Source organism: Cottoperca gobio, chromosome 14, assembly GCF_900634415.1.
Source record: "Cottoperca gobio chromosome 14, fCotGob3.1, whole genome shotgun sequence".
Lineage (NCBI taxonomy): Eukaryota > Metazoa > Chordata > Actinopteri > Perciformes > Bovichtidae > Cottoperca > Cottoperca gobio.
The window spans coordinates 13,077,713-13,207,836 of NC_041368.1; the positions used below are offsets into that span (position 1 = coordinate 13,077,713).

The following is a 130,124-nucleotide window of genomic DNA, read 5'->3' on the forward strand; positions in this document are numbered from 1 at the left end:
TGGCCAATATGAAATCTGCACCTGGGAGGATGTGTGATGCCGTTCAGCTGCGTGAATGTCTCCACATCAAAATATAAGCAAGATTAAAGATCCTCAACGATCAATAATTTAATATTATTGATTGATCAAATTAATATGTATAATACATGAGGTGTTGCTCGTAGTAAATCCACAGAACTATCACCTGACGGCAGCTCCCCTGAAGTCTACGGAGCTCTGGTTTTTCTTGGGGTTCTCATCGGTCACAGTGACGTCACCCATTGCTTGGTGGAAGACCGTTTTGAAGCCTCATGTGACCCGTGAGTGTGGAGCTAAGTACAAACGAATTTCTGGACAAGACATTGTTCTCGTCTTGTACGAAAACCGTACAAAACTAGTAGTGACCTGTCAATCACACGAGCATCATGCTGTATTGAAGAAGAACTGGTCAGTGAAATGTTAACTGAGGGAATTAATCAATTATTATGAGAAGTTGGGTCATTTTCTCATAGACTTCTATACAATAGGACTTATTTTTGTAACTCGTGGAATATGCCCCCTGCTTTTGGTGACAGCCCTGATAAACTCACAGTTCATTACCTGCTCAGTGCCATATGGCAGATCCACATGTGGAGCATTTAACAGCTAAAGTGGCAGATATTTCCCTTATGAAGTAGCAGAAGCCAAAAACAACTAAAAGGAGAGTACATGTTGGACTTGCGTTCGTCAGGTGGATAGAAACATTTATATCTGCTGAATGTGTAAATAGTCATCTGTTTAACGCATTTGTTACATTAACTTTAGTGAACAAATATATCTGCACCGTTCATCACGCACTGTTCAGCCTGTAGCATTTTTCTCTCCATCTTTCTTACTTTACACCCTCTTTAGTTAGTTGACTTCCTCTCAAGATTTAAAAGCTTTTCAGGACCAGGAGGTATTAGATTAAAGTGTAAAGTGGATTCCTTGGCAAATCGATTGGAGGTGTAACTGTGTCCTGGAGCTTCTCAGATTTTGCAATCTAATGCGTTAAAGGCCACACACACACACTCACACTCACACACACACACACACACACACACACACACACACACACACATAGGTGTTTTCTGCTCTTCACACCGATAAGGCCCCGGTTGATGTTGCTGTACATATGCTCGGAAATGATGTAATGTTATGTCATTAAAGTCTGTATACAGATGAAAATAACAAAGGTTGATAACCTTCATTATGATCTCAACATCTGTAAAGTAACTGCATCTTGCATGGTTGTAAAACATGAAACTGAGAATCTCATTAAGAAATACTGTACTGGAGTTCATTGTTATTCATTAAATATATATATATATATATATATATATATATATATATATATATATATATATAGACTTGCTGTTTATGTGCTTCTATCCTATAGAGTAAAAAACATTTTTCTGATGTTTTTTCTTCTACTCAACGCCGAAAGTGCACCTTCTGTTAAATGAACAAAGTTGCCGACGTTTGCTAACCAATAAATGTCCAGTCCAAGAAGTCACTGCATCATCAAAAATGGCAGAAAGCGAACTTACAGTAGATGCATGAAGGCTTAATTGAAAATAAAGTGCTCATAATAGCAGTGTAGTCCTCCTCCCCCCTCACGTTTCTGTCCTCCCCCTTCCTCTCCTCTGTTTACTACCACCTACCTTTGCTTGTAAGCACATTTATCATCAGGTCAATCAATTTGAGCTGTTATTCAAGTGTAGCTACTTCTCAGATGTTCATCCCGCATCAGATCTCTTTCCAAAATCTGTCTCGGGGTTTTCCCCCCCCATTGCCTGGATGTTAATTCATTTACTTTAAACCGTACATCCTATAAAAAGGACACCTGGAATTGAAGCCATCAACCTACGAGAAGTAAGGATTTTTAGATTTTCTCATGTTAACTCTGACCAAGAGTTTGATGGATAAGACTCACTTTCTTTTATATGATGTGATGTGATCATAAGGGGTTGTGGAGGTAATGTAGAGATCCAATTATATCCATCTTCCATGAGTGTTATTTGAATCAGTTTCCCTGACTAGGATTTATGCAGCAGGAGGGAAACGTTTTGTGTGAGCAATTTTGCTTTTCCTGCAGTATTTTCTCCTTGTGTATATATCATAGAGTTACAACTACATTTATAAATAATCATTCCTTTATTTATTTCCTTAAACTTTCCTCATACTGCACCGTGTCATGAGTTTTGTAGCCACAGCAATAAGACACCTGTTTCATTGGGGTTGGACTGTGTTCAGTTTTTCTAAAAGCAGAGAGGCAGCAGCTCTCACACAGATTGAATTGAAGGAGCTAAATGTATTTAACAGTTTATTTGGTGAGTGCATGGAATAAATCAAATTCTGCTGCTCAGCAAGTAGAGACCAAGTCCAAAGTATTTACAGGAAGAAATACAGAAAGATGTGTCGAGTTCTATCATTACGAATTATACTCATTTCATGGATGCTTTTAAATGCATTTCACATAATTTACTTGTCTAATGTATTGCTCAAAGATTATGATACACACCCATGTCTTGTTCATTTAGTTATTAGTGATATGAGAGCATCTGTTTCTTACACCTAACAGTGTTGATAGGTGGCATGTGCTTATCTTACTAAACTAGTAAACAACATCTCGTGTGTATTAAATGTGTTTATGTAAGCTGAATGCTTAGGGAAAAACAAAGTTTACATTGTTACATATATTAGTATTTCCATTGCTCAAAGGTACCTAACATGAAAAATAAAAGTCCTTATATGTATAATATGTACAAACTGCATTGATCCAATATTTTCATGTCACATGAAATCCCACCATTTTACGGTTCCTGTAAGGAGTAAAACAATTAATAATTTAATGTTGCAGACTCATCTTTCTCAGGAGGGCGTGTCAAATATTTAATCCAATCAGATGTGATAGATGAGGATCAGCTGATCAATAGAGCGCCATACAGCCATGGTGTGCAACTGGCGGTCAGTTTCAAAAAATGCTTTTTTCAACTCCCCCTATGAGTAATAAATGTGTGAAAACTTGTAGGTACGTCCAATCGAGACAAGACAAGTATTTTCTCACTGAATGCTTGAAAAGAATAACCAATGCAACAGTACAAAGATGCTCCACTAACTGTTCACATTGGCTTTTGATATGTTTTAACTATACAGTATTCTAATGCATAAAGGTTAACTGAAATCAAATTGTTCATTTAAAAAGAATTACACGTTGGCATTATTCCTGACTGATGAAATGTGATTTTAGTTGGAATTTAAAGTAAAGATGTCAAATGTGTGGCCGACGTTCACTAAGACGTTTACAGACTTATGTGCTCATATGTATCAAATTCTCCAGATGCTTTGTAGACAGCTTCAAAGACTTAAAGGAGCAGTGCGTAGGATTTAGGGGGATTCATTGGAAGAAATTGAATATAATATTCATAAATATGTTTTGTGTATAATCACCTGAAACTAAGAATCGTGTTTTCATTTACAACTCGTTTCCTTATTGTTCTGTGGCCGTAAATATGGTATAAGGAGTACGCCCCCTAGGGTTCAACACAATGAAATGCATCTCTTAATGGATGGAGAGAAGAAAAGTTGATTTTGTTTGTTTTTCCCCGTCCAGTGTTACAAAATATTAATGAGAAGGAAATAAAGCTTTAATATCAAACTGATAAAGATAATCTGTATTTGTTAAGATTACTGGTATAAGGACAGTGTTTATGTCGATGATATTGTAATATATTTTTTATTATATCTATTGATACCCTATATGCAAATAAATTAATGTTATAATAAACTATCCCACTTTTATTTAACTTTGATTTAGGTGTTGTAGGCTATGCTATTCATATATTTGAGCAAAATAACATTACTTAAATTCACAATGTGTTAAAACTAGCTGAACTAGTCTCTTTTTAATAATACAATTACACAATTTGACTATCAACATATTTAAGCAACTGAATTGAATGTAATAGCCTGTAAGTCCTCACTGCTAGATGCCTCTCAATCCAACACACTGGACCTTTACTAGAGATCTGCAGGTACACAGCAGAACAGCTGCACACCCTCATGACTCGGTAATATCCAACCCCACCATCGACCACCACAGCAGTAAACTAATGGGACCCCTCGGTCTGCTCGATCCCAGAAACCTGCTCTTCTGTCACGGTCCAGATTACTCCCACAAACTCTCCCTTCACGGGTACGAAATACACAATCATCCAGTCTGTGAGTAACAATTAGTAACTTTCGGCTCCTGATTAGGATTACATTTATTTAATGGAGATGTCCAGGATTGCTTGACTGATTATTGATTGATCACCATCTTCTAAACTCCCCATTCAGCAGCTGTAGATACAGACTCCTCACATCCTTTGTGGTCAGAAGCAACAGCATTGATTCTGTCAGGAGGCAACATGAGTTTTCCTCAAGTAATACACACAAAAAGCCTCATCCACAAAATCAACCATTTAAAATCAAACAACAAGATATGGCGGCGAGCTGCTCGGCATCAAGTTCCCGTTTGTGTTTTCCTTTGAAATGCTTTGTTTAGCTGAGTAAAATATTTGGTCTTCATAGACAGTGAAGGTCGGCCCTGACTGAGCAACACTGAAGCATCTTGGGTATTCGCCCACTTAGTCTTCTTCTTCTGTGCCGCCCATTTCACTCTCTTTCAATAAACGAAAAACATTAAAATTGTACTACTTATAAATGGGATTTCTTCATAGCAGTTCTGTGAAACTATTACTTATATTGTTAATACAATAACAGTAAAATAATAATGCAACATTAGCACACAGTTTTTACTCATATAGTTGTGTGTAATGTTTTAGTTTATATGAAGAGTCTCAATTAAGAACATATTCTCTAATTTTTTAGTGGTGCAGAGCCAAAAATATAAAGAACATTAGCAACAAACCGTTTTTTATTATTAACCATTAGCAAATGTTAGCATGCTAACACGCTAAACTGTGAACGTGGTTTGTAGAATGCTCCAAGAATTGCATCAGCATGTTAGCATGCTACTATTAGCATGTTAGCATGCTAATAGTAGCATTTAGCTCAAAGAGACTACAGCCTCGAAGATGCAGGGAAACAGTGTTAAAAGTTCAAACCTGCCTTATATTCGTTGTTTGATTTGTAAATAATTGTATTATTACAATTTGCTATTATAACGTGGTTGCTATTTATAATTTTGCTATATTAATTTTGTAAAGACTTTCATTTTTTTTATTCCCTGCACTATACTGATACTGACGCATACTGTTTGTGTAGGATGGATTAGACTGTGGTATATAAATATTGTTCACATAGTATGTTCATGTCTCACTTAACGATGGCCACTTTGTTGTTTTATATCCTATGCATTCTTACTTTGATGCAAAATGTTGTTTGCTCTGTTAATTAACATGAAAACATTATGACACTGGGTATTCTGTCCTCTTGCATTGTTCATCATAATTACAGCTGTGGGATATTTTATCCATCTCTCGCTCTCTCTCTCTCACACACAAACACACGCACACACACACACACACACACATACACACACACACACACACACACACACGCACACACACACGCACGCACACACACACGCACACACACACACACACACACACACACACACACACACACACACACACACACACACACACACACAGAAAGAGAGCAGCAGCAGTTCTGTCGAGCAGGTTTTGTGGAAGATGGGGGATTGTAAGCAGAATAAAGGGTGGCTGAGCTTGCTTCCCCCTGCAGAGTTGGCAGTGTAACACCAATCAGATCTTAATGGCTCTCAAACATTGATCCCATGGAGGTATCGATATGACTACAGCCACTACACTGCAATATGGATATTCAGTTCAACGCTAATTCACAAAAGAAAACAATGGAATAGGAAAAATTGTACTTACAGATTGAAACAAATGCAGCGTCTTTATATCATTATGTCTGTATATCTTTACCTACTTTATGAAAAACTAACTCCAGCTCTATCTATGCATCTCTCTTTCTCTATGTAATTCACTATCTCACTCTATATGAAGTCAGTTTGATTGAGTATCTTTTTCTCTCTTGTGTGGTCAGCAACAGCCTCCCTTGCTCCCCCCCACCCCTCACACACACACACACACACGCACACACACAGCTCCCTGTGTGCGGCTGCATGAACTCATGAAACACTATGCATGAGGCGACTGATACTCTGGATTCTTATGATCCTTTATTTTGAGGTAAGCACACGCCGGCTGGACAGTCCGGCGCGTTGGTCTGTACTATACATTTTACGGACCCGGAGGGACCCTAAGTGGTGATAAAACGGGATTACTACAGCGATGGCTCGGTTGCAGCAGCACTGTTGGCACTTAATGCAAGATGTATTACAATTTTGTTTTGTCTAGTGGTGTATGATCAGCCTGGTGTTGCAGTCTGAGGTAGGTATGCAGCAGATACTGTGCTGTTGATAGATGTTGGATGGGCAGTTCTTTTTAACTGTGTAGTTGGGACAGAGTGTTCCTGATGTTTTTTATATTTAACAAAAAAAAGTAGATTATTGTGTTTTTTAAGTAATTAATGAACTATATTGTTAATCACAGTCAATTAAACATGTATTGTTCTATTTGTCTCCTTTTGGTTGTTTTCAAATGCATGTAATGTATATAAATTAATCTTACCAATACGTTTGACATACACTGCTATCACTTGGCTTTTATTGTGTTCAATTTGGTAAGTGAACGGTCTCTTTGTGTATTCCCAGCAGCTGTAAAACTCTGGACAGAAGTATATATTTTGCTGTCACCATGTGACAGTTTATTGCCTTAATTTTGGATCAAGATCAACGGATCTGCTGACTCATGGGCTGCAGTCACCGAACTTAAGAAGACTGGAGTTTGTCTTTTTGTCTTTTTCTTAGTCTAGCTTGCAGTCTAGTGATGCAGAGTCAACTGGGAAGTGGCAGGCCTACTGGTCAAAATGATAAAGATATTTCTCTCTGAAATCATTTTCAAAATTTCGGGGACGAAGGGAGTGTCAGACACATCCATCATTAGTCAACTCCGTCGCTTCAACAAGGTAAAGATGCACCAGAGTGCAGCGCCTTGGCTCTCCAGGATCACTTTTAAATGAGAATGTCCTCTTGGTTTGAGCCGACGATGACCAACATCATCACACCGAAGCGGGTTTCACGGCTGGACATCTAACGTTTCTGCTCCTCTAATGTTTTACAAAGATATGTGCTGTATTTGGAGGAACCTGCACTTTACCATATTTCTTCTCCAACTGCTGATCTGCATCACCTAAAGGATTCACACGACATGAGCAACTCTGTGTGACACTGTCCCGGCTTGAGAGCTTCACCTTGTTGTGGCCTGTCATCGAGTATCATCCTCACTAATGACAGCTTTTGTGATTTTGTGAACATATTTCTTCTCTTATTTAAAATCAAAAAAGTGTCTCTGCTTCTATCTAGTGTCCCCTCCTTCAGAGTGTGAGGTGGACGGGCTCCCCAGTGGCTACGGATCCAGAGACTCCATCCTAAGACCTGGGGCGGAGAGGGACTGGAAAAGACGAAGGCGTGGGCAACTAAGGCGAATTGACAGGTAAGCTCTGCTATTATGGCTGCATCTGTCTGTGTATTCATGACATCGATCATTTAGTCACTCGTGCAGTCACATCTGCTCGAAGTGTCGGGCGAGTCGGATGACTGGCGTTTTATGTGATGTTGCATTTACTGTGTGTCAGCAGTGTGGGGAGACCATTTAAATCCTCATGTGCAGCTAATGAGCTGGTTGCTGCAGGCCTGTATAAAGCTGTGTTTGCTGTCAGACAGGCGCTGTGGTCAGTAAGAAACTCTTGTGTTTGTGTTGTTGCTGATGTTTCAGCTGCAGCAGCTGGGATCCGAGCCACACCAGCACCGCTGAGGCTGGCACAGGGAAACAGCAGCCTGCGTTTGGACTGGGTGGAGGTACAACAATGCGCTGCTCCACCCTACTCGGCATCCTCACGGGGGTGCTTCTCTACTTGGTGCTGGGAGCTGTGGTGTTCCGCGCCTTGGAAGCTCCACGTGAGGAGGGCAAGCACATGCAGCTGCAGGACGCGCGGCGGGGCTTCTTGTTGAACTTCACCTGCATGGGCCCAGACGACCTACAGACCCTCATAGAGGTACAGCAGAACTTCTGATAACAGATGCACTCATTATGCAGTTTGAATATGTTCAACTGATTGAACAAGCACCTATCAACAGTGCAGTCTCTTGAAGACAGCGAAGCCACTCTTTCTCTGTTCTGTGTCTACAATTTCCAGTGGGTGGGGCTTCATAGTGGGTAGGGGAGCTCAAGTGTCTCCTCCTCTTGTGTTCACAGTCTGTGGCTCACAGTTGTGGCACACCACAACCACTACTGTGTCAATGTTGTGCTACCTAGAGCTGTGGTTCACCAACATTTTGGGGCTTGAGACCCCTTCAATTTGAGCAATATATGTTGCCTCAGCGCAGGTTATGGCCGAAGAGTTGTGAGCAGTTACACTAAAACAGGGATTTTTCTTCTCAGCTCTGATCATTTGAACGATTTTTACTCGCTGAAGAGTTAACATATTCAGTGTTTCACAAAATAGCCTCCCCCCCTTCTTGTCACGTAAGTCATATTGTGATTCAGATGTTTGATTTATAGATGACTTTGCAAACGAAACACTACTATTGTTACTTTGTACAAAAAAAGCTGAAATGTCTTGACATAAGTATTTGAAAAATAAATTGAAGCGGATCATTTTACCGGAATATTTCCTTTAAAATCATAGTGAGGAGAAATTGTGTGTGTACTGTCTTTCCCTCACTATCTACTTCTGTCCAACACACAACGTGTTCTGAAGCTTAGAGACTGGACACCTCTTGTAGCTAAAAATACATTTTGGCCTGACTGCTTCACATTTTATGTTCATTGGGAAATTGTTTTACTCTTATTTTATCGTATTGCATGAGTTGTGTGGGTCATCAGGCTGACCCTTCAGATTTGTAAAGTGTTTGGAGCTGGTCAGTGACGCTGTGTGTGACCCTGTTGGAGCAGTACAGTGTGACTGTGGGCCAGAAAACAGGTGTGGTCAGAGCGGCTATATTAGGATGGGTCTCTGTGTGTATGTGTGTGAGAGTGTGTGTGCGTGCATGCGTGCTGGGCTCCTGAGATATTTGTCATCCAGTCCTAGCTACAGAATGAAAGCTGTAAATTATGTTTTTTCAATTAGCCTTTACAAAAAGGATAAAGGGACTGAAGGACATGATAGAAATAAACTAGGCCACATTTTTTGTATTTGAAGGGCGAGCTTCTTATGAGCGTCCTGTTTAAATGAAAAGACTAATGAGGACATGTATCATGGTTCATTATATTAGTATTGAATGGATGATTAATATGGAAGCCCGAAATGATCAATAACATTTTGTGAAATAATTGAAAAGATTGTTAAAATGTAGCTTATTTTTATTTCTATATGCCCTTTATCCCATGTGTTAAGCTTTATTGACACATTTTATTTCATAATGTCGTGCTTCATAATAGAGGTGTTGTCAACAGTCACCGCCCCTTTACCTTTCAGTCTATCACCAATCACATGCCCTCTCTGAAGCTAGCACAACTTTAGCCAGTAAGAGTAATAACAATACTAAAGTTATTCTGAATTACCAACCAACGGAAGAAGGTCTCTCTGCAGGGTGCACAGTAGGCCTACTACAGGACATGCCTAGCCCAGTAGGCTACATGATACGCTCTCATAATTGTTGCAGTTTGGTTAGGTTTAGGCACCAAAGCTACTTGGTTAGGCTTCTCATGCTACCTTTCTAGCCGGCTAACTAGCTAGGCCGGCTTGTGAGCTTGGAATATTACTCACCAGGGCCGTAGCTAGGTTCTCAAGTTTGGGTGGGCTTAGGCCAGAGGTCAGGTGGAGCTGTGTGCACCTGCATGGCAGTACAATTACATTAAAGGAATTAAAGGAATTAAAAGAAAGGAGATGGCATGATGATGGAGAAGTAAGTCTGGGAGTTTTTCACTGAGCAAAGCCACTACACACCCATAGAGTTTTGTGCTGGTTGCGTCGTCAATATATTAGTCATGTTAGCCAGGTCCATGTTACCTGGCCTTAGTCATGTTGACATGTCTTAGGAGTAGGGTGGACTTCACATCCTCTAGGGGGGTCCGGTGGCATGCTCCCCGGGGCAGATTGCTTTTAACATTTCAAAGTGAATTGTCTGCATCTGGTGCACTTTGAGAGCAACATGAAGATGCTAGATCTAATATAACTGTGTGGTTTTTGGTAAGGGGAGGGGGCACAACTCTCAACACTAATATGAAAAATATATCAATCAATCAAAGTATAAAAAATACCATAACAATGACAATTAAGTGAAATATTTTCATTTTGAAAACGTTATTCTTCAAAAAGGAGCATGAACCGGGAATCCCAGTTTCTTTCATTTGGATGTGAATTTATAATTGTTTCTTACTAAATGTATACTTGCTAATCTCTGTGAGCCCATGGGGCTGGGCTGAAAATATAAGAATGTTTGCCCTTACTGTTGAAAAAAAGAAAGAAGCTGAGATGGTAATAATTACAAAGCAACAGACATATTTTCTTCTTTAATTTATCATCATAAAAACATTGAATGATTGGAGAAAACACTGACACCAATTTCTAATAGGACACAGGTCCCCCTTGCCCAAAATAAAGCACATTTGTATAATCTGGTGTGCTTTAAGACAAAATGCCTATCCACTCTTAAACACACCATCTGTCTTTCAGACACTTGTAGGTGGTAGCATCACATAATTCCTTCTCTTTTTGAGAGCGATCTGTCACGCTGTTGTGATTCAGATGCCATAGAATGTCACTTTTTTATTTTAGGCTGAAGCCCATCTAAAATAGGCCTCGCTACGCCACTGTTACTCAGTATTAACGTGAAGAGCCAGTGTCAGCATTGTTAGCTAGCTCCTGTTGGCCAGAGCGGACACAGAAAAAGACTCTCTGTCTTTTCCTTCTTTACAGAGTTGTGTCTCTCTCTGGGGAGCATTTAGATTTTAAACACTGCGGAGGTAACGCTGAATAAACCAGCGAATGTTAGCTGCAAACGATATTGTGTCTTCACTTTGATGCTGAGTATTAACCAAGCTTACACCCCACCTAGCTAGTTAGCTAACTCAATAGGTAGCATGTGCAGCTTTTGTTAAGCTAAATAAATAAAACAGACATATGCAGAGGCGTCTGCAACAGACAGGATCAACCAGACACCGTCTCTGTGATCATAAACTTCTAATTTATTAAAAGTATTAATGTCTGCGGAGACCAGTTCAATTACAACTTCATCATACTCAGCTTTAAATTCAGAGTTAACAAATGTCTTCAAGTACTAACCGACACAAAACAGATAATTAGATGGGGAATCAGATTATCCTTGCTGGCAGTGGTTCGATACACTCGGGACAGAACGGAGCCATCACAGTTGTACATCACCAGTTACTTCCTCGCCATTGACTGCCTGCAGCTGATGAAACAATGTAGTTTATACAGCTTTTCTAACATTACTGGAATTAAAATTATTATACAGTGCTATAAACAGATTATAACACATTATTTATAACACATTATAGACGCATTACTGAAACTTTCAACTAGTCAGAAATGATGTATGCAATTTGAATTCATTGATGGTCTAATTGACTAGTTTTTGTTATTATCAGATTAAATATTGATGAACTGTTTCATGAACTAACGATTACACTCTTCTCTTCTCCAACGTCCCATCCCAGGAAGTAGTGGAGGCCGTCGGTGCTGGTGTGGATCCCATCAGTAACTTAACCTTTGTCAGCCAATGGGATCTGGCCAGTGCCTTTTTTTTCTCAGGGACTATCATCACAACCATTGGTGGGTGTCCATTAGGAGCATTAAGACCGCCAACATAAGTTCTCATGATTACTTGTGACTGGAATCTTTTAAAAGTATTTTGTGTTTTCAAATCGGTTGCACTTCAATCTCTGACCCCCACATGTTCAGGTTTTGGAAACATCTCACCCAAAACAGAAGGAGGTCAGCTGTTTTGCATTTTCTACGCCCTGGTGGGAATCCCGATGTTTGGTATCCTGCTCGCTGGAGTTGGAGACCATCTGGGTACTGGGCTGAGGAAAGCTGTTGCCAAAATAGAGACTCTCTTCCGGGTCAGACCCTAAACAGAGCTTTCAATGTCTCCTTTGCTTGCATCGTACTTGCGCTTCCCTTTACTTGTCTCATCCCACTATGTTGTTTCACCCTGCTGGCAGAAATGGCGAGTAAGTCCAACCATTGTGCGAGTGATCTCAGCCGTCCTGTCCATCCTGCTGGGTTGCCTGCTCTTCGTTGCAGTGCCTATCCTGGTTTTCCAAGAGGTGGAGAGGTGGACTCTTCTGGAGTCGGCCTACTTTGTAGTTATCACCCTGACAACAGTCGGGTTTGGAGACTATGTTGCAGGTATACAACAGTTAATCACCCGCTCAAGGTGCAAGATCTTTAGCTTTCAGTGGTGTTCACAGGCTCTCTGAGGGAAAGGTTTAAAATGATAAAGGGGCACCGTTTCTCAGGGTCAGACTTTACCATTAAGCAAGGTAGGCATGTTTACATACAAACATATACGTTACATAGTTACATATAGTTATGTTCCTATTAAAAAACAATGCATATTTATACACCCTCCAATAACTTATTATATTTGATCAGTCATTGTGGAAGTAAACAAATGGAATCTGCATTCAAGAAAAAGGGAGAGAAGCTGCAGCTAGGTCCCAGAAATGTTCAGATCCAATATTTAAAACTGAGCAAGCAATATTACAAGATACTATTAAAAAAACTATTAGTAGTAAACGTCCTGAGTGCAAGGACAGGAGTCTTGTCAGAAAACATTTACTCAAAAGCAACCTACTCATTATGCAGAAAAGCTTCTTTCAGTTTTACGAGCCAACTGTTAGACTAGATTATTATTATTGAATAATTGACTTTTAAGTGACATTTTAATGTTGCAGATAGTTTAGATATTTAGCCTATTATATAATGTTGTGTTGTTTATTCAAAAACTTTGCATCATATAAACTGTAAGGTATATAAAGCTTGTAGGAGAATACAAAGTGCGGAATTGTTGAATGGACTTTGGCTGTAACCCCCCAAACACTAAATCCACCCTTGCCCTTGTTGCATGCAGAGAAGAGGGTTTATTTTTGCCCTGAGGTCACTTCAGAGTGGAACTTGAGCTGACCAGAGTGTCACATCAGAGGCCAAGGTGCATAGAAATGTATATACCCTTTAAAAAGCATTTCAACACTCAGAGCACCATGTGCACACTGCTGATAGCTCATCATCACAAGACAAACTTCAATACACAGATCAATAACAATTTACTCTGGACATTGTCCTGTTTGTGCAAAGCAGCTGTAGTGAAAACTAATAGTTTCCGTTGCATGTCTAATTTGTTTAAATCTGACTTTGCATATTTTTGCTTTTTCGTTGAATTTATCGATCTGTAAATGAGTATGATTTAATTAGTAATACAACTGTCAGTTGTAATGCATTAAGTTCACTTAGCACAAACCATTTTCATTTCCTTCATAAATTATTCAGGATTCTTTGTAAGAGATGAATCTAATGATCTAATCTGCTATGTCCTATGTCCTATGTCCTATGTTAAATGTTTATTTACTGTGTAAAAAAGATATTTGGATGGATGTGTTGCCTTTACACACTTCTACTGTAGACTGTGTCTTTGTATCTTATCAAAGGGGATTCTGGAAATGCGGGGAGCGACCACTGGTACAAGCCTTTGGTGTGGTTCTGGATTTTGCTGGGTCTTGCCTACTTCGCATCTATCCTGACAATGATTGGTAAATGGCTTCGGGTTCTATCTAAGAAGACCAGAGCTGAGGTACTTCTCCTCCCATCATGTCTGTTTGTTTTTTTTTATCACATCTCGTCTCCGCCACCACCTTTACACGCTTTTCTCCTCTTCTCTTAGATGGAAGAGCTTCGAGCCCACGCCACTGACTGGACTCAAAACATCCAGAACATGTCGGTGGATTTCAAGATTCCAGGAAAAATTGATGACCCCTTCAAACGGCGTCGGCGAAAGCGTCGCCACGGCCCTCGCAGCAATGGTCACACTGTGGCGGCAAACGGGACAACAGAGGGGAAAGAAGAGCAGCGTGAGAGTCAAACAGAGTCTGGATCTTACTCCTCCTCCTCCTCATCGAATGAATCAGAGTCTGTATCACAAACAGACTCTCAGGCCACTCAGACGGAGCGAGTGCCTGAAGAAAAAACTGCAGTAGAGCCAGAAAAGGAGGAGACTCTTATAGATCCCCACCTGTCCCAGCCTCTGGACTACTTTGGGGAGAACCTTGCCTTTATTGATGAGTCTTCAGATGCCCAGAGTGGTAAATTACATTTGGATCCTCTGCTGGATACGTCACAACCCATCTCTGCACGCAATCGTCCGCTCAAGAGGAGACGCCAAAGAAGACCTGTTGCACAGAGAAGCCCCAAAACCAACAGCTCCTGCAACCGTGACAGGAAGGAGCCCAATGGTAACCCAAAACCAGTTCCAGGTCTGCCAGAGAAGCCTCTAGATTGAAACTGATTACAGGAACACAAGAATCGATTTGAGAGATATGAGACGCTTTCATAATCTGACAGAGGAGTTCCCAATGTAGCAATTTATTTGTGTATATGTACTGCTTACTTACAGACACTTAAAATGAAAACATGTTGCAGAAGCCTTAGCCACGTGTGGTTTGCATTTAATGCTCTTAGCATGCGAGTGAGTATGCCTCAATCAAAGATGATTAAGTGATTTTTATGCCAATGTTTCCATTACTTTGTGAGGAGTTACTGCTCTCTACTGGTCCAATACGGAAATGCACTACTACCACTCTCTGGACATGAGGGTTACCGCCTTTGACTAATCCAGATAGTGCAAGAAACAAGAAAGAACAAGCAGAAACCATGTGGTGAAAAAGTGGCCACAGTGTGGTGCCCGAGGTTGCTTTGGTCTAGGACAGTGGGACATTAAACGGGTACTAAAACAGGCTCTTGTAGATTTTTGGTATGTAACAAAACCTTTTTTAAATACTGTGGACAACCATAATATTTGCCTTATAATGGCCAAAATGTATTAATCCTTCTGTACTGCATATATGTAATAAAGATTCTTTTAGATACAAGTAGCACTGTGTCCCACATGCATGTTTACAGTGGTGTGAATCCTTCAGTGTCTCATGATTCGATTTTTGATTATTGGGGTCACCATATGATTCGAAATTGATTCTTGATTTTAAACAAATCTCGATTCAAAATAAAGGAGGTGTGGCAAATTATGGCATGCAGTAAAGAAGAGTATGTATAAGACTATGGAGTTTTTATATTTGAAAAACTAAGTCAAAATGTAACATTTATTCATGCTAAACTTGCACAAATAAACCCTTTTTACTGAAACGTTTTTAGTATTTCTCAGTTCTGAGAAAAACAAGTTCAAGATATTCACAAAGAATGCCGCCTGTACACAATACAGGCTTAGCTGCTCTTCCAGCACATTAACTTTTGTGGGAAACATCATAATAGCTGTTGAACAAACATAATTTTGATCATCACATATTGGTATATTGTCCTGCCTTGGTGCACTAAGAATGACATCACACATCGCACATGAAATCTTAGGTCAACATGTGCATAGGCTGAGGTTGAGCATAATAAGGTGCAGTAGGGAGAGCTGAATCACAATAGGTGTTTCAAATGTTTCTCCAGAGATCCAACACAAATCACACAGCCACTAAACCAGGATCTGGCTCCAATATGTTCTCACAGCGCCCAGCAGCATACAGTGCCTCTTCGTGAGGATCATCTATGTGGACCGGAAGATGCAATCAGGTTTCCCATCAGATTCAATCACTCATGTCAAATATCGTGTTTTATGGTCCTATAGAAAATGTGCTTCTCACAGAATCAGTCAGACACACGTAAATGTCCCACGCCTCTTCGTGGCAGCGTGAACCTCTTCAAGGATGAAACCAGGGACCATGACTCTGCCATCATATAAAATGTCACTACTTCTTAAAGGTCTACTATCAATTCAGTGTCTCTAAACACCTACAAGAGTTCCACTTACAAACCAAATTGATTGGTGAAGAAGAATTTATTTTTAATTTGGGGAACATTGTGAACATATTTTATGCATTAATAGCTGTTATACTCAGACAAAGAATAATCGCATATTTAGAAGAAACAAGATGAAGAGGCAGTCTGTAAGAAATGGGATGGCAAACCCGTTAAATTGTTGCTGAAATATTTCAGTCTGGACCAAAATGGTTGATCAACCAATCGACCGACTTTTGGCATCCCTAGAGCAGCTAAATACTACACCTACGAGACCAGGTTTAAACTGAGTCCAGGCAATATTAGTTGTTTCTAAATAAAGTTTTGCATTTCGCAGTAAACTGAAATACAAATCTTATTTTGTGTACAGAGAGGGGGACGAGAAAGAAAACATTCATGTGGTTTTAATGCTCACTATAAACTGGTTTAGGTTGGTGGAGGCACGCCTTACATGTGCTGCAGGATTTGAATAGCATGCATACAGTACTGTATTGCAGATGTACTGTATAAATGCCCTTGAAATGGTCAATATGGCCCTGTTAGCATGTGCTGTCGCTCCGATCCATGTAAGTGATACTCCACTGGAAACTATACCTTGGCAGAGGACAAACATGGTGCAGTGGCTGCAGTTCTTTTGTTGTCTGGATTTTTATGTTTTAAAGAAAAGCTGATATTCCTCAATGTCACAAAATATCTGATACATAAAAGTTGAAGTTGATGCTAATTTATAATTACCGCTTCTCTATCTGAGTAAATGAATTAGGTTTTTTTGTGTTTGAACACAACCAGCAGATAGCATACTGTACACTGACACATTTCCCTGCCTATGACACTCCAAGACTAACTTCCACACATCCAAGTTCTTTGACTGAAGTTGACTTGCATTGTTTGTTGGTGACCGTTTGAATGATTTTAAAACAAGTACAAATTGCCCTTTGAAAGCAAAATGTTATGGTGAGTGAGCAAAATGTTTTAAAGGAGCAGCAACCAAGTGACTGTTTATCTGCTCTTTAGAAATCTGACACTTTACTGCAGGATATGTAAAAAAGTAAAGGCAGCGGTCTGGCATTGCAATCAGGAAGTCAGCAGGCAGTGATGATGTGCTGTGGCAGAGGGTGACCTTTTACTGGAGGACACACACTCAGCTGCTGTAACGTCATCAGTGCCACAGCTGCAGTTTTCCTGTGACGCCACTAGAGGGCAAATCATGTGTAGTGTTGGAAGAGCTGATGTGGGCTCCACTCCTGACCTGGAGTCAAAGAGGAAATCCACCCTAAATTATAATCCAGATATATTATTTCTACAGTTTTGCACACTCCAGGTTTGAACAATATTTCCTTCAGACTGCATTGATCATGTCATTGAGACAAATCGTGGCGATGCTCCATAATGGGGGACATTTTCTTATTCACAAATGGGCGCTGTACACTCAGTTGGATGAGAGATCTTAAACAAAATGTCTCATGGAATTAATCATTTCAGTGGCCGGACAATCTATTGAATATAACCTGATGATATTATCATGAAGGACTGTCAAGATATGAGTTTTAAAACTAAATTATTGTGGGGAAAAGAAATTCACAATACATACAGTATGTTATTGCAATATCTATAAAAAGAACATAAAACATAATATTGCTTTCAGTCAAATTCATCTTTAACTCAGTTTATTGTGCATTTTGTCTCTATTTTGGCAAATGAATTACACTCAAAATACGAGTGTAGGGAGGAGGAGAGAGTCTACAAACGCATACAAAAAGAACAATTACAATTACAATTACAATTACAGTTACAATTACATAATGGATAGTGATCTAATAGGCACTGGATTATTTACAGGATAGTATCATATGTTTATTATTATTATTATCACGGCTAGCATCAATACTGGTATGTTGTGACTCCCCTATTATGAAGCTCTGACCTCTAATTTAATGAAACAACTGTCCATTTTTGTAGATACTGACCTTAGTATTGCTAATCATTATGCTATAGCATAATGTTATGCCTTATTTCTAGGGTGAGTTTTCCCTTAAACTCTATATATATTCTTCTTATACATAAGAATATGTATAAATGTAACATAGACATTAAGCCCTCTGATTGTTAAGCTATATGGACCAGGACAAACTGAACGTGAAGACCACCATGCTTTAAAATCTTTTAACCCACTGTGTATTCAGTCTGCTAGGCTAATGATTATATGCTGATCAAGGTGTTTTTGGCATAGGTGGAGACCTTTATATATCACTTATGTTATCCATGACTCACTGGTGCAGTACCAGGTGCTATTTGTGTATCAGGCACAATAGTGTCTTGGTATTTATGAAGCCTATCAGCTGACACCTGTCTGAGGTCAGGACCTGCTGTAAGGAGCACCCTGGGGACCCCAGCTGTCATTCACAGAATGTTTCTACTCTCCACAGCTTGAACACATATTCACAGTGACTACTACTCACTGTCATGAGTAAGCCAGTTGTAATGCTGTAATGCAGCGAATCTGAAAACATAAAGAGTTTCTAACAAATCCTATTTCCAGGCTTTTGAGTGAATCTAATGAATACAGCCTAGCATGACCGGTTCGCCTCTAACAGGAAGATAATGCAGACTCTGCACCAGTATGATGCAGCCCCGCAGAATTGCAGTGTCTGCAGCAGAGACTGAATGACCTTGCTTCAAGGTCGCAATGACACTGCCGTCAATTTTTCCTCTCGTGCGCGCACCACGAAAAGCCCGTCCCGAGCCCCGAGCCCGCTGCACACACAGCCTACATGTGACCACATCAAAACGCACACACTGTTGTCCTGCACATCTGATTGACACACACACAGCGAGGGAAATGCAAGTGTGGCTCTAGCGCTTATTGGTTTAAACAGACTAGACTAACGTTTATTGGTCTATAATTAGAGAGATAATGCTGGGCTCTTTGGGGAAATACTCACTTAGGCGATCCAAAGTACACCGTGGGCTGCTACATTGTCTATTTTATTTATGTATCCCACACCCTGTTTTCATTCCACTTCTTTTAATTAGTGGACAAGGTTGTCAACTCTTCCGTGACAACTTCCCTCCTCTCTGAGCCAGCTGTTACCAGGCATGTTAGAGATCACGGGTGGGGGGGGTGGGGGCAGCCTATTTCGAGAAGCAGCAGGATACCAAGTTAGACAGAAAAAAAAAATCATTTTATTGTTGTTATTGGCTATATTAAACATTAATAGCATACACAAGAGATCTTTGAGACATGTTTGATGATACAATTTTTTTTTGATTACGTAGCCTATCTGGCAAACTGAATTGCAGACTAGTGGTTTCTCAAACTACGATCCCTTGATTATTTCCCCTTCCCATCCCATTGCAGTGATCTCCTGATCTCTACTTCCTTGGCTCCTGTCCAAATAGTGTAGTGGTGGAGAAAGCCGGGTCAGTGTCACAAGACCGACAACATGACTGCATTTTCCATAGAGGTGTGTTGCAAGGGACATGTATCCCATTCTTTTGATTCTATCTGCAACAGTCCTCTGAAGATTGTGGCATAGCCTAATTTAAATAAAAATGTCTTCATAACAGCCATCCTTATACTGAATTGTAGCTTATGGTATTTTAGGTTAAACGAATAGCAAAGCTACTACATAAGGAAACAATTAAATAAGGTCAATAGAAAATGACATTTAAATATATGCAACTGTATTTAAGCCCTTGTGGGAATTACATGTTTTTGTATTTTCAGTGGCGGAGCTGCAATAACAGATTCGGTCAAGTGGCATGACACAACTGATTCAGCTGATCTGAAATCAACATCATACATACCTATATACCTGAATACATTAGGATTAATGTAGACTGGGTCATATATTCTTTTCACGAGTTGCAGGCCCTTATTATAATGCTGATGACGCTTGTGGAAGGTGCGTACGGTAGGACGTAACTGAGACTCAGCGGACGCAAATTGGGCAGAGGGAGGAGGAAAGACACGGGATAGAGGCGACGTCACGGAGCTGCATAAAGCTAGCAAGAAGAAGCTAGGAGGAAAACCGGAAGTCACTTAGTTTGTTAAAAAAATAAAATAAAATTTGTGTTAATTTTAGTAATATTAGCAATTATAGTATTCAGGGGAGCGTCTTGCACATCCGTGTAGTAGAGAAACACACTCCCATATTAAACCTCGCGTTTACTTTAAGACGTTAGGAAAGTTAAAATGTTATGTGAGTCGACAAAGTTTTATTGTGAAACTTTCTTTTACCGGACATTCGGTGTTCCTTCTTGAAGTCTTGATGCTGATGTACAACTACAACCTCAGCGGTGGCAGGCGAGGGCGATAATTTATAACAGCAGGGTACGGAACCGAGCAGGCGGATAAGACAGTGTGTCGCCCGTTGTTGTTATCGCCTTATTATTCGGTAACGTAGTGATGCGATGTGAGAACCCTGCTAGGCTTGGACAGCACCGTTGAACTGGTTAAACCGACCGTGGACTTGCCAGCCGCAAAGACTTGACTGACTTCAAATAAAAAAACAACAACCCTGCGATGCTTTTACATTTCCCAGTAAGTAACGTTAGCTTCACGTACGTTCACTGCAGAGATAGAGCACATAGTGGGCTCAGGCTGTTATTAATCTTTGTACGGAGATGTCAGCGGTCTTAACGGTAGCCTGATGTGCATGCACGATTCGCCTGGCAGAGCTAAGTTCGCATGGTCACGTTATTGGGGGTAGGGGGCACGAGCCGCTGAATACACATTTAGTAGGCTAAATTGTCTAATATTCCCCCTCATAAAGTATTTACTGACTAATTCTCACGCAAATACATGCTATACCATTATATATAATGGCTAATGCTCTACTCGTCGGTAACCCCCCCAGAAAATGCCTTAATAAATCGGATGCATAGTCACTTATTGAGTAAATGAAGAATGCAGGGCTATGGTTGAATAAGATGTCTTCGTATGGCTCAGCGCAGGTCCTCACTTAAAATGCGAGTCCTGCATGGGCTGATAACTGCTCGCACTTCTTCTACTGTACACACTTTTTTTATTTGTGTATTTCAACCCCCCTGAGTTATTCTTCTTCCGTCTTAACACACTGAACTATGCTAGACACCGAGCCTGCTGGACCAGGATTGAGGTCACTGATCTTAAGGCATAATCCACTATGGCAATTAACCTTTCACCGGTCCGAGATCAGTAGACAAGGTCACCCCTGGGTGCTGTTCTTGCAGTCTCCACAGCGCGCCGCATTTAAAACCCTCAAACTGAGTTTTATGTACAGTCCGTGTGATGCATTATCAGTGACAAAGACATGCCCCCTAACAATATGATAGGAACGCTTTGAAACCATTTAATAAGAAGGAAGGACGGGTCCATTTGTTATGACGTGATTTGTCTATTTAGGAATAACATAACATTAAAAAATCTACAGCTTGTATTTAAATGAATCGTCTTATTTGAAATGACAGTTGTCAGTTCTGATCACTTATAAAGAATATGAATAAAGTAGCATAGTTTGTTTGTTTCCACATATTACAGTCTTGTTGCTCAAGTTTAAAGTTGCTTGAAAAAAACTGAGGTCCCTCTTATTTTAATGTCTTAATCTATAAGATGTCTAAAGCCAGGGTCATATTTACACTCTACAGAGTAACTCAAATTATGTTTCATGCCATTTAAAAAAAATAAAAAAATCAAACTGGTCTATTTAATTATTTACAGAGAGTTATCACCAAACTTCAGCCTATGACTTTGCATGAGTGAGTGAGAGAGAGAGACGAGGTGTTGGCTTTACTCGGTCTGTCCTTCAAGCATTCCTGTGACTGTGACCTTTGGAATGTGTCACGCAGCGCAAGGGGGAGGGTACTCATGCAGCGTGCAGAAATCTGGATAGATACAGTACAATAAGTATTTTAAGAAGGGAAAGCCATTACCACAGAGGACACTAAAGTATTGACAATTTATTTGGTAGTACATGTGATGATTGGCACATCCTTTTATTAATATGATGTGCACAACTAGTTCTTAGACATCATGGTTATTATGAGACTGGAAAATGTGTACTGGCAGGTGAAAAGTGACTTGGCTGTAAATTGTGTGACGGCACTAAAAGAACCTTTGCTTACTTGCAGGTGTCCTGATAATTGCAGACTTCAACCCAAAGCAACATCTCTTCGTTGAGCTACGACTGGGAGTCACAAATATATAGGCTTCAAACTCCAGCTCAGCAAACAGGTAATGTCTCTTGATGAAATGTTATGCTATATGCTTCAACTAGGACTGTGTTTGTTATTTGTAAAGGTCATTCTTGTGATGGACCTTTAGCTGGCAGTGTAAACGACTTCCTTGGAAAAACACTCAGCCAAAAGAGGGATGTGGAGGTAGAAATGCAGCAAAAACAATAGAGAAGGATTTCAAAGGTGTTGGCTTCTCATTTCACATCCAAAATATTACAAGTGGCTATAGTGATAACACAGTGCGTATCATTCTGTTGTAATCAAGGGCATGTTGAAAGGGTGGGCTGTGATTGCGCTGCAAATCCAAAAAGGATAAATAAGGGACAAGTAGTGTATGGAAGGGAGAGAGGATTGCTCTGTGAGGACATCCACAATCCTGTGTGGAGAAGAAGGAGCAATAAAAAGTATCAGTCCAGGGTCCAGTCCAATGATTCTATAAGTTTTTTTTGTTTTTGGGATGCTGTGAAAAAATTAAATGTGTCTGCAGCAATTTCTGTTAAGCAGAATCATAATGTGTGCCTAACACAATGTAAAGCCAGATACCTGGAATTTCCTAATATGCAAAACAGAACAATTAAATTAATACTGTTCCAATAACCAGTCAGTATCAGTCTTTTGCATTTTGTCTGGTAAAGTGAGTCAAAACTTTGGATTAATGGCAAATACACTGATAGTAAATGGATTTCTGACCTTGCCAGTCATTTTATTATAGTCCTATGTCAAGTTTACAATTAAAATTGAACATATTCGTAACCTTTCTTTTGACACTCAATACAAAATATCTGTTTCCTAACATTTAGTTCATTTGGCAGTTGATGAAATGAGAATGATGAAAACAGCTTTTGTCGGATAACTGTTTCCAGAGTGCTCCTTGACCTAATGTGTTTCGCTTCAGTATATCCAACCATTATCATCTACCAGCTGTTGGAGAAAGCCGATTGTAGCCCGGCCCATCTCAACACACAGCCAACACAAGCTAGCAGGAGGCTGGCAGTCTGGAAACCGATTTTCTATTAAACCTGTGCCATGATATCAAACCGTGGGGAGACTTAAGCGCTGTACTAGTCACCGTTATCAGGTAAGATGCAGCCTAGTCTGGGTTAGTGACAAAAATAAACCTCGTCCCCAGCAGGAGAGAGCCGGTCAGTCAGGATTAACGCTAGCTGCTGCTAGCTTAGTTAGCTAAGGGTAGCTAACCTGCAGTTAATGTGTTCGCTGTTTCTGAAGCTAAATGCTAACACTACTCAAAACATGCAGGTACGTTAGTTTACAGTACACACGACACGTTTCTATGGTGATTGAAGTAGATAACAACATTTTAGCTAACCGCAGCTTGTTAAAAGCACTGTTTAATATGCTTTAACAAAACGAATAATAATCATATCGCTATTATGGCTTGCTGTTGGAAATGTTCTCCACTGAAAGCTATATTCCTCCTTTGATAAAGGAGATGTCGTGTTGACCTGCGGTGGTGTAGTTGTACGTGTTGGTGTGTTTAAAGTCTAAACAGACCTGAATCACTTTGTCTGGGCTCATGTACTAGTCCTGATGTTATTGGATGATCCATTCACTCGGTTTGTAAACTCAGCCCAAGTGAGCTCACAGGCACAGTTTCCTGTGACCCTCTCGCTACTTGCCAAACAGTGTTACAATCCAGAGGGGGCAAACTCCATCCAGCAACTACACGGTTTGATTGTCAGCTGTAGCAATAAATATGATAATGGCATACCTGGTGAATGATATTTGGAGAAAGTAATACGTTGCTGTTCCTGGCTCAGTGTCTTGAACCAAGGATGTAAAACGTCTTTATCTACAGCTATACTTCCCTGTGTTACATATTATAGTGTGTATTATGTAAAGCACATATACACTATCAGATTTAGTTTGAACTGGACGATAGCATCCCAACCTATCTATTCCCTTTTCTCTGATGCTCTTAAACCCAGTTGATATGCCTCACATTGAACAGCTTTGATCACCTTCAAATCACATTTCCACGTACATGCCCCGACTGAAGGATAGAAGCAAAAGTATTTGACAGATACGTTAAAAGACAGTATCTTATTAGCAGTATGTTTATGTAATGAAGCACAGAAAACTGTGTTTGTTCTAAGAGTCGTATCCAATAAATGCACACTATGATGTGAAGCGTATCTGGATGTTAAGCTGTCAGTAGTATATTATATATACATGAGTAATAACATAGTCCTCCAGATTGGCATAGACAAACAGCAGACACCACAGGTCAGGACTGAGCTCTTATTGATTATATGCCATAAACACACAATCTGTGTTTATGGCATATAAACACACAGATTTTGTATATATGCCATATAAGGCATGTATACAAAATATCTTTGTATATCTGACTAATATTTTTGTAGTTAATATGTTTAGAGACTGCACGTAAATAATCTTATATCTAGTCTATACAGTATGTACCATAAAGTAAATACTAATATTTTATGAATTATGCCAAGCAACCATAATTATATTAGGTCAGTAACTCATACCAATGTGTACTGAACATACAACTGCATGTAATGTAATGTTGTCGTTGTGGGCAGGGTGAGGGATTGGAGCTTTGAACTGACCATAAGCGATGCATTTTAAATATTGCAACACTTTGTAAATATACAGGCTGCAACTGGATTATCAGCTCAACTGATAAACGAGGAAAAATAGGTTGGTAAAAGCAGTGTATTGCCAGCGTGTACACTTCAGAAAAACACAAGTCACTTTCAGGTCTTAACTGGATTGGGGCTATTTAGGCTGCCGGGATCGTCCACACACGGTGATCTATTAAGTTGGAACAAGAGGATGAGGAGTTGAAGCCCAGAAACACATGGCTCACACTGCATTTCATGGCCTTTTTGTTAATAACGTTTTACCTTTTCACCCTGCTCACTGAAGTGCTGATGAAGTCGATTTAACAACAATGTAATCTACATTAGAGCTGCAAAGATTAATTGATTTAATCAATAAATTGTCAACTATTAATTGTTTTGAGTACAAAAAAGTATGACTCCAGCTTCTTTAATGTGAATATGTTGTGGTTTCTTTACACCTCTATGACAGTAAACCGAATATCTTTAAATTGTGAACAAAACAAGACATTTGGTGATGTCATCTTGAGCTTTGAGAAACACTGATGCTCTTTTACTATATTATCTGTCAAAGACAGCAGACTGTTTTTAGGCTAATTATCTTATTTAAAATGGATACAATGCATGATTGACATTAAGTTACTGGAAATTCAATCGCATCCTAAAAGCATGAACCAAATTACTCTTGACAATCTAACCACTCACATCGCACTGTACTGGCTTTGCGTTTGGTTGTGGAAGGTCATAACTGTGCCCTTACTTAATAAAATGTAATATGTCCTTTTAATTGTCATAATGTTCTTCTTACTTCTCCTAAAGTATACTTTTGGGCAGCATTTTGAATCAATTCAATCATAAAGGGCTTTCTGTCTTAACTTTGTTTCAGTTTGATTTCGTCATCAGTCAATCTTGACCTTTATATCTGCTGAAACTGAGCTGTGTGTGTGTGTGTGTGTGTGTGTGTGTGTGAGAGAGAGAGTGAATGTGTGTGTTTTAAAGAATCTTCATGATTTTGTTTGCTGTCACTCTTGAGATAGATTGACTGAGGTTAGAAAATTGCAATGATTTACTGATAGATTTAGAGATAAACGTTGGGGATGGGAAAGTGGCTTCTTCTTCTCCTTCTGTTCCCTGCAATGCTGAAATTGTACCACAGATTTTCTTTTTCTCATTTAAGATGTTATGGTTGCGATGTATATAACTATACTTTTGCATTCACAAGCCTTCTGTGTGCTTGTATTTGGATATGTAAACATACTACATATCCAAATAAAAGCACACTCCTGCAGGCATAAACTAGTTACATGCCGGTTTCTGTCATTAAATTGAGAACTATAGAACAGCATTTGGCAGGTAAGCACGTTGCCGCAGTACTCATACTGCCTTACTTGAAGTTATGTGTCTGAATAGGGAAGAGCGGTCACTGTTTATGAGCATAGCGACCTTCATCCAGTCACCTTGGCTATTTTAATGTCCAGAAATGTCACAGACAAAGACTTCACACTGTGGGGACGATTTGAGGACTGCACAGTTTTCCTTCAGTTGTGAAAGGTTTTGGTTTGGTGAATTTAAAGTGTTTTTGATGGCTTAAAAAGCCTAACTCAGGATGAAGTAGCAGTAGTGCTGCTAAAGAACAAGAGAGGGAACAAGCAATCCTTTTGTCATGTTAGCATGCGGATGACACACAATCTGGGTGCTTTTCACAGTTCGTGCTTCCAGCAAAGAAGACTGACCATGATCTTTATGTGACGTAACCACAGGTTACTTGGTTAGAAGTCACTTGGGGCAGTTTAGCAAAGGTTAGTTGGGCTTTAACTGAGCAAAGACATTGGTCTAAATGCAGTGCTACATTTGTTATACAGGGATTGAGGCCAAAAAAAACTGCCTGTGTCCATTTTGCTTTTCGGCTGCCTATTTCCTTCTATTCCTGTTTACTCTCAAACTATCCCATAAGGACGAACTAGTAGGCAGGGTCCTGTAGCCCACCGTGGCACTTTTCCACCCTCTCTTTTAGTTGGAAGATGCCACAAAGCAAAAAAAGACATTTACAAGTGAATTGCAGGGACTGTGATTATGAAAAGGCCAAAGTGCTTAGATAAAAAATAGAAGATATGACTCCCAGAGGATTTAGTTAAATTTAGGGGGAAAAAAGACTCAACAACAATCTGGAAATTTTAAGATTGTATGTACTCTGTACTATATGTTAGGAAATGTCAGATTTGTGTGTTTTCTTTATCAGGTGACATGAAGGTAAATTAAAAGATGTGAGGTAAAAGGTATGCCTTTTATTTCTTTTCCTCCAGACATCATGTCTTCCAGGGAGCGTCGGTCAGACGTCTACATAAAGGCAGAACCCAGCAGTCCAGAGGGAGGTGGGGGAGGTCGAAACAGCCCTGGCGGGGCTTCTTCGGACTCCTCTCAAAGTGGAGGAGGAGGAATCAGAGGAGACAGCGTTAAACGCTACTCCCCACCACTCTACACACCGGCTCTGCGTTGCCACTTCAAAGACGAGGGTGGTGACGGGGCAGAGGAGGGCTCCACTGGAAACGGAGCAGGGCGATGCAAGTACGCCCTGAGCACGCTACCGAAGAGGCTGTGTTTAGTATGTGGAGATGTGGCCTCAGGTTACCATTACGGCGTGGCGTCATGTGAGGCCTGCAAAGCATTCTTCAAGAGAACCATCCAAGGTGTGTGTCGTGGTGAGGTTTAAGTTTTGGCAATATTCTAGTAAAAGCTTTCATTTAACTTTAAATGTTTAGTGTGTTGCATTGTGGGTTGCTGTTTGTAAACACACTATTGAAAGTTAGACCCTACAGCCACCCCATCCGGTTTATGCTGGTCTGTTAAACAAAAAACATGAACCCGTTATTTTATGTATTACTGTTGGGAAATGTGGTGTGCTGGTTAGCTTGTGAGATTTCCACCTTAAGTAGATTGTATGTTTAAAAGATCAGAAAGATTTAAGAAATTCAAGAAGGTGGTTTTAATTCACGTACAATTATCATTCATATTTATATTTTTTAAACATCTTCTTAACTGTGAATTGATCATTTCCCTTTCTTCCATAAAGGTAACATTGAATACAGCTGTCCAGCATCGAATGAGTGCGAGATCACCAAGAGGCGCAGAAAGGCTTGTCAGGCATGCCGCTTCACCAAGTGCCTTAAAGTAGGCATGCTGAAAGAGGGTGAGTTTTCACGGTGTGCAGACTTTGATATTATATCTGAAGGCTCTTTGTGTTGATCTTTTAAATATGGTATATACAATTCTGTGCTTTCCAAATGTAGGAGTTCGTCTTGACAGGGTCAGAGGTGGAAGGCAGAAGTACAAAAGACGCCCAGAAGTGGAGAATGCAACATACCAGAGTGCCCCCCTACCACTGACAAAGGAGAGTGAAAAAGGTGGGATTTATATTCCTGTCTTGTGATTTAGTTTGTACTGTATGCCTCCGTGTTGGCGACAGTTGTAGCCGTCTGTTTTGGGGCTTGTCTGTCTGTACATCTTTCCATTTCTCCTATTTCTTCAAAGTTGGCACAAACGTCCACTTGGACTCAAGTACGAACTGATTTAGAATTTGGTGGTCAAAGTTCAAGGTCACTGACCACACAATTGTCTGATAGGATAAAAGGATGGAGTGATGACATTTTGGACAGACATGGATGTAAACTGCGACTTGACTGGTTGGCGGATGATTCTAGTCTTTATTTGGCAAGCTACATGTAACTACCAACAGCAGCAATGTCCAGGAAATCAAAAACACAGTAATCACAAACAGTAAAAACAAATCTAAGGTTGGTGATCTAACATGAGGTGCCAAGAGCATACAAGAAACACATAAAGCACTTTGGAATTGATTAGAAAACTGCGCCCTCTACTGCCAAGAAAATGGTTCAGTGGGAGTCCTTTTATCTGCTAATTTACACACATTTAGATGAACTAACTTGGACCTCTTGATTCACATACATCTGGCTGAGGAGTTAAAAGCACAACATCTCTCTGTTGTACTAATAGAAACAAGTGTCTGTTAATAAGAAGCCACCTGGCAGGTATAAAGTCTATATTAAAAATAGGGAATAGGGATGATGGAAACTTTAGCATGAATACAGTGGAGTATATAGTACAAAGCAGCATGTTGTGTAGAGCAGAATTTAATGTATAAGTTTATTATCAGTGTGTCTATGTACAGTTCTGGCACCATTATTGGCACCTGTACAATATCTTCAGAAATAAATGGAAATGTACAAAGTTTGTATCATCAGAATATTTTAATAGGATGTCCAAAATAATTCAACGATAAAAAGTAATTGTTCAACTTACATGTAGTAATTTAAAAAAAGAAATAGAAAATATGACCTGGACAGTAATAGAGGCACCCTTCCTTAATATGTGGTTGCACACCCTTTGGCAACGATGACTGCCTCCAAACGTTTCTTGTAGCCATCTATAAGCTTCTTGCACTTACAGCTGCTAGTTTCTTCCTCTCTTCCTTTGCAATTTGTTCAAGCTCTTGAATGTTTGCAGGATTCCTTTCCCCATTGGCAGATTTCAGCTCTCTCCAAAGATTTTCAATGGGATTGAGATCAGGACTCATTGCTGGCCAGTTTAAAACAGTAAATCTTTTCCTTTTCAACCACTCTTGAGTGTGCTTTGGGTCTTTATCGTGCTGGAGAACCCATGATCTTCGACCCAAACCTAGTTCTCTTACACTGGGTAGCACATTTCGCTCTAAAGTCTTTTGGGAATCCTCTGATTTCATGATTCCTTCAATACGGTCAATACCCCCACGTCCAGGGAGGTTCTTAACAGTTCCATGCTTAGCAAACTTCTTAATAATGTTGCGCACTGTTGAAACAGGGATACAGAGATGGCCTTGCACCCTTTAGAGGTCTTGTGTTTGGTGATAATAGCACTTCTGATGCTCTCAGACAGCTCCCTTGTCTTCACCATTGTGAACAAGGAACAGGGAATAACAAGTGGCTTTTTTAAGCATTAAAGTCATCATTCATTGGTTAATTTAAGTCATGTGGGCACTGACAATTTATCACAGGTGAGTATAATTTCTAATGTATTACTGGTGAGTCAAATGTTATTATTTCTTTCAAAGTAATTTGAAGGGTGCCAATACCAGTATCATGGCAATCTTTCAGTTCTTTCTAGTTTTTTCATCCTATTGATTTTTAAATTGTTATTGTTTCATCACTTGATGTTCTGTACCAAACATCAGTGTCTGTAGACCAAAGCTGTTTCACTTGATTCATTTGTTTCCAGTAGATATTCTACATAATGGTGACCAGAACTGTATGTATGTTCACTGCAATGTCTTTTCTGTCATCATATTAATGCATTGCTTTTTGTCTATCTTGTGACGTAGGTTCCTCCAACATCATTGTGTCCCACCTTCTAGTGGCAGAGCCAGAAAAGTTATTTGCCATGCCTGACCCTCTGCAGCCCGACACAGCCCAGCGCACGCTCACCACCCTTTGTGACCTTGCTGACCGAGAGCTGGTCGTCATCATTGGCTGGGCCAAACACATTCCTGGTAGGCGATACAGAGAGGATAGAATTGGGGAGGAGAGGCAGTGATAACATGGCAGCAGTGGAAGTGATCCAATCTTACCGGGAAGAAACATGCTGTGTTATGTTTCACCCAGGCAAAGACTTAGGATCTCTAACAAATAAACTAATGTACTTCTGGATTTATGTTTTACAGAACTGGAATACTGACCATTATAATTTGCCTGTGTCAACCTGATTCTGATGGCTGAATAGCCTAATTGATAGGTACAACAAAAATGAATAGGTAAAACAAAATGTCTGCTGATAGTTGGGTCACCAGTAGGCCTGTCACTATAACTACTTTTGTTGGACGATATATTGTCCCAGAAATAATAGCAATGAAGAAAAGTATTGTCATTTTAGGACCATTTAATGCCACTGATATAATGATAATATAATGGCATAATAATGCAAGTACACCGTTCCAAAGAGCAATGAGACATTGTAATAGTGAACCGGTTGCCAGTTTTCCACCAATTCATTTAAATTCCTCTCTCTCTGTGTGTCTCCTCCTCTGCAGGCTTTCTGTCGCTGTCCCTAGCAGACCAGATGTCCGTGCTGCAGTCGGTGTGGCTGGAGGTGCTGGTGCTCGGTGTGGCGTACCGCTCGCTTGGCTGTGAGGACGAGGTGGTGTTCGCGGAGGATTTTGTCCTTGATGAGGAGATGTCACGTGTTGCTGGACTGACGGAGCTAAATGGAGCAATTAGTCAACTTGCTCGCCGTTTCCGGGCACTAAACGTGGACCGGGAGGAATTTGTCATGCTAAAAGCCATCGCACTCACTAACTCAGGTACTTTTACTTTGTGTACACAGTAAAAGTTACGCAGACAAATACATTGTAGTCACTATTTTGGCAAAGCTGTTTTAACTGTTGAAACTGTTTTAGAGAGGTGCTTATTCAACTTTCTGATCATGATGGAGGCTGCACTTTGTGGTGCTGCTGAATTTGCTGGTCAGATTTTAGATAAGAACCAACAAGACATCAATTACAAACATTTAGTTATCCTGGTGGAGAGTTCAGTGGCAACGTCCTTTTCTCTAGGATTTATGTTATTTGAAATCTGACGAGTGATGACTTGACCAGATCCGTCTGTTATACTGAGAGGGGTTTCTAATAATTACTATACCCTCGACGGTACAATGAGATGTGTTTGAGAGAGACAGCATGTCAAAAAAGAAATCAAAAATATATATATATAATATTTAAAAGAAGAGTACTATATACAATTAAGTTAAAACAATAATAAAAACTACTTACATAGCAATAGTTTTAGCGGTGTATGCTTTCCTGTCTTAATCATAGTGGCACACTATTTGATTGGGACAATACAAATTATTGTATTAGACAATAACAATTGTAGGATTGTATGTCCTTCCATATGTAAGTAGCTGGTTTATCAAAGTGTGGCATTGGTAGCAACACAAGCAGTGGAGTCTGTCCAGCTCTTTAGCTTGATGGGATTATGTGCAAGTCAGCAGCCAAGAGCCCACGACAACGGGAGAAAGATATTGTATCCCCAGTGTTCGGGGCTGTGCGTGCTTTTTAAAATTTCAGTTCTTAGGCAATGACTACTACTACTACAGGATCATATCGTTTTGTGCATTTCAATATTGCATCGAAAGACGGATGCCAAGTATCGATCGTTTATTATATAAATGATCAATATTGCAGATACAAATACATTTGCCCTTTCAGTACATTACATGGTGCTGGGGGGGGGGGGAGGGTGTTTTTAGTTCACTCCTCTCCTTTCCTCTGCTGTCTTTCTGACTGTAGGTGTGTGCGCACGTGTTTGTTTGTGTGTGTCGGGGGAGTGACGCCCCGCCCTTCGTGAAATGGAGCGGAGTGAGGCTGCGCCGGTTAAAATAGAAGCGCCCCTGTCAAAATTGAAAACCCCTTAATAATTTATTAATTGTAGGTGCGGGTCTGGACTCGGACTCCTTAGTGACCTGTGTTGTATAGGGACTTCGCATTGTGATTGCCACCTCTGACTACAAAATAGAAATATATATTTGGAATGGTCTTCTAGTCTTTGGCAGGCAGATCTGCCATTGCAGAAACATATCGTGTAACCTGTAACCTTTATATAGTCTTTACGATTACTGTCAACAACAGATCATGGAGCACAGCCTGCTCGCAGGTACACTATTTGTTTTGGAAATAAAGGCAGTAATTAGTTTGTATTTGTGGTAAGTTACTGGGTAACAGGCTTTTTTTTCTGTGGCAAAAGCTGAGAAAATGTAAACACCCTACACAGTGCCTTACGTTGTGCTCCCTGCTGTTCTGTCAGACTCTGTTTACATCGAGGACATGGAGGCTGTGCAGAAGCTGCGGGACCTCCTCCACCAGGCCCTGCTGGAGCTGGAATGTCAGCGGCACCCAGACGAACCCCAGCGGGCAGGACGCCTCCTTTTAACATTGCCTCTCCTCCGACAGACTGCTGGTCGCGCCCTTACCACCTTCTACAGCATCAAGACCCGTGGTGGTGTACCCATGCACAAACTATTCCTGGAGATGCTGGAAGCCATGATGGACTCTCCTTAGAGCAGAGCGCAGCAGTAAATAGGATGCAGAGAAAGACCCAACAAAGATCTAGTCTTCAAGAATGGATGAGTGGTTTGTGAGAAATGAAAGATTTTATTAGAGAATTATTAATGAGGAAAATGGTACTTTCCCCCCTTTCCCTTAGGCTACATGAAGAAAGGAAAAGAATATGAGAAAATAAAAAAACTCATGCATTCATGCCCCTAAGTGGGAGTTGGTTATTTACAGTAAGATGCCAGTCAAAGGCTTTTAAGGCATTTAACGTGAACTATTGTCATGGTTTGTTCCATCACAGCATTGATCTGCATCCGCATACCACTGAAGAACAACATCTAGGTACCTGATAACAGACTGCAAACATGTGGCTTTTGAACTTTTAAAAAATAATGCAGCATCTACTCATGAAAGCCATAATAACATATCCGGCAAAAGACTTTGAGGGTCCAGTATAGGGTGAGATTGACATGCACATGGAGTGCTTGTATTTAATATAGTTTAGTGTGCCGTTGTAGGCAAATTCATAGGAATTACTTGCAATATGTTAAAAGCAATATTATGACTCGATTATTGTCTGTCACATTTAAAATGTGGATAAAACGGTGAGACATAGTGTGTGTGTGTGTGTATATCAGTAGTTCTCCACTCTCCGGACCCTGAGTGCTGGTTTTTGAAATTCTAGCTGCTCGTTTGTGTCGGGGATGCCTGGTAAAAGAGAAAACCACCAGCACTTTGGGGGTTCAATATTGGAGTTGGGAACCACTGATGTACTTATTAGGTGCAGGATTCTTTATGAAAGGTTGTGCAATTAATTTGTAGTTCAGGTGAAGTGCATATGATTGATTGTGTGCTCACAGAACGCTCTACTGGGAAGGTTATATATTCGGTGTATTATCCTATTGGCACACAAAAAACTGGTTTCCATACAAGCAAGCGTGTGCGTTTCGGTCTAAACCAATGAGCTACACTGACATCAGGGAAGGCACAACTCTTAAAGACATTAAAGCGTGGCAGCAACAGTGGTTAGAAAGGAAATGCATATGCCTCATCTGCTTTTTTTTTAAATAATACAATCCTCCTTCACTAGATCTAACCACAATTTTTGACTTCAGCAGCCGTGCTGTTCAAAAATAACGGTCTGACCTATACTGTCTGACACTAACCCTTCTGACTGATAGGTGTATGAGAAGTTGCTGCATTTTCTGCAGTCGTGAAGAACTTTGCATAAAAGATCTCAATTGTTTTATTGAGAGATCCCTCTGTGCACGTACATCTGTTAAACATTAACTTGCAAGTGCCCGCAATGGGCTCAGGACAACAAGAAATGCAACACATGCAACATCCTCCTTTTGAAACTTTGTCTGGCAACATCCTGAAAGTCCTACTCATTGTTCAGCAGGTTTGTATACTTACAATAGAAATGATCACTATAGTAAGCTTCACATGCAATGCAAAGCTACGGTATCTGAGGTCAAAATCAGATATCATATTTAGTGGCCATGTACAGTACCATTTTAAATAAACAGAAACATGCAATTTACAGTGGACGATAATAAAGCCAGCAAATGTGATACAAATCCCCCATTACAATTATATTTGTGCCGCTTACAATGTTCTGAAATTTGTAAAGACTTGAAACTTGCTTTTTCATACATTTTCCTTTCTAGGATTTAAGGGTATTTTATTTACATTGTGACACAGTTGTGGGTTTGGTATTAAAATGAAGCTTTCCATTCAGGATATAATGAATACTAATTGTTTTTTTGTTTTTGTAATGTAAGCAGTTGTGTGTTTTCTGAAGCTGTCATTTTAGGGATCAAATTACATGGCTCTATAGATATAGCGGCACGGCGAGGCTACAGAGGGCTACCTCAGGAGGAAGCGTAAAGTCAGATGGCCAACTAACGGCGGAGACTAATGTAATTCTTGATCTTTTGATTTGTCAACTTAAATTTGAACATTTGGTTTATTGAATGTCTTTGAGGTCGCGAAAATGCCTGAGATTGTTTCTTTGTTTTCATAACTTTAAGGTGTATATGGCTCATTAATCATGCTTTTTACATGCCCCATGATACGCAATGTCTCAGCCTAAAGTTGGTACGGTGTCACAGGAATAATGGTGCAGCTCAAACACTGGAGGTCATTTCAGCAGTTAAAATGGAAAACAGTTCAACTTGTAACAAAGCTGTTATAAGCTAGCGTTGTGGAGCAGGGACTCTGAACACCTAATTGGTTTTGTGTTCATAAATTACAGCTTACTGTCATCTAGCAAACAAATACATATAGATGCCTGGGTCGAATTAGAGCTGTGGAGGTTTCTTCAAATGAATAACTGTCATTTACACAATGGTCCATTTTTTTCATTTGCATACAAATGTTTAAGGTACAGTGGATTAGGGTGAAGGCAGGGTCATGTGCAGTGTCACTGTTAAAATTATACAGTCATTTGTAGTTTTATTAAATATGTGCGCATTAATATAAATGAGCAATACAATAAATTACCAAACCTCACACATTTCCTTGTATAGCCACAGTGTACATTTAACATTGCCAGTTATGAAGAATAGCTACTAAACGTTATATTATTTAGAAGTTCAAATCAATGTTTGTATTTTGAAAGACTATTTAAATGATTAAATTCTATTTTTTACTCAATTTACTGTCGTTTGTTGACACTGCTTTATTTTTGTGTGTGATATTGGCTGTGAATTTCTGTGTGTAGAATTCTTTTTTTTTTTCATTTAGTTGAACAGTTTGATGTCCTTGTCTAAACATGTCCACATAAACATCACTGTGAAAAAAGTGAGATCTTCCACTGTCTGACGCAACGGGGAGTGGATCATTGTAGGTGCTTTGTGTTGTGTAATAAATGGACACACCACCACCACACATCATTGGTCTCATCTCTCCCTGTGTGTATTTATGTATGAACGTTTTTTTTAAATCACATTTTTTCACCTTGACTGTAGGTTTCTCTTGCTTTATATTTAATAAATGAATATAGATAGATAGATAGATAGATAGATAGATAGATAGATGCCTTAAGAAGTTAATTTATCTAGCACAACTGTCATGTCACCTGCTGCTTTCAAATAAACAAAGGTTTAACTTCAGTTCACACATTAACACTGGTGTAGTAACTAAGTACATTTACTCAAAGTACCATTTTGATATACTTGTACTTTCCCCCGCATAGTATTTCCATTGTATGTTACTTTATACTTCTCCACTAAAACTCAAGAGGGAAATATTGTACCTTTTACTTCATTTATTGGACACTTTGTTATTTCAAATATGCTTATATGATATGATTCAGTACAACACTGCTAATCTACATAGTAAAAGTGGCTCCACATTGACAAACTACAACAATAAAATGCTCTTAAATGTTAGTGATACAGAATAGTATAATATTCTATCATAATAAAACAATGAAAAGGAGCCATTCTCCATGAGTACTTTTACTTTTCATTATACTACAGTACTTTTACTTAAACTTACCTATCCAAGTACACCTTCCACCACTGCACATGTATGGCATATGGCTTCTGGCTAGCAGATGGCGCAGTAAATAAAGATTAATTAACAGGCCCAAATCTGGTAGCTAGGTTAAACCCCAACAGCCAAAGTCAACGTGAGAGCGTGTACGGGACAGGGGTAAGCGGAGGTGTGTCTGTCTGAGAGCAGGACTCAGCACAGGACACAAGCCGCAAACCTACCGCAGGATATTGCAAAAAACGCTACAAAAACAGCGAGTCACAATGTTTTCCACCACAAGCACCCTCATCAAGAGCACCCGTGTCATCCAGCGCGTGAGGCTTCTACACACTTCTCCAGTCGTCGAAATGCCGATTCAGGTAAGCCTTGCACGAAGTTAGTTGTGTGTGCGACGTGGTTTAGGGAAGCAAGTGAGGGTGTAGTTGTATTTAACTGAGAGTTAACTAGATATACGACAGTGCGTCCCTTCGTCCTGTAGCTCACCGTGCTAAGTCACCCCGAGGTGCGTCGCCATGACAGGCATTAGCTGGGAAAGATATGTTTGTTTATCACCGTCCTCTCGGTGCTTTACCAGCAGCTTCCTCGACACCTGCTGGTTATTTAAATTTAGCATAATGCGAACTGTCAATTATTAACGTAACACTAGCTGTCGGGCTGGTCCAACGCATGTTGTACATGCACTCAAAAACTGATATGTACTGACTTTTAGAGACCGGTGGAGTTAACATTAAACGTGCATTGTCCGTCTCCCGTCAGTAAATGTATGTATGTATGTATGTATATATATATATATATATAAGCATATTGTACAACTTATAGCTCGGTTATCTGAGCGTGCCTGAACTTCACAGTTGCAGAAATTGTACAAAATGTGTTTTTATTAAAAATATCTTCAAGGGCATTGTTCTAGTATAATGTGTATGCATTAATTAGATTGTTGAAAATGCTTTATAGTGTGATAAATGATTACTACTTAGTCCATTAATGTTAATGTCTTAAATATAGGGAGAGCAATCGGCCATTTTAACGAAACTCATGCATCTGTATGTGGTGGTTTGTCGCCCCCCAGTGGGCACCCGCCCAAGTGTGCGCCTATATAGCAATTAAAATGTCTTATCAGAAGATTTACTCTAAACCACCAGGCTCTGATCTAAGCATGACTGAGTAGCCTTATTGAGATACGTTTATTTTAATACAAATATGTGTAGGATTAAGTTGAGTAAATGTGGAATTAGTGTACATCTTTCCGAGGCATTCATCGAAGTACGTGTGATTATATATTATAAAACAAGTTTGAACATTGTTCTGCTTTATACAAAAAACTCTTTTTTTTACAAAGCTGAGCTCAGCAACTATGCTGGATATTTAAAACCAACTCTCAAGCTACTGTTCAATATATTACATTCAGAGTTGGCAGCATTCAAAAAAGTCCAAAGCATAAAGACATTTTTGCATCACTATACTGTACATAGATACTGTACATGCTGTTTAAATATCCTCACACTTTCTGACTCAATGAATCTACAGATTCTACCTACCAGTGAGAACAATTTGCCTGCAGGGCAAGACAAACAAATATTGATATCATTCGCTGGTAATTGTGGTAATGGACATTTGAATACTTTCTTGTATTATTGTTTGCTTAATCCCCAACAGGTTGGTCAAAATCTCCCCGCAGTGGAAGTCCAGGAGGGGGAGCCAGGAAATAAGGTGGCTATGGATCAGCTCTTCAAGGGGAAGAAGGGAATCCTGTTTGCTGTACCTGGAGCTTTTACCCCTGGTTGTTCCAAGGTCGGGTCCACACTGTCGTCTCTGTTTGATGTGTCTCGTGCACAATCAGGTAGCTGATGTTGTATTTGTCTTGTTGCTTTCAGACTCACCTCCCAGGTTTTGTGCAGCAGGCTGAGGACTTGAAGAGTAAAGGTATACAGGAGGTCGCTTGCATTTCTGTCAATGACGCATTTGTGATGGCTGCCTGGGGAAAGGAGCATGGAACAGATGGCAAGGTACGGACTAAAATGTTTGTGTGATCAGTAATTTTTATAAGATCAAGTAAGATTGTGAGAAAAAAGCTGACCTTGCTTTAGAAAAGGGAAGTTGATGACACAGCAGATATCCTTCAGCCTTTTATGTACCTTTTTGATATAAACAATGCTGAGCTCTCTGCGACTTTCGTCTGCAGATTCGAATGCTGGCTGATCCTACTGGAGCGTTTACAAAGGTAAAACTACATTTCTGGTGTATTTCTGTTCTATTTAATAAGTCCGTGTTCTCATCTGTCTTTTTCTGTCCCGTAGGCGGTTGACCTGCTGCTTGACGGTGATCAGATTGTGCAGGCACTTGGGAACAAGCGATCCAAGAGGTAATGATCCTTTTGCCTCTTTCAGTTTTGTAATAACAGATTGATTGCCCATGTTTTTAATCTTTTTTTTACATTTTTATTTGATCAATTAGAGCCAATGTGCTGTGTCTGAAATCACTCCTTAATTACGATAATAGTGCTTGGTATCAACTGTCCACTTTATTTGAGTGTCCGAATCCAATGTACATATGTCCGAAATGGAACAAACTAAGTAATGTGTATGTTTGCTAGTTTTTGTTAACACCAATATTACGTTGCATTGACTTAACATATAAATACAATGTATATGTCGACGTAGTCGGTGTTTCGACTGCACCTCGACGAAAAAAATAAAGATAATTCTGTTCTTTGTATGTTGCACTTACATTGGTTTGGCTTATTTGTAGCTAATAGTTGAATTTGTATTCTATTGTTTCTGTATGTTGCACTTTTGTTTGGCTTATTTGAAGCTATTGTTCTGCACTTAAAGGATTTCACCAATTTGAAGCTAATGTACTTGCAAGATTGTTGCTTACATGAACTGTACTGTACTGTAGTGCTCACTATACAAAGCTCTTTCTCTTAGTTTTTATTTGATTTGAAGAGGCAGACACATGTGAGAGTTCTTGAACCTCTGCCATTGGACTCTCTCATGGTGCAGAGGATAATGATATCAGTACTTTTATTTTTAAAGTTGGTACATTTGAAGTTGATCAGTCAGTGTGCACTTCATCCTGTGTTTCAGATACGCTATGTTGGTGGAAGATGGAGTTGTGAAGAAGATCAATGTGGAGCCTGATGGCACTGGGCTGACCTGCAGCCTGGCTTCCAACGTTCTGTCTGAACTGTAGGCTGATTTAGAGCGTATCAAACCAAACCGCAAACACTTACTGTAGAAGTTGCACTAACAAAACCCAGTACCACCCTGCTTAAGCTTCCTTTTCCGCAAAGATGGATACTAATGTCACATGGATACTAATGTCAAGAACAAAGCTGGAAGGTAATTAATGCGCACAACTATGACATGAATAATGACAATCCAAAGGAACTAGCATCATCCTCTGTATACTGAAATGTGTGAGAGAATAAAATTCACCCTTAAAGCAATGTGTGTGTGATATATTGATTCATAGATAGATAGATTAACCCACGGCTGTAATTATGATGAACAATGCAAGAGGACAGAATACCCAGTGTCATAATGTTTTCATGTTAATTAATGAGCAAACACGACATTTTGAATCAAAGTAAGAATGCATAGGATATAAAAAACAACCAAAGTGGCCATCATTAAGTGAGACGTGTACATTGTATGAACATGCTATGAACAATATTTATATACCACAGTCTAATCCATCCTACACAAACATGCAAAATCAAATTTTTAGAAGCACGTTGCTATAATTATTAATAAAAACTTGTTGCAACATAAGAGCTTTTGAAGTTTGGCACCACTTCATCTGCACATGTTCAGTATAAAGATAAGCACCAATCTTTGATATGTTTGTTGTAATTTTCACCAGAATTTAGATAATTGTGTTCATTGTTCACTGACCTACATGGATACTTGATGTCTATCACGAGGAACGATATAAGAGTATGCCCATAAGAAGGGTTCATTTTTGTGACACTGAAATAAAATATTTCGTCAACTAAAAAATGCGTCACATTCTACGTCTACGGGCGCGGTGCCTTTCCCTGCAGGTGGCTTATCTTGAGCTGCAGACCCCCCGCCTAACTCGGTATGCTAACCATGGATAAAACCAAAAAAAAAGATACGTTTCGGAGGAAAATTGTTTAATTCTGCGCGGACAGATACATTTGCTTTCCCTGTCAACGATGCTGGCTTACCAGTGTGCTTGATATGTGGCGAGGAATGAGCAAACAACAGAAAATGTGATGTTGAAAGACATTTTGTGGGACATTTGTGAGCCAAAGAAATGATCACCACCTCCATGTGGGATGAAAACACACTGAAGCGGACATAATTAAATACATACTGGCCTATTAAGATATTAGGCTGCAGCTATACGTTGTTTTTATTTCAAAGTGGGCTACTTTTTTCTTCATTTCATTTTTATATTGTATTTTTTATTGTTTTGTGCATTTTTATATTATATCCATTTTATTTTATTCAACAAATATGGGGAGGACTCAAATAGAACTGCATAGTTCTGTGTTTAATTTATTTCAAAGTATTCCTAAACATGCCAGTGTGTTTTTCCCCTCTTCAAAATAAATAAAAAATAGCAACAGTTTCCTTTATTGCCATTCTGTAATATCATAAATGCAACAAATGTAGTATAACTATATATAACACTTATAAACTGTGTTATCAAATATGTTTTGCGGCTCCAGACAATCTTATTTGGTGGAAGAGGGGCAAAATGGCTCTTTAGATAGTAAAGGTTGCCGACCCCTGGGATCGATGGTAGTCCACTTGGAAAATCATAGGAAATCACAAGTTGCTTCCTTGTTGAGAAGTTGTAAAGTTACAGTTCAAAGCATTGATGTATAATCCATGGTTCAGAGGGCTGGTCTGTTTATCCTGTAAATCAGGGGTCACTAACAGGTGGTCCGAATCCGGACGCCGACCTATCCGGACCCGGACCGGTACTTCTATTTTAACTGTGCATTTTATTTTATTTTTTTAGCTTTGCGCATTCACATTCGCTCCGATCTGTATCACGAAGGGCAGCGCTTCGCACACACCTACACACACAATCAGAGGGGAGGACAGGAGAGGAGTGAACTAGAGAATCACCGCACTCGTTTTTACGGCACTGGTTTAGCGGTTCAGGAAATCTATTGTTTCTGTATGTTGCACTTTTGTTTGGCTTATTTGAAGCTATTGTTCTGCACTTAAAGGATTTCACCAATTTGAAGCTAATGTACTTGCAAGATTGTTGCTTACATGAACTGTACTGTACTGTAGTGCTCACTATACAAAGCTCTTTCTCTTAGTTTTTATTTGATTTGAAGAGGCAGACACATGTGAGAGTTCTTGAACCTCTGCCATTGGACTCTCTCATGGTGCAGAGGATAATGATATCAGTACTTTTAGTATAATGAGAAAAACCCATCTTTTATTTTTAAAGTTGGTACATTTGAAGTTGATCAGTCAGTGTGCACTTCCTCCTGTGTTTCAGATACGCTATGTTGGTGGAAGATGGAGTTGTGAAGAAGATCAATGTGGAGCCTGATGGCACTGGGCTGACCTGCAGCCTGGCTTCCAACGTTCTGTCTGAACTGTAGGCTGATTTAGAGCGTATCAAACCAAACCGCAAACACTCACTGTAGAAGTTGCACTAACAAAACCCAGTACCACCCTGCTTAAGCTTCCTTTTCCCAAAAGATGGATACTAATGTCACATGGATACTAATGTCAAGAACAAAGCTGGAAGGTAATTAATGCGCACAACTATGACATGAATAATGACAATCCAAAGGAACTAGCATCATCCTCTGTATACTGAAATGTGTGAGAGAATAAAATTCACCCTTAAAGCAATGTGTGTGTGATATATTGATTCATAGATAGATAGATTAACCCACGGCTGTAATTATGATGACCAATGCAAGAGGACAGAATACCCAGTGTCATAATGTTTTCATGTTAATTAATGAGCAAACACGACATTTTGAATCAAAGTAAGAATGCATAGGATATAAAAAACAACCAAAGTGGCCATCGTTAAGTGAGACGTGTACATTGTATGAACATACTATGAACAATATTTATATACCACAGTCTAATCCATCCTACACAAACATGCAAAATCAAATTTTTAGAAGCACGTTGCTATAATTATTAATAAAAACTTGTTGCAACATAAGAGCTATTGAAGTTTGGCACCACTTCATCTGCACATGTTCAGTATAAAGATAAGCACCAATCTTTGATATGTTTGTCTACGGGCGCGGTGCCTTTCCCTGCAGGTGGCTTATCTTGAGCTGCAGACCCCCACCTAACTCTGTATAAGAATCATCATCCATCAATCAATAACAGAAACGGAAAGCATCACAGGCAGCTCTCCTGAGAACTACACTAATATTCAGCCAGGACAGGACATTACAAGGTAACGTAATACTCACCCATAATGGGGCTTTCAATATTTAATATATGCCGTTAACAAAACAAGTCGCGTTAGACGATAACAAGCAGGAAGTTATATTATAGTAAGCAGCTAGCTATCTTTAGCGTTACATTAATATGAAGGCGCCGAAATGTTGAGCTACTCTCTAGCTTCACAGCGCCAACATAACTTATAACTCCACTTTATGGTGAGGATTATTTAACTATCTACTGTGTTAACAACTCCTGTAACTCTTTTGAAAGCCTTGTTCTTACGCTCTCAAACCCAACATGGAAAACAATAAAGCCAGTTGTATTTGTTACTGTGTACTGTGTACTGTGTGCCCTCCTGGTCCGTATTCTGAATTTCTATCTGAATTCTCAGAATTTTTATCAAATTTAGTCCTTAAAACAGATAAAGTAATTATTGTAGGTGACTTTAATATTCATGTGGATGTTGATAGTGACAGCCTTAATAATGCATTTATCTCAATATTAGATTCAATTGGGTTCAGTCAAAATGTACATGAACCAACTCACTGTTTAAACCACACTCTGGACCTTGTTCTGGGATATGGTGTTGAAATTGAAAGTGTATTAGTGTGTCCACATAATCCTCTTTTATCAGACCATTTTTTAATAACTTTTGAAGTCCTGTTACTGGACTACAAGCCAGTAGGCAAAATATCCTACGCTCGATGTTTATCTGAAAGTGCTGTGACTAAATTTAAGGAAGTGATTCCATCAGCACTTAATTCAATACCAGGACTCAATATCAATATAACGGAGGACTCCAATGCTAACTTTAGTCCCTCACAAATTAATCATCTTGTTGATAGCGCTGCAGCCTCACTGCGAATAACACTCGACTCTGTCGCTCCTCTAAAGAAGAAGATCATAAAACAGAAAAAGAAAGCTCCATGGCTTAATTTACAAATCCGCAAACTAAAACAAAAGTCGAGAAATCTTGAAAGTAAATGGCGTTCCACTAAATTGGAAGAATCTCGTTTAGTCTGGTTAGATCATCTTAAAACGTATAAGAAGGCTCTCCGTAATGCCAGAGCAGCTTCCTTAATAGAAGAAAATAAGAACAACCCCAGGTTTCTTTTCAGCACTGTAGCCAGGCTGACAGAGAGCCACAGCTCTACAGAGCCTTCTATTCCTATATCTCTCAGTAGTGACGACTTCATGAGCTTCTTTAACGATAAAATTATAATTATTAGAGACTAAATTAATCTCCTCCTGACCTCAATTGGTAATGACTTAACTTCAACTGTTGGAATTTTAAAAACATCTGTAACTCCTGAAATATATCTAGACTGTTTTACTCCAATCAACCTTAACCAACTAACTTCAACAATCTCATCGTCTAAGCAATCAACCTGTCTTTTAGACCCGATTCCAACTAAACTGTTTAAAGAAGTTTTACCCTTAATTAACACCTCGTTATTAAATATGATCAACCTGTCTCTATTATCTGGCTACGTACCAAAATCCTTTAAAGTAGCTGTAATAAAACCACTTCTTAAAAAGCCTAGTCTTGATCCAGAGGTTTTAGCCAACTATAGGCCGATATCTAACCTTCCCTTTCTCGCTAAAATCCTTGAGAAAGCAGTCGCAAAACAGTTGTGTGACTTTTTACATAATAATAGTTTATTTGAGGTTTTTCAATCTGGATTTAGAGTTCATCATAGCACAGAGACGGCACTGGTGAAAGTTACCAATGACCTTCTATTGGCATCAGACAGAGGACTTGTCTCTGTTCTTGTCTTGTTAGACCTCAGTGCTGCTTTCGACACTGTTGATCAGGACATTCTACTACAGAGACTGGAACATTGTGTTGGCATAAAAGGAATCGCATTAAGCTGGTTCAAGTCCTATTTATCTGAGCGATCTCAATTTGTATGTGTTAACGATAAATCCTCCATGACAGCCATAGTCAGTCTTAGGAGTTCGCAGGGTTCTGTACTTGGACCGATTCTATTCACCTTATATATGCTTCCTTTTTGCAATATTATAAGGAATCACTCTATAAACTTTCATTGTTATGCGGATGATACCCAATTATATCTATCAATTAAACCAGATGAAACCAATCAATTGGCTAAACTTCAAGCATGCCTTAAGGACATAAAAACTTGGATGTCTAGCAACCTTTTGATGTTAAACACAGACAAAACTGAAGTTATTATACTTGGCCCTAAACGCCTCCGAAACGCATTTTCTAATGACATAGAAGCTCTGGATGGCATTAACTTGGCCTCCAGCACCACTGTAAGGAATCTTGGCGTCATCTTTGATCAAGATCTGTCGTTTAACTCCCACATAAAACAAATCTCAAGGACTGCCTTCTTTCATCTACGTAACATTGCACTAATAAGACACATCCGGTTTCAAAATGATGCAGAAAAACTAGTCCATGCATTTGTTACTTCAAGGCTGGATTACTGCAACTCATTGTTATCAGGTTGTCCCAAAACGTCGCTTAAGACTCTTCAGTTGATCCAAAATGCAGCGGCACGTGTATTGACAAGAACTAAGAAACGGGATCATATTACTCCTGTATTAGCTGCTCTGCACTGGCTCCCGGTAAAATACAGAATAGAATTCAAAATCCTTCTCCTGACTTACAAATCAATTAATGGTCAGGCTCCAGCATATCTTAAAGATCTCATAGTACCTTATAAACCAACCTAGAGCATTACGCTCCCAGACTGCAGGGTTACTTGTGGTTCCTAGAGTCTCTAAGAGTACAATGGGAGCCAGAGCCTTCAGCTATCAAGCTCCTCTCCAGTGGAACCAGCTTCCAGTTTGTGTTCAGGAGGCAGACACACTCTCCACATTTAAGAGTAGGCTAAAGACTTTCCTTTTTGATAAAGCTTATAGTTAGGGCTGGCTCAGGTTTGCCCTGGATCAGCCCCTAGTTATGCTGCTATAGGCTTAGACTGCCGGGGGACACCTCCTTGCTCTCTTCCTTCTCTTCCTCTCTCCTCCCCTCCCTCTCTTCTTCTCCCTCTCTATCTGTATGCATTTATGTAAATGTGTGTTACTAACTCACCATCCGGGGTATCATCCCCGGAGTGTCTGTCTCTCATGTGGCAGGTTGCCACTGATAAAGTTTACGTCAGGATCATGAATCATGACAGCGCCTGCTGCCCTGGTCCTGCTGGACACCGGGAGGCCTTATTGACATTTTCCTGGATTCATCCAAACTTTCTATTTCTTTTTTTTTCCAACACAACATAATTTCTGTCAAATGTTGTATTTGTACTATGTTGTTTATCCTGTACACACGACATCTATTGCACGTCTGTCCGTCCTGGGAGAGGGATCCCTCCTCAGTTGCTCTCCCTGAGGTTTCTTCCATTTTTTCCCCTTTAATTTTGGGGTTTCTTTTAGGAAGTTTTTCCTTGTGCGATGCGAGGGTCTAAGGACAGAGGATGTCGTAACCTGTACAGTCTGTAAAGCACACTGAGACAAATGTATAATTTGTGATATTGGGCTATACAAATAAATTTGATTTGATTTGATTTAATTTGGTACAACGCAGTGGTGACTCTTATGGACATGAGCGATAGCGTGGTCTCTAGCATCGTTAGCTCGTTGTGCTTTAGCTGTTAGCACTGAAATGTATAGCGCGCGCATTTCAACATGGGGTGTTGATCACTTCATGTCCATGGGTGAACCCTATTGTTGCTAATCTGTCGCTATATCAAAGAGTAATCACCTACATGTTTGTCCAGTGTGGTGTGTCTAGCTGTGGAACAGTTTGAATACTAATTGACAAACTTGAAGTTAAATCATGACCCAAATGAGAAAAGTCTTTAGCGGTTGTCAGGTTATTTTATCAAAACAACGGGCCTTTGATACCAATAATATATCTTCTAGTGTTAATTATATGTTGTATACACATTGTTATTTATTCCATCAACTTTCAATTGATTGAATTATGTCTACCAGTAATATAACAACTTAAATTGTACACCAGATTAGCCTCTCAAGTCAGTGCACATCAAGTAGCATGTAGCACTTTCAGCCTAAAGTGAAACTTAATGCTCTGTTATCGCGTGAGCCCACCTCCTTCACGTGCGTGTGTAAGTTCAAACCTACAACGCTTACTTGTGTGAGCACCAGGATTTATTGCCCAATTGTTGCTCGTCTGTTTGTTTAGGAGCTTTTAGTTTAACGGAGGCAGTAAAGTGCTTCAGAACTGACCTGGGGAAGATCAGTGTGTGCTTTAGACTGAAACCATATAATAAACAGTTATTTTATACAAAATGATGACTGAAAATACTTAACTGAAAATACTTCAGATTCAGAAGTTCAACCCCATAGTTCATTCAGAAAGAAATGCACAAAAATGGAAACAAAATGAAAAAAACTTGGTAAATGTAAGTGAGAGTTGCATTCTCTCTGTAGCATGAATGTAACTGTATTTTAATTGATATTGTTGTCTTTGTGTTCATTAGTTGGCGATCTTTAACCACCTACAAAGCAGCCATGTCGTCGACATCCCAAAAGCATAAACATTTTGTGGCGGAGCCCATGGGCGAGAAGTGTGTGACGACTCTTCCAGGCATTGGAGCGGCTCATGGCAAAAGGCTGGAGGAGAAAGGTTTTGGCAAGGTAATTGATATTTGATTTCTTTGCCTTTTTTTACTTAACATAAACATATTTGTTATATATCACACATATAAAATGCACTTTGGAGAGTGCCTATCCTCGCTGCAATAGTCATTTTAAATTAAGTAATTTTCACATCGTCATCCGATCCAAACATACAATGCGCCGTACAAACACTGCAGGTAAAACTCGGTGTGTCGCTCAGGTGTTTGGCTTAATATCAAAACAGTTTAAACATTTTTACACTGCCCAACCACTCGCCACTCCCTTTCCACATAATCTATTCGTCACTATAGAGTTGGAAAGAAATACCAATCCGTGCTGTTTTTCAAGTTGTGAATAAACATTTGCTTATTGACAACAGGGAAACACTCGATTCCTGTCTTGATTTTCAGTTGTGTGTTCATCTCTCCCTCCACAGGCGTATGATGTCCTCGGGCAGTTTCTAGTGCTAAAGAGAGACGAGAAGCTTTGCCGAGACTGGCTGAAAGACATTTGTGGGGCAAATGTTAAACAACAAGGTAAAGCCTATGCCTGTCTGAAAGAATGGTGTGACGCCTCCTTATAAAGCATTAAGTCATTGTTTTCTACTTGTACTTTAAGCTGTTTGTGTATTTCTGAAATCTTTTGACCCCCAAACAGAATTCGCACATGCCATTCTCGTGGTCTTTGACAAGTAGGTCTAGACTAATACCGGCCAACTCGTTCTTTTAAATTGACATTAAATTAGTAAGGTTGGTGGATAATCACAAATTGTTACAATTCTATCTGCCTGTAACGTCTACTCACTGTCAGGCCTTTTTATTTTGAACATTTTAACTTGTCGTAGTAGTAAAAACAACAATGATGGCTTCTGCCCATATAAGTCCTGTCACTGAGCCAGCATGCACATGAGCAGCGCTGTGACACATAAATGTAACTCAGCATTTATTAATATTGCGCTGTGTGAACAACCAGTAGACGCACTTCAGACCGAAACCGTCTACTCTCCAGTTTTTGGAAAGAAAACCTGCTCATGTTCATAAAACTTACTTTGTACAAGACTATTTGAATACGGCTTGTGCTCTCTGTTCATTTTAAATGTATGCTTCATCCATTGTTGGTCATATACTGGGATATTACATATTTTAAGCTAAACATGGTCAGTTTTTACCTTCAGACAAATGTTTATGTGTTTCAGCTCGGCACACTTTCTGTCTATTATGATTTACCAGTTGAGTCCAAACTAATATTTGTACTCGCCTTCAACTCTTTGGCTTCTTGCCCTGTTTGCCTGTTTTTTTTATCGCCATGGGAAAGTTGATGTCATTATATCACAGTTTGGCATCATGTCACTGTCCACCAACAATGTTTTTAAAGGTTTTCTTGAAGAGGTATGTTGTCTGTTTGAAGTGTCTTGCAGAAGATGTAACTAATGTTATGCGACACAAAAACTAAACCTCAAAACAAATGTGACACTGGTCTTAGCAGAGAAGCTGATTTTTTTTTTTTTCATTAGAAAACTTTTAACATCTGATCTTGCAAATGAAGACGCAACAGGGCCAGACCGCCACATCTGGTCAAAGCTGGTTTTAAGTCGGGGAAAAGTATATAAATAAAGATGCAGATGCAACAAACTCCAACACTGTCAAAAACGTGTCAGTCTGTTGCTAATGAGAGGGCTGCTGCCTTTACATCAACATCGTTAGTGGCTGGCATGGCTACCAGGATGTAAGGTTTGGATTAAACGGTCATGACCGCCATCTAAATCAAAACTATAACCAAGTGAATCAATCCACACCCTGTTAGTCTATTAGCCGCTAAGAGGCTACAAAGTTGATATGCTGTTCACGTGAGATGGAATGTATTTAAAGCTTCAGTGGAAGTTGACCGAATTTCTCATTTTGCAAATCAAAACCCATCCAGTCTTTTGCTTCTCAAAAGTAAATGACTGAGTTTCCAGTGGCTTAAGATGAAATACCAAGAGTTTGTAGCACCAACCAGTCCGATTTAGGTCAGGTCTTCATAGCTGAGCTTGATATTCTCTTTGACTGTTTCTAAACAGGAGATGCCTTAATGCATGCTAGTTCAAACTATTTATTCATTCAGAAACTATAAAAACTGCAGCAGTGCATGCCCAGGCTGTGCAACTTAAGCTTCCACCAGATGTAACCGTTGTGTAGCAGCATTTTGTGAAACACTGGCTAATGTGTTTTTTATTTCACTGTAAAAACTCTTCAGTTTTTATATTGCCCTTGTTATTAAAAATAAATGAAAGCAAGTATCAGATTTGGCACACCTGTTTGTTTTTTATATGTTCATTTAAGATTAAAAAATGTATCAAATAAAATCACAAATGAGAGAATCTTTGATAACAGGAGGTTTTATTTCCATACTTCATGTTCCATCGTTACTCTTTTCTCAAAGCACCAAATTTGATATTCGCAAGATACTGAAAAGACATTGGTTGATTATTTGTTTGTAATGGTCCAGAGCAATGGCTCCCAACAGTTTTATCATGTTGAAGATGCCGTGGAGCTCATGAGAGGGGAGCAAGTCCGAGGGAACGAATGAAAGCATTTGTCTTTTTCTTGTCGATATGATTCAACAGAACTAAACCATTGCTTGTACTGCAGATGCAGAAATCACAGATGAGTTGACACATTTGAATTCAAATAGGAATTCCCAAGTCATTCACACGAGTAGAGACGTTAAGCTGAAGGCCCATCACACCTGATTGGGTAAAATGACGATGTACAACTTTTCTTTAAAAGTATGTCATAACTGCTTTATTTTATTTGTTTGCTTCAAATTAATATAAAATAGTTTGTGACACTCACAATAATCAAATAGCTGATTTTGCTTCAATGGCTTAGATTATATTTGAAATGTCCATAACCCCTGGAATGTTTGTTTTTTGGGTCTGTGTGCTATTGAAATATAAAATCTTGATTTGCCAGTGATCGGATGCTCAGGATTGTGGTTTAAGTTTCACAGTAGCACCTATGCATACACACACACACACACACACACACACACACACACACACACACACACACACACACACACACACACACACACACACACTTCCATTTACATGTACACACTACAGCAACAGTATAGAAATGAGCAAAATGCTAAAATCTCTAAAAAGAACTTGAAATAAATTGCTAACATTATTATACTCCACTCACTTGGTAGATACAAGTAACTGCCAAAACAGGAATATGAATGAGGAATACAAAACATTGTAATGGATAACGCTGCAGGGATGATGTATCTTTGTAGGCCAACCCGGAAGTTAGCATCGTGCTGGTTCTCTTGACTGATAATCTAGCAATGACCTTTTTTAAGACACAAAAGCTTCAAAATATTCCAGCAGGATAACAAAATAGTAAAATCTCTTAAACTTGTGCTAACCACAGACCTTATTTCAAACATCTAACCATTGATTGGAGACGAGGGAGCCGGACACATTTCCGGGTTGTAGGGCTCATTCCTCTATAGATGTCTTACTTCCTGGTCACAGGATGTGTAGCACTGAAGGACAATATAAATGAAAGAACACCTCTACCTGTAAGTAAAGCATGTTTAATCTGAAGACGGGTGTTATTACCTCCTTCTACAACTAGTTGCCTGATGGGAAATGTCATACTTAATTACCTAACGGGCTTGTCTTCCAAAGTGGGAATTTAGTCTCCCAGTTAAGTGTCATCATGCTGCAGAATCCATGAGTCCTGTGACCAGGAAGTAAGACACTTGATGCTCAGACGGTTACCTGTAATATATATGGGCATGAAATGTGTTTTCAACCAGATGATAGCTGTTTCCTTCATTTATTTATTTAATTTTTGATAGTGATAACTAATTCTTTATGGATTGAAAATTTGGGTTTTGCTTCAAGTTATATTTGATCTTCCCGTCTAACATTGAGACTGATGTTAGCCGTTAAATAATTTAGTTCAAGAGTTGATTGTGTACTGTACATCGGCAGCTTTTATGCAAGGTTACTATAGTACATTGATGTGTTATTCGGATCAGAAGTACATGTACACACTGTACATACATGTACACACTGTACAGTTGTACTGTTAATCACAACAATCCCTGATTGGTCTCAAAGCAGAGCGCAGAAGAATTTCTTCTCCCTGAAAGGGTTCTCTGAGGTGGGCACGGGGGTGATCAGCGGGTCGTCGCAGGAGTGTGCGTTGCAGTACGCCATCAGGTCTGCCGCTGCCTTTGATACCTGGAGATGAGGAGGATCATCTCTACGTCTCTGGATTTAGATTCTCCACTGGGAAACCTTTGAGATATTTTTACATACTTGAAAGAAGAAGTATTTACATGTTTTTACTTAAATAAAAGCCTTCCAAACCTTATAGTAAAAGTATGTAAGTATCTGCAAAATGTACTTGTAATGTAAAGTATTTTTTATGTAATATACTATTGGAATATTATAACCGACGCAAGCAGCGTTACAACATTGTAACCAACTGAAAGCTCATTTTACTCTTTCTATATACTTGATTTTTAAATGTACTGTATAACAATTGAATTGTATTTAATATAATCCTTATAGGTTTTTAAAATCATAATCTTCAAAGTAATTAAAGCTGTCGGATACATGTAGTACAATATTCTCTTTAGTGTAGTGGAGTAGAAGTATAAAGGTGCATACAATTAAAATACTCAAGTAAAAAGTATCTTGTACTCAAATACAGTCTTTGAGTAAATGTACGCAGTTACTTTACTGTACTCATCTGGGCTGTCTTTGTATTCTGAAGTATATGTAGATACTGCTGCCACATTATTTTAGTAATACAGTGTACATGTATATTTTTTGGTTGTGGGATGCGCTGCAGGTAAAGCTGATTATTGACGTGCAAACTAAACATATTCAGCCTCGTACAGATTTAGCTTCATTTTGTAAGAAAGATTTTTTGGAACACTTTCTCTCATCGATTATTAGTTTCTAACAGCTCAAGTAAAGTCTTCATTTGTAACTCGGCTCTTTAGAATATCTTTTTCCCAGCATGGCAGCAAATCTATTCCATCCTTTGTTTCTGTCAGAGATCCACGCATGACGTTGTATTACAGTCGTAATAATGTTTAATACTAATGTCCCTCACCAGATCATTGTATATACATGTACACAGTCTTAAGTTTTAAGCTTCACATTTCAGTGACAACGAATTGTATCAAATACTAACAGTAATGATAGACATTATGATGCTCCGGACCTTTGCTCGCGGAAATAATAATCATCATCCATCAATCAATAATCAGGCGAACAACAAGACGTGACGTAAGGACGCAAGAAGCAGCCGCATTGCATTGTGGTCGCCGGTGCTTGCACAGAAACGGAAAGCATCACAGGCAGCTCTCCTGAGAACTACACTAATATTCAGCCAGGACAGGACATTACAAGGTAACGTAATACTCACCCATAATGGGGCTTTCAATATTTAATATATGCCGTTAACAAAACAAGTCGCGTTAGACGATAACAAGCAGGAAGTTATATTATAGTAAGCAGCTAGCTATCTTTAGCGTTACATTAATATGAAGGCGCCGAAATGTTGAGCTACTCTCTAGCTTCACAGCGCCAACATAACTTATAACTCCACTTTATGGTGAGGATTATTTAACTATCTACTGTGTTAACACCTCCTGGTACAACGCAGTGGTGACTCTTATGGACATGAACGATAGCGCGGTCTCTAGTATCGTTAGCTCGTTGTGCTTTAGCTGTTAGCACTGAAATGTATAGCGCGCGCATTTCAACACGGGGTGTTGATCACTTCATGTCCATGGCTGAACCCTGTTGTTGCTAATCAGTCGCTATATCAAAGAGTAATCACCTACATGTGTGTCCAGTGTGGTGTGTCTAGCTGTGGAACAGTTTGAATACTAATTGACAAACTTGAAGTTAAATCATGACCCAAATGAGAAAAGTCTTTAGCGGTTGTCAGGTTATTTTATCAAAACAACGGGCCTTTAATACCAATAATATATCTTCTGGTGTTAATTATATGTTGTATACACATTGTTATTTATTCCATCAACTTTCAATTGATTGAATTATGTCTACCAGTAATATAACAACTTAAAATGTACACCAGATTAGCCTCTCAAGTCAGTGCACATCAAGTAGCATGTAGCACTTTCAGCCTAAAGTGAAACTTAATGCCCTGTTATCGCGTGAGCCCACCTCCTTCACGTGCGTGTGTAAGTTCAAACCTACAACGCTTACTTGTGTGAGCACCAGGACTTATTGCCCAATTGTTGCTCGTCTGTTTGTTTAGGAGCTTTTAGTTTAACGGAGGCAGTAAAGTGCTTCAGAACTGACCTGGGGAAGATCAGTGTGTGCTTTAGACTGAAACCATATAATAAACAGTTATTTTATACAAAATGATGACTGAAAATACTTAACTGAAAATACTTCAGATTCAGAAGTTCAACCCCATAGTTCATTCAGAAAGAAATGCACAAAAATGGAAACAAAATGAAAAAAACTTGGTAAATGTAAGTGAGAGTTGCATTCTCTCTGTAGCATGAATGTAACTGTATTTTAATTGATATTGTTGTCTTTGTGTTCATTAGTTGGCGATCTTTAACCACCTACAAAGCAGCCATGTCGTCGACATCCCAAAAGCATAAAGATTTTGTGGCGGAGCCCATGGGCGAGAAGTCTGTGATGGCTCTTGCAGGCATTGGAGCGGCTCTTGGCAAAAGGCTGGAGGAGAAAGGTTTTGACAAGGTAATTGATATTTGATTTCTTTGCCTTTTTTTATGCAACATAAACATATTTGTTATATATCACACATATAAAATGCACTTTGGATCCAAACATACAATGCGCCGTACAAACACTGCAGGTAAAACTCGGTGTGTCGCTCAGGTGTTTGGCTTAATATCAAAACAGTTTAAACATTTTTACACTGGCCCAACCACTCGCCACTCCCTTTCCACATAATCTATTCATCACTATAGAGTTGGAAAGAAATACCAATCCGTGCTGTTTTTCAAGTTGTGAATAAACATTTGCTTATTGACAACAGGGAAACGCTCGATTCCTGTCTTGATTTTCAGTTGTGTGTTCATCTCTCCCTCCACAGGCGTATGTGGTCCTCGGGCAGTTTCTAGTGCTAAAGAAAGACGAGGAGCTTTTCCGAGACTGGCTGAAAGACACTTGTGGGGCAAATGTCAAACAACAAGGTGACTGCTATGGCTGTCTGAAAGAATGGTGTGACGCCTTCTTATAAAGCATTAAGTCATTGTTTTCTACTTCCAAGTCCAAACTGTACATTGCCTCTTCAGTGATCTGCACTCTATTCATCTAAACCACATGTACGAAGTGACACTGTACACACCAATGAGGTTATTGAAGTCAATTTATATTTTAAATTGTACTTTAAGCTGTTTGTGTATTTCTGAAATCCTTTAACCCCCCCAAACAGAATTCGCACATGCCATTCTCGTGGTCTTTGACAAGTAGGTCTAGACTAATACCGGCCAACTCTTTCTTTTAAATTGACATTAAATTAGTAAGGTTGGTGGATAATCACAAATTGTTACAATTCTATCTGCCTGTAACGTCTACTCACTGTCAGGCCTTTTTATTTTGAACATTTTAACTTGTCGTAGTAGTAAAAACAACAATGATGGCTTCTGCCCATATAAGTCCTGTCACTGAGCCAGCATGCACATGAGCAGCGCTGTGACACATAAATGTGACTCAGCATTTATTAATATTGCGCTGTGAGAACAGCCAGTAGACGCACTTCAGACCGAAACCGTCTACTCTCCAGTTTTTGGAAAGAAAACCTGCTCATGTTCATAAAACTTACTTTGGACAAGACTATTTGAATACGGCTTGTGCTCTCTGTTCATTTTAAATGTATGCTTCATCCATTGTTGGTCATATACTGGGATATTACATCTTTTAAGCTAAACATGGTCACCTTTTACCTTCAGACAAATGTTTATGTGTTTCAGCTCGGCACACTTTCTGTCTATTATGATGATTTACCAGTTGAGTCCAAACTAATATTTGTACTCGCCTTCAACTCTTTGGCTTCTTGCCCTGTTTGCCTGTTTTTTTTATCGCCATGGGAAAGTTGATGTCATTATATCACAGTTTGGCATCATGTCACTGTCCACCAACAATGTTTTTAAAGGTTTTCTTGAAGAGGTATGTTGTCTGTTTGAAGTGTCTTGCAGAAGATGTAACTAATGTTATGCGACACAAAAACTAAACCTCAAAACACATGTGACACTGGTCTTAGCAGAGAAGCTGATTTTTTTTTTTTTTCATTAGAAAACTTTTAACATCTGATCTTGCAAATGAAGACGCAACAGGGCCAGACCGCCACATCTGGTCAAAGCTGGTTTTAAGTCGGGGAAAAGTATATAAATAAAGATGCAGATGCAACAAACTCCAACACTGTCAAAAACGTGTCAGTCTGTTGCTAATGAGAGGGCTGCTGCCTTTACATCAACATCGTTAGTGGCTGGCATGGCTACCAGGATGTAAGGTTTGGATTAAACGGTCATGACCGCCATCTAAATCAAAACTATAACCAAGTGAATCAATCCACACCCTGTTAGTCTATTAGCCGCTAAGAGGCTACAAAGTTGATATGCTGTTCACGTGAGATGGAATGTATTTAAAGCTTCAGTGGAAGTTGACCGAATTTCTCATTTTGCAAATCAAAACCTATCCAGTCTTTTGCTTCTCAAAAGTAAATGACTGAGTTTCCAGTGGCTTAAGATGAAATACCAAGCGTTCTTAGCACTAGTCTGATTTAGGTCAGGTCTTCATAGCTGAGCTTGATATTCTCTTTGACTGTTTCTAAACAGGAGATGCCTTAATGCATGTTAGTTCAAACTATTTATTCATTCAGAAACTATAAAAACTGCAGCAGTGCATGCCCAGGCTGTGCAACTTAAGCTTCCACCAGATGTAACCGTTGTGTAGCAGCATTTTGTGAAACACTGGCTAATGTGTTTTTTATTTCACTGTAAAAACTCTTCAGTTTTTATATTGCTCTTGTTATTAAAAATAAATGAAAGCAAGTATCAGATTTGGCACACCTGTTTGTTTTTTATATGTTCATTTAAGATTCAATTTTTTTAATCAAATAAAATCACAAATGAGAGAATCTTTGATAACAGGAGGTTTTATTTCCATACTTCATGTTCCATCGTTACTCTTTTCTCAAAGCACCAAATTTGATATTCGCAAGATACTGAAAAGACATTGGTTGATTATTTTGTAATGGTCCAGAGCAATGGCTCCCAACAGTTTTATCATGTTGAAGATGCCGTGGAGCTCATGAGAGGGGAGCAAGTCCGAGGGAACGAATGAAAGCATTTGTCTTTTTCTTGTCGATATGATTCAACAGAACTAAACCATTGCTTGTACTGCAGATGCAGAAATCACAGATGAGTTGACACATTTGAATTCAAATAGGAATTCCCAAGTCATTCACACGAGTAGAGACGTTAAGCTGAAGGCCCATCACACCTGATTGGGTAAAATGACGATGTACAACTTTTCTTTAAAAGTATGTCATAACTGCTTTATTTTATTTGTTTGCTTCAAATTAATATAAAATAGTTTGTGACACTCACAATAATCAAATAGCTGATTTTGCTTCAGTGGCTTAGATTATATTTGAAATGTCCATAACCCCTGGAATGTTTGTTTTTTGGGTCTGTGTGCTATTGAAATATAAAATCTTGATTTGCCAGTGATCGGATGCTCAGGATTGTGGTTTAAGTTTCACAGTAGCACCTATGCATACACACACACACACACACTTCCATTTACACGTACACACTACAGCAACAGTATAGAAATGAGCAAAATGCTAAAATCTCTAAAAAGAACTTGAAATAAATTGCTAACATTATTATACTCCACTCACTTGGTAGATACAAGTAACTGCCAAAACAGGAATATGAATGAGGAATACAAAACATTGTAATGGATAACGCTGCAGGGATGATGTATCTTTGTAGGCCAACCCGGAAGTTAGCATCGTGCTGGTTCTCTTGACTGATAATCTAGCAATGACCTTTTTTAAGACACAAAAGCTTCAAAATATTCAGCAGGATAACAAAATAGTAAAATCTCTTAAACTTGTGCTAACCACAGACCTTATTTCAAACATCTAACCATTGATTGGAGACGAGGGAGCCGGACACATTTCCGGGTTGTAGGGCTCATTCCTCTATAGATGTCTTACTTCCTGGTCACAGGATGTGTAGCACTGAAGGACAATATAAATGAAAGAACACCTCTACCTGTAAGTAAAGCATGTTTAATCTGAAGACGGGTGTTATTACCTCCTTCTACAACTAGTTGCCTGATGGGAAATGTCATACTTAATTACCTAACGGGCTTGTCTTCCAAAGTGGGAATTTAGTCTCCCAGTTAAGTGTCATCATGCTGCAGAATCCATGAGTCCTGTGACCAGGAAGTAAGACACTTGATGCTCAGACGGTTACCTGTAATATATATGGGCATGAAATGTGTTTTCAACCAGATGATAGCTGATTCCTTCATTTATTGATTTAGTTTTTGATAGTGATAACTAATTCTTTATGGATTGAAAATTTGGGTTTTGCTTCAAGTTATATTTGATCTTCCCGTCTAACATTGAGACTGATGTTAGCCGTTAAATAATTTAGTTCAAGAGTTGATTGTGTACTGTACATCGGCAGCTTTTATGCAAGGTTACTATAGTACATTGATGTGTTATTCGGATCAGAAGTACATGTACACACTGTACATACATGTACACACTGTACAGTTGTACTGTTAATCACAACAATCCCTGATTGGTCTCAAAGCAGAGCGCAGAAGAATTTCTTCTCCCTGAAAGGGTTCTCTGAGGTGGGCACGGGGGTGATCAGCGGGTCGTCGCAGGAGTGTGCGTTGCAGTACGCCATCAGGTCTGCCGCTGCCTTTGATACCTGGAGATGAGGAGGATCGGGTTTAGGGCGACTCATGGACATGATGACATCACATTTTACTGTTTTCAAGTTCATCTCTACGTCTCTGGATTTAGATTCTCCACTGGGAAACCTTTGAGATATTTTTACATACTGGAAAGAAGAAGTATTTACATGTTTTTACTTAAATAAAAGCCTTCCAAACCTTATAGTAAAAGTATGTAAGTATCTGCAAAATGTACTTGTAATGTAAAGTATTTTTTATGTAATATACTATTGGAATATTATAACCGACGCAAGCAGCGTTACAACATTGTAACCAACTGAAAGCTCATTTTACTCTTTCTATATACTTGATTTTTAAATGTACTGTATAACAATTGAATTGTATTTAATATAATCCTTATAGGTTTTTAAAATCATAATCTTCAAAGTAATTAAAGCTGTCGGATACATGTAGTACAATATTCTCTTTAGTGTAGTGGAGTAGAAGTATAAAGGTGCATACAATTAAAATACTCAAGTAAAAAGTATCTTGTACTCAAGTACAGTCTTTGAGTAAATGTACGCAGTTACTGTACTCATCTGGGCTGTCTTTGTATTCTGAAGTATATGTAGATACTGCTGCCACATTATTTTAGTAATTCAGTGTATATGTATATTTTTTGGTTGTAGGATGCGCTGCAGGTAAAGCTGATTATTGACGTGCAAACTAAACATATTCAGCCTCGTACAGATTTAGCTTCATTTTGTAAGAAAGATTTTTTGTAACACTTTGTCTGAAGGACCCTCTCATCGATTATTAGTTTCTAACAGCTCAAGTAAAGTCTTCATTTGTAACTCGGGTCTTTAGAATATCTTTTTCCAAGCATGGCAGCAAATCTATTCCATCCTTTGTTTCTGTCAGAGATCCACGCATGACGTTGTATTACAGTCGTAATAATGTTTAATACTAATGTCCACTTACAATCCCTCACCAGATCATTGTATATACATGTACACAGTCTTAAGTTTTAAGCTTCACATTTCAGTGACAACGAATTGTATCAAATACTAACAGGATGAAATATTGATTCATCTGAAGATAATCTGTTACAAAGGTATCGCAGTACAGGAGGAATAAATCATGAGCACAAAAATAGACAGTGAAACGATACAGATTCAATAAGAGTAGAGTCTGAGTTTGGAAATCAGTACACACGTATTTGCTTTGAAGTTTTACATAAAACAAATAGAAAAGTATGAATATATATTCAAATGAAAAGCTCTAGTTTTGCTTTATGGATTTCTATCCAACATGTTTTAAAGGTTGACATTAAATTGCTAAATATGTTTTGGTTCTTGCTAAGTCTTGGAGTAAAGCACATCTTCTTCACTGCAAAAGCAACTTCCTTCTGAACTCTAATGGTTCAAACTTTTTTTCACATCTTTTTCTTTTAGGGAAAAACCCTCAGTCCAATCTCGCCATAAAGATATGTCTCTAAAACATGTTATTACCAGCGTTACATACACGTTTGTCTCTTCGGTTTTACGCTGATGAATCATTCTTTTTAAAGAGGCAAGGTGCCTCTGCAAGGTGTGTTTGATGCCATTTGGAACATGACAGAAGCCAAAACCATTTGGAAACTGTCCGATGGAAAACATTGGCTGAAAGTATATTTGAGAGGGTCGCCTGTGAGTTCCTTCAACTGCAAAACCAATGTGAATGTGAAAATTCTTCAGTGCTATTCGATGCTTTTTTAGCTGTACGAAAGAGAATCAACGGCAAAATCAAACTGCAAAGAGCAGGTTTAGTTAGTGCAGCAGTATTAATCATTGAAATGTACGTGTTAGTTTATCATGATCTAGGATTTTTTTTGGACATGTACTTGACTTAAGGAAGGAACACAAGATTTCAGTGTTGGATTTATAATATCTGGACTGGATATCTGGATTTTAAAATTTAAATTGCTTCCATTTCCCGCTTTTTATCAAGTGTTTCAGCGTATGATTTATACCTGAATCTGAGGCGTCCAGCTTGTCTTACCTTTATCCTGCAGAAACTCGCCTCTATCTTCAGTTGTTCCACCAGCTTCCTGGCTTGACCGACGCTCATGCTGCTGTTCACCGGGGTGTCTCCTTTCATCCTGGCCACAAACACAGCAATATTTCAGCTTCAGGGATTTGAATTAGATAGAAAAGTTCCCCTATAGTCCTCGTTCTCCAGCAATGATTGATCCGCACATCCATAATACAATACAAATTCTTCACTTTGATTAAATGTAGTTAAAAAATAAAAGTGTAAATAATGCCTATAGGTTGGTTATGAATGAAATATCACACACCTATAGGTTTATCGATTGCAAACTTTTAATACATGATTCTAGGTGGTTGATCAAAGGAACTATATGTGTGAACTAAGAGTTCTAAAACAAAGACATTATACAGCACTATTATGTCGTACAATATATGATCAAATAAAGCCATTATAGCTATTATAGCATTAAAGCTTATTTATATATTTTGGCAGTTTGGGCTGTCAAGCAAGCAAGCAACCATGTAGCTAGTCGATCTCAAATAATTAAATATAAATATCAGTCAACATTGTGTCATAGAATTGGCACATGTCCTACATTATGTCATCTTTATATGGTAATAAAAACATATATATTCTATCAAAAGCAAAGAAAAATAAACTGGGCCAAATGGTCAGATTTATTCACCATGGCCCACAGATTCTCTAACTACAAGAAAGAATAACCACAGAAAAATCAAATGAAATTAGCACTGCAGCCATACAGACATTAATGAAATGATGAATAAATATACATATGATTGAAAAAGATGTGTCAGATAGAAAAGGAATCAAGTATAATGAATTGTCAACAGGGGGGAGCAGAGCAGCAAAAGAGCGAATCTATTTGAACCATTCTGGACCTTTCTCCATTGTCTCTTCCCTTCTATCTCCATCCACCCCCTTTTCTCCTTACCCGTATTAGAGTCCTCTTCAGGTGCAATCTTCCCCCCTCTTCTCTCTCTTTTTCTCTCCTTTTCTGCCTCTCTGTAAGCTTACGTTTGGTGGTATCAGTGTAGCCGGACCCCACCCCTCACAGACAACAGCCTGGATGCTACCCTGCTCTGTACAGTCCAGTGCACTGCAATTCTGCCACAATGAGCACTACATCTGTGGTGGATGGATAGCATCACCCCCTCAGCAGTGAGTGGTACCTGCCAGACGGAGGGAGGGTGGAAGCCATTGGTGATGGTTTTCTTATGAGGGCGGATCGTACCATATCTGTGCCTATAGGAAACTGGGGAAATCTCTCAGGTTTAAATCTCTGAGAGGGCACAGGATAGTCTATAATGTGGTGTTTGCTCTTTGTTTTTAGTGCTAAAATACGTATATATATATATATTACATTACAGTTTATTTATATATATATATATATATATATATATATATATATATATATATATATATATATATATATATATACATATATATATATATATATATACACACACACACACACACACACACACACACACACACACACACACACACACACACACACACACATGAGCTTGAGAGGCCTGAATCATGACGTGTCCCTGAGCCTCTCGTGATGCCCACCCTCTCCTCTGTTGCTATGGGGACTGCTGCAGTCTGGTTTATTATCACAGTTTAAATTGTGACATTTCTGCTGGTATTTAAATGTGGGTCGGCGTATGTGATGCAGATGAAAGGAGTGTGATTTCTTGCATATTAGAATAATAAAACGATGACATAAATGTCTTGGAAGGGAAAGCAGAGGACGTATTTGCTTGTCAGTAGCTCTTATGACGCTCTCAGACCAAAGACCCTGTGGAGAAAAGAGCTTAATCAGCCCGACGCCCACAACTGCTCTTTGTAGCTCCTAACACGATTTGAATGAATAGCAATCCTTCGTATGTGTGTAACTGTTAAATAAGGATTGTTTTACAAACGTACGTCACAGTAAATGGGATGCATCTTCTTCATCGTGGAGGATACTTGAACAGACAGTCTGCTGGTAACCGGCAACACGAAAAGTCTCGAAAACTGCTCGACGCCATCTTTGGTAGTCGAGTGTTTCCTCGGCGTTAATGGCGCTGTGATTGTGTCCCGCACTTATCTTTTTTGGCGGTGACCTCTCTTTTAGTTGTACTATCTCTGATAACGAGGAGGCAGTTTCGCGTTCTAGCTTATTTGTCCTTCGTGCTCGCCGTCACAAATGCCTCTTCGTACTTTATAATAAAAGACAATGTTTGAATGTACAGTTGTGGCTTTGTGTTTGGTGGTGAGTTTTATTGAGAACATTTTATACACTCTAAGCAACATTTTTCGTTCAATTCTTTTTTTTTTTTTTTGTGAAATGTAAGCTCTTATAGTGAAATAACAAGAAGAGTTCACTAAAATCACGACGAGGTGTGTCGTGAAATGTTTAGAAACTAAACAAATATAAACTAGGACAGATAGACATTTATTTATTATTATTATTATTATTATTATTATTATTATTATTATTATTATTATTATTATTATTATTATTATTATTATTATTATTATTATTGAAAGTAGTTAATTGTAATGAATGACAATATAAGATGGTGATGTTGTGGTGTAAACACCAGTGAGCAAAGAGCTGCACACACACTGTCCATGCTCTTAATTTGATCACAACATTTGTATTTTTATTCTGTTTTTGACTGATTTTTAATCATTTGATTACCTTACCAGACACTGCAGAGGAACTTCATGATGGCAGAGTAAGAGCAGTATATATATTTGAATTATAAACTGCGGGTGGCTGCAGTTTAAGGACTCCACCTGCTGGATGATGCTGGAAAATTTAACTGCAGCACTGATATGCGAAGGCCACATAGTAACAACAAGCCTGATGAACCCCCAGCATCTTTTAAACCAAATAGTGAAATGTAATGTCCAACTCTAATAATAGCAACTGACAGTTATAGTTACAGAGAAAGTAAGGAAGGTAAAACCCATGTGATTCAAGGGAACCTCCATCGTTTGGAACAAATCTTTATTCATTGTCAGGGATAAAATGTGAAATGTCAGCGTCAGTTAACAATCTTTTTTAGGGAAAATTAACAAGTGCCAAATTAAGTTTTGCTGCTTCTATCCTAATGACTATTTCCAGGTCAACTGATTAACAGGTCGTAAAAAAGGATGCCTTGAAAAAGTGACTTTTACAAACCAGTTACAGGTTGATGTTAATGCAGGAAGTTCAAGTTACAACCAAGTTTCTCCTACAACATTTAGTTTTTTGTACACAATTAATACAGAATACCAAGGCCTGAAACTGCACAGGTGTAATAAATAACATGGCTGCATTTTCATCCTTAATATTGATGCTTTCATGTGATCATATTTATATTTACCTAAATAGTCAAATAAGATCCCCCAAAAATGTCTTATTGTATCCCATATTTAGCATAAACACAATTAATAACTAGTTTTAACACTATAATGTAGATGTAATCATATATAAAGTATTTTATTTTAAGTGATTATTAATGTATTTCTCAACAACTATAACGCCTCTTGTGAAAAATCAGTAAATAAGCATTTGATGAAAACTTAATAACAATAAAATATAGCTGTTATCATATATAATGACATGTCAGGAGTAGTAATAAATAATATTACATTTAATTTACACAGCGCTTTTCTAGATACACAAAGGTACACATAACACATAAATAAATAAACAGTTTGTCAGGAAGAAAATCCTAACTCAAGGTCCACTCAGAAGCTTTTTCTGGAGCTTTTAACCGCTATTCATGAACCCCTTCATGATAGAGTTTGCTCCATTATCACAGAGGAAAGCTCTGGAAAAAGCAAGTAAGTGGACCTTTAAAAATGTAAGTCTTATAAAATTGGGTATTGATTCAATAACTAAACTCCTAAGACACTATTACACTACACATTACAGATGATTATGAATATGTTTTATTTTGCATTCATTTCCTGTTGTGGATGCTTCATATGAGGGGTTGTAGTTGTTGGCAAATACATTAATAGCCAATTAAAATATTTATTTACTTTATTTCTGCTGAGCGATTTGATCTACTGCACACAATTCTAACCTGATTTCAGGCAACACATCTAGAGTTGAAACCCACATTTTAATTCAGCAGGGACTTAGTAAAACTGCTTGTACTTTGAGGACCAGTTTGAATCCGTGAGAACCATTTTGGCACAAACTCTGAAAAACAGTGACAGCAGGTACAAATCAGTACATGACTGCAAGGGCTGTGTCGACCAAAACACTCCCCAGATGGTCTGCGAGATTTCTGCAGGTGTAATTAGTGTGGGTGCATGCCACCTAGCAAATAAATCATTTCATATATGCTGCCAAAATGGCAATAATGTCACAGTTAAAAAGTATAAATGGTAAAGCAGAGGAGCTGTGGAAACATATTTATTATATAGGTACAAGTCTCTCTAAAATAAGAGTGCAAAATGCTTCATACATAAATACGGCAATGTTTTTAACAAAAACATAGTTTGAATTTTAATTACTCGTATGTTTCATTATCTTTTGTGCCAAAAATATTCCAGTTAATTAACTCGTAATACATTTCTTTGTACTTAATTACTAATCCTTAATTAAATTGAACTTAATTACTGTCGTGGCACACTGGAGCCTTCAAGTCTGAAGACCTCAGAGCTGAGAAACTGCCCGACTTTTATCACTTGATTAAAAAAAAAGAGCTTTAGTCTGTGACGCAAATACAATATTACGCAGTTAAGTAAATTTGACAGATTTTGGTAATTAGAAAGTTTGATTTGTCTCATAAAAGAAATGCAAGTCAGAATGAGTCCTTGAAGCTCTCTTGTTATCTCGCTGTGTAACGCTGTCACACTATCTTTGGCCTCTCAAACCAGCTGCTGTTTCACATAACATTAATCTCGTGGTCCGGTCACTGCAATGTTGACATTTGGATCTGAATCCATGCTGCAGATGGTGCAGTTCTCTGCCTCGAGGTTGATTTCAAATTTATTTTTGAAACAATGTTGCTTTTCATTTCAACCCATTTGGGCCATTGATTCCACGATTGGACCCGATGGCTAACAGACACTGAAATGCTGGACGTGTTTCAGCGGTAACTGTGGTGTTGATATTGAAGAACAAAACGTGTGACAGCGTTACAGCTGCGTTTAACAGCGGCTGCATCTCAATATTAATCAGAATCACCGGTGATATAATAACCAGTGATGAAGCAGAGGCTGATGTGTTAGTGGACTGATGATGGAAGACACATTTATTTCATATAAATGTAGTGAAGAAATAATATACACCAGAGCAACATATTCTGTATTTGAGGTGATTATTTTCCACTCAGTAATATGTTAATAAAAGTGTGATATTATATTTAATAAGGAGGATCAAAGTTTTTAATGGGGCTGTCCCGAGATCAGATTTTCACCACACAATTATTGTGGCATAAAGAATTCAGGATACAAATATCAAATATATCTTTGTTGTGTTTTGTCTCTTTTTTGGCAAATGAATTACACCCATTTGTGTTTGGGGCGTCGGGGAAGGAAGACAAAGCGAGAATATAAAGACACCGAAGTGATTTAAGAGGCACTGGATTATTTACACGACGTTATCATATGTGTATTATTAACATATTATCAATATTTCATTTTTTAAATATCACAGTTATCGCCAATACCAGTATATCACAACACCCTTAGTTCTTATATATACATGTACATGTTGAGCCTTTAGGGTATGCACGCACTGGCCAAAATATGATTTGTTTTATGTATTTGAATATATTTGTTACTAAATAGTTTTGGAGGAAATGTCAACACATTCAAATACACTACAGCAAGGCTGGTCTAAAAAAAGATGGTGCCAGTGTGGTGTACGGCTGGGGCTGATGGGGATGACATTCGTTTAGCAAGTATTTGGTCTTAAACCAGAATTGGTATGATTGGAGGATTGTCTGATGATGACGCTAGAAGAAAGGTGAAGGGATCAACAGAGTTATTACAGTTCATGTGAGGGGGACATGATTGTCTCTACCAAATTTCATGGCATTCCATCCAATTTGGACTCAAAACCAAAAATGTAAACCTCATGGTGGCACTAGAGGAAAAGTCAGTGTATCACCAAAGTGTTAAGGGTTCATCTTCGGAGGCCCGTGAATATCTGTACCAAATGTCACGGCAATCCATTCAGTAGTTGTTGAGATATTTCAGTCCGGACCAAAGTGGTGGATCAATAGGCCGATCGAGATTGTTGTCCCTCGAGCAACGCCCCCAGCATGGCACAAAATGATCCCACACAGATTTTCAAATCAGACATTAAGGAGTCATTATGAAATACATGGCTGGTCCTCACAGTTAAATATAATCAGAACAGTACTGCCCCACACTGCTCATGCTTTTTATTTGCAGTAGTTATTGCCAGGCAGTTTGTTTTAACCTCTCTCATTGATTGATCCGCCCCGGGTGCTCAATCACACAGCTGTGAATCCCAAACCAGCTCTTATGCAATGCTGGGCAAAGCAGATCGGGGTGGGGTGATCCTCTGAATCATCAATTGCAACTGGCCGTTTGTATCGACGGCAATGTCACCGCTCAATACTTTCCAAATAGACACTCCTGACTTTATTCAGAGAGTGCTGGTGATCTGTCCGCAGAGCGGGCTTCAGCCTATCACACAGCTTGTTTTTTATTGGATCTTTGCGTTCACAGAAGCTTTCAGCTCGCTCGCAGAAAACAATCATAACCAATAAAAAAAACAGACACTTACAAAAATAATTATTTTCTCAGGTTGTTGTTTTTTTTTTTAATGAAAAGAGCCAGTTCCAGTGTGTTTACTAGAAATGAACATGGAGAACAACTTCACAATCCAGCCATCAGGTTTTTGTACTGCACACTTTAGGATGCTATTATGGTTACATTGGAAGAGAAGACAGCAATTCAATCACTTGATGGGGAAAGCATCATTCATGTCACCAACACAGGAACCAGATTAATCAGAGTTGCTGCGAATCAAACATGTAAAACATATAAATAAAAAGTACATGTGTGAGTTTGTCTCTCCTCAAACCTCTTTATGCAGCTCGTGTGTCTATGTGTTGCACAACTGCTCTGCCTGGCTGGGAGTTTGACGTCTTGCCAACAAAGTATAGTCACATGTTAACCAATGATCAATTTCCACACACACCACTTTTCTTGACACTGTAACTCCAGATGCTGCTGCTGTCTAAACCTCAAACTTCTCTATAGATGCATGTTAGGCCTGTTTATATTTGAGATAATAATCTTGACACTGGCTGCTCCAGATTCTCTGAAGCATGTTTCAGTATAACTCTACTTGACATTTTGCATATTATTTTGTGCTACAAGATGATTTATAGATGCATGTTTTTTGGGCGTTTATGTCTGAGATCGACTCTGGATTCTCAAAGTTTATAGGTAGACCCAAGTAGGCTAAGCATATATTTAGTTGCATATGGAGGCAAATTAAACTAGATCCAAACGTATTGTAAATGCAGTTTTTAGTAAGCTTTAACTTCAGGCAGTTTACCTCAAAAGCAAACATATAAAATACAAAAGTCCCCTGATTCATCTTTCCCTAGCCTCTGGATGTTAATAACGTTGTCTGTATTACTGATATTGTAATATGCATTATTGTCGTTCGGTATTCATTTTGTCAAACAATTCTATTTTTAAGGTATACTTGACATTACATCATGAGAACAACTTCACATACTGTATACAGATGCGACTGAATTCAAACAGAATATTGTTTTGCCATTCACACCAAAGAATTACTGTAAAAAAAACAATCATTGAAAGCAGTTTTATCTTACCGAGCTAAAATCAACTTAAATCTTGCAACTGAAATGTGTGTAAGAATGTGCAGATTTGTATCACATTATTGTGATTATTTGCAGTAAGATTCCCTTGACATAAACACATCTCTGTAATGCAGCTTTTGTAAGATTTTTAAGATGTGTAGTCATGCTCGCGGGCCTAAGCGTCCTAACATGCTCACAGTGATAACGCTAGCATGTTTGTGTTTAGGTTAGTTTAGTGTGTTAGCATGCCAACATTTGCAAATTGGCACTAAACACAAAGTAAAGCTGAGGAATGGCATTAGCCTTGCAGGTATTTAATCATAAACCAAATGATTGTATAAACAGACATTTTGACCTGCAGATGTTCACACAAGTTATCCTCTGGGGGACGTGAACATATGGTGAGATCAGCCTCATGGAGGCGTTACAGAGACAGTCAGTAAGATTCATCATCTGGGAACCATGACCGCAGCATTTCATTTCATTCCATCCAACGGTTGTTGAGACGGTTTAGTTTGGTCTAAAGTGGGCGACCGACTTACTGACCAACATTGCTGCTAGCATGGCTAGAAAATCATTAAAATTATTTCAGAATCTGTGTTTTTAATCCTGCGTTTGTATACTATTTTACTACTCAAATCATGAAATAAAACGTGAAGCAAATCTAAATATGCTGCTCGTATCAACACGGCATTATACATTACAACAAGTGATACAAATATGCATCTTGTCAAATTTTCAGTTACAAGATTCATGTTTTAACTCGACAGTTTTTAGGTAATTTGTTCCTCGTATTTCTGTAAGTGCTAATAGAGGACAGTATCTAGATTGTGTCAAATGTATACACATATTCAAATATTCCTATGGATGGACGGTTTTCTTATATACTGTAAATGAAGTCATAACACCTAGACACATTTCTTTGACAAATTGAACACTGTTGCAAAGAAAGCAACATCACAGTTTTATTGAACCACAGTGAGCAATGAAATGGGCTTTTGAACCGCTACATTTTACTCCCTCTTTTCTTTCTATTATGCTTGTAAAGGAAGACCAACAGGAACAGCTACAGATCCTAACACACTGCAGCGAGGCAGCACAATAATAAAGCCTGGATTGAATCAGAAAACAATGCGAGCAGGGCCTCCGTGTTGGAGCCCACTTTGTCCACTTTGCATCAGCTAACATGACGTACAAAATAAAAGTCTTTGTGATATAGCAGCATTGTATTAGTCACAGTGCACCTCAAATAATTATGAAGAGTATAGTCAGTACATGAAGGTAAAAACATTGTCTAAATACAAGGACCAGTTACTACAATATGAAAATATTACATTTGCTTAAGAGAAACAATCCATCATGAAAAGGACGAGCATCACAGGTTAGATAACATGAGTGTTTGGGTCTCTGGAGGAAAGCGGGGCGGAGGGGTGAAACAGCACAGCAATTACTATGATAGTCATACCTGAAGAGTTCTTACCCCCGTTAGGAAGGAAGGAGGTGATCTGCTTTTTTCCTTGAATCATCTCATCATCGTGAATCAAAATCCTTGAATTCAATATTTGGTACAGGAATTTACACCATGTTTAAAAATGAGCAGTAAAGTACAAACAGGAATAATTAAGTTCCCACAAATAAGCAATACACGGATATACAATGTTCTCAAAACCTTATCATACATACTGTAACAACTTTCCTCTTTTCGACTGATTCTTTTTTTTACACACACCGACACTCACAGAGACACTGGCCCTTCAGTTTATATGAATTAAAGAGAAAATGTTCGGTTTCCTTCGATGTGTCTCTCGAGTGCAGACGTCTGAGGTCAGCACTGACTGACGCTAAACTGCACAGCAAGTCCACACAGCCTGGATTGAATTGCTTCGACGGCCATTTTGCATATAAAGTTTGTATAAAAATCAAAAAGCAATAGCAACAGGCCCTCTTCAATGGTTAATCACACACCTACTGTGAGCTGAGCTGGAGAGACTGGAGGAGTGAACTTTGAAGTCTCTGCAGCTGAAATAAAGGCGAGAGGTAAAAACAGGAATACGGTATGTTGACCCACGTTTACTGAGGTCTGATAACAGTGAGACTGCAACGCAAAGCACGGCTTGAGATCCTTATTGTCGCTGCAGAGTTGGAAGATGGCGTTCTGTCCAAACAGCCTTTCATACAAAACAAAGATTTGTGTAAAAAAAACTGTAAAAGCACAGTTACAAGTAAATGTGTATATCTAACATGATGAAGAAGTTTTGACAGTAGAAAAATATATGGCCTATATCAAAGTCACTTAGACAGAAAATAAATCCAACAAGCAAAATTCAGGGTCATTTAACAAAGTCATGTTTATAATGACTACACGGGAGAACCAGATTACACGAGGCTAAGCTGAAGGCATTTTGGTTGTAGAAACTGGGACAGGGCATTTTGTTCAAATCTGGAGAAGTGGAATTTAATTAAAAGAAAACAAAAAAATACTAACAAAGCTTGTGAACTCTTGGTGTAAAAGTTTATATTCAGTCACCTGTTCTCCGATTTTAATTTGTTTGGGTTTTTAGGGACACACAAGCGGTGCCTTCTATTTAATCTAATGTGTTGTCAATGGAGCTTTAATCAATAATAGATGTGTGCCAAATCCCGGGCGTCCCTGTCCGACTGCACAACCATTTATTTCCTCTGTGTAAGAGAAGAGAACACAAATATCTAAAACAATAAGAACACTCTCCCCCTCTTCCCAAACCCAAAGCTTTCTTTACACGTATAGCGTACAGCGTCATATTAGACACTGTTTAACAATTGACGCTATCAAAAAAGTTATAATTTCTTTTGCAAATGCTTGAGTCATAAATTACTGCATGTAGTAACAGCATGTTATCAAAACAATGAGTTTGGCATTAGTTTAGAAAATGTGCAAAATAATCCTCATTCTTAGCTACCAGATTAGAAAACAACAGTTCTCCACTAATCACTGATTCTTCCCATCGAGTGAATGAACTGATATAATAAGGAGTTTTAACAGGAAGCCATGATGCTTTGTAAAGCTGAATAAACTGCAGTTTGTATCTATCTGCACTAAAGACTTCGTACATTATAATTTATTAGTGAGCCAAAGCTTTGTTACTGTTTTGTAATAAGAAGATGCTTTTATCTCATCTTCCTATGTTCACTAATGTTTTGTTTTAACCTTAAAGACTGTGCAGATTGGCGGTCCAGGACCTATAAAGGTAACTGAATGTGTTTGTAATAGGACTCAGGCCTCGGCATTAACAATACAGAGGAAGAGTTCACAGTGAATCCACCTCCTCTAATCAAACCAAAGCCTTCATAATAAAAGGCAGGCCTCGTCATGAGGGACACAGCTAAGGAGTTCAGTAAAGACAATAAGGCAAAAGAACAGTTAGGGAGTAACAACAACAACCAATCAGCTTCCAGACGTCACCATCTCTGAAAAACACTGTTTTTTTCCACAAAGGTGTTACATAACTAATTATAAAGTATATTTGGCTTTAAGAGTGTTCATGACTTGGGTCTAGTGCACACCTTGAAACTACATTTTTCTAATTTGTTCTTGGTTGTCAGTCCCTTTCTGGCACTGCGGGAATGAACACTTGTAATCCAAAATCAAGAGTTACAAAACAAAAAGCTTATCATTTCAAACCTTTTTTTCAACATCACAAATAATAAAAGGTGTGTCTCTATGTTCCTGACCACACTGGTTGAGCAGGACGTGAAAGGTTGCCTCTTTACTGTTAATGTGTCGTGTAAAATTAATCAAACTACCATGTGCTTTTTAAATATAGAGGACAGGACTGTTTCATACTAAACATCAAACAAGAATCTTATTTTTTTTACGTCATAGGAAATATAATAAATAAAATAATGCATTTCTCTAATGAATAACCACAACATAAATAGTGCACAGTGGGAGAAGGTCTATTGTTTTAAAGCACAGCAGGACAAAACCTGCCAACCCACACCTCTGGTGAAATATACTGTAATCATAGTGTGCATAAAGAAATCTCTGAAAGTACTGTTGTGGTTTCAGCTCTGCAGCAAATGAGCTTATTTCAGTATATTAACTCAGTGTTTCTCAAGCTTAAAAAAAAAACATGTCCCTCTTTGAAATATGATCATAAGTATTACGCCATCAGTGTCTGATTTACTAAACAACAACTGCGTTACTTAAAAACACTTAAATGCTTCAAATGTTTAGAATCCATCTTTAAATTCATGGCAAACCAAATTTCTGTCATCTTGCGATAACACTAAGACGGCACTGTAGTTGCATTGAACTGCGTCTGTTTTGTTAGGTTTCACTCACAATTTAATGAGAAACATTCTCTTGATTATAGTATCTCGTTATTATAGTAGAATTATTTTAGGAACTATTTATAACTGATATTTTCTTAATTAACATAACAAAGACATCTTAAGTACCTCCTGCAGTACTCCTGCAGTACTCCTGCAGTACCCCTCATGGTACTAATATCCCCATTTAAGAAACACTGTATTAACCTGCATATTAAACCCTGTGAGTACGGAGCATTATTTCATCCTTGAAGTACTTTACTTGCTACAATACAGACCGTATCACTGAAATAAAACCATGTGTACATATTTCCACTAGCTGTTTGTCCTTTTGCTACAAGTGTCCCAGGTTAATGCTGCTCATGTCCGTACTCCATGCTGCTCTATTGCAACGTTTCCAAATAGGGAAAACCATATACATGATTATATTAACCAAAAACAGTGACTAAGGTCTGTGTGATGAATTCTTCTAATGAAACAAATGCATGGGAGGTAAAGTGCATTGTAATAACCTGTGTGTTGCTACATGTGGTGGAAACATCAGAGTGGTGATGTAAATGAAGTAGGACATGAACAGTGAACCGTTTCCATGTTTGCGTAACCGTTGTGCATGCATTTAAGATTAATGGCAACATTGTATTTCTGTGTGGCTGTGAATGTAAACAATCGGAACAAAAAGGAAGAGCCGTGAGAAAAAACTGAAATGAGATATCTGAGAGTGATGATTAGGTCTATACAAAATATTGGCACATTATCTTATAAACAGTGTGCTGGATGATGCTCATGTTACGACTGAAACAAATGAAGCATCCAGTCTTTCGTCTCGTGTTTCACAGTATTAAAAGTGCCAAACACACACCTCCATTTTCCAACTGTAATATTTCTCATCACATCTCTCTTCATACAATGTGCTGCACTCTTCCTTTGACGCTCATCCATAACATTTGAATCTCTTCTTTACCTGCAGCAACCCGACACGCTCCTGACCCCTGACCTGCCTCACACCTGAGTCTCCACGCCGCTAAGTTTAGGCATCAGGATACGAGGAGTCACCCCGGAGTTGAGGTCCCTCTCGAACTCCAAAAGCTGGCCCATGAAGTTGAGATTCGGGGACACCACTGGACGACGGCTCCGCACGTACTTGTAGGCATCTGTCATTGTCATGAGGGTGTGCTTCATAAGGTAGGCGATGGCGATGGTTGCAGAACGGGACACGCCGGCCTGGCAGTGTACCAACACTCCCTGTCCACTCTGATATGCCTCCTCTGCAGATGAGATAACAGAACAGATGAACTCAATATTCTGAATTAAAGAAGTGAAAACTGGCTTAATGCTGCATATTGGCCGGCTGTGAGCGTCCGTGAATATAAAAGGAATCATTAATTAACATTTAAACTTACAACTAACATCAAGCAAGGCCCACGACAGGTAACATTACATCCTAAATAAATAATTAAGCGCGAATGTAGAATGTAAACATGCATGTTTCTACTTTTAAAACATCACTAACTGTCTTTTAAAGTAATAATCTTGAAGATTTACATTTAAATAATTGTCTGTTAAGTCAATATTCATCACCAAATGAGGTAACACAATGGTGATTGAGCCTATGGCCCACTGATAAAAGTACTTGTAATAATTAAATATTTGCAGAATTACAAACTGGGTGTCTTTGAAAAGAAGAAATGGTGTATTAAGCTACAGCTAATGCAAACCGAACATTTCATTTTATACACCACCTTTTGATAAACACTAGACAAAAGTTCTGCCAGTCAATAAAGAAACTCGTCTGAAGGCGAGTCTCTTCTACCCCAGTGTGGGTGGCATGAGCAGAGTCAGGAGCTCACTTCAGAGACATTAACACAATAGTCAACGCCACGACTTTGAAGGATATATACTGTTGATATGAAAAGCTGATCACATTGCAGAATAATATATTCTTTTCTTTTTATTATATAGAAATTGTCACCAAAAAGGACTCACAAACACAACAATGTATCAGGATGTATCTCACCAATGAACTCAAAAACCTCCTCAAAGTATTGGCGAAGGTTTTGCTTGCTGTTATCAGTGGCTGGCAGCCTTTTGTAGCGTAGTCCAGAGTTGACGTGGTAGAGGGGCAGGTGTGTGGTCACGTTGACCACGTAGCCGATGTTGAGGCGCAGCAGCAGGTCAAGGTCCTGGGCGTCTCTCTCATTCCCCAGAAACAGGAAGGGCAGGATGGGACTGATCACAGCGTTCTCCGCATCAGGTGTCATCGCGGTCTCATCAGACAGAGAAGCCGGCAAAGAAGACGAGAGCGGTAGAGAAAGGTGCACTGGAAGAAGACGAGACAGAGAGAAAGTGTGTAGAACATTGTCTGCAGTCTGCCACAGAGCAAGAGATGATGACTTTATACTTTGAAACATCTACAGGGTGACAAACTAACAAATAAAACTTAAATCACTGACTCAAAGCTGGGTCATATTAGTCTGAATGCTGATTAGCAGTATTTATAGGCTATTAAAGAGGTCTGGCCATTAGCACTATTTTATAACTTAAATTAAATAACTTGCTGAGATCCAAAGAAGTTAGATCCCAAATGTGGATGCATCTGTTAAAAAGCTAAATATTTAACACGTCAAGGAGAACAGGCTCCGAATCATGACAGCATCCACCAAACACAGACAGGTTGCATTAACTAACAACTAACCAACAGGGATTGTGATTCAATATGACCCCGCTTTATGTCAGTGATAGAGCTACTTCATAGATAATGTGTATTTTTACCACTTGCACTTCGGTGAACTGTAAAATAATCTTACTTCTGCTGTTCTCCTCATCTTGATCTCTGTTCAGAGAGTTGAGGGCCAGGTGAAGGGACTGAGCCGTGGGCAGGGAATGTCCTCCCTCCCTGTCTCTCTGCCAGGGCCTGGGTTTGATGAGTGTGCTAGGGGCGGACGGTGGAGGTGAAAAGGACACAGGTGACGGTGGTGAGGCAGAGCGGGGAGAGGGGGAACGTGGATATGCTGCATCTCCATCTTGCTCAGTTCCTACATCTTCGGCTTTATTCAAGAGCCTCTTCAGTGAGTTCCTGCCTTCGTCATACCCAGATCCTGATCTGCGGCTCATAAAATCAAGGGCGGCCATTTTCCCCTGCTGAAGCCGCCGTCTGCCGGCACGGTCTGTTAGCTGAGACTGTGCGTATTCCTGGAGGTTTTGACAGTCCAGGAGGGCAAGGCCTGTTCCGTTACTGCCATTTTGGGCCTGGGTTGCACAGGTCTTCCCGACTCCTACTCCCATCCCGGCACAGTGATTCTTTTGGGCTTTAGAATGGGTCATCTTCTTTGCTAGTTCTTCGGGCCAGATAGTACGCACGCTGTAGTCATCATCATCGGCTTGGAACGTACCCACCGGATGAGCTGCTCCGATGCCCCTTCCTGGGGGCTTGCCTCTGCGAGGGTTAAATGTCACCACTATGGGATCGCTGCTGCAGTAGCTGCAGGTGGAGCTGCCTGTCTGAGACGCTTTGGGGTTGCAGCCTGTGACGCAACTCTGTATCGCCCGTAGAGGGGCCGAGGAGGACAGCGGGGTACAGGGCAGGCATCCCCCTACCAATTTTTTGCGAAGGATGGCAGGACTCTCGAAGTTCCCGGCCTCACCAGAGCAGGAGGCACAGCGGAGAGGTTTGAACAGGCTTGCTCGGCAGTCAGACACAGTGCTGTTAGAAGAGGAGGTGTTGGAGGTGGAGGTGGTGGAGAGACACCCACCTAGATTTCTCAGGCCCATTTCTTTGCCTCCTCTCTTCACTGCTCCGACATTATGAACACAGGAGAACGAGGTGGACGAGCTTCCTCCACCTCCTTGGCAGTTAGTAGAGTGACCCTTACAACCTCTGCATCTTACCAACCTCCAGCAGCCGCAACTGAATGGGTGGGTGCAGTCGATGGTGCAGGTATGGTCAGGGCTGGGGAACCCTCCAGCGTGGGAGGAGCAGGGGGAGAGGGGTAGACCATGAAGAATGTGAGGGCGGAGATCCCTGGTGCGGGGCGGGTGCGGCTGGCTGAGCTGCTGAAACGAGACTGGGACATGGGTGGGTTGGGAGGGAGGGGGTGACGGATAGTTGGAGTTTAGTATGGCAGCATGGGGCACAGGGACGGAGTTTTGGTGGTAGGGCAGACTGTGACTATTTTGGCTTTGTTGAACAGTTCCCAGTTTGGAATTCTTCTTGTGACCTAGAGAGGGAAATTCCTGGTCACTTCTGTTAGGGAAACTAGTGTTTTCCTTTTCACTCCTAAACCGACGCTGCTGCGCCTGAGCTGGGACGAATTGTAGGATGCCTTCGGGAGAAGATGACAGCTGACTGTGGCGACTTCTCTGTGACTTGTGTTCGGCACCACCTGGTCTACCCGCAGTTTCAGTTCTTCTCTCACATTGTCCTTGTACTAACTGTGAAGAGGCACATTTCCCTTTGCCACCTTTTACACTTCCGCTGCGCCCTAACGAGTTGCTGATTCCTTCTCCACGTCCTTCTTTGTCCACCGTTACCCTGATATCAATAGTGTGTGTGTGGGATGGCAGCCGTGGGCCGAGAGTTACTGTGCCATTGCTATGGCAGTGGCTAGGGATGTGTCTGACACCTGCTGGGATGACCGGTTGATCGCTTTTGAATTTCTGCACACGAGCAGATCTGTGCTTGCATTCCAGAGTCAGAGATTTGCAGGAGGGCGGATAGAAATGGGAATGCGAAGGGTGGAGATAAGGAGGGTGTCCATTGGAAGAGGCTGATATTTGAGAGGAGTGCTGCGGGATGGTTTGAGGAGAAGCCTCACACAGGGCTATGTTTTTAGGGCGCTGAATGACCACTATGCGCTCATCAAGAGGAAGGGGAGGCATCTGGTTTTATGCAAAGCTGTCCAATGAAGAGGGAGAGAGAGACAGAAGGAGAGTAGTCAGGAAACAATTGTCATTTTACAAACACTGAAAATATGGGTCACACTTTACATTCCATCAGTTTAGACACAAACAACACTTGCTGATACAAATTATGAACATTGCCTTGCAGCTATTAAATATTTATATGATAAAGTGCATCATTTTGAGCATAGTTGGGTTTCTCTATTGATATGGTATGTCACAATATTGTGTAATTAAATTAACAAATAATACATTATTTGTGAAATGTAAAATACAACACATATAATATATATATATATATATATATATATATATATATATATATATATATATATATATATATATATATATATGCATATGTATATTTCTGTAAGTCATCTCTAAGGTGTCTTTTGCAAAACACACACAGAACAAATACAACCAACCACCAACAATGTTGCATCTCAGTTTTTTGACCACTAAACATGTCACACATATTTCCTTTCATATTTTCCGCAAATTAAAGGAAAACTTATATAAAGAGAAAACCCACTGAGGTGCATGTTTGATTTGAATGCAAAACACTGTAGTGATTACTTTTGCCAAATCCATTTCAACATGCACATCACAATCTGCCACCTGCTTATACCAGGGCCCATTTAATACTCATCTATGTTTGTAGGACTTTGACATTCAAAGTTCAACTGTTTCCCAGTAATATAATTACTATTAGGGCATAACATACCAAATCCAAAGGTGCGAGAGTGTGTACCTGTTTGCTGTTAGCAGCAAATAATCCGAACTAATTCTGACGGCAGTGAAGCTTCTTAAAAGCTCAGTCACAAAATGTGCATCAAATGAGCTGCAACAACCTTCATCCCTCTGATGAGTCGTCATTCTTTACACGACACATTCAGTCACATGAAATAATAAGCCAAGTCAAGTCATGGCTGTAGCTAAATATACTGTAACACATAGGTGGGCTGGGCATGTTCTCTGCTCTCGATGTAAATGTTTTAAAACTACAGGCCCATGTAACTGCTTCTGTAACTTTTAAGCGTAACTTAAAATTGACAAAAATCGTCTAACATTGTTGTCTTTGCACTGAGAAACAACTCTGTAATTCTCAAAAGTAGTTTATATCTCAGTGGGATTCTTCACTTTGAAGACTGTTTATTGCTGGGGAGCCATGTGATTACCTGAAATGAAACACTAGCTGCTCCCAGCCATCTGTCCTGTTCATCCTGCCTCTGGAATAAACTAAATTAACTGGATCCTTAGGGCCAATTAGAAATTAGCATTTTGTCCAGGCCATGGTATAAACAGAAGATCACCACATACACAACAATACGATTCAGCTGGAGAGAAAGCTTTCTCACCATGACACAGCAAAGAGAGATGAACTGAAAGTAGTGTATAAATATGCGAATTGTAATAAAATACATATAAAAAATGTTTTTGTATTATTAAATTGCCTTTATGATTAATGCTTTTAATAACAGGTTGGTACAGTTACAGCTACAAGACTATAAACTTTACATTTTTAAATTAATTCAGTCCATTCATTATAAGGCTGCTCTCAAAAGTTAAGAAGAAAAATGGTTGTCGTTAAAGTAAAAATCCACCCCATGGTACACACACTGTTAAATACAATCCATCTGAGATGTTCGGTGCACCCAGGAGTCGTTTGGTTGATGAAGTACTTTAATTTGTTTTTTGCAGATTTACTGCCATGCCTGTAGGGGTGGCAATACAAGTTGGTTGGGAGGATGTTAGTATGCTAATCCCAGTCGAGAAAAATAAAAGTTTGTTACAAACTATTCCATTGTCTCCGCCTCCATTACATTAAGTGGAGGTGGTATAGGTAGATAGATAGACAGATATCTCAAAACGTGGAGAAGTACAGCACAGTATGTCTGCATGGCTAGATACCACTACGGTTGTTTAAAGCCACCCTTTAAAAGATCACAGGACATTGTTCAAATTTGGCAACCAAACGACAAACTAGCCTGTTATTGCAACGGACATCACATAGATGTTTTTGAACAGTATTTGTTAGGGTGCATTTTAATTTTAACTAACTCTTCAAGTATTATTGATCAAGAATCTCTCAGGGAGTAGAAGACCCAAACGTTGGACTGGGAGAAACAGATAATGAGGACAACACCGTCAACAAACAAATAAAGTGGGAAGAGAGAAAATACAGGGAGACAGATTATAAACCACAGACTACAGGGGAGAAAGGAACATGTCAAAAATAATCTGGGGATGTCTTCAGTCCCAACACAACACAGATACCGACCCATGGAGAAAGCAAACCACGTTCCAGTGTCCCCATGCTTATATCCACGCACAGAGTCTGGTGATGGTATCCTCATCTTTTTTTTTCCTTTTTCAGCTTTGCCTGTGGTGGAGGGGGTGGGGGTTACATTGACCCAGTTTTATCATGGTGGAAGTCACTATCACTCTGATCACTTTTCTCTCACACACTGTAAACTGCAGGCTGGCTAGTGGCCTTTTCACTCACTCACAGTCCCAGCTTCAGCAGACAGTAAAGGCCACACAGAGTGATGGGGAATACTAAAACAAAGTGGTGCCTCTTGAAATTTCACTGTTGACATACTTCACAGCGAGAATGAAATACAATGCACTACAGACTACTAGTGAAGCATTACTCTGTAGACATTACACCATCTCATGGGCTATGGAGACAATACAAGTGTCTGCATTGGCAGCATTTTGACATACAATCAAATCTGCAACATGATTTAAATGGGAAAAAAAACAAGCACTACAATGATCTGCTTTGTCATTTCATCTGAATCGTTGATCACGTTTCAGTCAAATAATCTGAGAAGTGTGTAGAGGCACATTTATTAATGGTACTTCACAATTAATATAAAAAGCTAATTAAGTACATAAAGTAGTTTTTTTTTAATACTCATATGCTTATTTGTTAAAGACAGAAATTGTCTGATGCATGTGTCTGCCTGTGCAGACCCCCCCCCCCCCCCCCCCCCCCCCTTATTTCCTGTCCCAATAACTATGTCACAGCTTGTTTCTGACCTCTTAACAGTATATCAGTGACAGGGGACAAGTTTCTGTAGAATGAATAATTTTACATTGATGTATTGTTGCTTTAACTCAAAGGTCAACTTGGCCCCTTATCAAAATTCATAAATGGTATTCCTATGGTCTAAGACATTCCTAAATATTAGTATGTAACATGAAAAACTCTCTCCCAAAATCCAAAAACTAGAGTGCTAAAACTCAAATGTGTTATACCATCAAGTATAAAGTGTGGAGCTGCTCCAGAGACAATGAATTGGGAAAGAGGTTTTAGATGACAATGAAAGCACCCGGGGGAATGTTCTGAGTATATGGGCACATTTTCTTCTTCACACCTGATAGCCCTCCAATAGAATAAAGCTCATTTGGTTATTTAAAAAGAAACAATGTGTGGGTCCACAAAATCAGTCTCCCATTCATTGTCTTTGGAGCAGCTTCAGACTTTTATAGATGAAGACATCCCAAGTTTGATTTCTGGCTTTGAGGGGGAGTAGCTCATGTTCACGGATATTGATTGAACTTTCCCAGGCCATGGAAATCACATACTGGAATTCTTCATTTAGATGGTGTTACCCTTTAAAATGTAAATTTTGACAGAACAGATAAATACTGTTGAGCATTTAAATATCATGTCATCTTTGTGCATTTGTTCACTGGACCTGAGGGCAGGATGCTGCCAACAGGATCCCCCCACGAGAATAAGACACAAGAGCACTGTTGATGAGGAGGTTAATTAAAAATGTGTTTAATTAACTGTGTTCATGTGAAATCCCTCCAGTTGGTTGGTCTTTCTAATGGAATCTGATAAAAGGCTCGAAGCTACCTGCTCTGCCAGCACACACACGCTGGGTGCTGTCGTGTGTGTTTGTAGTGATCGTGTTTCAAAAAAGCGCCGCCTCAATCTGCTTCACTTGAACATTACAGCCAAACAGTACAAAGTGTATCATTTTCATTATTGCCCCCTTGTCAATAGCTCCAATTACCAGAGCCCAGAACTGAGGTAGTAGCATCTCACAGCTCCCAAAAAAACACAACAGAGAGAAAAATAGGAACTCTCCTCAGATCGATGGTCAAAACTGATGTGTCATCCCTTTGTAAGTACCACAGCTGCATACCAAGTGCATGACTGCAGCAATATTATACATCAGACAACTCAGTATGTGAGATTGCATAATACATCTAGTAGGATATATATATGACTTCAGAAGTTTACAGTAAAGTGTGAATACGTTATGAGCTCCTTCCAGGCATAACAGCTACTGAGGATCCTATATGAAAGCGTTCACAGGGTTAGATACTCATATTAGGCTGAATAAACAAATGTCGCAGGATGGATCAAGGAGCGCAAATGTATGTGCATGATTACGTGTGTATTACTATTTAGGGGGAAAGGCTAACGTATGCTAAGCTTTGTAATCACGTTAGCTGCTTCAGTATTCGAGCACATGAAAGTGTGAACGCAAACTCGCACAGATAAAAAAAAATATTAAAAGAAATGCAGACGATGAGTGCCACTCAGTTCCTGTTAGCGAGAGTTGCATGAACCTACGGGGGAGATCATGACGCCCTCCCTCGGCTAACTGCTACCCCACCAGCAGAATAAAAAGATAACAGATTTACAGTCACAGGCATAAGCCAGAGAAAGGAGAGTGGTGCACATGCTACATTTTTTCCAGATCATTTAGCTGTTTCCCAAACACCTGAGCAAAACCTGCAATATGATAAACACTTTGAATTTGCTTGCCTCGCACCTCTGAACTGTCAAATATTTCATAAAACAAAATTCTATCAGAGTTGGAGTAATTTTATGTGGCGAGTAATTAATTTTGTCTTAAAAATAAATCAGGAACAGGAGTGTGTACTGATGAAATGATGGGGCCTCACATACAGACATACAGGACAGGGGATGATTCATATCTATTGAGGTACAGTGTAGATTTGTGGTGCACAGCGCATCTGCAGCTGCAGAGGTGGTGCATTGAGTGTTTATGGGGACAAGCTGTTTGAGGATGCTGATGTTTTTTCAGACCAGATGGTTTTCTGGCTGTGCAAGATCGATGGCGATCTTCCCGTTCCCTCTCCCTGCACCGGCTTTATGCAGCTCCTTCATCACAAAGGCACCTGACAGCCACGCTGCAGAGTGGACAGCACCAGAGCAACAACAAAAAAGAGGCAAAAATGTGAACATGTGCAGCTCAATTATTGTCTTGTAAAATTCCTTGAGTTAGAGAATCTCTTCTTCTGCTGCATAATTATGTTCTTCACAGTAAAAAGGCGTCTTGAGATAGTGGATGGCAGACAAATGAGTCATCAGAGTTGTTTGTTTCCAGAGGCTGATGAGCAGGCCGTTTCTGTCAGAGGACAATCTACGTCTCCGCATTTTTGCTTGCGTTTGGCACAAAATGACAGGAGGCGGTGCACTTCTCTCTTTATATGATCGTGCACACGCACAGCCAGACCGACAGATAGACAGCCAGAGCGATGGGCACATGAAGGAGAAAGGCGCTAGGATGTTCCCGACAGCATTGAGGGTTCAAACAGTTGGTGTCACAGAGGGAATTCTACATCTACACACATTCAGCTGCTGTGGAGCTGCTGGTGTGACTGAATGAACAGGGCCGACGTGTCAACGTATAAAGTGTAAAAAAATAAAAGTCTGTTGATAGATTTGTGCTGTCAGCAAACTGACGAGGGTTAGTGCCGCACAGCTTACACATAGGAATGTAACAGGCGCCGAACAACGAAACAGAAGAACTTTGCAGTTAAAACCTGAATTAAAGAAACAAGAGAAGCTTCAGAAGTGCTGGTAGACAGATGTGTTTTTTTAACCTTTGGACAGAGCCAGGCTGGCTGATTCCCCCTGCTGATTAATAACAACCTGTGTGAGCTGTCTTGAGTGAGTTTTCTGCTCAATAATTTAACCTACCACTTGATTGATGAGGAACTAAAAGGGAGATAAATAGATGTTGTTCCCTTTGTGTTTTCATGTGGTGGTAGTTTTCTTAATCTTCAGCAATGTGCATCATCAGAGGTACAGATTTATTGCTGAGACACAAAGCAGAATTAGACAAATGATTGTACATGTTATGGAGTAAAAGAGGCTTCCGCTATAAGCAAATGTTGGTCTCATGAATTAATAGAAATACTTTCTTTAGTCTGCACAGATATCAGATAACAAACTAATTAACAAATCAGCAGAGAAGCAGAACATGATCAGGTTTGGGATGAAGCCAAACATCAGAAAACAGACTCTCTAAATTGCTAAATCTAATTACCAGACCACCAAAACTTTGTGGGTAGCATTCAAATGAGTACCACATTCATAGTTGTCTACTTCTAAGAAATACAAATACTCTGCACAGCATTGCATTGTGCCTTGACACAGCAGCGTGTAGAGTCTCCCTTTTAACATCCGCTGGGGTGGAAATATTAACTGTTACTGCGGCAGAATGGGTTGTAGATGGGGAAAGGCTGCAGAGCTTGAAGCGCCTCCTGCCCATCACAAATATGATATGAATGGTAATGACTACTGCACCCTGTACAGATGGCCGCTTGCCAAACTGACCAAAAAAATCCCATTTGAATGAGATACTTCACCCCAAACTTCTATAACCCGAGCCATAAGCATAAGCATGCTAATGTGTTATCTGACTAAATTGAGTATGATCAGCTTTATCTAGATACGGATTAAATAATTAAACTGATTTATAGTCACAAAGCTTTGGGAGACCATTTAAAACCTCAGGGACTCTAAATAGCACAAAAAATGCTGTATTATTACGATGTGAAGCATGTTTTATATGTCACATGTCAGGTGTTTCTATAAAAACTTAAGGAACGTCTCAAAACAGAATGGAATGATTTGAAGATGGTGTCTCGTACAAATGAATTGAAATGAATGTTAAATTACCCGATCAAGTGAAGTGGGACAACAGAAAAAAGGACCAAATTAAATTAGAGAACAAAACGATAAAGCGACAACCTCCGGGTCTGAAAAGTGAAGCCAATGTGGAAGTGCCTTAAAACTACATTCTCTCTAATATCCAGCAGGGGGCGACTCCACTGGTTGCAAAAAGCACTTCAATAGACTGGTTGTATAGAAGTCTATGAGAAAATGTCTTCCTACATTTTCCTAATGAGTTTCTGGTCTCAATCGTTAGTTTCACGTCTTCTTCAGGACAGAGGGTGTCGTAACCTGTACAGTCTGTAAAGCACACTGAGACAAATGTATAATTTGTGATATTGGGCTATACAAATAAATTTGATTTGATTTGATTTGATTCAATACTGCGTGATGTTCATTTAGTAAATTATGGTCCCATTTAGAGTTAAATAGACGATAAAGCAGAGTATGCTTTAGGGCGGGGCTACCTTGTGATTGACAGGTCGCTACCACACGGTGTTGTCCTGTGTGGGTGCTCTCCGTGTTTTCATCTTAAAGCTTTACCCTCTTCAAAGTGTGTTTTCAGTTCATGAAAGTTAATTGTATCATTTTGGTCAGAAAAAAATGATGGCAACTGCCAAAACGCCAAAGTCAATATTTTAAAACCGTAGTCCACAAACCAGTGGGAGGCGTCACGGTGACTACGTCTATTTCTTATATACAGTGTAAGATTGTAACAGAGAATGTGGACTTAAGTCATTATGAGTCAGGTTTAAGTCATAAATCTAAAGATGGAAGATTTACTGGAGACAAAGGAAAATGAGTTGCAGCTGGAAGTCCTGTGTCTGTGATGACTTGGTTGTGACTCAGATGCCCAAATGAGAGCGTGTTTTGTCACAATGCTATGATAATGGTACAATAATGACACACAAGGATACCCTTTGTGTTGACTGGTGAGCATTCTTAAATTTGACTTTTGTTTCAACACTGCATTAATCCTAAATGACTTGAGAAGACAAATATATCTTTACTGCTAATCTGTTTTTAGCGCATTGCTTAATTTGTTTTTCACTGTAATCTGCTTTGTTTCACTGTGTCATCAGAGATCACACCACTACAGGCTACTGAGGGGAAGTCAAAAATAATTACATCACCTAATCTCCACAGTCAGCGGACAGAAAGTGATGGAAGCTGCACACACTGGCCAATCGGACGACAGCATGATAGGGAACATTGAGCTCCACTATTCAATCAAACTGATTTAACACCTGACTTTCAGGACATACAGTTTCACAATCCCAACGCACTCAAATCTAAGCAATTACTAATTTTTATTACATGAAATGGAATCGGGGGCACTTTGGCTGCAGAGCAATATGTTTTCAGGGTGGCCCAGATTTTCTGGCTATGCCCCAATTTAGACGTTGAAAAATCTCATTTTTGAATGAAGGAGCTGCTCAGTGACAGACAGCTCCTCTAACATCACAGTGATTTAAAAGAGAGCTATGCCTGCACAATGTCATGGCACATTGTAATATTAAAAAACAAGACCTCTGTTCAATTGAATGCAAAAATAAAAGACTAAATCCTAAAATAGAATACCGAGAATAGAAAGTGACAAAAGCAGCTTGGAGAAAGGTTTTGTGGCTGGTTGGGATTTGAGCTCTCTGTCACATACAGATATGAAGAACAGTAATAGGCTTTGAATATATTTCAAAATCTTTGAAGAATTATCTCGCTAAAAAGCACACTGTCATGGTTAGTGATTGCTATGTAAGCAGCTGACATTGGAAAGCCCAGATCTGAACACCAACAAAATGTTTTCTGTTGCTCGTGCCAAAGTATTTCTGTCCACCAAATGTCCTCCCAAACTGTCAGTGTCTGACGAGCTGGAACTTGTAAAGAAACACCACAGACAGGCAGGAAAAACACATTCAGATTAATTGGTGTAGACAACAACTGAACATTTTGGTCTAATATTACACACTGTGTGCTCTGTGGCAGTATTTCACGATGTTCGCTTCAGAGTGTATTTTGATCTGAACCAGGGAAAGAAGTTGCTGCTTTGTAGAAATCTACAAACTTGTTCCCAAAACATATTGTCCCCTGCAGGTCTTTCCTCTCAGAAAAATAACACCAACAACTATTTGACAGAAGTTTTCTCAACAAAAATCAACATCTGTTTGTTGCAGTGTGGTAACAACAGTCTGTTTCCATTCCCCCTTCTGGATTTTATGCCAGACCATCTTCATATCCTTGAAGAAGAAGACCTCCAAGAAAGTATGCACGAAAACAACAACACTGGACATCCCGAGGCTGTCACAGCCAGCCTGCAGCATCACCATTTAGAAGAAGGGGCGCTTGATGCTATTATCATTATTAATGGAGGGAGTGATTCTAAGGTTGAATGCTAAAGGGATCATTTTAATTTCAGACCTTAAGGACCACAGAACTAAACTTCTCTTGTGCGGTCCACAAATAATTAATCGACTGTCTTCCTGCTTGTTCCTATTTGGAGTCACTAAAGACTAACATGCAGCGTGAAAGGCAGGAAACAGGTCAGAGTTTCTATCTGACCTGAGTGTCTGTAGACTGTGGGATTAAACTGGAACACCAAGAGAAAAGCGTAGAATATGCAAACTAATTCCTCGTCTTATTCCACTACTTTCAAGAAAATGATCGTTAGATCAATCACTAATGAAAATAATAGTTAGTTGCAGCTCTAATGTAAACTCTTAATGACCTTCTTCTTGTTAGGAGACAACGCTCTTCATTGAGCCACAATGCTGTCACACCAAGAACTCATGTTGGTAAAAATCTTTGGCACTGTGTTTGATGTTGACCTCTCTTGATAGCGATCTCAAAGTAATGTCCATAGCTGTATATTTCATAAATATCTTGTAAATATTTTCAGGCATTATCATCTCCTCTCACTGAGGAATCTCTTTGTTATAGATTGAACTACAAGTGATTAAAAACTGTTAAATTATTAGTTGATTTTGAAATGTTTGCCTTTGAAATCATATATAATGTAAGATCTGATTATACACTGTATCTTTCCTGAAAGATTCAAAGTCAATTTAATTATTGTTCCTATTGAAAAATGACACCGTCACCGGAAACGGCTACCCATGGTTTTATATTGATGAAAGCATTGAGTCAACTCTACAGTCTCTATAGTTCTGGCTAGAAAAAACAACATCTGAACTAAAAGCAGCTTCAAACTGTGAGTTGCAGAGTTTGGTGATTAGTCCTCACTACACTACAAGTGTCAGAGACTTATTAACATTTGTATTGGTCCCTATGCTGCAAATGCACTGCAGTGACTCGTCTGTGTATGTGTCTTGCTTGTGAAGTTAGTGCCTCTACATGAACAAGCTGTCTCCTCACACTAACCATCGTCTCATTGTGTTTAGCTTTCTACTTTTGGAGAAAATAAAATTGTAAGCTTTAACTATAAATACCCTATATGTTTGATGACAAATTGAGCCTTCATATGTGTGTGTCCGCTTCTATATCTCCACACATCCTTTTACTCACACCACCTTTTGTTTCTGCTGTCAATGTCAATGTTGACACAGACGAGAGGCTTGACTCATATGTCAATAAAACACTTGCTGATGCTATTTAAAATAATATGCTATAATAACATGCTGCATCCCTCCTCTGCTCTGCCTATCATCAGCACAAGCAGAAATAAACCACCTACTAATATTTCCATTCTTCCTCTGCATTGTTGTTTTTCGGCGGGCCAGTAGAAAATGGAACATATATGAGTCCCTGTCAATACTATCGCTAGATGGCGCACTGCTTAATTTCTCTGTATTTTTAAATCGCATCTTCGCTGCATATTCTTTGCCTTTACCTTTACCATGATGACACATACGACATGTGGGCGACAGACAGGGCCCGGGCCAACAGGCCTGTTACCTTCACTTACTGCCTCACAAGTGTGGATGTTTAGAATGAAGGTTGTTCTATACTTGGCTCTTTCACATGGCTGCAGTTATTCATAAATAATACATGCTTATTATGACACAACAATCATAACTGCAGCGGTGGGTAATACGAAGATGCATTGCATCGTTTTAGTGGCATACTAGTGAATTAAAATCCACATGAAGCATGAAGACATTGAAGATGCGCTTTTCTCTGTGCTGAAAGCTAAAGCTGACCAACACGTAGTGCTGTGACAGCCGCTGCACTGAACATGACGGGGGTCTCTCAGGCTGCAGGCCGACCCGACCGACCGCTGTTATAAGTAACGTTACTAAAAAGAAACATCACTTACATCAAGCGTGGCGGTCCCGTAGTGTTTTCATCATTTATGCGCAGCGGAATGAAACATCCTCATGTCTGTAGTGGCCCGAGTAGCACGAGCCGCAGCGTTGGTATGATCCAGATGTGTAACACCTTCCCTGCCTGCTCGTTTGTTCATGTATTATACAAAAAAACAAAAAAAAGATACAAAATAATAAAGAGCTGGCTTGAATAGAAGATGCACAGCTCTGCCGGAGTTAAGATGAACAGATAAATAAATACATGTCATCAGGAGTGCTTGGCTAACTCAGCTGGCGTCACGTCTGAGCGTGTGTCACTCTGAGCTGCGATGCGCGTGTGAGGAGACACTGACGGGGAGGTGGGCTCTATTGTCTCTACTGTGGATGACATCATCCCAGACCAATGGCGGAACACAAGAGATGAGGGGGCTTGGGGGGCGAGCACGCAGTACGTGCGGGCTGGTGGAGGAGGAGTGGGGGATGTTAAATAAGCTGCAAAAACCCCACTTTAAATCACTTACACTTCAGTTTGTCATTAAGGCGAGACACTACAGGCAAAAACTTTTTTTATTTTTTCATGTACTGGTCAATTTTAAGAGTTTTAGGCTATTTTGCTTAACATGTCTTCTTACACATTAGTGGAAAGAAAACATCTAAACTATGTATTGCCATTTCATTCAATATCAAATAAATAGATACATAAATAAATAAATGTGCCTATTGAATAAAAAAATATAGCTATGAAATGAATCCTGAAATGAATATAATATGATTTTTATATAAATATAAATATTTGTATATTTATTGCCTCATTTATTTATTTCCAGCTTTATTTCCTAGCCATATTTATTTATTTCATCTGTATATTACATTATATATTTTTATACTTTTTTTTATACCTCTCTGGGAACCATCACCTTATCGTGGTGGAGAGGTTTGTGTGTCCCTATGAACCTGAGAGCTGTGTTGTCTGGAGCCTAGAGCTCCTGGTAGGGTCTCCCAAGGCAAATTGGTCTCAGGTGAGGGGCCAGACTAAGAATGGTTCAAAAACGACTTCATGAAAGAAAGGGAAAGGAAAGGAGAGACCCTGCCCGGAGGAAGCCCGGGGCCCCCGTCTGGAGCCAGGCCCAGAGGGAGGGCCCAACAGCGAGCGCCTGGTGGCCGGGTTTGCCACGGAGCCCGGTCGGGCACAGCCCGAAGAAGCTACGTGGTGCCTCCCATCCATCCATCCTGTGGGCCCACCACTCATGGGAAAAACCGCTGGGGTCAGGGACCTCGACGGACCAGACCCGGGCAGCAGAGGCTGGCTCTGGGGACGTGGAACGTCACCTCTCTGTGGGGGAAGGAGCCGGAACTAGTGCGGGAGGTGGATCGCTACCAGTTGGATCTGGTGGGGCTTACCTCCACGCACAGTCTTGGCTCTGGAACCGTACTCCTGGATAGGGGTTGGACTCTATTCTTCTCCGGAGTTGCCCAAGGTGTGAGGCGTCGGGCCGGGGTGGGGATACTCACTAGCCCCCGGCTGAGCGCCGCTACGTTGGAGTTTATCCCGGTGGACGAGAGGGTTGCCTCCCTACGCCTTCGGGTTATGGGGGGGAAAACTCTGACTGTTGTTTGTGCCTATGCCCCAAACCGCAGTTCTGAGTATTCGGCCTTCTTGGAGACCCTGAATGGAGCCCTGCAGGGGGCTCCAGTAGGGGACTCCGTAGTCTTGCTGGGAGACTTCAACGCACACGTGGGAAACGATGGAGACACCTGGAGAGGCATGATTGGGAGGAAGGGCCTCCCTGATCTAAACCCGAACGGTCGTTTGTTGTTGGACTTCTGAACAAGAACAGAGACAAGTCCTCTGTCTGATGCCAATAGAAGGTCATTGGTAACTTTCACCAGTGCCGTCTCTGTGCTATGATGAACTCTAAATCCAGATTGAAAAACCTCAAATAAACTATCATTATGTAAAAAGTCACACAACTGTTTTGCGACTGCTTTCTCAAGGATTTTAGAGAGAAAGGGAAGGTTAGATATCGGCCTATAGTTGGCTAAAACCTCTGGATCAAGACTAGGCTTTTTAAGAAGTGGTTTTATTACAGCTACTTTAAAGGAGTGTGGTACGTAGCCAGATAATAGAGACAGGTTGATCATATTTAATAACGAGGTGTTAATTAAGGGTAAAACTTCTTTAAACAGTTTAGTTGGAATCGGGTCTAAAAGACAGGTTGATGGCTTAGACGATGAGATTGTTGAAGTTAGTTGGTTAAGGTTGATTGGAGTAAAACAGTCTAGATATATTTCAGGAGTTACAGATGTTTTTAAGATTCCGGCGGTTGAGGTTAAGTCATTACCAATTGAGGTCAGGAGGAGATTAATTTTGTCTCTAATCATTCTAATTTTATCGTTAAAGAAGCTCATGAAGTCGTCACTACTGAGAGATATAGGAACAGAAGGCTCTGTAGAGCTGTGGCTCTCTGTTAGCCTGGCTACAGTGCTGAAAAGAAACCTGGGGTTGTTCTTATTTTCTTCTATTAAGGAAGAGTAAGAAGCTGCTCTGGCATTACGGAGAGCCTTCTTATACGTTTTAAGATGATCTAACCAGACTAAACGAGATTCTTCCAATTTAGTGGAACACCATTTACTTTCAAGATTTCTCGACTTTTGTTTTAGTTTGCGGATTTGTAAATTAAGCCATGGAGCTTTCTTTTTCTGTTTTATGATCTTCTTCTTTAGAGGAGCGACAGAGTCGAGTGTTATTCGCAGTGAGGCTGCAGCGCTATCAACAAGATGATTAATTTGGGAGGGACTAAAGTTAGCATTGGAGTCCTCCGTTATATTGATATTGAGTCCTGGTATTGAATTAAGTGCTGATGGAATCACTTCCTTAAATTTAGTCACAGCACTTTCAGATAGACATCGAGCGTAGGATATTTTGCCTGCTGGCTTGTAGTCCAGTAACAGGACTTCAAAAGTTATTAAAAAATAGGTCTGATAAAAGAGGATTATGTGGACACACTGATAAACTTTCAATTTCAACACCATATCCCAGAACAAGGTCCAGAGTGTGGTTTAAACAGTGAGTTGGTTCATGTACATTTTAACTGAACCCAATTGAATCTAATATTGAGATAAATGCATTATTAAGGCTGTCACTATCAACATCCACATGAATATTAAAGTCACCTACAATAATTACTTTATCTGTTTTAAGGACGAAACTTGATAAAAATTCTGAGAATTCAGATAGAAATTCAGAATACGGACCAGGAGGGCACACAGTACACAGTACACAGTAACACATAAAACTGGCTTTATTGTTTTCCATGTTGGGTTTGAGAGCGTAAGAACAAGGCTTTCAAAAGAGTTATAGTTTAGTTTAGGTTTAGGATTGATCAAGAGGATTTGAGGTTTATAGAGGGGTTTGTTCATATATCATCCATAGCCTGTTAATGGTATTTTGTGATTTATGGAGTGATACAAAGGGGTGTTCAAAATTCCCTCTGTAAAAACCTTTGACTCGAATATGTCATCAAAATTAAAAAACATTTTTTAAACTGACTTTATTCAATGTTCAGATTTATTTTGCATTCAAATGAACACATATTTAATAATGCCTCATTTGCATTTACTGAGTACATTTGCTCAAGTATCAAGTACACATTTGAGGTGCTTTGAGTGTTTCCATTTCATGCTACTTTAAACTTCTACTACTACTTTTCACTGGGAAATGTTCTACTTTTAAATTCCACTTAATATGTTTGACAGAATTTTAGCATCTAACCAGAAATGTAAGAAGCAGTAACATGCAGAGTAATGTACATAGAATATACTAGATACATGAACAATATTGAAAGTATGAACAGTGTAATATGAATATGTATATGTGTATATACGCTTCAAACTAAAAGATATACAGTGCAGGTATACATAGCCCACAAGTAATAGAAATAGGGAGATATGAGATACCAGCTGGAGGTATGATATGGATACAGTGTGTACTATAAATTAGATATGTGCAGGCTGGACAGTAGTATAATAATATGGGTATGTGAAAGTATAAATAGTGCAGGTGAATGTAGAGTAGTGAGTGAGGCAGAGCCATATTGCAAACACATACATATAATATATATGCTAATATTCAAAGGGTGCCATTCTTCTGCACTATGAGTACTTTTACTTTTGATAATTCAAATACATTTTTGCCATAAATACTTAAAACTTTCCTTCATCATCCTTATTCACTGTATACAATGTTACACACAGCAGAAATGTAAAAGATATATCTATTTTAAAATAGATCTTACATTTTTAAATGAGTAAATAGTAAAAGTACTACTTATGCAGCAGAATGGCCCCTTTAAGAGTAATATTATTACATATCATAATATTGGGAACTTATTACTGATGCATTAACTAAAGTAATATAAGGTTTCAGTAAAGTAAATGTATATGTTAATCCATCACCAATATAAGCATTATAACTTTATATTAACTAATAAATCACAAACTAATTACAATAGAGTTAATTACATTTAATTTCATAATATTTATGAGATGAAAATATGTTGCACGTTTGTGTTAAATGGGAATTAAAAAAGATGCAAAGACTTTTTAAACTTACTTTGCTTTTATTTAACGGATGCATTTTTGTTACGATTAAGATGTTATACCTACAATATGCATATTCTTTTCCTGGTAGAAATGTAATACCTGCGTTATTTTTCTAAACATACACATTGGATCAGTTTTGTCACGCTCGCTTAATCATTAATCATGCACACACACACACACACACACACACACACACACACACACACACACACACACACACACACACACACACACACACACACACACACACCATTACTTGTACCAGCAAGTTATTTCTGGCAAAGCTGTCTTAGCTTGAACAGAAAAATCAACATTTGTCAATGAGAGGAGAAGATTGACACGGATGTCATGCTGACCAGGAAATGATCATGGAGTGAAATCATGAAGTAGCATGGAGACTAATTTTAGCAGTTGAATAAATTGTATCTATTACTGATGTAAGCAGAGACATTTAGCCGTGCCAGGAGTGACATATCCGGATATAAAAGGTTTCGCTGTTGGTTTGATAATCCTCCCCCTTCAGGCCTTTTTGCTCTTAGGCAGAAGTGCGTGGTCAGCAAGAGCCCCTAGTAGATGGTCGTCCATTGTTTGACCACCTTAGTTTCCACCCAGTCAGGGAATGGACCAGGGTTTGTTTTTCACATAACTGGGCGTGCATCTACGTCTTATAAGATATTTGTGGGTTTTCATGCTTGTCAGAGCCGAGAACCCACTCTCACATAAGTATGTGGTGGCGAAGCGCATCAAAGTCATGACAGCGTGATTGGCCATTGCAGGGTATTGACAGTCCTATCTAGAAATCTGACAAAGGTTTCTGCGGCATCAATGAGGCTCAGATTCAGATGCCGGAAAGGCAGCAGGCACGGCAGAATAGTTATAACAAATCCAATTGTCCTACTCGTCAGTTGTGCAGCCATCAATGAAGTGTGTTGTTGTGTTGCGTTTTCCATCCACCTGTTTTTATGCACATAAAAATACCTGAGTGGAAACGGCAAAAATTTGAAAAACAAATGGTCAAATATTGCAAAAAGGTTTACGCTTGGATGAGGTGTAAATGGTAAGTGGACTGACCTACCTGTAGCTAGCTTTAGCGTTGTATTTATTTCGCTGAACACTAGAGGATTTACATGAATGTATTTTCGGGCAGTCTGTGCTATTCAGACTATGACTGTCTATGTATAGGTCGGTTTTAAATGTTATTGGACTGTTTGATTTTGAAAATGCCCCATGGCCACATAACTAATGCTATTGATGCTATTTTAGTTTGACAAAGACTTCACCAACTGTTCCCAAACAGCAATTTGGCCCAAATAGTATGCCAACAGCAACATTAACAGCATTTCACATCCCATTGGGTAATTATGGATCTATTTGCACCTGCTGCACTTGGTAATGCAATGATGTGTAAATCTGAATTATTAGCACATTTACACCTGTATTGTAAATGAGATAATGTGAGTGCGTGTTTTAAAAACATCTGTAAACCTCTTAAGGTGTCACAATTAAACACGGCAGTGATCCCTGCAGGATAGTTGAAATGACTTGTGATTACACAAAGTGTCCATATGATATGTTATCTGTTTTTTAACCCACAGTCTATTGCTGAACGATCCAACAACCCTCAGAGAATTGTATCTTGTCCTGACGTGACGTGACACAGAGATTTATTGTGAGTGGTTCATACTCACATAGTTCTCTTTCATTTCAGAGGAAGGGGAGGTCGGTGATGAATTTCAATATGCTTCTCTTACCGTCTCTACATCTGTTCATGAAGTGAGCTCACGATCTGTGGCCAAAGGCCTGTTCATTCATCCGGTCTCAGGAGGAAGTGACAGCTCCTGTTCCCTTACTGAAGAAGCTAAAGACACTTTGTGATCAGAAGTTCTACTAACTAAATAAGGAAAAGGTAAATGAAAAAGAGGATTGTCACTTGTGCAAAACCTTTTAGGATGAGGTCGGTGTAGATAAGTGTCTTTGTGACACTGAAACCATAAAAACCATGCAACCATAAAGGAATAGTTTTGGGAAATACACTTATTTGCTTTCTTGCAGAGAGTTAGATGTGAAGATTGATGGTATGATTAGATACTGCTATAGCAGCTGGTTAGCTTAGCTTTGGACTGGAAACAGCAAGATGGCCCTTTTCTAAAGGTAAAAACAACATCTGCCTATCTGCACCGCTACAGCTCACTAATCTACAACAACAATACTAATAATAATAATAATAATAATGATCGTCCCTGTGGAATTGCCATAGAAGTTGTTTTTACACTTAGTTTGCTTAACAGATTAAATAAACAAGACATAACATGTCAGCTATGTGAGTTTTAGAAGTGCTATTAGGAAGATAGATTTTTAGACAGAGCCGGTCAAACTGTTTCCTCCTGTTTCCAGTCTCTAAGCTAAGCTATAAGAATAAACTAGTGACTGAAGCTTTATATTTACCGTATATGAGAGTGGTTTTGATCTTCTTATCTAACTTTCGAAACAAAGAAGCGTATTTCACAAAAATGTCTAACTATTGCTTCAACCGTACGATAAGGAAAGACAATCCTTTATTACTGCCACAGCGGGGACATTTGCAGTGGGCCTCCATAGGATAGTGCAATAACATGAAGTATTAAAAAAAAGCAAAATGTAATAAGTAGACAGACTGAAGGGTTGAAGGAGCATTACCTCTGAGGGGCATTGGAACAAGCTGTAACACTTATATTATCACCTGTTAAAGTTGTTGGAGCAAACTTGTTGTCAGACTGTTGCCTAAACATATTCATTAGTTTCATGTGGAATCGTCTTTCTGACAACCCTAGTGAATATAAGTCCAATACTCACTGTCCTTTTATGCTAAATGCTAAATCATCATCATATGTGTCATTTAGTGCTTTGCAGGTACCGTACAGATTAATCAGAGCATATCAAATATTTATTAGTGCAACTTTAACCAAACTTTAACTATAATTGTGGCAGATCACAAAACTATCAAATGCATCTTTTTTTATGGTCACACAGGCTGCTGCTTTTTAGCTGATGCTGAAAAAACAGAAAAGAGAAAACAGAGGGTTTAGGATCAATAAAGTATCACATAACTTTTTGCTAGTTATTTATCAGCCACTGTCTTTACCCGCTTATTGCTTCTCAGGGGGCCGGAGCATATCCCAGCATGCCCTTGGCAGCGAGTACTAAACCCATCTAGGCTCAGCATGTGTATCCCTGGTAAGTCCATGGCTCATTTCCTGCTCAATACAGCAAAATGGTAGACCTGAGAAATAGAGATGACATATAATAATCCAATATTTGCACGCCTTGATGAAATAGAGATGTTTGTGAACAGCACAATGTTTTAGAGCAGCCAGCAGCACTGCATTGTACTGCTGGTAATTGTGTGTTGTATTTATGTTAACTTGCACACTAGACTGATGCAAAAGAAAGAAAATCCACAGAACACGAATGTCTTCATCTGCACAGTCCTCAGATTCCCCATATACAGTAGGAGTGACCTTTATTATGAACCCTGCCACAGATTTGACAGCGTGTGGAACGTCTTTTTTAGTTGTCAAAGAATACATAAAAATCTTTTTTTAAAAGTGACAGTGTACCCACAAGAAATAAAGATTATCTTCTGATACAGCGGGGGTTTCATTTCCCAGTTAATGTATTTGGAATTAGTGCATTTTAATGGTTGCAATAAAGAAGGAAGAATTATCGACCTACAGCAGGGAAAGTGATGAAATCATTTTCATATATCAAACTTCCTCCATTTCATCTCATTTGCTGTAATTAGTTGCTGCTGTTGAGCATCAGGCTGAACAATCATCAACGGGATGAAATCTAACCCTAAAATCACGTCCAGAGCTTGGAGATCTTTCATCAGTGGAGCTCCAGTTTCCCTTGACTGACTTAATGATAGTCATCTCATTATGTGCATCCAGTATTCCTATTTTGTGCTACTTTATACTTAAATTCCTCCACATTCAGAGGGAAATATTGTCATTTATTTGACCAATAGTTACTAGTTACTTGTCATATTAAGACTTAACATAAACTAATTGTATAAATGACTTTGCGTTAAAGATTAGAGCAGTTGTCAGCAGTTCCACCAAAGAGTGATTTCCCCTTTGAACTTCTCAGATAGTTTCATTTAAATAATTAAATATAAAAAATAAATCCAAAAACGTTATTACAAATTTGTACGGCATAACTTTCTTTCCCTCTTCTTTCCAACCCTCATTAATGAACTTAAGACCCCCTTCTCGTGACCCTTTGGAGGGGCCTGACCTTCTGATTGGTAACCAAACTGTATATTAAGTAGTTAGAACTAGCTCCACCTCGACCATCTACAAGTAATACACTTTTGCACTTATGACTCGATGCAGCTTAAACAATCAACGCAATAACGTATCACTGAAAGCAGTATGCTCCATGAGAACTGCTTGTGAAATAGCTTTGGACCCCCTCACCCCACATCTTTCAGACTTCCATGTAATACTTTCCCTTTTGATACTTTAAGTACATTTATCTGATAATACATCTGCATCTTTACCAATATGATCTTGGATACTTGTAATGGAGTATTTTTACATGGGTGTACTTGTACTTTTAGTGTTGTTCCGACTGTGGTGATTTATAAGCTGTAGTTTTGTGTGTTCACTTCCCCACACAACCATCCAGCTTTGTAATACCTCACTTTAATAAAATGGTTAATGTTCTGATGAATCCTAAATCTAAACTTGTTAGTTATTTTAACCGTGTGCTTTGGTGCTGCTTGTATAGACAAAGACTGTGAGAGTATTCGTCGACTGAAATGTGGAATTAAGACAACAAGGCATCTTACAGCATCATAAATGAGCAACATTTATTTCCACTTTTTGTACATTAAACGTGCATATCAATAAAACCAAAATTGATCATATAAATACCTCTACTGTAATACTGTTACAATAAATATGGCTCTACAGATTCTAGGTTAAATAAAAAACAAACTTCAATATCAACTGCTGTGCGACACAAGGAGACACTCAGGAAATATTGTACATGTCTTCTCTTTTGGCACATTTTTCCTCCTAAATGATGGACCTGTGCTATGATTAGGACCTAATAACTCATCTGGAAAGTGACCCTTTGCTCTCGGCTGTGCTTTCCTCTGAAAGTGATGTTGAAAAATGTCACATTATCAGCATGACAGATAAGAGAAGTGGTGTCCTTCTCCTATCTGTACACAGACTGCACTTTTTTGTTGTTGCCACTTACTCCCATAGCATTTGTGGAGTCAATGAGAAAACAGGGCCGTGTCTTTTGCCAGTTTGTGCTGTGGAGCAGATGTGCACGCACACACACCACACACACACACACACACACACACACGCCAAAATACGTACCTAAATGTGCTTAAAGAATGTATACTTATAGTACAATTTAAAGCGGGCACTCTGCTCCAGGTTGATTTGTATTCTAAAAATAATTATTTTTTAACCTTGGCTATGTCGAACATGATACTGATTGAGAAAGCTTTGTGGGAGAAGGGACCAGGCAGTGAAAAGATTATGATACAGCTGTGATTCACATGTACAGTAACACATCAACACATCATGTCAAAATATTACATACAGTACTTTAAAATAGATTACCAGAAACTCTTGATCTGATAACGTGCAAAATTAAACACACCTATTCATTCACAAAACTCCCACGCACAATGTTCATCTTTTACATGATATACAATGAATAATTAATGTATAGATTGAGTAATAAATATCAACACACAAATATCTCACTTCACCTTCAGGAATGTCTTTCCTTTTATGCAAATGTCAAGTATAATGTCGTCCCATGCACCATCTTTGATTTTTCATTTTACAACACCTTTCAAAATACTGCTTTAGTCTTGTGCTTTCTTAACACTTAATAACTCAAATAACTGTCCACACAGAGAGAGGATATGATGGCAGAAGTTTAACGTTTCAAGTGACATAAGATTTGATGGGATTTATGCTAAAAGCAATGATTAGATAAATGTCCAGTGTAACATAGTGTTTTAAAAAAAAAAGGAAGAAAAGTTGAGAAGAGGTTTAATTTCAGTGGCTAAATCTATACTTCACAGCAAAGTGGGTGGTAGCAAAGTTCCAAAGTCCAAAGATTCAAAGTCAATCAAATATTGTGCGGTATCAATAATAACTAATGATACAAATAGTTATAAACCTTTGTGAAAATAGACAAAAACAGAGAGTTAACACGTTCAATAGACTGTAAAAACGGAGAGGAGGCGTGTCTGTGTGTTTCCCTCCGTCTCAGAAGCCAGGCACATGGCAGTAAGCCTCCAGGGAGGACAACAGGATGTAGATGAACCAGAGGGAGAGGAAGAAGAAGAAGGTGAGGAGCTTGGGTGTCCGTGGGCCCCCGAGCTCTCCGCCTGACACGCTGGGACGCCGGCGGTAGAGCAGCACCATGACACACACCAGCGCCAAGACGGTGAAGAGGGTGACGGAAAAGGCCAGAGAGCCCGGGTCCACCTTGAACACCTTGCCTTTGCTCTGCCAGTAAACGGCGGCGATGGTCCACGCCACCCCGATGCCCAGGAACACGTTCACGGCGTTGCTGCCCGTCACGTTGCCGATGGAGGCGTCGGCGTATTGGTCCTGGATGGCAGCCGCTTTACTCGCAAATGTATCTGTAACAGAAAGATAGATATGAATTAAGCATAAAGAAAGATATGAGAATTTATGCAAATCAGCTACTGATGGAGATCAGTGGTGGTGTGCACGGACTCTGACAGGGATCCTCCCCTGAACCCCACGACTACAATGGACCCACATGGACTATGCATTATAAAATCAATCTTTTAAATGTCACTCTGGGGCACAATGGTTATAATAAGTCATCCTTTAGATACATGTAGTAAAGTAGTAAAAGGCATTTTATGTCTTTATTCATCATTGGTGACTTTACCCCTAATGCACCACTATGGCTTTATTAAGGATTTAATCAATCATTTATTAATGCTTTATAGATCGGTTAGAGACCATAAACAAGGGCGATGGTTAATAAAATATTTAGGTTGTGAAAAATCCCTTTGGCTTTCTACATTTTGTAATAATGCTCTTACATGTTGGTAATTGTCAGTTAATGCTCATTCAGTCACTCTCTTATAAGCTACCAAAAACTGCAGTTTTAAATCTTAATAAGGCCATAATAAAAGGTTTTTACTAAGAATTCACCTAGTCTGCAGCTGCAAATCTTATCGATGCAAAGGTTTGACATATTTGTAAATACATTCATTTGCTTTCTGGTGGGGAGTTAGACGAGCATATTGATATAACTCTTGTATATGTCTGTTGAATATGAAACTACTCCCAGCAGCTGGTCAGCTTCTCATCATCTCCTGATGATGTTATAGACAAAAGTGTGTTCTTTGTCGCTTGCTACGGTGAGGTAGGTTAAAGAGATTGTTTGGTTTGTTATTTGGTGGGTCAGGCAGCATGCTGCCAGTGATGACTCTCTTTGAGACATGGCCTCCCAAAAGTTGTACATTCAAATGGCTTCTGACTGATATATACAGCAGTTTATGCTGAACCACTAAAACAGCCATTAGTTAGTACTTAAAAATCTCCCCATGGACAACATTTATCAGCAACTTTTACACATTAAACTGGAATAAAAATACTCTTTAAAGCCAGTCTCATTTGTGCCTCTCTGTGGCAATGTTTAGGACACGGTTACATGGAAATGCAATTAGGTAGCACAAAGAAAACAAGTGAAACTGACTTTTTCTTTGTTTACAGCTTGTTTAAGACAAGAGCTCAGGAGAGAATTACTCTGACAGCACAGGCAGAGGCACAGGTTACACAAGTGTTCCCTTCTACTGCACGCACGAACAGCAGGGGTAACCCAGGACAAGTCCACTGTTAGAGGTCACAGACACCACAGACGCCCACCTGGAACGGATGTGCCGAGGGCCACAAACACCACAGCGGTGACCGAGTCTTTGAGACCGACGGTGCAGCCGAAATGACAGGCCAAGTCCCCGGTCACAGCTGTCAGAACGCCGATGAGAGAAATGGACACAATGAAACACGCCCAGCCGTTCCAGTACTCAGTGGGTGGGACAAAAGCGAAGAGGACTTTCCAGAAAACTGTCAGGAAGTGCATAATGTAGTCAAAGCAGGATGGCAAGCGTTCCTCCCCGCTCTCTTCCTCGTCGTCGTTACCTGCCGGAGACAGAATAGATGCATGAAGGCCTGCAAAATACAGACTTGTGCGTCAGTCTGTTGACTGACTATCTGAAGACCAGCAAACTGAATCAGACCAGAGATGTTAACCCATGTGCCTCATTTAATTAAAAAGTTGCTCTGATGTCCTTATAGGACAACAATGTCCAAGCCAAAACAATGCCATAAAATATAATAAATATTATTTCGAGTTAAATCTTTTAACAAACATCAGTCCTGATTATCTCTACCATTATTTATTCATTTCCAGAATTGTAACCCTTTAATTGCCTGTTTGTTTACATAATGCCACTGTTCATGTTCTTTGTGGGAAAAAGAAGATTTATTTTCTGTATACTAAATGCTGGGGGGCTTTTCTTTCCACAGTTCAAAAACATTGATTTTGATGCACTTGAAAAACTTGAATATTATATATTTAATCCATAAGGCAAGTAAAAGAAAAAGGCTCAATCTGGTGGGAAATAGTAAAAGCTACAATGTTTAAACCAGGGCTCTAATTTGAAAAGCCTGATATAATATAATTCATGAATTTATGCTGTACCGGCTGCGGGATCAAAGATTGTGGTTTAATGGGGACATATTTGTCTTTAACAGCTTGAGTGGCTGGATTTTGGCTGCACAGTTTAGTTTAGACTTATTTTAGGAGCTGAGGTTGAACTTTCAGTGTTAGTGTTAGGGTAAGGGTTCAAATAAAAAAAGAAAACCATCACACCCCTGCCAAAATGTATGCCATATGCATTATCACAGCCAAAATGATGGAAACATGTTAAATTAAAATTCTAAAGATGTCCCTCGTGAGGCATAAGTGTTTGTATCGACTGACATCACATCTCAGTTAAAAAATTGATGGACAGTAAATAGTTCCAGCTTCATGCTTTGATAAAGCTTAGATAACATGTATGACAGCAGAATCTAGCCAAGACGATACCAACATTAACATTAAAGCCATTCGACGGATGTGTGGGAGCTAACCTTTTCAACTCATTACATTAAATCTGTAAATATAGCTATGACTCAGTGATTGAGACGTACGTATAGGCAGGGAGCATCATTTCTATTTATATATGCACTCTGCATGAAAGTCTGAGTGAATCAGAGAATGAACCTGATAGAAAACAGTGTATTAACAGAATAACACATCTCTTGTGTGTAAGTCAGCTTATATCCCAAATGCTTTGTGTACTAGTGCAGATCTAAAAGGTTCACAAAGCCAGGAGAAAGGACGAAGGGCAAAATAAAAAGGCTTCATCATACCACATACAGTTCATCTACATAAATTCTTCAGAGCCATTAATTGTCCAGGCAGAGCTGGCCAGTTTAGTTTTTATAGTGAGCCACTCGTGAATTCACCACTTCATGCATTTTTAATAAACTGTCAGGATTAAAAGGGAACAGCGAATAAGCACGGAAATGACAAAATACATTAAAGCAGGCTTTTGTTTTTGTAAGCTCTTTCATTCATTACCTGTTAAATTGGGATTTTCTTTTTTTTATTCAGCCAATGCCAAATTGTAGCATTTGAGATTTTAATAAATAAACATCTAAACAAAAAAGAAATCAGATCAGTGAGAAGCAGCTGGTGGGTCAAGCCTGCAGAATCAATCTTCCACAGGTCCTCTCACAGATGAGACATTTCACCCCACTGCAACTCACCTGCACTGACAGTCACAGCACTAACAAACTGCTCTCTCCAGCTGCTGCTCCCCACCACCAGAGCCAGGTTCGTCTTCTTGATCAGCTTGTCCACTGTGCTCTACAGACGGCCACAAGGAGGAAGAAAGCAAAAGGACGTGATATACAGTATCACAATAATCTGAACACCGTCATATGAGACTAGGGACGCTGGTGATGAATTAAGGTGCAATTAACTGTGTCACTCTTCCCACTGTGGTGCACATTAAGTCTACTCTGCAGAAAGTAGAGCTGTTAGTTTCAGCGCAGGAAAGTATAATATCATGTTACAGCTTAAATTGGTTTTAAAGTGGCACGCCACCAGTTTTATACATGCAGTTTACTTTTCAAGAAGATTACTACACTAAACATTTGGAAAATGTGACAGAAGCGTATGTAAGTCTGAGAAAATCTCAGCTCGGGGTTGGAGAGTACACTTAAAGTACAGAATTATTCAGAATGATGGCAAGTAATATTCAGGTACGTTTCAGAGGAAAGATTTTTAATATCTCAGCCTCAGTTGCATTCATTTTGAGCATTTCTTTTTAAATCTGTCTCTAATCAGACCCTTAACCCCAACTGATAAATATTAACTTGACCCCTTTAAATGCTGCATTAGGGTTAAATGATACAATTTTCTCAATTTATTTCACTTTTCAAGCTGGATGAAATGATGAGTGGCTGACTCATACAGGCAGAGCCATTAGTTACATGCACATCACTAATAATTTATCACCCATGCCTATAAATAGACTAAATATGAATCTCATTCCCAAAATATTGTGGCATAACTGATATTGGTGTTTGGGTCAAACATGTTAATGTTTTATTCCCCCAGCTCTAACTGAATACAACAAACATATGCAATGATCAGTGTGATACGTGTGTGTGGCTCTGAGGTAAAAAAGCTGCTTATTTTGAGTTACCTTGAATTCATAGGACTCCTCAATTACCACCTCCAGCTTGGTGTGCTCGCCTAGAATGGGGCAGCCCATCTTTGACGCGTCCTCTGGTCCCACTGATGTCTTGTTATCGTTGGTGTCTCCTGCGGCAGAGAGACAGGTGTGTTAACTACCAGCCGATATTCCCAACATGGGGGACTTGCTACTAAATAAGATATCTTATCTACTGATTATGAAACCTTTCGTGTGTACTGTTTGCAGGATAATGAAGCACATTAAGGGTCATAAGTGACATTAGAATTTGAGTTAAATATTTGTTCTCTGATTAATTTCAGGTGGTTTTACAAACTAACACTTTATATCGTCCATTTTTGTTTTTGATTATTTCTATAATACTTTTTGTGCATTATAGAAATAAGTGCTTCTACGAGTTTGATTATTTTGTCACTGTGTTGACTTAGTTATTTGGAGATCTTGTGGGGGGGTATATGGGTATATGCATATGGGCTTTTTATACAATCAATTATACAAATTTAGTTGAAATAAAAACACAAAATTTAGCGAAGATGCTGTTCATGAATGTATTGAGATATATATATATATATATATATATATTGTTAAACCAACAAAATACTAAATCTGAAATCCATCATGTTTTTTTTTACAATGTTGTCGGTCATTACAGTGCATTTAAAAATATGATTAAAGTGCAACTGTGTGAGGTATGTCAACAATTTCACAAATTAGAATAACTCCTTTGTCCCTTTTAGCTCTATCCCTGAATGTACTTTATTAAACTCACAATATGTTTTCTGCCACTCGGGGTCCCTCAATCAAAACAATGACAAAAGACAGAGTTTGGTGGTGTCGTAAGTTGCGTGGGATCATGGGAGTTTGTTGGCCGCAGTCAGCTTCTCCCGAGTGGGATTCCTTCATTGTTCAAGAGGTTTTTACCAGGAGCTGAATTATCCGCGGGTCTCCTCCTCTCCAAAACAAACTTAACTGGTGTTTAAAACTTGTAAAAACACTGAATAAAGCAGTTTCTTGTTAAAAATCAGTGTTTCCCCGATACTGTTTAGCTACCACTAACATTTGCTCAGCTTGTTTCTTTAACTTAAGACCCAGACATCCAATGACTTCATTCATTACGTTAAAATAAAAAGTTAAAACGACCAAGATTTAAAAAGTGTATCTTAAAAATGTGGCTTTAAAATGGATAAAAAGTCAATTAATGACATCTTCTGGCAGACAACCACAACACTGACGCATGCACAAAGGGGTCAAGAGGAATTTGTATTAATGAATGTAAACGGCTCTAGCCCAGGAATGAAATAAAATACAAACGGCAGAGGATGCAAATTAAAATGTATCTCCAGCCATAAAATAATGTGGAAAACCACTCTGCTGCTGTAGCATGCTACTGTGTCCTCAGCTTACCGTGTCTCTTTCCTACATCCAGCAGGATGGGCTCCTCCAACACAATCGTGAAAGTCTTGTTCTTCTCGTACTCCTCGTCATCGATGACCTTCACATTCAGCAGCTTCCTGAAAGCAGAGGGGTAAAGGAACAAGGAAAGGATGGAGCCAAACAGAGATGGGTGAATTAATTAATAAGCATCATTTAGGAAATAACAGCAGCTGTCAATATGCGTTAACCTGCATAAAAATAAAAATGCAGTTTCTAATGCTAAGCCTGTGCTTTTGTACGAAAACAAACAGTGTAGCCAAGAGGTAGACTGCCTACACAATGAATCATGAAACAGAGATGTTAGATAAGAACATCGAAGCTTGAGATTTTTTAACTTTTGTTTTTACAATTAACAAAATTCCTGTTGTACAGAACACCATGTACAACATAAAATACATTATTTCTTTCTCCAGCACCCCACAAGAGGGCGGACTCCTTCTACACCGATAATTCCATTAGAGCACCAGAGAAATAAAGTGAGATAGCCCACACCCCTCCCACACACATCGAGTTATGGGAAATTGAATTATTATCTTGTTCTCAGAGGAAATTAAACACCGCCTATCTGGGAATCCATGCAGGATCAAGCAAACTCTTAAGACATCATTTAGAAATACATATTTTACTGTTAAATGTGAGTGATACAAAAACACGTGAGGATGTAGTGTCAAACTGTGACCGACATATTTAGCCTCAGCCCGCTTCATTCTCCTCCACTGTCACACCGAGTCTTTCTCTCCCTCACCCTCCATCTCCCTAATGATATGTGGGTGGTTGTCTATTTCTGTCTACTCATGTACACTCAGGATTCGACAACACGCTAGAAAGAAGAGCTGTTTGCTTGCAGAAGAGAAGAAGTTTATTTTAGACATGAATGATACGTCATCAGCTGTCTAATGTCAAGGAAAGTCATGCCAGTGGGAGCAAAGGGAATCGCAGTATAGCCTAAAGTCCTTACAATGGAAACCAAAGAGTTTCTTTTAAACAACATGTTATTTCAAGTGTGATATGTACATGGACACAGTAAGTTTAAAGGCCTAAAATAAAATGTGTGTGCTTCAGTTGCTAGGGACTGTATTCACGCAGCAGCCTCTTTGATATTACATCACACTTTGGGCAGATACAATTTGTCCTGCTTTAGTGTATGAAGATGCGCAGGACATATAACTGGCAGGCGCAGACGCGCAGACCGCTCACTAAAATACAAGCAAGAAATAAAAGGCTGCCAGAAAGCAGCAGGGAAGAAGCTTCACATACTGCATCAGGATGATCAGGTGGCAATTTAAATCTCAACCTCTGCCTGAGTCTAATACTCATATGCACTCATTTCAGACAAAAGGTGAACGATAATGGAGTGGGCGATAATAACAGAAAAAGGTGAACGAATCAAAACTGACGACAGATTCCAAGAAAGATTGGAGAAAAAACAGTTGAGGTGAGATTACCTTAAAAGAGCGTTTTCACCTGATTGAGCTTTAAGTACAGCCAGTGATACAATTCTGGTTGATTGAACTAATCAAAAGTACAAAAGCAAAAATAAAATCTTGATGAAGCTATGAGTGAACTACACAACACATAGAGCATTGTGTTAATATGTGCTGCTAATAGGGTAAAGGTAGAAGTATATATAATATACAGGTAGAAGAAGAACCAATCAATAATCATTTCAGTTTGGATAAGTTATGAATAAATTCTGAATATGACAGAACTTGTGACGACGTCCAATGGCGCTCAATGAGGCTCATGGGTAATCAACTATCAAGATCACAAACTATCTGAACAAGTATTACAAGTCAAAGTAATACAACCCAGTGGAGCTAACTGATGCGGCTCCCTTGTTTCTGAAGTAGGTTCAGTGTGTTCACAGTGTGGACAAAGACTTCCACCTGGCTTCTAAGATGTTGTAGGTGATTGTCTTGAGATCTGGCTTCGCAAGACTACCCGAAACTAACTAATTAGCTAGCTAGTAGCCAATGTGCTAATACACTAGTTAAAAGAATAGTTCATAGTTCAGGAACATTTTTGAAATTTGCTTTCTTGCTGAGAGAGAAGTAAACCCACACCACCCTCATGTCTGTACTCTAAAGATAAAGCCAGAGCTGCAGGTTGTTAGCTTAGCTTAGCATAAAGACTGGTAACTTCTATGAAATTGTTCCAGCTGTTAAATCACAACCAGCTATCTCAGCAAATTAACATATTTCCAAAGATATTTTTCTATCCTTTGAAATTGGTGATACATTCATGAGGTGCTTGTAGTTTGAAATGGTCAGTGTAAGAATCAGGTAAAACTGCTTCATGCACTTCTTCTTCCTGAGCCCCGTATCTCTGCATTACAACTGTCACAGTTGGATTCTATCAAGACAGTAAAGCCCTCACTTGCTGCATAATATCACATTTCACAGTTTATCATCTCTGCCCGCCTTTTGGCTCCATTCCTGGGATAGTTTCTGAGAAGCTATAGGGGGTAAGATACCTTGTATTGCGTCTGTCGCATAGGTATGTGAAGGACGTCAGGACTGTGTTGTCGAGCTCTGCAGATTGATTTCTGTTTCACCAGAAACAACCATAATCTCTGCTGCATGTGTTGAAAGTCTGGCTGACTCCTTTTATACCTTCCATAAAAATGCAGTGCTTTTCTTTTCTCACATTTTCTGACAAACTGTTGAAAAAAAGAGTATCTGTACATTAATTAGCTATGTTGTTACATTAAGGCTGAGTAGAGGAAACATTCGCTGGGGCCCTGGTGTGGCACGGCTCTGCACTTGAGAGTGTCGCCTCAGAATGAAGGAGCAGACAGCTGTGTAACCTTTTTTATTTGGAGTTTCCCTCTCCTCCACATTCTCTGTTGGTTTGGTAAGGATGCTCCAGTTTCCTCCCACACCCTAAAGACATATACAGTAAGTCATGAGGACTGGAGACTCTGAACTGCCTACAGGTATGAGTGTGAGAGATTTTATGCCTCTGTGTTCACCCTTGGAGAGGGTAAGTTCTGCTTTCTGCACTCTGCACGCTGGGATAGGCTCCAGCCCCCCTGAGAGCCTGACAAAAATGAAGCCAGTAGAGAAAATGAGTGAATGCATAAATGCATGACAGTATGTCGAATGCCCATAACTGAACGGGGCACTGCCATTCAGTTGAAGAATCGAGGATCAAACTAGTGTGTCAGCATGTGTCTGCCTTGCTGAAGTGTCCTTGAGCAAGACACTGGAACTCTACCAGCTCCAGAGAGACCGCAGTGTAGCTGAATACGAACAAAAAGCTGGAGCACAATGAAAAACATGTTTCTCGTATCTACAGCAGATGCAATACATCATTTTGTCTTGAGTTCTCATTGTCAGTCTGATATAACATCATTTACTATGAGTTAAGGGTTCTTGGAGTTTGTTGCTAGTGAGTGACATGTGCTCTGTATGCACAGCGAAGCACCAATCACAATCATTCTTGATCAATTTATCAAACAACCAAAGCAGGCCTTCGCTAGTTGTCAACTACAACCTGAAAAAGAGCATGGAACAGGAGAAAAAAACAGAAAAGGAGGATTTGGTTGCAAAAAGAGACGCAACGTCAGTTATATGGAAATATTCTGGCTGAAAATTGCTGTATTTTTTCATACAGCAATAAAAATATCGCAATGTCAGTTGTTTCCAATAGTGCAGCCCAAGCTCTGAGCATTCAATATTTGAATGAATGTTTAACAAAAGGAAGCCTATCAGTGGTGCTTAAATGGAGCAATCGTTTTTTTCTACCTTGATGAGTCTCCAGAGAGAGCATGCTGTTTGAGAAAGATTTGAACTGTTCCAACATTACCCAACCCTGACTCTGCGGCTCCGCTTTCACCCATGTTTGTCAGGAAGTTCAGGATAATATTGATTCTGACTACATTAAGCGTGAGAAATAAAGAATATCAGGGAATTGATTTTCCATCTAAGATGTGATCTCCTCACATCTCTTTCATTTTGGCTTATGTAACTGCCCCCGTTATCCAGCTCAGCCTCAACTAGTGTGTAGTGCCACACATTTTGAGGCGCTAACGAAAACAGATACAAGAGGAAGCTGCACACAAGCATCAAAGGGTCTGTGCAGATCTTCCTCTAATCCATAAACACAGAATGTAAAACGGTTCTCTATGTCAGCCTGTTTATTTTGGCTCAGAGGTTTGTGTCTGTACATCATAATCTATTTACTGCAGTGCAGAATTTAGATGGTAAATTGTTATTTAACTGCACGCTCGGATTTTAAAGCGTTCCTCCTGGCTCCGAGTCAAAAGCTTAAAAACTTGCTTTCCTCCTTTTTTGCTCCTCTGCATGCTCAAACATCGACCGGGACAGGCAGATGCACACAAAGACACACAAAGCTGTAACAAACACACTCACACACACACACGCACACACACAGAGCTGCCTGGAGGCCTGCTGCTGAGTGTCAGCTCTTTGCTCTGAACGCCCAGGGAAACATTCGGGTAAGCTTTGTTTGAAGGATGAACTTTGGCAGTCGGCTGAGCAGTAAGCAGCAGAGATATACATTTAACACAGAGCATGTGCAAGCTCGTCTGCACAAAGACCCAAGTACACTCAGGGATACATGAAGCTGAAAAACTTCAAGACGATGTTGATGGTGTTTCACCTGCATCTTTTAACAGGACTGTTGGAACGCTTCAAATTAAACAACCTCATAAAAGATTCAGTGTGACTCGAGCATCTGAGTAGCATAAAGCAGGCACAAAATGTGGTATTATACAAAGACTTAGGCCCTGTAAATCTGTGCAACTGGGGAACTTTGGCTCCATCGGCTCTACACCAGCTTTGATAAATATCTTCATGTGGCAAATAGAGAGTAGCTTTTCTCTCTCTAACCTTCTGACAACAGGTATCTTGGATTAAAACTACAGCCTGGCTAAAAAGATAAACTGCTGTGATTTGACCCAACTGGACCTGGTGATTCTGACTCAAGATCTTAGTCAAACCCTTTCATCTATGATCAGAAAACCCCTGCATTCCCCTTTAAGTCATTGTTTGCTATTCAAAGCAGCACAGGAGCAGCTGAGCACAGCTTTGGCATTTCCCGTTGCCTTTGGGTTTTCTTTCATCGCTTCTCTCATATCAAACTGTCCTGCTCTGCTGGATCCTGCTCGCCACAGTCCTTCCTCTCCTGCTGCACGGTGACTGCCGAGAGAAGACAGATAATATGAAGTGTACGGATGCTTGTGTCACTGTCAGCTTGCTACAGACAGATGAACAGAGTCTTGGCTCAGTAGGTGAGCATTTTATCTAATGCTCAGTCTCCATTTGAATTCAGATACAAGCTGCCAGCCTCTCATTTCACAGTGCTATACTCAACTGTCTCATTAACCGCAGCTTCTGTAGCCGCCTGCGCGGTGTTGAGAACTTGTGGGACTCCTTGAACCCCTCTTCACTCTCTTTAATTGCTTCGGATGCTCAAGAAGCTCTTTTTAGTTCCCCTTTGGAGCGACATTTTGTTTGATGTGGGTTTAAAGTGGATTCAACACACAGACATACACACGTACACCCTTAAAAATGCACACAGACAAACGCGCATAAAGCAAGTAATCACGCAGATATGTGCACAAGAAAACTGACGAATATATCAACATTTCACCTGTAATGCAAGGCAAAAAAGAGAAATAGGGAGATCTGCATTCTCTTTGACACCATGTATTCACCTGCCTTTCCTCCCACTCAGCCAACCTACACAATACGCCTACACACGGGCCCTGAAATCCTCCTGGCACAGACGGATTCATCTGACACATTTTATTCCTTTGTTTTGTCCCTTGGTGTGCTGTAAATCATTTCAATGTGATGAGCTTAATACAGTTAAGGGTATTGTCTTTTTTAAGTAAAAAATAAAAAGATCTGTGGTAGATAATTGCCAGGTGCTTTGCTCATCACATCATAACATCAAACATCACAAGTGTACTCATCATTCAGCCAAAACTGCCACACAACATTCAGGAGAGAAGCTGGACAAACATTACACTTTCACCTCTCTCTCTCTCTCTCTCTCTCTCTGTACCCTTTCTCTTTCTTATCTGCCTCTCCTCTAGTGCATCCATGAATGCTTTTGTTGAATCCATCATACAGGTTTCACTGAATGCACCTGTTTCAGTAGCTGCTCAACCCTCATCCGCTCCTCGCTGCTGTGCAGTTACCTGCCTGATTTTCCTCCCTCTGCTCTGTTGCTAACATACACATCCTTTGTTTTCTGCAGTGGAGTATATAACCACCGAATACCCAAAGGGCTGCGTGTTAACTCATTCATAGAAAGCTGCTCCTAAGCTTCTTCTTTTACATCAGCCACATTGTTTCATTATCTGCCTCACAATTATATCCTCTTATCCTCCCACGTTACCCCTCTGGAAGATCTAAACTTCTCAGAGCCAACATATCGATGACGCATAAGAACAGTCCCGTTTATGCTTTACCAGAATAGATCATTTGCCTGTAATCCAGCAGGATTCTTGTGTGGGCTGTGATGTTTGATCAAGTGATGAGAAGCAACATCAGGACATAGAAAACAGGAAGAAAAATGGTCACTCACATGGTCTCATCGTTCTGAAACTCCAGCTTGCCGGACACATCCTCGTAGTCCTCCCCTGCCTTGGCGGTTCCCTCGACGGTGTGGTAGGGTATCGCCACCTTCCCCCTTGCTCCGGACGTCCGGTGAACCTTCACCTGCATGTTGCCGATGCTCTCGCTGACCCTCATGGAGTTATTCTCGAACGTAAAGATGCCAGCGTGGTCGTCATCATAGATGGTAACTGTGGCGGTGTGAGCCTGGCCCAGGCCTGCCTTCGGAGGAACATGGGAGATACCCACGGTGCTGTTGCTGGAGGTGATGGAGCTCGGCTCCAAGACGGACACCTCAGCTCGGTGCACGATACGTGGATTACTCAAGCGCACGTAGAAGTGCTCATCTTCTTCAAAAATATCATCATCAATAACACCAACGGTGAACTCTTTGATTGTCTCACCAGGCTTGAAGACCAAAGTGCCCTCAGCAAACTCGTAGTCTGAGCCGGCATTGGCAGTCGCATCCTCCGTACGGTAGTCCACCTGAGTGGCACAAACAAAGAAACTTTATTAATTATGTAGTGTCTGGAGTTTTAATAAAATGCTCAATTATTAATATATTTTACGCCTCAAGCGATTCAATTGGATTTTATGTCGCGACACTACAGGCAAACACAGCTTTCTAAAGCACTGGTCAATTTTGAGAGTTTGGGCTATTTTCCTTTCAGACTAGTAGAAAGAAAACATCCAAAATGCACATTTAGGTGTGTATTCTACTTTGTTTATTTGCATCTGTAGATTTGTTTCTTAAATTCACCAAAAGGTACATTTCAGAATTTATTTTTATTTCCAAAAGCATGACAGTAACAGATTTCTATGGCTGTAATCTCTGATTTAGGAAGTGATAAAAAGAGACATCCAAATTTCCCCCTGTGAAAACTTTAAACTCTAACATGTCAACAAAATGAAAGAAGTATTTTGAACCTGGCTTTATCTCATTTTTAGATTTTTGTTAAATAAGATAATACCTCATTTGCATTTTTAAACATATCATATAAAACAACTTGTGACAACTTCTTTTTTTTATTTAAGTAATCAACTGCAGAAGTTTCATGGTGAGATCTATTAGTATATTTACCTGTAGTGTCTTCTTACATTGACCCTTGAGCTTTTACAGTATTTGTCATTACTTCTTCTTACCTTCACAGTGCAGCCACTATCTCCTCCACGTCGGCAAACTGACAGCTTCAGTGAGCCACAGTTCTCGAAGCACTGGTAATGGGAGGGGTCAAACTGCAGGTAGATGGTGTTGGGATCTTCCTCTTGCCCACTGGCCTCATGACAGCTCACCACCTTCCTGGCCTGGTCAGCGGCGTGCTTTTTCAAGATGTTCCCTGCTCCGATCATCATGCGTGTGGCTTGGATGCGATAGAAGGCCCGGCTCTTCTGTTGATGGACCAGCACTTGGTAGTTGGCCATCTCAATCAGCTGCTCCATGTCTTTCTCCGGATGTCTTTGTTTTAAGTCTTTCAGAGTGCGAGCCATATCCCGTCGGGCCTCTTCCTCTTGATCCTGCTCCGCGCTCCCTCCACCTTCCTCCACCCCCTCCAGCATCCCATCCAGAGCCTCTTTGGGGTGAGTGTGGGAGTTCATACCCTGGCCGTCCATCTCCAAGTCCATTTTAGTGAACATCGCATCTCCCTCTGACTCGATGATAATGCCTCGGGTTTTGTCAGCGCGGTAACGCTTATGGACGTACTTGTAGAAGAGCAGGCGGCGGTCTGCAATCCAGGCTTGCAGCACACAGAGGGGGAAGAAGAGGAATGTGAGGACGGCCTCCCAAACCTCCACCTCTCCGGGGGAGACCACAGACAGGATGAGATACAGCCAGATGTAGGCGAACACGCTCCAGGCAGCAGTGACGAAAAACACCCGCAGGTGCTTTACCTTGCGGGTTTCATTTTCTGGCACCACGTAGACACAGAGAGCGATAATAATGAACATGTTGAACGCAGCGCTGCCCACAATGGTGCTGGGACCCAGAGATCCTGCCTCGAAATTATGGCCGACCACTTCAATGACAGACAGTAGGATCTCTGGTGCAGATGAGCCCAGCGCCATCAGAGTCAGGTTGGATACGGTCTCATTCCAGATGCGTACAGTCGTCGTGGTCGTCTCGCCATTGGGCTTCTTGATGGTGATCTCCTTCTCCTGAGAGGTGATGACCTCGATAGAAGACATGAAGCGGTCTGCGATGATGGACATGCCCAGGAACATGTATATGAGGGCTGCAAAGTAAACGATGGCACGTGCCACCTTGTCACCCACCGCAGGGTTTTGGGGGTTCCACATGGGCAGCACCACGCCATCGGTGCAGTTATCAGTACTGGAGCAGTTGCCTGGTGTACCGCCAGTATCTTCTTCGCTGGCACTGCCCTGGGAGAAATGAGTGACTCCTGGGAGCAGAACCAGCAGAAAGGAGATGAACGTATATGGGGTGAAAGGGGGAGTGAAATTCAGGATACGCTTGTGCAGAAACATGGCAGCGTAATGATGCTTGGAGTCTCTGAAAGACAGAAGAAGAAGAAATTTGCGTGGAGGATGAAATCATCACATTCACTACTTCAGATGTTCATCATTCAGGCTTCTATTCTTGAAATGTCCTCGACCAGCAGAGGTATAACACCACTGAAGTACTCACAGTCATACTCTTTTGTATGCAAATGACGTGGGATCCAACAGTTTTGTTGGTCGGAGTACGGAAAGCCAGAAATATTGGCACCTACTAATCATTGAGTCATTGATATTGAACTACCCTGTCAAACTCCCACACATATAATGTGGTCATTCTGTGCTTAGCAGCAGTAAAGATGTTACCCTTAGCACCTGTAGTATTGAGGGAAAAGGTGACTCAGTCCACCATGTATTGTCAAGTTAGAGGCGAGTCCAAAAATAATCCTCCCTGACAGTATAACAAGAAAAGAGCAGTTGTTCTGAGGCATACTAGATCTACCGATAAAGACATTATAAGATTATTTAAAGGAGGTCTTTCATGGACATGAAGCATGCCTCTCAACTCTAGCCTGTAATATACTGTTTAATGCTGAAAAAAAGAATTCATTTTACATAAGCCATTTAAACTATGTCAGGGGACAACTTAAGATCATTTCATGAAGGTTTTCTTGGCAGCAGCGTGGCCATCAACAGCTTGAGTGAAATATTCAGAGAGTACAGCATCAACGCCATCCAGAGGATTAGCATCTGCATCAATGTGAACAGAGAGAAAGAGAGGAAGAAAAAAAGCCAAGGAATGTAATCTGGTGTTTCCTAATTAAAATTTCAAGACCACCTCCATCTCAAAAATAGGTTGCCTACCTACAGCAGAAGAGGTTTGACAATGCTTTATGTACGGCACATGCTCTCATTGACATGCAGCAGATAAAAGCTGCAATCTCCACTCTGACCTGCATAACAGAAGGGCACGTTTTCCATCAAGGCTACAATTCAGGGTGAAGCACAGATTTAGAAATTAAGTCTTTTTTTTTTTGTTACCTTATAAATAGTTCACAAACAGATTGTGTTCGTGCAACAACATCGTTATGCAACGGCTCAACACATGTCAGCTGATGAGACTGAAACATCAACAGGATCAGCACCATGGAGAGCGACTCCTGCAACAAGGAGCAGGAGCTACACAGCGGCACAGGAGCGTGTGACCCTCGGCCCTGGTTTTGAAAGGATGTTTCATCCTTATTCAACAAAAACATTTATCTTTTTTTAAAGAGTAAAACATTGTGTACTTCATGTAACTTATGGAGAATTAAATATTCAATGTAATGAGATATCATTGATTCCTTCCTTTAATTTATTATAATACTGCTTTTGTCTGGCACAGAACCTTGCACAAATCTTGAGTGGGTGACGTTTCTATGGTTAAAGCAAGCTCTCCAACTGGTGGGAAGGCAGGAATAAAACATGCTTTTTCGACAGTACTATAGAGACAAATGTGTCTACATCTTGTAATGTGTTCTTGTGGTGCCATACGCAGTTCAGTGGCATGCGTTCCTCTATGAATCACCAGGTAGCAACAAGCTAACAAGGTACAGCAACGTAGAAATACTTTTCCTAAAGAAAGCAGGATTTATTACTACCAAGCTAAACGTTGTTCACCTTACTTTGAACATTTGCACGTCTTCAGTCTTACTAAAGACATTTACTAGATTCTAAGATTGCAGAGCCCCTGTTGGACCTCTATCAGTGCAGAACTGCAATGACGTTTAACATTAATTTCTTCATTAACAACCTCAGTTCAACATTTCACCACTAACAAGCCTCGCAAGATGCCACTTTTCCATTTCATTAAGTTTCTCATTTAACCTTTAATAATTCCAAAATCATCCAAATCGATACAAACAATGCCTCTAACACAAATACAGTTATGATGATTTAATCCTCAAATGTGTTCCTGTTTGGTAAGCAGAGGTCTCAGGTTGGCAAGTAAACACTTGTACATAATAATGAGTCTCACTTTGATGCCACCACTCGTTTTGTGAGACGTGGTGTATTTCTTTCTTCTTCAAATGGTGGCAGTCTCAATTTGTAATGCGACTCCTCATAAATGTCATGTGTACTGTCTTGGGAATGAAAAGTCATGAAAAGAACAAACAGAAGGAAAATGAAGCGGAAACAATGCGTAAAGCAAACTGACTGTAAGCAGACAACAGGAGTTCCTTGAGACCTGGTGTTGAACAGAAACCATAATCAATAAACAGAAATCTCAGCTAAATAAGATATACGCCATGTACTATTGGTTTGCATGCTTCAGGGCCCAGCACAATGGAGAAAAGCCAAGATGCTCATGCAGGAATATACTTTATGTTTTTATGGATGCTATTTTTTAATATTGTAAGAAACTGCATTACTCACCTGGGTGCAGTTATCAGTGAGTCAGCTCAGTGTGGAAGTTTGGCCTCAGGAGATGAACTTATCTTTCATATCGCTCTGTAGAAAGACAGGTTATCTTTAATGAGCAAATTGTAGAGAGTTTTATAATCACCATGAAAACTACCCGTAAAGGATTCCACATTAGAGAGTTTTAAGAAGCTTATTAAAACCCAGTTATGTGGGCCAGTAGATTTAGCAACTGGAGTAAAAATACAAATAAAACATCACTGTTGCAGACTAAACACAATTCAAAATGTTAAGGTACAAATGGGTTCTAAAACAACTAGATTATTGGACATTACAGATGCAGAAACAAAGCCGATTATCCCCTCAGTAGCCCACGCTGTGCTTGAGGGACAAACAGACTGGTCCATTTGGTGCGCACAGCAGTCCCACATATACTCACAGAAAGCCCCAAATCTCAGCTGGACCCTGGTCACAGCGTGGCTACCCTGCACCAGTTCAACAGAAGAAGACAACCCGTGTGCCATCCACACAGCAGGCTGGTGTAATGGTGTTGGCTTGTTGCGCTGGTGTCTTGGAAATAACGCGTATAGCTTTCCACGGTGCTTCTTCGCAATTTTTTTCTGACAGGTACCCTACCTCAGCAAACTTAACACTGTGGGATTAGTTCCTCTTATTAAATTCCCCTCGCTCCACCGCGGCGACACCGTCCGCAAAGCTAAGTAATCTTTTAAAAAACACAATGCGTTTTCAGTTTTTTCCTCTCCAGGCTACGTGCAAATGTTGATGCGTAAAATAATAAATGAAATGACTGACTCTGTCTTCATTCGTCCCGCTTCTATCAGTCAGAAATTCTCCCAAACTATCAATTTATAAAAAAAAGGCTTTTAAGGGTGTCTTTTTCTCCGAAAAATAAACTGAGTGAAAAAGATCCCTTGTTTTTCTGTCTGAGCTGGAAAACGCAAAGAACCAAAGAGGATTGCACATGAGAGTAGGCGTGAATGAATGGTGACGGATTGAGAGGACGCAAAACCACACAACAGTACACAGATCAGGACAAGATGGATATCAAGCAGAGGGATGGTGGCAGACAAGAAAGAGGAGTGTGGTGTTATGCAGATGGAAGTCTTGTCTTACTCTTGCGGTGGGCAGCATTGGCACAAGAAACGATGAGCGAGAAGGCAAAGCTGTAACACTGCAGAAACAGGGGAGGAGACGTTCAGAAACAGCGCTACACGCACGGCTGGTCCTCCTGACTGCGCATCAGGAGTCCAAGGCGAATGGCCATTTCACTCCTAAATCCTCATTATTTGCTCATTATCGTTATCAGCCATCATTACAGATAAACCTACTGAGAGCTCAAAGCTAAAGCTCTCATATTGCAGTTAAAGACTCAGAAATCCCAGATGTTGCTGCCTGTAGGTCTGCTGTGGGTTAGTGGTTTGTGTTGTAATCTGGATGGTTATACACATATATGTAGTGGAGAATAAAACACATATGTTGATGTTTTATCCTGAATGCATGATACACATTACTATAAAACTGTAGAAGTTAAGAACACAATATATTATTGGGGGGGAAACAAAACAAACTAAACTTGACTGTAAAGAAAAGAGAGAGAGAAAGGAGGCTAGATGTCTATATCAACCTCATCCATATTGCTCATTAAACACCTACAAGACTTCTGCATGGTTTAGACAACTTTGCCATTCTGATCCTTCCCACTAGTGGGGTACAATAAGGTGTAACGTTTGGCCAACGAAGAATTGTTTTAATATAAACATCTACTTGTCATGAGGACTACTCAGCACTATACATTAAGATCGCTTTTTCAAGAGAGATCAGAGAAAAAGAAACATGTCCCAATGCAAGACTAGACTGAGGAAAGTTTGCAGTCCTGTCCATTTAAAAGGTGCATAGTACCTGAAACTATTTTTTCCAACATTAGTTCGTACATGAGGGGTATCTAAGGTACTGGATTGTGTACTGTAGTTACTAGATTTAAATAAGAGAAGAGATGTGAGGTAGTACAGTAGAGCTTTATAGATAAATAACATGAGATGGTTATGTCTTCTTGACCGTAAGGTCCAACTGTTTGATACAGAGAACAATTATGAGGAAGAAATGTGTAATTTGTGTTAAAAGCGTAATGCACTAAGATACACAGGGTTTAACAGCGGTTTAAAGTGTTGATGGGGCTACTTAGGGTTAGCTATGCTTTTAGCTGAACATGCCAGCAGGTAGTTTGGCAACATGTGTGTTTACAGTAAACATGCTGGCCATGTGACGAGTAGGATGTTAGAATTAGCATGCTCTGTTTACAGGGCTTTCAAAGCACACGTTCAGTCATTAACTGAAATATCGCGCCTGTCAGGTTCTCACCAACATCATCAGGATTAATCCTCGGGGTACTCTGAATGTCTGAATCCCACAGCATCCACTAGTTGTTGACTCTGCGAGTGTTGAACCACTAAATGACAGAACAACATTGCCAGCCCTAGAGCCACACTGCTAGCAAATCTAAAAATATAGCTTTCATTTGTATAAAATTCATTTAGCTTTATTGCTGGATGATTGCCTGTAATAATCGTGGAACGAAGACTGTAGATTACCCACCTGAAGCGATGATTATGGCGAACCTTGGAGGGATATAAAAGAGATTAGCCTGAGATCTGGAGGACATAAAGCGCCAGGGGAGCGGAAAACACCCCAAACACTTCAAGGAGAAGCAGCACACTGGAATCTTCTCTTCCTGTAAAGACGACTTAGTATAAAATCATCCACGATGTGGAGAGGTTTGTTTCGTTACCTGCTTCACTTGAACAATTCACTTACCGTACTGTGTTAATTACAACACTTCTTATGCAGCAGATAACTACACAAGTTTCTCATCTTGACTTTTTGCATATATTTTCTGCAACATTGAAACGCAAAATTCTACTAAAGGAAGAGAGAACTTCTGAACACAAGTTTAATGTGGGGCATTAATGTCACGCGACCGACCCTCCTGATTTAAGTGTATGTATGTAGATTACCAGAAATGTCACACATTTGAAAAAACAAATGAAAGTGCATACTCAAACATATTCAATCTGAATAAATATGTGTGTGAATATGAAAACATAAATGTGATCTTTTGATTGCAAAATGACCATTAAACTACTCTTTTAACTATTCTTAGAGAGGAGGAGATGCTGCTCAGTGTAGCCACGATACTGCTGGGTCCTTCCCCAGATGCACTCACAAACTATCACATTCTCATAATAGCGGATATGTCTGTCACAGGCCAGTCAGCTCCAACAATGTCACTACCCATCTCTCACATTTCAGTCAATGTCATTCAGCACCTCAGACCTGCTTTAACACTGAGAGAAAATAAGCAGTGGGATACCATCATATTATTGGAAACCAGTGCACAGTGTGTGTAACACTCAGTGACCGCTGTATTTAGTTTATAATGTTCAGTTATTGTATGTATTGAGGTTATAGTTAAAAAGAAGGCATTTACAATTAGTTTTGTCCTTCCTGCTAAATATCAGTAACACCTCTGAATATAAAGTAGTGTAATACAACACCACCACTGACTACGACCTCATGCTAAAACATATCATTTCACTTCTATGACAGTGTCAACAAAGTGCCGTGGGCCAAATCTGCCGGGTATTAAAATAGACTGATAGAGTTTCTTTATGGAAATAAAAAGTGCCAGGGGAGGACCCCCACCCTGAATGTCCTAACTGGCCCCTGGTCTTATTTAGCAAAAGTGACCCGCATGTGGGCTGTTTGATTTGAAATACTCATCACAAACAAGCCGGGTTTTCTCCAGCTAAAATCAGCATCCCAATAAATATCACAGTTAACCTGAATAAAGGAGGCACCTTGCTAACCAAGCTAGTAGATGTATAGCGTTAGCTGGTAACTTAGCATTTGTTATGCTAACTGTAATTGACCCTGCCGGCGATATTTTGTTTCGTACTATAGCGAAGGATTGACGCGTCCTACTCTGCCTCTGATTTGCTTACCCTGATATTCTTACTCTGACCAACTTCATTCCTCATGACTTAACCTAAACAATCCAACCAACAAAGGATGAAACGATTATTCATGCGTTTTTTATTCAATTACTGGTTATTGTTGGTGCTCAGACCTGTGTGAAAACTGTGACTCGGTAGGAGATTATGCAACAATAAAATGAACTCAAGGTCCACTTACTAGCTTATTTTGAGCCTTCAACTGCATACAGCAAAGAGAAATATTGCTTTTGTGTCATCAAGGGTCCAATAAGCTTGTCACTTATAATTGTCTCCCTTGCCATTATTGGTCAAAACAAGGGTTCTTGGTCTTATGGGAGATGTTTGATGTTTTGGGGACAGCAGAATAGTTCAATAACTGTTGGGATATGTGGACCCAGTTTTCTGATGTAATGTAAGAGAAATTCATGTTGCTGCAGCAAAAAGCTGAACCTTTGTGAGCTGTGTTTTTGAGAAGCAAAAGTGATTTCCTCTCCATGTGCCCTCTGGCCATGGACTCCAGCACATTGATGCATTTTGTTCGCTGATCGCATCTAAGTATATGAACAAATATTGTTAATAAAAATGTTTGTGTTGTCTTTGTAGACATAGAGTTTGGTCTTTTTCAAAACTTTGGGAAGTGATATGCAAAAATCTCCACAAAACATTACTTCCCCGCTTATACATTTGTAAATTTCCTCAAGTTACTTACAGTATGTGTAATGAATATCTTCCCTTAAGTCCTATTTGATTATTAAACATTCACAATCTTTTAAGAATCCAAAGGTCAGATTTTGTGTAAGCATGTCCTGTACATGGTGTTATGTCTTTAACTGACTTCACCTGGGTTTAAAACTTTCTTTCAGTAAGTACTGCAAGCTCAGGTGCCGTGATGTTGACCTTAGACCTTTATAGAATTAGAAAAGGAAATGATGGAAAATTAAGAATTAAAGCATGCGTTGCAGAATCGTAAAGAATGAAGCCAGAAATATAAATATAAAGATGGCTACAGGTGACTGAACGACAGCTCAGTCTGTTCTGTTCTGTAGAACAGAAGTGCATCCTTATATCATGTAAAACAGTGCTGATATTTCTTACTGTCCTCCATGATGACATCGTTTCTTTATTGTTTTATATTTCTTTAGGTAACAGCGCTCTTGAGGTGGGATGATGGTACAGTAACTACATTATCTGTGAAAAGAGGTTGTGCTTTTCTCTGCAACTTGTAGTGAGTGAGGTTCACTGTGGTTTAGAGAAGAACAGGAATACATTTAGTAAAACACACACTATCTGAATTCCTGCAGTCTCAGTACAGTTTACTGTGTGCTCAGGCTTCTTGCTTTGTTGTTATCAGTTTTTGTTCCAATTGAATTATTTAACAGTAACTAATGACACTGTAGTAAAAAATCCATATTTAATTTAATTTCTTTACTCACCTATCTCACTTACTTCCATCTCCTTTCCTCATGTCTGATTAGCACTTGTTTCCTTGTTCACCTGATTAGATTCAGCTGATCACTCCCTGTTTAAAGAGTTTCTCGCTCTTTAGATCCAAACCTTTGTTTGTTTCTTTAAGATGGACATGTGAGACTGATTTGGCATATTTGTAAAGTTCTAATGTTGTATTTGGTTTGATGCAGATTCACCTGCCCATGTGTCTTTTGCACCTTAAGTTCATGCGATTGCTTCAGTTTGGAAACTGACTTGGTTCATACGATTCCTGTCTTCAACCGTTGATCCTGATCCTCCTAATCAACAGATGCCTCATGCAGAGGACAAGTAAAAACACAGCTAACCTCTATGGAGCATTATCTAAACGGTATTTGAAGAACACAAATCATTTGATTTGTGGTTCGACTGAGAAGCAGCCTTACTGGATTTGTTTTTGTTGCTATGGTAACTGCTCCGCTACTGTGTATCCATGGATGTTAAAGACATTTGTTACGGTTGCGGCCCCACTGAGCTTTTTTTTGGCAGACACTTGCTTATTTATTTTTAGCTTGGAATAAATTCATTAAAAATGGGATAATGTTCAGTGAACCGCTCGCTGTATCGTTGCTTTACATCGTTCCGTGTGTCGTCTCTGCTGCCTACCGGCGTCAAGGTCAATGAAGACGTCTGTAGTCTCTTGTTGCCATGAGGTCAAAATAAACACCAATAACACACTCGTGCTTATTTATCTGGTTTGTTCCTCTGACACAACAAACTAAAAGGGCATCATCTGCAAACCTGTGAGCTCTTATTGCTTTTGTTTGTACGGCATGAAGTGCCCATAGAAAACGCATCATGATACCGCTGTGCATACTGTAGTGGGCTTGTCAAGATATATACTGTATCCTGTTGGACAAGAAGTTCCAGGAGGTTCTTGAGTAGCACCGTCGTGCACAATTAAAACTAACAGCTTCATAACTACAATATAAAGCTGTTTGACATTGTAAACTTGTCAGTGAAGCGCTGTAACGCTGGAATTTATGCCTTCAGGTTTGAATAACTATTCCACACTGCCCTTCTGCTGCTGTTAGTTTACTTTGATTTGCTTTCCATTGCTAAAGTGATCAATAACGCTGCAAGAACAAAACATTTCATTCCTGCACAAGGAGAAGCAGGTCAAGAGATATAGATCCCTTCTTGTTTGTGAGTGTATTGGTTGCATATTGCTGACTTTTACACCCCTCTGTAAGCTTGGGATGTTCCCACTAAATACTGCCGTCAGCTGTTCAGTGCACTGATACATCTGTGATCAGGCGGGGCCTTCATTTCCACTGTGGTACTGTAACTGGGGTTAATAAGTAATCAGTCCAGCCTGCAATAACAGTCTTTAAATCTAGGTGAAGATCACATTGAATTGTTTTAGTTTTCTTGCAGTTCTTCATCTGAATTATCAATAAGGATGCTCTCTCCATCATATGAGTAAGCACGGATGCCTCAAGGCTTACAAGTGCAAACCGTTGGAAGAATTTTAAATTATTTGTAAATCAATACCACCGTTACAGCCCTAATGTGACCATCTGTTGCTGCCTCTGCTGCTGGTATGTTGCCATCTTGTGGACAATATAATATCTGTCAGTCTTCATTTGCACTAATGCAGCAATTAAAATGTTTTTGGAATCGCATACAGATTTGAACTAGGTGATGAATCACAGCTGTAGAAGCGGTAACACTCAACACAACTGGCTGATTGAAAAAATATAAATGATTATATTCTGCAGTAATGCATATGATGAGCTTTTTAATGTAAAATATACACCAGAGTAATGAATGGCTCATAAGGTAAATAATCCCTATACATTATCATGATTTTGAGATCTTCATAATTGGCCGTAAAGGCTGAAGAGCTGTGATAAGTGGCTGTTTTTGCATTTACATCATCATAAAGAACGATAGCAATATATTAGATATTTAGTACTTTTGGTAGTCACATATTTTCAAATCATTTTCATTCCTCTTTGTGTATCTGTCTCCTGCAGTTACCAACTGCTTTGCATAAAACAAAAAAGGAATAAAATGAATGGAAATAGTCATTTAGAAGAGTATTCCCTATGACTGAAAACATATTAGTGTGTGCCTCTATACTTTAACATTTCTGTTTGCTAGAAATATGTTGACGTAAGCCCACTCGTGAGGTTTCACGTCATGCCTCTGCAGTGTGACAGGAATGTGGAAGTACAGGAGCTGCAGTCACATATTATCAGCACTAGAAGGCAGCCTAAAGCCAGCAATGAGAAAACATGCTGTCGTTAGGACTACAAGTGACAAGCCATCTTGCTAGGTTTCTGTTTGTTACTCTTCATTATCGAATGGTTGATGCACTGCACTGAGGTTGTTCCATCCATTCAAACCAATAATACACAGCTATCAGCCTGGTGGTGTTGGTGGTGTTACACAGTGCATTGATCAATCTTGTGACATGTGGATCACCATAGATACCAAGAATACAAAACATTACCATCATCTTGTTTTTAAACACTTATTAATCTTGTTTCTAAAATACCATATTCATTCCCAGTGGAGTTAAAGTGTTCACTCTGAGCGCCAGAGGACAAACCTCTTGGACTTCTTCCAGTTGTTTTGGTCCAGACACACTGATGTGGTGCTAATGATTTTTTAACTACTTCCTGCAGTTGTAGGTGTTTGGAAGCCTTCAGCAAGCGTTGCATCAAAATGCACATCATATAACTATATTAATAAACTAAGTTAGTAGTCTGGGTACTAAAGTATAATCTTTTTTTATACATTTCTGTATGTCATAAATTAGTATGTAATATTTTGTTTATTATGAATGTCATTATATTATATATCCTAAAAACAATTATGATAAATGATGTCATAAAAAAGTCATAGTACAGTATGTCGTAAAATATGTCATAAAGAATGTCATAGTATGGTATGTCATAAAAAAGCAATCAAAAAGTAAAAGTATAGTATGTCATTAAAAGGTCATAGTACATATGTAATAGCCTATAAGTCATAAAAATATCACACTGTCACTAAAGTTAAAAAAATTGTCCAATGTCCAAAAAAGTCCTAAAAAAGCCATAGTACAGTATGTGTTAGCTGCCAGGCAGGCTGTGCAGTTGTGTGTTTTCCCTCCTTCCCTTCTCCCCTTTGTTCTCTCCAGGTAATAACCATCTAATGAGTTCCAGCCTGTGCAGACCAGACACTTCCCCTCACTCTCAGTTGGCCTATCAGTATTCAGAGCCCACAATAAAGGAATAGTACAGTAAGTCATAAAACAGTAATACAAATGTTGTAATATATTATGACATAAAAAAAAGTCACAGTATAGTGTGCAATCATTTTTTTTAAACTCATATTATAGTTTGTGATAAAAAAAAAGTCATAAGAAAGTCATAGTATAGTACAACATAAACAAGTCATACTAAAATATGTCATAAAGTCATAAAAAAATCATAGTATAGTATGTTATAAAAAGAGTTGCAGTATAGCATGCAATAAAAAAGTCATGGTATAAAATTGAATAAATAAATATGTAAAAATAAAAAGGTCATAAAAGAATTATAGTATAGTATGTCATAAAAAAAGTCATATTAGAGTATGTCCTAATTACATCATAGTATAGTACATCATAAAAAAATATCAAAGAGGGATAGAAAGAAAATCGTAAAAATATCCTGGTATATCAAAAAGTCATAATATAGTACAGGGGTCGGGAACCTATGGCTCACGAGCCATATATGGCTCTTTCGGTGACGCAATATGGCTCGCAGACAATTTTGAGCTGACAACAAGTAATAAATAATTATACTGTGTCATTTTAAAGTAAAACATTTAGCAGCGGGTGTTGTTTTAGTTCTCCCCTCTCCTTTCCTCCACTTTGTAACTGTGTGCGCACGTGTGTGTGTGTGTGTATGTGTGTGTGTGTGTGTGTGTGTGTGTGTGTGTAAGGGGCGGAGCCCTGCCCTTCGCGAAACAGCTGAGGAGAAACTGCGCAAAGCAAGCAGGCAGTAGACCAGGGGTGTCAAACTCAATCACAGAGAGGGCCAACATTAAGGAATCGTTTCGGGGGTGAAGCTTGGAAACTGCAGCGCCCACAGAGTCATACTTTGCCTTGAGTGTGTCGTTACACTGGAGGTCAATCAGACAATGGTAGGGGAAACACTGATACCGCTTTTAGTACTCGGATTTTATTAAATATATGGCTCTCAAGGAAATACATTTAAAAATATTTGGCTTTTATGGCTCTCCCAGCCAAAAAAGTTCCCGACCCCTATGTCATAAGAATTTAATTAAAAAGTCCTAGTTTATTAAGTCATATAAGTTCATATTATAGTTTGTGATAAAACAATTTTTTATAGTATAGTCGGTCACAATAGAATCATAAAAAATGTAATTCTAAATGATGTCATAAACAAAAAAGTCACAGTATAGTACGTTAATTTATTTTAATAAAACGTTTAGAATTCATATTATATTTTGTAATAAAAGTCATAAAAAAGTCATAATATGGTAGTTCATAACATTTTTATTAAAAAGTCTTTCAAAAGTATTAAAGAAAATCATAGTATAGTATGTCATGATTGAGTGATAAAAGTAATCGTATAGTACGTCAGAAAGAATTGTACAGTAAGTCATAAAATATCATAGTTAAATATGTCATATAAATAAGAAGAAAGTCTTACAAAAGTCATAGTTTAGTATGTCATAAACAATGTAATTTAAGAAAGTAATAGAACACCCTTCACATAAAGAGGGGCCATGTCATGTTATACACTCGTTGGTGGTCAGACCCTGTAACGAGACCTTTCTACCACCACACACATTCAAGACACCACATAATGAAGTTGTTGAACAACAATTTGAAGTAGAATTTTCCTACACTGTATATGAAAATGTAGTTTGGTCAGACAGCTCTGAATCCAGATATTACACATTTTAGGTAGTTAGGTTGGTTTGGTCCAAAGTTATGTATGTGGGGACCAGTCCCAGATATCAACCATACGCATTTTCCTTTTATTATTGTTGGTATAGTAAAAGCCTGTTGAGTCATTTTAAGACACAGGAAAGAAACACACTAAAAAGAGTGGCTTAGTGCAATGGTGGAAACAGCGTCTTACGAATGTCTGCTTAGAAGAAGGAAAAAGGGTCTCCCTGGGACCGGTTTTGGGATTATATTAAAATGAAGATCTAGTGGGTCTTTACAGATTTCAGTCTCCTCTGTGACTATGTGATTCTGTAGTAGGACTAAAGATATATGTATGACATGTTTCCCTCCGTTGTTGTTTTTTATTTTACTATAAAAATAAAAGGTGCCATGTGATCCGGCACCCTGGAAACAATAATATATGTATAACATGTACCAACCCTTTTAAAAAACGAATAAAAATGAAAGTAAAAAAAAAGAAAAGGTGTATGTGTCTGAGTACTTGGGTAGCCTCAGCTGGGGTCATCATGGCCTGGAGGATGCAGCTGAAGGGCTATCAGTACTGAACTGGGGGATCCAGGCACAGGCCCAGCAGGACGACCATCCTGCTCACCGTGAACTGTGGTCGGGCACATAGCGGCCAGGGCAGAGAGAAGGAAACCTTCACACTGCAGACTTCACCCACAACACAGCAAAGTGTCACCTGCAGAAGTTCTCTGATGACTCTGCTATTGTTCGGCCTCATCTCTGATGGGTATAACAAGGACTACAGAGAGCTGACACAGGACTTTGCCCTCTGGTGCCAGAGGAACCACCTCATGCTCAATGCAGGGAAGACCAGGGAGCTGGTGGTGGATTTCAGGAGGCGCCATCATTCTCCCCCAACACCAGTGAACGTCCTGAGAACGGACATTGAGATTGTAAAATCTTACAAGTACCTGTGTGTTCACCTGAACAATAAACTGGACTGGTCAGATAACTCTGCTGCTCTGTTTAAGAAGGGACAGAGCAGCGTTATCTGCTGAGGAGACTGAGGTCTTTTGGAGTGCAGGGGGCACTCCTTAAGACCTTCTTTGACTCTTTGGTGGCATCTGCTATTTTTTATGGAGTGGTCTGCTGGGCAGGGGCGTAACTAGGTTTTCAAGTTTGGGTGGGTTTAGCCCAGAGGTGAGGTGGAGCTGTGTGCACCATTAAAGTAGTACAATTACCAAAAACCTAGTTACGATCCAGGGGGCATGCTCCCCCGCGCAGAATTATTTTTTTACATTTTAAAGTGAATTGTAGGCATCTGGTGCACTTTGAGAGCAACATGAAGATGCTAGATCTAATAGAACTTTGTGGTCTTGGTAAGAGGGAGGGGGCACAACTCTCAACACTAATATGAAACATATATCTGCCTCTCCTTCTGCATGACCCTTTAAAATAAGTTTAAACAATGATTTATTAACTGATCGAGACACTAAAGTAAAATGTTCAAAATGCAAACTGGTGACATGTCTGGTGTAAGTGAGTTCACTGTCGTGTGTTAAACAAATGCATTATTCTCTGGAACTTCGGACTATGTGTTTTCATTAATGATATATTTACAGTACTGTGGCCTATTACAGGAATTTAATCCAAAAATTGCTCATTTACTCCTCGACCTGAACTAACCATCACACTGTTGGCTCCAACATCACTTGTTCTTTGCTGCTGCTTCACTCTGGCAGAGCTGCACCTTTCCTTAGGACTCTTCTTATATCCATCTGATTAATGAACATTGGCAGATTATGATAGTTAGAATAGCTTTTCACCCTTTCCTGCTTACAATTGTTTTCCATAGTGAACAAACGTTAGCTGTTCTGTTGCTAGCCAGTTACTATTGACTACTGACAGTACACCAACACACATAGAAGACCTAATGTTACTACACTTTTCCCTTTCCTAGAGTTATTAAAAGCTAAAGAGCTAACACATATTAATAACTTCGTACAATTTCACACAGTGCATCTTCCAAAATGTCAACCTCTCGTCTCCAGCATGACTCGTCAGAAGTTACAGATATCTATCATGATATCAAAGCTGTGCTACACCCGTACAGTCTATCGCGGCACCCTTTTCCCCAGGGTCCTAGCGCTCTTGATTTACTCTGAGCCATCTCTCCCCTCCCCCAGGGTCTTAGTGCCCGGTAGATTACATTGTAAAGTATGAAAGGGAGTTTTGGGGCGATTTGGAAACAATATTTTAAAATATCTGTATAACGTTAACCCTTTTCCACACAGGAAGGAGCATGAGACGTGAATGCCCTTTATTTTTCCATTTTTTTTTTTTTTTTCAATTGTTATTTGGGTGGGCTGAAGCCCACCTAAAATAGGCCTAGCTATTTTAGGCCGCTGACAGGTAGAGACTGAACAGACTGGTTAAGAAGGCCAGCTCTGTCCTGGGGAGCCCTCTGGACACTGTGGAGGTGGTGGGAGACAGGAGAATGACGGCCAAGCTGTCATCTCTATTGGACAACATGCCCCTGCCTTCGTGCTTCGTTCTTGCAAGGTACTTTTGAAAAATGGAAATTACACCAAATCCAACTTTGTTCCACTTGATTTTCATTGGTCATAGACAGTGGAAACAATTCAAATGGGTCCGTTTAACATTTTG

The 130,124-nt window shown here is 39.5% G+C and overlaps 7 protein-coding genes across 17 annotated transcripts; 4 read left to right on the top strand and 3 right to left on the bottom strand.

Moving 5' to 3' along the window:
* The first annotated feature begins 20,422 nt into the window (after positions 1–20,422).
* On the top strand, positions 20,423–35,714 carry esrra (estrogen-related receptor alpha). Of its 5 annotated transcripts, XM_029447752.1 has the most exons (9): positions 20,423–20,677; positions 22,246–22,348; positions 23,246–23,428; positions 27,260–27,655; positions 28,027–28,143; positions 28,244–28,357; positions 30,328–30,495; positions 31,033–31,302; positions 32,804–35,714. In XM_029447752.1, exons 4-9 carry the CDS (start codon positions 27,265–27,267, stop codon positions 33,055–33,057), a joined length of 1,314 nt encoding a protein of 437 aa, XP_029303612.1. In that variant the 5' UTR covers positions 20,423–20,677; positions 22,246–22,348; positions 23,246–23,428; positions 27,260–27,264; the 3' UTR covers positions 33,058–35,714. The 5 variants fall into 5 exon arrangements, with proteins under 5 accessions (XP_029303612.1, XP_029303611.1, XP_029303616.1 ...); XM_029447751.1 differs by lacking the exon at positions 23,246–23,428; XM_029447756.1 differs by lacking the exon at positions 23,246–23,428 and having other exon boundaries at positions 27,260–27,643.
* Positions 35,715–36,648: 934 nt separating this feature from the next.
* On the top strand, positions 36,649–40,000 carry prdx5 (peroxiredoxin 5). Its single transcript, XM_029449004.1, has 6 exons — positions 36,649–36,911; positions 38,209–38,343; positions 38,427–38,558; positions 38,735–38,773; positions 38,850–38,914; positions 39,639–40,000. The coding sequence occupies exons 1-6, from the start codon at positions 36,816–36,818 to the stop codon at positions 39,742–39,744; spliced, it is 573 nt and encodes a 190-aa protein (XP_029304864.1). The 5' UTR covers positions 36,649–36,815; the 3' UTR covers positions 39,745–40,000.
* Positions 40,001–42,815: 2,815 nt separating this feature from the next.
* Positions 42,816–51,949, top strand: LOC115019294 (barrier-to-autointegration factor-like). Of its 3 annotated transcripts, none has more exons than XM_029448781.1 (4): positions 42,816–42,972; positions 47,438–47,594; positions 48,013–48,112; positions 51,694–51,949. In XM_029448781.1, exons 2-4 carry the CDS (start codon positions 47,469–47,471, stop codon positions 51,720–51,722), a joined length of 255 nt encoding a protein of 84 aa, XP_029304641.1. In that variant the 5' UTR covers positions 42,816–42,972; positions 47,438–47,468; the 3' UTR covers positions 51,723–51,949. The 3 variants fall into 3 exon arrangements, with proteins under 3 accessions (XP_029304641.1, XP_029304642.1, XP_029304640.1); XM_029448782.1 differs by having other exon boundaries at positions 51,697–51,949; XM_029448780.1 differs by lacking the exon at positions 51,694–51,949 and having other exon boundaries at positions 48,013–49,965.
* Positions 51,950–52,842: 893 nt separating this feature from the next.
* On the top strand, positions 52,843–57,665 carry LOC115019295 (barrier-to-autointegration factor). Of its 4 annotated transcripts, XM_029448786.1 has the most exons (4): positions 52,843–52,998; positions 54,174–54,330; positions 54,689–54,788; positions 55,891–57,665. In XM_029448786.1, exons 2-4 carry the CDS (start codon positions 54,205–54,207, stop codon positions 55,899–55,901), a joined length of 237 nt encoding a protein of 78 aa, XP_029304646.1. In that variant the 5' UTR covers positions 52,843–52,998; positions 54,174–54,204; the 3' UTR covers positions 55,902–57,665. The 4 variants fall into 4 exon arrangements, with proteins under 4 accessions (XP_029304646.1, XP_029304643.1, XP_029304644.1 ...); XM_029448783.1 differs by having other exon boundaries at positions 54,689–57,329; XM_029448784.1 differs by having other exon boundaries at positions 52,907–53,203; positions 54,689–57,329.
* Positions 57,666–58,416: 751 nt separating this feature from the next.
* On the bottom strand, positions 58,417–61,698 carry gng3 (guanine nucleotide binding protein (G protein), gamma 3). The gene is made up of 3 exons (XM_029448787.1): positions 61,502–61,698; positions 60,559–60,658; positions 58,417–58,553 (listed from the first exon to the last, which is right to left on the bottom strand). The coding sequence occupies exons 2-3, from the start codon at positions 60,655–60,657 to the stop codon at positions 58,425–58,427; spliced, it is 228 nt and encodes a 75-aa protein (XP_029304647.1). The 5' UTR covers position 60,658; positions 61,502–61,698; the 3' UTR covers positions 58,417–58,424.
* Positions 61,699–69,299: 7,601 nt separating this feature from the next.
* On the bottom strand, positions 69,300–88,945 carry LOC115019153 (uncharacterized). Its single transcript, XM_029448547.1, has 4 exons — positions 88,808–88,945; positions 75,494–77,580; positions 74,704–75,006; positions 69,300–73,954 (listed from the first exon to the last, which is right to left on the bottom strand). The coding sequence occupies exons 2-4, from the start codon at positions 77,562–77,564 to the stop codon at positions 73,689–73,691; spliced, it is 2,640 nt and encodes an 879-aa protein (XP_029304407.1). The 5' UTR covers positions 77,565–77,580; positions 88,808–88,945; the 3' UTR covers positions 69,300–73,688.
* A 9,280-nt stretch (positions 88,946–98,225) lies between these two features.
* slc8a4a (solute carrier family 8 member 4a) lies at positions 98,226–118,331 on the bottom strand. Of its 2 annotated transcripts, none has more exons than XM_029448214.1 (9): positions 118,236–118,331; positions 117,117–117,191; positions 113,391–114,756; positions 112,219–112,733; positions 105,631–105,737; positions 104,218–104,336; positions 103,274–103,373; positions 101,327–101,599; positions 98,226–100,062 (listed from the first exon to the last, which is right to left on the bottom strand). In XM_029448214.1, exons 3-9 carry the CDS (start codon positions 114,729–114,731, stop codon positions 99,683–99,685), a joined length of 2,835 nt encoding a protein of 944 aa, XP_029304074.1. In that variant the 5' UTR covers positions 114,732–114,756; positions 117,117–117,191; positions 118,236–118,331; the 3' UTR covers positions 98,226–99,682. The 2 variants fall into 2 exon arrangements, with proteins under 2 accessions (XP_029304074.1, XP_029304073.1); XM_029448213.1 differs by lacking the exon at positions 118,236–118,331 and adding an exon at positions 117,541–118,202.
* Between the last annotated feature and the right edge of the window lie 11,793 nt (positions 118,332–130,124).

What these genes read in the sequence shown, in the direction of transcription:
- LOC115019294 (XM_029448780.1), top strand. Translation starts at nt 47,469, where the DNA reads ATGTCGTCGACATCCCAAAAGCATAAACATTTTGTGGCGGAGCCCATG. An exon ending in AGGAGAAAGGTTTTGGCAAG is followed by an intron (nt 47,595 to 48,012) that starts GTAATTGATATT and finishes CTCCCTCCACAG; the next exon opens with GCGTATGATGTCCTCGGGCA.
- prdx5 (XM_029449004.1), top strand. Translation starts at nt 36,816, where the DNA reads ATGTTTTCCACCACAAGCACCCTCATCAAGAGCACCCGTGTCATCCAG. An exon ending in TCGTCGAAATGCCGATTCAG is followed by an intron (nt 36,912 to 38,208) that starts GTAAGCCTTGCA and finishes AATCCCCAACAG; the next exon opens with GTTGGTCAAAATCTCCCCGC. An exon ending in GGGAACAAGCGATCCAAGAG is followed by an intron (nt 38,915 to 39,638) that starts GTAATGATCCTT and finishes CCTGTGTTTCAG; the next exon opens with ATACGCTATGTTGGTGGAAG.
- esrra (XM_029447752.1), top strand. Translation starts at nt 27,265, where the DNA reads ATGTCTTCCAGGGAGCGTCGGTCAGACGTCTACATAAAGGCAGAACCC. An exon ending in CTGGGCCAAACACATTCCTG is followed by an intron (nt 30,496 to 31,032) that starts GTAGGCGATACA and finishes CCTCCTCTGCAG; the next exon opens with GCTTTCTGTCGCTGTCCCTA. An exon ending in CATCGCACTCACTAACTCAG is followed by an intron (nt 31,303 to 32,803) that starts GTACTTTTACTT and finishes CTGTTCTGTCAG; the next exon opens with ACTCTGTTTACATCGAGGAC.
- gng3 (XM_029448787.1), bottom strand. Translation starts at nt 60,657, where the DNA reads ATGAAAGGAGACACCCCGGTGAACAGCAGCATGAGCGTCGGTCAAGCC. An exon ending in CGAGTTTCTGCAGGATAAAG is followed by an intron (nt 58,554 to 60,558) that starts GTAAGACAAGCT and finishes CCTCATCTCCAG; the next exon opens with GTATCAAAGGCAGCGGCAGA.
- LOC115019295 (XM_029448783.1), top strand. Translation starts at nt 54,205, where the DNA reads ATGTCGTCGACATCCCAAAAGCATAAAGATTTTGTGGCGGAGCCCATG. An exon ending in AGGAGAAAGGTTTTGACAAG is followed by an intron (nt 54,331 to 54,688) that starts GTAATTGATATT and finishes CTCCCTCCACAG; the next exon opens with GCGTATGTGGTCCTCGGGCA.
- LOC115019153 (XM_029448547.1), bottom strand. Translation starts at nt 77,564, where the DNA reads ATGCCTCCCCTTCCTCTTGATGAGCGCATAGTGGTCATTCAGCGCCCT. An exon ending in AGATGAGGAGAACAGCAGAA is followed by an intron (nt 75,007 to 75,493) that starts GTAAGATTATTT and finishes GTCTTCTTCCAG; the next exon opens with TGCACCTTTCTCTACCGCTC. An exon ending in GGAGGTTTTTGAGTTCATTG is followed by an intron (nt 73,955 to 74,703) that starts GTGAGATACATC and finishes TCTCATCTGCAG; the next exon opens with AGGAGGCATATCAGAGTGGA.
- slc8a4a (XM_029448214.1), bottom strand. Translation starts at nt 114,731, where the DNA reads ATGTTTCTGCACAAGCGTATCCTGAATTTCACTCCCCCTTTCACCCCA. An exon ending in TTTCAGAACGATGAGACCAT is followed by an intron (nt 105,738 to 112,218) that starts GTGAGTGACCAT and finishes CTCTGCTTTCAG; the next exon opens with GAAGCTGCTGAATGTGAAGG. An exon ending in TGCTGTGACTGTCAGTGCAG is followed by an intron (nt 101,600 to 103,273) that starts GTGAGTTGCAGT and finishes TGTCTCCGGCAG; the next exon opens with GTAACGACGACGAGGAAGAG.